This window comes from Emydura macquarii, unplaced genomic scaffold (assembly GCF_026122565.2).
Source record: "Emydura macquarii macquarii isolate MOO-44397 ecotype Brisbane River unplaced genomic scaffold, CSIRO-AGI_Emac_v2 contig_320, whole genome shotgun sequence".
NCBI classification, from domain to species: Eukaryota; Metazoa; Chordata; order Testudines; family Chelidae; genus Emydura; species Emydura macquarii.
This window is the reverse complement of record NW_027130457.1, coordinates 10,640,256-10,784,434: the sequence shown is the minus strand read 5'-3', so window position 1 is coordinate 10,784,434 and position 144,179 is coordinate 10,640,256. Positions and strand designations below refer to the sequence as shown.

Here is a 144,179-nt window from a genome sequence, read left to right as displayed (position 1 = left end):
GCCAAAGTACAGCCAGGAAGAACTGGATGATCACTCAAATAATGAAATGGTCTTCTCCTACCTTCAAGAAGTATATCAGGGATATAAGTGCAGCAGTACTGTATCAAAATAAACAAAAATGCCATATGAGGCAGCCCATTCACCAGCATTTGGAAATCCAGGGTAGTCTTCATGGCTAGGGTCTGACATGGCTACATCTGCCATCTCCACTCCAATACTTGGAAACCATTTCTTAATATCAGTCACAGCAGCCATGACCCAGGCTGGTCCTCAACTGGCAAATGGGGAGCAATGTGTCCGCGTATTGTCCCCAGACCCTTCCTGGATCCCATAAAACTAATCAGGTATGCTGCATATGGTGGCTTTACCAGCATCACAGCCCTATAACTTTCAGAGCAATTCCCACAGTCCCAAACATAATCCTAGCTGTAATATTAGAGTGGCATTTACGGCCACAGAGATGCACCGTTCCTGTATGCACATAGACCCTTTTGAAATTGAGAATTTGCATAATTTGATAACGTTTATTTCAGTCCATGTTGAGGCTATTTTGGTTCTAGAAAGGACTGTGTAAAGGGCATAAAAAGCACTTGTGAGTTTAGGAATTTTCTTCAATTTTTTTTTTTTAAAGCCAGTTAGCTGACGAACTTTGGTAAGGGCTCTGTGCTTGCTACTTGCAATAGAAAGGTTATGTTAATAATAGTGGTTTTCAAAAGAAAACAGCAAAGGCATACAGTGAATAATGTATCTGTTTTTTATCATATTTCCTTCCTTTCAAAGGTACTGTATTGCTCTGTGGTCAGTTCACTGTGTTACTCTGAATTCAAGACTAGATAGACCTTGAATGACAATATCAATGAAAATGTTAATGCTTTGGGAGCCCCTCTTCACTATACTCTGCAGAACTTTCAATTATAGCCTTGCCAAATAAGGCTCAGTTCCCAAAGGTACCAAGACTGTGACTCTCTCTAGATCTTGCTAGACATCTTCTCAACAGTAATGTATTGAACGAAGACAGGAAACAAGCGATTGCTGCTCTCAGTTTTTCATGTTTAAGCAGCTTTAATAGATAGTAGTATGTAATAGGACTCAGTAACTTCAGGCATGGCAGCCCTCTAAAATATTCCTCAGACATAGCCCCAAGCAGGCAGTAGCGGGTACTGCTCCCCAATCGGAGCTGGGCCTCAGGGAGGACCAGTGCAATCCTTTCTGCAGCTCCTGGGGAATGAAGCTGCTGTGTTGCCTCTTAAGAAGGTGCAGCAGGGAGCAGTCCCTAAATGCAGTTGTGGCTGACTCCTTCAGAAGATTCAAAAAGGGGAAAGGCTGCTTCTGTTCTCCCTCATTGCACACAGAATGGCCACAATCTGACCAGACACTTAGTGCAACACTAATTGCCATGGACCAAAATGCAGCTCCTAGAAAGCTAATGCCACATCATAAAAGCATCACAACTGCTGCTAATTAACATCCTCTCAGCAGAGCCTGGATGGGCCTGTCAAGCAATGTTTTCCTCTCTAGCGAGGCTTTTATAAGGTCACCCCTCACTGTGGTGTTTTATCGTGGTGACTGAACTACATTAGAACTGGTCTTTCCTGTTCAGAGTAGAGGGAGCTTGCATTAATGCCGTCTAAGCTACCTCAGCTCTATGGCTTGGCTTTCAGCCTGGCAGTCATGCACATTTCACTTCAAGTGCAGACTTCACTTCTAAAAGGGAAAGAGCAAAAAAAAAGACAGGATTTCATGTGAGCATAATGTAAAATTACATGAATTTCTTCCTACATGGTGTAAGACTGATGAACTAGTTTACAGCAGATTTTTGCTCACAAGAAGCATAGCGGGTTTAAGTATCAAAATACGGATTTGGTATCCCAAAAGCAATTAATACTGCAAAGTGAACATATGAATTTGCACTCAGACTTGTGGTAGAGATACAGCTGATGTACTTTTTCTCTCAGGGATTAATGTACAATATATTACAATTAGGGGCTGAAAATGAAGCTCATTTTCTAACCCTTTGTACTTTGCTATGCATGTATGTATAAGTATGTTGCATTTCAATTAAAAGAATTAAAATCTGCTAAAAGTCAAGAATGTACTTTTCAGAGAGATGCTGGGTTTTGCCTTTTGTTTCTAGATCACCAATTTGAATTTAAATCAGGTCAGTGGGAGTGAGTCGTAATTACCATTTGGCCTAAATAAAAGGCGTTAACCTGGATGGTCTCAATCCAGTTCCTAGTGGAAAAGTGTCCCAATGAGAAAAAAGTTCATTGTATTAGTCACTAATAGGCGCTTTTGCTGGCTCTCTCTTCGAAGAGGTGAGTGGTTGAATGGGCACTGAAAATTCACTCATGCCCAGAGATGGTCCTATTAAATCAGGGTTGAGGCAGATGGGCTGAGTCAGTTGGAAAATCGGCAATGTTGGCACCTTTGCTGCACATCATATGACTATTTTTTATTTTTATAAACTCCAAGTGGTTTCCACAAAACATCTGTCACCTCAGGCATACAGTGGTCAAGAATTAACGACCCCCACAAAGAGATGCCCTTAGTTTTCTTCTATCAACTGTACCTTGATCCTTGAGATTTCCAAATGGGTCTTTCAGTTATCCTCTAACTTAGTTGGATGAAAAGACAGAATTTAGGGCCTTGTCTACACTACAGTTTTGCCAACGCAAGTTACACCAGTGATCAAAAGGTACTATAATTATAATGCTTATCCATGTTCACACAACACTCCTTCTGTCGGCGGAGTGTGTCCACAGTGCTTTAGCATCGACAGTGAGAGCAGTACACTCTGGGTAGCTATCCCACTGTGCAACTCACCACCTTCTGCAGCTAGGAATTATGGGAAGGTGGAGTGGATCACAGTGCATCATGGGTGTGGGCTCAACATCCCATGATGCAGTTTTTTCCACCCCATCATTCCATAGGTTTCTGACTGCATTTCATGGTGTTTTTCAATGGCCCCTGTTTACTGTGTGCTGGCCATCTCTGATAGAAGAGATTTTTCAGCTGCTCCATTCTGTGTGAGGAATACAGCACTGAGAGCAATTGCCTTGCCACCAATAGCTGAAGCAGGGAAAACGATCAATATTAAGCAAGTTTAAATTGGTACAATTGGAGTGGCAACAATGAATCATAACGGTAAGGTGCGCATAAATGTATAACTGTTTATAGTTTTAATAATAGTTACGGAGATAGTTTTAAGTGGTTATGGCTAGGAGAAACAAGATAGCAGTCACAGGTAAACACAGCCAGAAAAACTAAAATGGTGGTTTTGGAGTAATTCAGCCAATAGTGAGCAAGCAGGCTGAGGTAAAATAAAGGTCACTCCAAAACCTGAAGGGAGGGGTCAGTCAGGCACAAGCGCAGGTCCTCAAACACGTCCAGCTTAATTGACAGATGAGTTTAGCAGCTGTGATTTGTCCATAAGAACAGACCAATCAGGGAAGGCTTAAAGTCGATTGGTAGATGGGTATGCTAATGACTAGGATTGAGAAAGCAACCAATCAGAATAGACCAAAATCTGTATATAAGGCAGAAAGCTGACAGACTTGAATCAGTATGAGTGGAAAGTACTGGTGAGAGGGCATGAATAAATGGTAACCAAAGAATCATTAAGAGCAGAAGAGAAGAGCAAAAAGAGCTGAAATCATGAAGAAGGAAGAAAGTGGAGCAGAAGGCCAGGGAAGCAGTGGCAACAGCAGTGACAGATTGGAAGGACCTATTGATGAGACAGAGAGAGAAGAAAGAGAGAAGAAAGACTATAAAAAAGTAAGCATGATGATTCTAATATAAGAAAATTATAACACATGAATGTGTATGTCTGGGTGTTTGAAGTTTGTATATTCTGTTAATGTATAAATCAAAACTTGCCTGCTGCCAGTATCCTACATGTGATTGATCACCACATGTAGAATATAACCACTTAAAGCTGTTATTCCTATTCTATTGTATTACACTATTGGTTACTTTAATGTGTGTATTTGTGCTGAGGTGGATTTGTGTTATATTGCATTACCTTAATATGTGATTTTTGGAATCTATTGTATTAAAGGTTGGTACATTTAAATAAAGAATATTTTGTTTTCAAAGATTACTGCCTGAATGTCAGTCCTTTGAGCGGAAGGCTGTATCCATGTCCTCCCAAGGGTTAACAGATTTAGTCTGTTCTGGGGAGTTTTCCAGAGGTCAGAGGGAAACCTCTGGTAAAACCCTGGCAATTTCTCTAGGGCAGACCACCTCTGGTTACCTACTGAAACCAGATAAATTGGCAATTAAGGTATTAATACAAATAAGTCATTGTGGGGTTTCTGAGCTCAGATGTCTGAAAGGATGGATCCTGCACTGCTCTTCAGTGTTGTGGTCACTGTTACGAACACATCATGGATGGTCATGCAGTATATCATGAGTTCCCAAGCTGAACAGGAACCAGAGGTGCCTGATCTGCTGTGTGCCCTGGAAGGAAACACCAGATTACTCTTGGCATTCACAGAGCAGTTGCGTACAGTGGACTGTCGCTTTTGGGCTCGGGAAACAAGCACTGAGTGGTGGGATCACATCGTTATGAGGATGTGAGATGATGAGCAGTGGCTGCAGAATATTCAGATGTGGAAAGCCACTTTCCTGGAACTCTGTGTGGAGCTCGCCCCTGTTCTGTGGCACAAGGACACCAGAATGAGAGCTGCCATGTTGGGGAAGAAGCATGCGGCAATAGCCACATGGAAGCTGGCAACTCCAGACTGCTACTCGTCAGTCGCAAATCAGTTTAGAGTCAGTAAGTCCACTGTTGGGGCTGTGTTAATGCCAGGACCATTAATCGCATTCTACTACAAAGGACTGTGACTCTTGGAAATGTGAGTGAAATACTGGATGGCTTTACAGCAATGGGATTCCCTAATTGCAGCGAGGTGGTAGATGGCCTGCATAGCTCGTCTTGCAAACGAGTATATCAATAGAAAGAGGTACTTTTCTATGGTATTGCAGGTGTTTATGGTCAGGGAAGGTGCAAGATGCACACATCTTCAGGAACGCGGGCCTATACAGAAAGCTGAAAGCAGGGACTTTCTTTCCAGACCAGAAGATTCCAATGGGGGATGTTGAAATGCCCATAGTGATCCTGGGAGACCCAGCACACCTCTTACTTCCATGGCTCATGAAGCCTTCTACAGGCAACCTGGACAGCAGCAAGGAGCGTTTCAAGAATAGGCTGAATAGGTGCTGAATGGCTATAGAATGTGCATTTGGCAGATTAAACGCTTGCTGGTGCTGTCTTTATGGCAGGTTGGACTGAAATAAGGAAACTATTCCACGGTCATAGCAGCCTGCTGTGTACTCCATAATATTTGTGAGGTTAAGGGTGAAAAGTTTCCCCTGGGTTGGCGCGAGAAGGCTGATCGCCTGCTGACTGATTTTGAGCAGCTAGACACCAGGGACACAATCAGGGGCTATTCGAATCAGGGAGGCCTTGAGGGACCATTTTGGCAATGAGGGCCAGTAATGTGTCTTTCTATAGACTTAGAGCACTGTGCCAGGCTTTGTTTACTTGACGCCTTGCATGAAAATTTTGATTATTCCCAACCATAATTTGTAGTCTGCAACTGATCCAATTGCCATTGTGTATTAATTTTAGCAGCAACTACTATGTGTAGGAGACAAATAAAGATTGTTCATCTTTCAGAGAGTATGTTTTTTATTAAATACCAATTAACAACACACACCAAACACTTGTTGGGCAGGGGGATAATAGTGAAGGGCAGTGTAGGCTCTCATAGCTGTATGTAAGACCAGCTATTATTTTGGAAGCTGTCCAAAGTAGGGGAGTGAATGGAGTAAAGAAATGGAGCAGGGGGGTGCAAGAAATGTTTGGGAGGCGTTTGAGGAGGGCATGACAAGCAGTTCTATATTGGCTGGGGGGAGGAGGAGGCGAGCATGCATGAATTCTGCCTGCAGCGTGATTAGGGACTTCAACATCTCCATTTGGTCTTCCATCACTTTTATCATCCACTCCTGGCCCATTAAAATTCACTCCTGGCTCTCCTTTCTGTCCTGCCTGTCTATTTTATAATTTTCATTTAAAGTCTCTTTCAATGTCCTGTAGTCTTGTTTTTTGGCCTCTGAGGCTTGGAGCATGCCCTCTCTCCAAACATGTCCTCCTTGCTCCTCCTTGGTCACTTCCTTATCTGGCAGAGACATGCTGCTGATGTGTAGGGGGTCCCCCTGAAGACCACAAGAAATAATAAACAGAAGCATGACTGTTACTGCACTCACAGCAGCAAATCATTATAACAAAAACCACTTCTTTTTAAATACGAATCAATTAATCACTGTCCCTTGGCAAGCACACAGCTCAGCGAACACCCTGCACATGGTGAGTTCAGCCTTGGGGGAAGGGCGCTCAAGATGGGGCAAAGGGTCTAGGTGGTTTTTTTAAAGGGATCACTGCAGGCAACTAGGGACAAAATTGTAAATTCTGCCACTATTTTCCATAGGCAGAAGTTATAGAAGCTAATATCTCACTCCTGAGGGTATGCAAGGGTGCATCACCTGCATGTGTGTGGCTTCAAACCAAGTCACTTTGCTGCTCATCTGTGTGCCGCTTTGGTTCTTGCACAAGTGATTGCCGATTGGCATGGGAAAGTTTCCTACAATGGGGGAAGGAACAAAGAAACTCTGTCAAGGAACCTTCAGCAAAGGACTGGCAAGTACCTCCAGGAACATTTCCTAGAGAGTTCTTTGGAGGATTCCTGTGAAATCTCGGTGTGCATTAACACACTGTTATGCCACATTGCTTAACTAAGAGGGGAATGTGAAGCACATGCCAAACACAGTTAGTCTTGTACATTTCTATCCCTTCATCCACTTCTAGCATATAACAAAGCAAAGGACAGTTTTACCTCACAATACTGAGCAACATCCACTCAAAGAGATCACTTACCAGAGCTCCCATCTCTTGCATCGTGTGTGCCAGAGACAGAGGGCTGAGACTGGGTCAAATCCTCTGGGGTCGAGATGAGGTACTGGCTCCCCATGGTACCAGATGACTATCACCTGTTCCATCTCATCCTCCAACTAGACCTCCTCATCCCGACTTTGTTCTCAGGGTTGAGTCCACTGTCTCCAGCCCTGCTGAAGTATCCCTGGGATTCTTGGTGGAGGAGGTGGAATCGCTACCAAGGCTGGCATCCAGCTCCTTATAGAAGGAGTCGGTCTTTAGCGCAGCACCAGAGCGATGGTTTGACTCCCTTGCCTTCTGGTAGGCCTGCCTCAGCTCCTTTATCTTCATATGGCACTGATGCATGTTCCATTCATAGCCCTTCTCCAACATGCCAGAAGAAATCTGACCATAGGTATTGAAGTTCCTATTGCTGAAGCAAAGCTGGGACTGCATAGCCTCTTCTTCCATATACTCAGCAGATCCAACAGCTCTGGTATGCTCCAAGTGGGAGAGTGTTTGCTGCATGGAACTGCCATGGTAAGCTGGGAAGATGCACTGTGAGCTCTACATGCCAAGCAAGCAGGAAATGGAATTTCAAAAATTCCTGGGCCTTTAAAGGGGGAGGGATGGATGGCTGTATATGTGGGTGCAGGACAGCGGAGTTCAAACTGCTGACTAGAGCAGTCAGGCTGGGCATTGTGGGACACCTCCTGGAGGCCATTTATGGTGACATAACCAAGCACAGTGTCTACATGGACACTTTGCCGCAAAGAGCTTTATGCCCCTTGTCAAGGTGGCTTTATTTTGTTGGCAAAGCAGGAGAGTTTTGTCAGTGGAAGGAGCATTGTAGTGTGCACACCTCCACTGTTTTGTCAATGAAAGCTGACTGTTGTCGACAAAACTCTGTAGTTGTCTCCTACTTTGGTCAGTATAATACAGGTGTTCACTGCAGTCACTGGAGTGGAATTACTCCCAATTGACACCAGCATGAGAGGAGAATGGGCCCATGATTAGCTACCTGATTTGTAATCACAGTTTTTAATGATTTGCCCCTGTAAAACTGCACTCCATTGGCATTTCAGCAGAAAGAGAGCTAAATTTTCAGTGTCTAATGATTAAGGGCTTCATTTTTTCTCGTGTTTCTTTACCCATTGTTTTTAATAATTCAGTTGATCCTCTTGGCAGCTTCCACTGGCAAGATTCCTGTGCTAGAAATTAAAGGTGACTCTGCCAAAGGGAACCACAAGGAAAGGAAGGCAACTGCCCAGAGTGAATCCTTCCTAGGGTGCAGGGAAGTTTATAATGCCCTATGCCAGTCTGGGCAACTTTGGTGCATTAGTTGAAGTTATGCACACTTCTGAACACGACTAACAACAAATTATGGACTTTTGTTTTCAGAGCCTTTCCATGCATCAATATATTAGCATCTTTGAAAAATCACTGAAAAGAGCCCCTTTCATCCTATCAAGTGGTCATTCACAGGGAAGTGTTGCTCCTGATGTGTGGATTTATTGCATCAGTGAGCAATAGGCAGACAAATACCTACAACAGAAAGAGAAATAGCTTTTCCAGGCATAACCAAAATGTTCTCCGCTGAGCTCTAAAATGAAGCCTGTGACAATTCTCATCTTGGATGCATTGTTGTGATCTGCAGAGACCATAAACACATACTGGAAGCTGTTCAGATAGCTAAGGAGCATTGCATGCTACAGTCTATATGGGGCGTAATGCAGTAGTCAGCTTCATTTCAATCAAATAAAGTTTGGCCTTTAGGATTCTGGAAAATTGTTGCTATAATCTGTGGATCAGTGCCCTGGGCTACGCATGCCCTTAAAAGCCCTGAAGTGCTAGTTCTGTCCCATGAAAGGAGTCCCACTCTGAAACACTTGGTAAAAGAAGATACCTTGCATAGAAAAGTGCTGACACTTGACATAGATGTGATAAAGTCTTTTGGATTTTTATATTTTAATAGGAAACTTCCAAGGGGCATGAGTGCAACTTTGAGTCAGTTCAATAGATGTGTTCACAGAAGATAATTCAGTGAAAAAACATTGGACCTACCAATATTTCTCACAAAATACAAGGCTTGCCTGATATAGTGGAGGCAGTATGTTACTCCACATAAAATCAATACTTGGGCTCCCTTTATAAAAGATATCATATTAAATATATTAAGGCAAATAAAAATATACTACTTGTTTTTAACAGAGAATAAATTTGCTCCTGCATTTGGATACTATCAAGAGAGTTTGACCTTAGACTGCTATTTCCATTGAGCTTTGTAAAAACAATTCATGCTATCCTGATCTTTGCATTAGTTTGTGTGTAAGCATTCCTTTCTACCTCTAGTTATATTTATACAGACATAGTCTTTTCTCCAGACTTAATTTGTGTCTGAAAAATGGAATTAAATAAAAATCAGTCGATTCATTCTTGTTTCTTTTGCTGTGGCTCTCCTAGGAGACAGGCCTGGAATAAGTGTTGCTGGTTTCACATCAAAATAGTTCATTTAAAATAATTTGCTTCACTGCCAAAAAGAGAATTTTAAGCATTATTCCTGACCCATTTAAGTGTTGACCTGGTGCTCAAAATTGATCAGAAAGGCACTTTTCTTAGATTTGAAGAATATTTTTTCAGATTTTTACCATTCTTTGATCCCTACTGAATCCTAGTGATTATATCTGTATGGCCTACATCTTAGCTATTATGATCAGATTCTCATACCTTTGCTCAACATGAATAGTACTTGATTCCACAAATGGTTCTATTAAAATCAATGAGATCTCTTGTGTGGTGAGGTGCTACTCAGTATGAGTAGAAGTATCAGAATCTGACCATTACGTTGTACCCTTTTTGAAAGAAAACATACACAGACTAGATGGTCAAACTAAGTCAAACATTGTTAGGTTTTTGCTTAGTTACTATGATATCATTTTTGAATTATGGATTCTAGGACCTTATGCAGGCAAATTTCCCATTGAAGTCGATGAGGAGTTTTTGCTTAAGAGGAAAAACTGTAGGATTTGGCCAAAAGATTCTGAAAATACATCTCCATAAAGTAGAAAAAAATCAAGAAAAATGATATATTCTAGCTGTCCAACAAAGCATTAAACATGAATAAGCTACTGAAAAAAAATGACTTTTCTTAAAGCACACTACTTCTCTTAAAAAAATAATAATCCCATATTTCTTTTCAGTTAAGATTAAATGCGTGGGCCTATTAACTGATATTGCTATTGAGTAGCTTGACAGTATTGCAGACACTTTTTAAAGTAAATTTTGCAATGAAATCTTTGAATTCCAATTGATTAAAAATATTTCAGCTGAATGAATGTTACTGGAAAGTATTCCTCAGAAAAAATAAAACAAAATGTTATCTAATCCTGCTCTAAGACAAGATGGCTTCTTACCTCATACTTCTCCAACTATTTGATAGGCAGGAATTTAAAAAAATAGACAGCAATCGTTATTCTGCCACTAAAATCATCTCCTTTAAAAAGAAAATTCCCAAACATTTGAAAGCTGAGCCCCCTTCAAGAAAATGAAACCGATATCAGGCTCCTGCACCATGTGCTGTTAAAGGCCTATGCATCTTAACATCTGCTGCACATATGCACTACTATTTATTTGATTCCACTCCCCATCTCTCCTTTTTGAGTGTAGATCTCCATAATGATACATTCTCTCCTTTCTTACAAGCCCTGATGAGTAATGAAAGAGTTAACAATGCAACATCTGAAATGAATGGGGGCAGATCACAATTTAGAGCTATTGATTCTGTCTTTCCTCAATCTACAGCAGATGTCTCTGCATCAGTTATGTTCAGGTCTCTGATTTTTTTTTCGCAACTATAACAGCTAGAGATGCACTTTTTAAAATAAAAAGCTGAGACTCTGGAAAACAATTGAGAGTTCTGTCTGTGCCCCCTCCCTCCCTTCTCTTCACATTTTGATTATCAGGACAGGCATTTTTCTGTAAAGGCTGAATTAATTAGCATGAGAATTGGGAAATGGAATCAGAAAAGAGAAGATAATGTTGATTTTTTAATTCTAGTTCTGTGTAGGTACACAGGAAATGAAGGCAGTGGAGAAGGTGAATAATGGGGAAAGAAAGAGAACAGTGAGTCATCACTGGAGTGCAGCAAAGCATTGAAGGCAATGCACTGAAGCACTGAAGACACACAGCGAGGCTGCTATCACTCTGCACATTTACACCTACAAGTCCTGAAGCAGGATATTCTTGATTCTCAGGATACATTATGTATTTTGAGGTAAATGTTAGTGTGGGTGGGCAGTCTCCCTCCTGGGCTTTCCATCATGTGGTTTCCCTGTGTGTTAGCCTCCAGAGCAAGGCTTTTGGGGTTGATCCAAAGCAATGAATGCTTTCCAGGCATAATTTATGTAGGACTAACTGCTCCTGAGTTTCAGTTGAAAGCCATAGCAAGGAAAGGTGTCTGACTCATTAGGGCAGGAGGAAGAAGTGACAGGAGTTGGGACATCCTCAATAGCCTAATAACAGAATCTTTAGTGAGAAAAAAGAAGAGTGGATTTTGAAAATTCTTCAGAATCTAAATCTGTAGTAGTCCAATTTTGTCCCATCTCTTCACTACCGGACACCACACACTTCCCTATGCTGCCTCCCCCTGCTCACATCTCTTCTTCCCAGCATCAGGAGATTTTTCTCCTTCCTGGCACAACAACCCCATATGTCCTCACTAGAGGCCTAGAAATAAATCAATTCCTAGATGACATGCATCTGAAAAATGCCCAATTTTCTGAAAATGCAAAGAATAGCAAAGCTTATTTTTATTGACTGAACAACTCAGTGTAACCTCTCTTTTGGCTACAGGTTTAGTATGATCTGAAAACCAGGTATGTCTGTTTTCTGCACTTGTCTCACTGTACCTGTTGGTGTTACAAAAAAACCCCATTTTTTAGTCATGGTTTTTTGTACACCCATGCAGAGTTTCTAGATTGCAAGATTAGTTGGCTTGCACTACACTTGTGAGCATTCAGATTTATTCCCTTCCTTAGAGGTTGTCATGTGAGTGTTAAAAAGTTCTAAGCTTCCTTGCAAAGCACCAAAATGAATTCAAAAAGAGAGGGTCTTTATTTAGCATCACCAAAGAACTACTCAAAGCCTTTGGAGGTTACAACTACACTGACTTGCTCAACACAGCATCCCACAGGAGCAAGGAAGTGCAGAAACAAGAACAAAAATACAATCTAACCAGCACCGAGAAAATGTTTTCCTGAGTAGATGAACTAACCTACTACTGCTACATGTTAAGTAGGCTAGGTCCCCCTCGGTTAGTATGTTTGTTAAACCGTACAAAATAAACTTATCTTATCCTTGCGTTGCATAGAAATAAATGGGTTCATACCTTGGCAGGAGGTTGCAACATCATAGCTGAGGCTAGAAAAAAAATCTTGGACTGGAAGATTTTACCAACCATTGAATGATTCTCATGAAAAGCTTCCTAACTGTAAGAACAGTAGAACAATGGAACAGACTGCCTAGGAAAGTCAGGGAAGCATCTTCATTGGAGGTTTTCAAAAGGAGGCTGGCTAGCCATCTGTCTTGGGGTATGTATACACTGCTGGCTCCTTGGGGATTGATCCTGGAAGTGCTCTCCAGTGGACACCATTAATCCACCTCACCAAAAGAAGTAAAGCTGCGTCAACCAGAGGGCATCTCCGGTTGAGGCAGTGTAGTGAAGATGCTGTGGTATGGCAATGTAAGTAAGTTGATGGGAGAGAAACCAGTGGCAGTGTAGATCAGGCCTTGGATGGTTTAGACACAACAAATCCTGCATCTTGGCAGGGGCTTAGACTAGATGACTCTTGTGGTCCCTTCTAAGACTATGATTCTATGACATTTTGCACAGGGACTTGTAAATGGCCTGATTTGGAATTTAAAATGACTAGTGCCTTTTATCCTGGAAGAAAGAAAAATCCAAACAAATATATCACTCAAGATGTTTGCCAACGTGGTACTGTTCCTGGTATATAGAAAGTTCTGTCTTACCAGTTTGTTATGCGTGGAAAGGGTTCCAAAATGGGAATAATCACTAAAGCAGTCTCCCTTTGTGGAACACTCACATTGTTATTTCAAGTGCAGCGAGTATGAGGGCTCTTATCCACCTTCCCTGTGGTCATGAAGAAGTGTGGTGGAGGTGTACCAGGTCCTTTGAGGCCCCCTACTGGAGGCCTCATGGTCTGACCATACCCCACCCCAGGAAAGGAGCAACAAAGGTACGTCCCCCACACTTGCTTAAAAAGGCTGCAGGGAAGCACCAATCAGAGCCCAGCAGGCTCAGATAAAAGAAGGGGCAGGACCTGAGCAGGTCAGTTGCTGGCTGGGAGCAGAAAGGAGAGCAAGGGTTGGAAAACTGTGGAAACTCTCCATGCAAAGACGATTGGGAGAGATCCTACTCAAGCAGGAATAGGCAGAGAGAATGCAAGGACTGTAACCATAAGGTAACAGGTGAAGGTGATGGGACTGAGTGGGAAGCAGCCCACGGAATGCAGCAGCAACTATGGGGAAGCAGTACGTGGTTGCTGTTCCCAGGGTCAGGCTGGGTCCCCCCCACTGGCCAATAAGGAAGTGGCTTAAGTCCTGAAAAGGGGATAAGAGCCTTCTTACTAAAAGCCCAAGAAAAGGGCTGGAATTTAAACAGGCCCAGAGATGGGGCTGAAGACCCTGGTGGGCCGAACATTTTGTTGAACTTTGTTACCCCTGAAGGGGTTCATCCATTTGTCTATTAATTGTGTGACTTAGGCGGATGGCTGAGTCACTGAAGACCTGCCCAGCAAGGGGGTGCCAGGAGAAAAAGAAGATTGCAGCACCACAGCTAGCTGACAGGAGGCACTAATGAGAGGTGAATGTATCCCATCTCAAGAAGTACACTGCCTTTTTTGCTGAGTAGAGTTAAGTTCACAAGCAGCATGATTTATGATGTCCTTTTCCATGCCTCCACGCTAACAGAAAATGACAGGGCTATCGCGGAGCCTACCTTGAGGAATCCCATGTGACCAACAAGCTCAGTAGCTACAAATTGTTCATGCGTGGGACACAGCTTTTCATTGTTCAGTCTGAGCCTGCCTCCATTCACAATGGGACAGGCTAAGCAGTCTGTTTGGCTGTGTATCCATCTGTTTAGTACAGAGGTGTACTTATCATCTCCTCCAGTTTTTCCATTTCACAGGACTTTAAAAAGTTTTTAGTGCATACACAGAACAGTTTTTCTCAGAACTGAAAAAGCAGAAAACACTCTTGAGGCTCTCTGTGAAAGCTTAAAGGTAGTTTTGGTGAAGGCACTGGGCACCATAGAATTGGCTCCTTTCAATGGGATTCAGATACACCCATAGACAGACAGATTGGTCTCCTGGTTAAAGCAATTGAATGCTGCCCTGGAGAACTGAATTCTATTCTACTTCTGAAACAAAGTTCCTATCGAAGATGGGCAAGTTACTTAAACCATACCTTTCAGGGATGGTCACTACTTGTGCATTCCTCACTTTTGGGTGCCCAGCTGTCTGATTTGCAGAAGTACTGGCCAGTCACAGCTGCAACTAAAGCCAATGGGAGCTGTGCTTGGAACATATTAAGTGCTATATAATGCTAAATATTTTAAACTCAGGTTCTAGGCATCTCAAATTGGGCACCCAAAGTTAGTGGCCACTTGACACTTCGTGCTGCATCTCCATTTGTAAAATGGGGTTAATATGCTTTTACTTAACAGGGTGATGTGAATATAAAATCATTAATGTTTGTAGAATTCAAATTCTATAGTGATGAGAACCACAGGAAAAAAAAACCAAGAGGAAATTAATGTGTGTCTTTGGAGGTGGGTTTGAATAATATGCAGTAAATAAAGCCTGGAGCCATGCATTGAACAATGAGGGGAAAAAACAAAATATTAAATAGCTGCTTATTAATTATTGTCCAGCCTGTACATTGAATGAAGCAGAGAGTACTGTGGGAAAACAGTCTGTGATCATGTAATTAAAGGCTGTATTATAGTGCACAAGAGGGCCGAATTAAGGTTACACAGGAAATTTAAAATCTGGCATTTCTTAATTCTTGAGTGTTTGATTTACATCGAATAAAAAATTCTTTTAACATAAATGTCAGATTAAAAAAAGACTTTATGGATATTTAATCATCCCAGGGCTCCTGATTCAGTTCATCCTAAATACAAAACGTATTTTCCAGGCTCTTCTACTGCTAACACTTTTTGCCATCTTGTAGCAACAAACAAACAATACCAAAGAACTCCTATCTATCAACTCTACACTAGACCAGCACAGTGGGTTCTAGAAGCCCAAAGCAAGGCAAAATTATGGTTGACGTGGAAACCGTTGCACAGATGGAAAGGCCCAAAACAAGGATCCCTTATAGAGAAGCTCTGAGTATGTTAACATATGTAAGGAAATTCATCCCATTCTTCGCACTAAGTAATAAGTGTGTGACATACAGGAGTGCTGGTCAGAGCCTGATTTTTTTTCCTGGCCCCAATCACTGAGGATGGTTCAGGGTTACAAAAGGTTATATCACTATCACTTGGTAGAAACAGTACGAGTTACTCCATGGGCTATTGTTGTATTCCCTTCAACATAACTCTCTGTTGGGATGGCAGGTTGCCCCCATCAAACACACATAGCATTTCCATTGAATAGGGACTCCAGGCCAGCCACAAACAGGAAGCAGCATGCTGAAGAGAAGAAACGTCCTAATCCACCTGAAGAATAGCAGCATAGTCCCTCTGCTGTCAGACATGTCCATAGGTCAGCATTGCGTGAGGGAGGGAGTACCCAGCCTGCCTTAAGACGGAAGCCCCCACCCCCAGCGGGCTCTAATTTGGGTATTCCCAGCCACCAATAACTGATGGGGATTAGTGTCAGATGGGAATGGTATCATAGAGCTGTCACTAAGGCCTGGGGAGGACAAATATCATGGCTTTTTAAATTGATTTTTTTTATCCTCATGGTGCCAGTTCTTTCCTTTCTTCTTATTTTATAGTCTTACTTTGCTAATGTGTATATTCTATACTTGCTTCCAATTGCTAGTAGAGAAAATCTCTATGTCAAATCTGAATTCTTCTAAGATAAATTTCACAGTTAAATTTCACAATTTCTCAGCTGGGCTGAAAAAGCCAAGCCCAGAGTGTAATTTACACCCCTAATCAAACCCAAACGCAAAACTGAGAAGAAAATGGTTCATGCGCTATTTGTAGCCAACACCATCTTCCAGGAGCCTGAATCCCAACAACTTCAGAAAGCAGAAATGTTTTGATAAGGTTGTACTCCTCCATCTGGGTTTGCAGTTTAAACTGAATGGGTCTTGGGCCCTAAGTCAGATAGATGCTTTTGTTATATATATTGATATATGCACCCTTAAATGCCTAAATAGGGGCATAGGAACTTAACTTGAGGCTCCTATTTTTGAAAAATTTAGACTGTATGATATTGACCATGATTTTTGTAAAGTAATTTAAACTATTAACATTGCTTTAGTTTAAAATTGCTGCACCCTACTAAAAACCCAGATTGCATACATCTAGATCAGATCTGCACTCCTATTCAGGGCAACCTGGCAGTCAGTGGAGTGATTGTTTTACAAAGTTGGGGGAGGGGGAAGGGGGGAGGAAATAGGTCCCCTTCCTCAAAGTACCCTAGTTCCTAATTCCATAAGAGTCCCAATAATCAGTTCCCTCCCACCCCATAACTCTCATAGACACCTGTTGTCCCAAGCCCATATTTTCCCCTCCTTGTGCCCCAAACATCCCACATTCTCCTCTTCTCCACTCTTCTCCTCATTACCCTCTATTCCCTCAAAGGCTACATTCTCCCTCCCTCTTTTTCCAAACAAATTTCCCCTCCTGCTTCCCAAATACTTCTTTCCCCACAAATCCCTCATTACCCTTTCTCTACCCACTGGCCTCATTTCCCCCTCGCTCTCCTTATATCTTCCTCTTCTCCACATTGCAATTGCCACACTGGATCAGACCCGAGGTCCATCTAATTTAGTATCCTGACTTTGACAAAGAAAGGTACAAGACTCCTGTGGTAAAATGAAGTGGCATAATTTACCTCCCACAATAGGTCTTGACCTGATCTCTAACAGTTAAAGATTGGCTTAAACCCTGAAGTTTAATATCCCTTCCAAAAAAATAAGTTATAATTCATTGTGATAACTCTGAATAGTCTTCATATCCATATAAATGTCCAATCCCTGTTAAATCCCTGACTTCAATGACTTCCCATGGCAATGAGTTCCGCAGCTTAATCACATTATGTGACTGTGAATGTCCTTTTATTGATTTTTGAATTTCTACCTTCTCATTTCATTTAATGTATCCTTATTCTTGTGTTCTGAGACTAGGAACTTCTGTTCTCCCTATTTCCCTCTTCTAAGACCATTCATTATTTTATTTACTTTTATCATGACCCTTCTTATTTGCCTCCTTTTCTAAGGCTGGGTCTAAACTAGAAAAGTTAGTGGTATAACTGTCAGTTAAGTGTGTGGTAGTGTGTTGTTCCCCCCTCCCCCCCCCCCCCAAAGAGAAGTATATCAGCATAAACCTTAGTGTGGATGCAGCTATACCAGTATAAAAACTTCTTATTCAGGGAGAAAAGCCTTATTGTCCTACTGACAGTAGACAGTGCGAACTCCTAACGTGTGAGTAGCAGTGACCACCACGTAGTACGAGCTCCTTCGTGTGGTGACTGCAAATACTGGCGCAGCTAAAATGCCCTGCCCATGGCAATTTTCCAAAACAAGGTACCTTTCTTTAATGGTGTGCACACCAGATTCACAAAAACCAAGATGTATGACAATATTCCCCCTTTTGCAATTCTCCACCAAAACGTTATGCTTATAAAATAAACAGCAGGATCTTATTTAGGGGGACAAGTCAGTACGACATGTTTATTGTGAATACGAAGATTTCAAAAAGCAATTGCCTACACTCTCTCTCTCTCTCACACACAAGGTTCTACAAAGATGAAGTATAGTTACCAGCCTCTGTTGCTCATGTTAGTCCACTGGCCAGGTGGCTAAGGCACGAGGGAGGGAGCAGGGGTCTGCCGGTGCACACCAATGCTCCTGGAGGATGATTGTAGAACCAAACCCAAAATCCTCATCTTTTCATCCCCTTTTATAGGGGTAAGCTCTTATGCCACACTATGGGTTCTGCTTCGTCATGCTGAACCTGCATCCTGGTGTGATTATCAATCACCATGTTTTGCAACCATGACCATTGTTGTTATTTATCACAGTTCATCCTGTTTTCGTCCTTCGAGGTGAACCCCAGGGTTATCAGGGTGGGCAGTCTTCGGTGGTGGTTTCAAAGAAAATTATCAATAGTTAGCAGATCTCTGTCACATAAGCCGGGAGGCCAGGTCAAAATGCAAAGCCTTAGAAAAACTGCTGTAGTGGTTTGTCACATACCAAAAGGGTAAGGGTATTCTAATGTTCCTAATAATAGAATTAATAGAACAGAATGGGCCTACACCAGTACAGCTTATTTCCCTTCTTGAACCAGAAAAAAAACTTTCTAATGTAGACAAGCCCCAAGATAAACAATCCCAAGCTTTTCCACCTCTGTTCATATGAGGTTTTTCCCAGGCCCATGATCATTCACATTGCCCTTCTCTGAATTCCCTCCTGTTCTGCAATACCCTTTTTCAGACAGGGTGACCGGTATTAGGCACACTATTCCAGGCTAAGCCACACCACTGATTTATATAAAGGCATTACAATATTTTCCTTATTATTCACCTTCCAGTTCCTTATGCATCCTAATATTCTGCTTGACTATAGTGTCACATAGAATAAAGGTCTTCAGTGAGCTGCCTCTAGTGATGCTGGGTGCCTTTCTTTAGTCAATATTCACCCCTCTTTTCTCCCACCATCAAACCACTCTCTCACTCAGGCCTCTCATTCTCTCCTCCTTTTCTCCCCCTTGCCCTAATTCTCTCCTCTCCCTCTCCGTTCTCTCCTCCTTCAGTCCTTGAAAGTCCCCAGTCATCCTTCCCCAATACTGCTGAAGTCTCCCTTCCCTGCCAGTATCCCCTTTCTATTTGCTGCTGCAGCTCACTCATCTTCACCCCTCTTCTCTCTGCCTCCACCAGCTCCCTCCCCTCTCCCTCCAGCTTCCATCTCCACTCTGCCTCTCCTTGAACCCCCTTCCTAAGTCTCTGGCTCCCCCTCGCCCAAGGTCTCCCTGTACTTTGTTACTACTTGCCAAGATCTTCCCTGTACAAGTGCCCAACATACACCAGCTCTCCCGTCCCAGATGCCACACCGGTCTTCAAAGTCTCTTTTCCAGTTCCCACCTCTCCAGTCGCCAAGTTTCCCCTGTACTTTCCCTCCACAGGTTCCCACCTCCAGCAGGTGCCCCCATATCTGCCCTTTTCACACCAGTATCTTCACATCCCCCCAGTCCTCTCCTCCCCAGCTTTCCCCTGTGCCCAAAGGCCCCCCTGCCCAGTACCTCCAAGGTCCCCCTGTACTGGTTTCTCCTGTCTCCAATGTCTTTCCTTGTCTTTTTCTCCCTCTTCTCTGCAACGTTTTCTCTCTCCAATGTCCTCCCCCCTTCCCTGCCTCCCCAAGGTGCCCCTCTGTCCCCGTCCACTCTCTCCAAGCTCCCTTGTTCCCCATCTCTGTCCTCTCCTACCTAACATCCCCCTGTATCCCTCTCCAAGCTGCCTCATGTACCTGGTCCCTCTGGGCCCTCACCTCAAGGTTCCTGTTATACCTGCCTCCAAAGAGGAGGAGACGAAAATGATGCTGCTGTGGAAGACTTTTCCCCTGCAGGCTCAGCTCTCTGCCAGCCCAGCCAGGCTGTAATCTGTCTCCCATTCTCAGGCCTTCTGTTCTCAGCCTGTGAGAGAGAGGGCCAGGTGTAACAGGAAGGGAGCTGCGATGCCAAGAAAGGAGTCCAAGCTGCAGCGTTCTGGCTGCCCAGCAGGGGACTGAGGGTCTGTCTTCACTGACGCTGGCAAATTCACCGCTGTCAGATTGATCTGTCCGGATTGATTGAGCGGTCAGTGAAGAACCGCTCAATCAATCTGGAAGTCGACGCATTAAAACCACCCTCTCAAGTCGCGTAGCACTGCGTTGACCAGAATGCATTTCCCGTTGGCGGAGCGCAGTGAAGACGCCATGTAGAAGAGAGTTATGAAGTCGATGGGAGTTATGCAAGCTACTATGCATAGCTTGCGTAACTCCTGTCGACAACTGCCGCTGAATTCCCAGGTAAGTTTAGACCTGGCCTGAGAGAACATGCTGGCAGGAGGCAATAGCTGATACTCATGCTAATTGGGCTCAGCACCTCAACAGCCGATAGGAAGCTGCAAGAGGAAAGTGGAGGAGAGATGGCTGAACTCACTGCTGAATACTGTAGCAGCCTGACTGTTTTGTACCCTGTTAGCCAATACATTTGTTAGATGGTGTAGAATACAACCCCCTTCTTCTGTGTACAATACATGAATATAGTATGATAACCAGCATGGGGGCAATTAGGGTAACTCTTTTGCTCACTTATGTCAAGATATATGTATCCCACAATACTTTGCAAGCTAAACGTAGCTTTTGGCATTAGCAAATATCCCACTTTTCAAAATGAAGATACATGACTGTTTTTGCCCTGGTACAAGCTTAGGAGGTGCCTTCATCCCTATTGGTACCTGGAATGTGGTAAACAGGAGAAGGAAAGGTAAAGAACAAGAGGTTAAGGAATTGGTACGAACTGGTTGGTTGGAACTTAGGTGACGTATAAAGTGCTCTTCCAATGCTTAAACAACCATGATGTAATGCGAGGTTGTTTTGGGGGGTGTATCTTTGAAGCACACCATGTAACAGGAATATGCTGTGAGCTAAGACTTGCTTCCAGAAAGGAGAGATATTGGCTCCCTTTTGTATTGTATTATCTTGTCTTTAGGTAATAAATTGGCTAAACTTGGTTACTTGGTCTCTGAAACATTTTTAATATCGAACTGCAAGTGTAGTTAATTAATTGGCTATGTGTTTTACTCAGTAACCCCCTGCCCCATCTTCGCTGCCTTCCCCTGGAGTGGTGGGGGAGATCTGGGTCTGTTTGGGAGTTGTGGGTCTGGGATGGAGTAATAGGGGCCGAGAATGGGTGAATAAGGAACTAGATGTTCGGATGAGGGTTGGGCAGATGGGAAGTCCTTAACACTGGGCTCTGATGGGAACCTGGGATTTTGGTTCAATTCCAACCACCAAGACATTGGTGCTTCCTCAGAGCTAATGCAGCAGTGAGTCCAACATCCCAGCCAAAGAAGGTCTTTGAGGCCTAAACCCAAGGAGATTGTTACTTCAGTGCTGGTGCTGTGGCTCCCCCAGGTTCCAGAACATTAGCACCAAGGGGAACCTCTAAAGCACAAAGGCTTCTGCATTTGGGTTCAGACCTTCCCCTCCCCCAGCTGCTGAAGGGTCAGGGTTTTAATCTCCACTCTGACATAGATTCTCATGACCTAGGGGAGTGCTCTGATCTCTGTGCCTCACTTCCCCATGTGAATTATAGCTCTTAATTTACCTGCCTCATAGATGTGGGGTTAGCATTATTTACTTAGTATTTGCACAGCACTTTGAAGATGTAAAGCAGCAGGCTTAAATATATCAATGTCACTCTGTTGGCAAGCACGTCTTTGGGGTTTTTTTATTGCTTTCATAGCTATCACAAGTACAGAGCCCTTCTTCTCTGGCTCCTCAGATGAATTACAGAACGACTTGCACAGGCCTGTTTTCTGTGATCAGTTTCTGAAAAATGTTGACCTATTCAGAGCACTGGACACTAATGTCCCACCAGCTTTTGTGAAGTTTATGTATCTGATCTTAGGATTTAAAAGGAAAGAGCTTGCGCTGTTTTCAGCAAGCCACTGTTGAAGCAAAAAACAGAAGGGCTAAAAAAAGTGGTGTTTGTTTTTAAATTCAGAATCGTATTCTACATAATGGTGCTAAAGTCTTCGCATTATCCTCAACTGGCAGTGGGAGTTAAGATTTCTTGTCTTTCCTTGCTGCTGCACTTGGCAGCTTGCCCAAACTGGAAATGCTGAGTTATTTAGAATTACACCTGCGGGGTGGTTGCTCCTTGTCAGTCAGTGCGGGAGGCCATGCCTCCATACTGCCACACCTGTGCAGGCAGACTCAAAGCAGGGAATTAGCACTCTCTGATGCCCAGGCACTCAGGTAGGGCCAGGCAACTAAGCAGTGTATGGCCCCGGACTCTTGGGCAGGGGGCTGAGCACCAAACACAGTCTAAGGGCCCAGGTAAAGGGCAGAGTGCCACACGGTCTAGGGTTCAGGTCTTCAATGGGGGGGTCCCTGAAGTTTGGGGGCAACAGTCTCCCAGGGTAAACTGCTAGCAGCAGCCACAGCAGCGTCTCGGTGTCCCTGGCGGCAGGCAGTTCTGGCAGCACCTTGGCTTCCCCAGGAGCAGGCAGCTCGGGTTCAAGCTCCAGCAGTGGGGGAGGGACATCCTTCTCCTCCAACAGCTTCTGCCCCAAATGAGGGCCTGCCCTTTATATTTCCCCTTCCTGCCCCGCCCCTCTGCATCCAGCGAGGTGGGCATGCATGGCCCGGCTGTGCCCACCAGGGGGCGGTGCAAGTGTTGCCCTATCCATCTGAAGGGGAGGCCATGTCCCCTTACTACACACCACTGGTGTTAACATGGCACAAATCAATGTGAGCCAGTTCAGGAATTGCCATTCTAGAAATACTATAAAGAAACAAGTTGGATCTGATTTTTCAAAAGCATATGCTCATTTAATTGTATTAGGAACTGATGTGCTTTATCATCATCCTGGCTTTTGTCCCAGGAAAGAGTATAGTGAAAGGTTTATGTTGCACAACTTCTGCAAGGCTGTCCACTGAAGGGATATCTACACTTCCTGATGAGTGATCATTTTGATCAATTTACTTTCTTTTTCAAATGTATTCCTATGTCTGAACTAAAACCCCACTAGTGACAAACTAGTCATAGAATTAAATTCATTCCGTGACTTTTTAGTGCCCTCCCCTCCCACCCACAGTGGGACTCATTTCACAAACTCTGATTTCATATGTTTGTTCATTATTTGAAAATATCCAATGAATGTTTTAAGTCAGCCTCTGGCTTGCTCAAATTGTGTTCCATGGTGTGTATTAATCATGTGATTTGTCATGGTAAGTTTTTCACAATCCCACATGACTGTGGCAGTGTAGGGATATGGTTCCAGCTCCACCTCCTTGCTTGGCTTATTTAAATAGCTCTGGCAAGGCTCCAGCTAGGGGTTTTAAATGGTCCTTCTTGAAAAGGATTTGGTCACACATCCTTGGGACATAGCAATTGCAGCACACTTGCACAGTCCTAGCCAAGAAAGGTGCAGTCACATCCCTTTCACAATTCTGTCTATAAGCACAAATTTTGGCTTTATCCAAACTTCATTTTGTCTCAGTCGTAAGCACAAAATTTTGCTCAAAGAACTATTCCTGGAAAGTAAATACAAGCAGGATGAGAATATAGTAAATCCAAATATACTTTCTAATTTACCAACATGTTCACAATTAAGTTTTGCCCTTGTTCACCAGCTATTGTGTACTGTCAGGTGACCAGAGGTTCAAAAATGCCTGGGAAAAGTCCAGGATTAGGTAAGGGACCTAAATTGCATGCCAAGGTGTGTCTGAATAAAGCTGTGTCTAAACAAGAAAGTTGTACATGTTTAATTAAAGGTGTGATTTAAAGAAAAAAAACAATTTAAACAGGTGCCAAAACCTATGTGAACACTTATTTTGGTTTAAACCGGGCTTATTTTGCTTTAGCTTATACATCAGCTAGGAATCAGTTTAAGGTAAACCAAAGTAAGTTACTCAAATAGAAGTTAGAGCTTCCACCCAAAGGTTTGCTTTGTTTTTTATTAAATCATTTTTAAAACGGAGCCTTCAAGACTCTAAATTTATTAAGCTCTTTAGTTCTATGGTCCCATTTTTCTGTATTATTTTCAGATGTCATTTTCCAACAGTATATTAATTTGTTTGGATTTTTATTGTAAGGCACATTATTTTCAATTCATCTACCAAGTCTGTCGCATGCTTTCGCTCTCTCTCTCTCTCACACCCACCTACATTCAAAGTCAGCTGGTACCTAATGGCCCAGTTCTGGCCACTTTACTCACCTTGAGTACTATTATACTCTGAGTATGCCTACCCAGTCTGCCCCTCACTGTCCTACCTTGGCACTGCTGAGGGCTCTAACGCCTTAAAAAAATCCGCTAGTATCATCTTACCATTTTGTATTAGCATTTGGGCTTTGGGAAGTTGAAATTTCTGCTTGCAATGATGAGTTAATTCAGAAAAACAGCAGCTATTCTCTTGAGACTGGTTTTTTCTGTCTAGTGAAGACAGTGCCATAATCTTTACTTCAGGGCTGTCTTTTGAAGATCATAGCCCCCGCTCAGGAACAAAGTGAGGCTGACAACAGTATTGTCAGAGGCAGCTGATGAAATATTAATCCATGCTTTGTGACATCCAGGCTGGATTATAGTAATTCCCTCTTCGCAGGTCTCTCGCAGGCCTCTCTCTTTACAAAATGCAGAGTGTACAGAATTCAGCTGGCAGGATTTTAACATGTATTCTAGACAATCAGCAAGCTTCCCAGGCACTAAGCTAGCAGCCTAGTCAGAAAACTCTTTATATACATGTGCCCTTTTTTGTTGTCACATGCAATATATGGCCATAACGATAGTAGCAATTTTTAGCAGCTAAAGTATCTTAATTGATGATGCCTCATACTGCCCTACCCTGCAAAGGAAACAAAGAATACATCCCCTTCCTGTGATAAGCTATTCCTAGCCCTAAACAGAGGAACACTGGGCACCTATTCCCTACTCCTGTGCACCACCTTGTCTCCCAAAACCACCTCCTCCGATAGTATTACCGAACCCTGATATCTCCTCATATGGAGGATGCCCATTGAAGTCAGTGGACATCTTTCCATTCATTTCAATGAGCTTTAGATTCAGTTCAAAGACATTCAAACATTTTTTGTAACATTTTGACCTTATGCTTTGGATTATGTGGTGAGGAGCATAGGGTTTGGGGCTCCTTGAGGGGACATCTACCCTGCACACTTCTAGGTCTAAAACAAGGGTTCTCAAACTGGGGGTCGCAAACTTATTGGGGGGTTGCAAGCTGTCAGCCATGCACAGGGTTAACAGCCTGAGCCCTTCAGAGCTGCATGGCCAGAGAGCAGTGGCTACTGGCTGGGTGCCCAGATCTGAAGGCAGCGCCATCCCCAGCAGCAGTGCAGAAGTAAGGGTGGCATGGTTTGGGGGAGTTCACACTTTTTTTTTGGGGGGGGGTATTAATAGCCTCAAATATTTTCAAAGGGGGGGTCTAAGAGATGTTGGAGCAGGGGATCCCAGCTGGACTTCTCTACCCCTCCAAGATGCTGCTCCTGTCAACTTGACTCACTGGAAATTTTCTTTCCCCAAGCCTGCATGGTTAAAGGGAGTGGTGGGGCCACAGGGGTCCTGGTATCCTTGTACCCCACTTTCCCCACCGGAATAGAATGGGATAGTAGTACCATACAACATAGATTTGCTAACTTAAGGCTTAACTGACGTTCGTCAAGTGCATTGAGATCAACGTATTAATTATCATTTAGGGCTACAAATTTGTAATTGAGGAATCCTTCAGCAAAGTTAACCTAGTTGTAAATGTATTCAATTTCTATGAATTCACTGCATTTTCCACAAGGCACATAACCCGTGACAGACTCCCCATATATGGAAGAGGGCTAACATTATTCATTTACCCAGGTAATAAATAAACAGCTAGCACAGGCTGTTTGCGCTCTGCCCATAGTAAAGGACAGTGCATGCACCCTGCTCCTCGCAGACATAATACCTCAGAGCTCAAGCGTTGTGATTCTGGGCAGCTCTCCTATACTTCATGGCTGCATAAAAGACAGTAACTGTCTGCCTCAGTTTCCCCCTCTACAAAATCTTTTCTTATCTCAAAGAGGTATTACAAAGATTAGTGAAGATCTGTAAAAACTTTGGCGAAGAAAACTGCTTATTAATGACCATTACTTCCTTTGAAGATGGTTGTAATAACATTCTGTAGCGCCTGGACTAGTTTGATTGCTTATAGTCCAAGTTGTGAGATGAAACACAGAAGTCTTTAAATCAGCATTTATTATTTTGCATAACGTGCACCAAAGACCTCTGCATAAATACAGGGCTAAAAACATTGTAATTCTAGGTTTCATATAACAACTGGTACCTTCCTGAGAAGTTAAAATTATGGAAGATTCTATTATGCTTCTTAAGAGACTGGATGAATAATCTTGGCGAGTGAAGTCCTGAAGACAGAATGGCAAATAAGTAACTGGTGGGGGTAGAATGGGGTGGGGTGGGGGACGAGAATGAAGGAAAGAAGATGGCAGCCACCAATAGGAGCAAGGAGATCGGGCCAAACAGGCAGGATTCTACCTTAATGATTTCCCAGCAGAGTTTTTTATAAACCATGTTAATATATGGTCATAAACTATGCATCTTCTTACAGAATTAAGAAGTCCAAAATATCTTCTGTGGATCTAGTCCAAAATATCTTCTGTGGCTGTTGGCTCATGAAAGAACAGTAATACTCTGCTCTCTATTTTCTCCTCTCACACCTCCAAATTACCACTTTAGTCACCATTCCTCCTCCCATCCTACGTCTTCAGGGGAGAGAGAGTCCCTCATAGCAGTGCTAGTCAGGCTCTTAGATAACAGGGTTATGGTGCACTGAGTATGCAGTGACCCATGTCTTAAAACAAGCACATCCTACATTGCTTCTCAGTTAGGCACGATTTATTTAAGAGGCTACGCACCAGCCACAGGCATTGCCCTGGCTCTCAGTTCCTTTTGGTTTGGTAATGGTTACTGGGTGCGTAACCATGGCAGATGATTTGTGGTGGCAGCTTGAAAACCTTGTAAGAAGAATTGGGACTCCCTAGGGTGCATGGGCCAGGCTAGAGCAGCAACCTGTAACCAAGGCCCCACGAACACCATCACAAACTGACTCTAAACTCTCCAGTGACAACCTTGAATTCTGGGGCACTCAGGTGGAAATACTGCAGCAGTTTCACGTCAGTATATTTTAAATTGAGCTTTGTATTGTATTAAATATGAAAAGAAATGATACAATCAGCACAGTAGCCCCAGGTTATTTTAATATGAACTTTAATTTGCTTTACATTCTCCCCACAGATTCTATTTTCATGGTGCTGCGGCTTGTCATCTTAGGTTTCAAAGTCAACCGCCCACTACACTGTAGGCAGCAGTACCCATCTTTCAGAAATGATATGAGTCTGCTGTCTGCAGACTGATAGATCAATGTATTGCTTACACTCTTTTCAAGATAATCTCCACAGCTTCTTTTTGTTAGCTGAGATTCTGTAGCACAATTTTGCAGCAAAAGGTGAATTTTGCAGCTAAATCCATAGCCATGGAATGCTGGATGCTGCCTGTAACTTTTCTAGGATTTCTAAAAAGAGCCGTGTATTTGTGTTTAAATTAATTGTACTTGTCTTTGCCATGTCAAAATACTTATTGGATTAGATACTGAGATTCTGTTAGGACATACACTTTGTAAAAGCTTTTCACTGTCTGATGAATTGATGAATCTGTCTGTACAATCTGGCTCTGCAAGAGATTATGAATTTACTGTATGCAGGTTTACCAAACTACAAACTCCATTTTGAAGGTGCAGCCTTTTGCCTTCTCTATTGTCTGTTTGCCTCCATGCTGAGCTAAAATTAGTCAGGGACCAGGACTCCATTGTGCTAGGCACTGTACAAAAACAAAAGAAAAAGACTGTTCCTGCCCCAAGGGGCTTAAAATCTAAGTATGACGCAAGAGAGAACAGATGGATGCAAACAGGGGCATACATGGAAACAATATGACAACACTGGTCAGTATGACAGGCAGTGATTTTTGGCACACTAGCAGCCTAATCACGGTCCAGTTTTATGTATGCATTAAAGCAGAGATTTGAGGAAGAAAAATAACTTCTTGGGGGAGGTGGTAAATTACTTGCAAAGGACTGTGTCAGAATTTTTTTATTCCATGAACCTCAGCTCTTTAAAACAGTTAGCCACAGGATATGGATTTTCAATGCAGTAGAGAATGTTATATTGAGAATAATGTCTTTTAAAAAGCAGTTGAATATTATCTCTGTGCAAAGCAGATGTAACCCACGTGCGTAGTAGGGAAATATCTCTTTGGTGGGGGACTAGGTAGGAGTGAGTTGTGTCTGGGTCATTGTTGTTAGGCAAATTTGGCACTCCACATCCAGAAGTTTTTGGATTTAGGTGTTGTAGCTTTGGGTATGCTCCAATAGGTTTGCTGTTGCTGGGGTCAGACTCACGAGGGCAAGCAGACAGGGGGCAGATGCTTTACAAAAGGCCAAGTGCTCTGTGACTTGGGAGAAGCTGAGCCCCTGGAGCAAAAATCAGAGCTGCCTTCCCTAACTCTGAAGCATTTTGCAGCAGAGCTTTTAAAAAAATCTATATACTTAACTGGTTGGTTAATCAGTTAAGCTGCTGACTGGCTAATAATGATTTCAGCAGAGGAAAAGGAGGAGTCTGCTTGGATTCCAGATGAAGATTCCTACAAGCAAGTGGAGGAAAGATGTTGCTTTTGAGTTTTGACTCTGCAGACTATAGACTTAGTGATCACAAACTCTAACTGAGACGCAGGTGAACTCAGCCTAAGATTTGGGAACTCTGTATTTCTTCTCATAGTGTTTCTCTGGGGACTGACCTCTTGGGATTTGTTTTCTTTATTTATGTAAAACTGTGAAGATAATGCACGTGAATCATAATATATCCAGGTTATGATGCAAAGAAACATAATAAATATTTTTTATTATAAAATTTATCCAGTTGATACGTCATTAAGTTCATTCCTTTTTGGTCTTTTTGGGACTTGCATGTGGGGAGGTTGACTCTCTGCAATCCTTGCTGAAAAAAGAATCCTGAATTCTCGGTCTCCTGCTGCTTTTCCATGGGAGCTGGGGGTTTTTTTTTTTTAGGCACTGGATAAAGCAAAGAAATGAACTCTAACAACCATAGGTTATACAGACACTGTGCCAAGTGCTTTGCAATCTTTTTAGTAACAGGAACAGCAGCAGATAAACTTAGACTACTTTTAGTAACAATTGCAGGACAGTAACAGTGTCATTACTTCTGCAAATGAATGCAGGATTGATAGAACTAGTTCAAAATGTGTGTGCTCATGGTGGAAATGTTCTAGCTGATGAATACTATATATGCTTTTTTTATTAAGATGTGCAAAATCAGAGCATTTTCTCCCAGTTAGAAGAATTTCTTATGATTGTTAATGAATCCTCAGTCATTTAGTGTGTGTATGCAAGCCTATATCCACTTCATAGCAGACCTCTTCTGCTTTCCAACCAACCAGCTTACACAATAGCATTTGGTAGATCTTTACAATAAAAAGTAAAAACAAGCTAGGTAGTTACTGCCACCATTTTATTCTTTTAAGTCCCCAGTCTAGCCAGGAGAGGTTGAGCCCCACTGAATTCCAGCTCCCTTCCCTTCCAATCAGTGGAGCCTGGCAGGTGCAGGAGTCTGCCTGAACATCCCACCTTGTAGGATTAGGGCCAAAGTGTATATGTTTTCCAGGGCTCAAGGTCATGATCCCTCTTATAATACCAACCAGCAGGACTCTAAGGCAGTCAAGTTTGACTCTATTTCTTCCTGTCCCAGTTTGTTCTTTGTTACTACATGTACAGAAATTAACGTGAGAGATGTGGAATAAACCAATATACTGATGTAGAAGAACAAAACTGAATTTAGTTGGAAACAAGAAATAACTGAGAAACAACGTCAGTACATACAGGATTAGCACACTAAAATGATATTGAATTGTAAAGGAGACCGGCCCCTGTAAAATAGGTTTCTCTGATCCCCAGTTGCTATCTTGAAAAATGGAGATGCTACCCACTCATCTCAAAGTGCAGAATAATTGAGCCTTCCAGACCTGATGCATTGTTGACCTGCTGCCTGAGTATCATTTACACCAGACCAAGGTATCAAATCAGAATAGCAGCATTTCTGATGGAGCACTGTAATATTACTAGAGATTAGCACTGTAATAGTAGCACTTTTAGATGCAGTTCAGGATCTGGCTCTTAATTCTTCTGTTTTAGCATTTTTCAATTTGTTATTTTACAGTTGCCATGCATGTAGGTTTCTGGAGATTATCACTTTAACTCAGGTAACAGATCCAATTATAGGCCTCCAACATGTGACCAAAGTCTGCAATGACCTTTATATCCATGAGGAGTGCCGTTGAATTCAACAGGACTCCATGCACGTGCAGACTCTCTTTGTGGAAGCTACAACTACAGTAGAGATGCTGTAAAATATCCTTGCACTAAAAGATTTGCAGGCTGATGTCTGGCAGGGAATCCAGGAAGAATCTACTTAAGTTCTATTGATTGTGTCCTGCACAAGAAGGTTGCTATAATGTTTTTGCACTTTGTCACCTGCCTCCACTGGATAAAATCACACCCATATAAAAATAATCAAAATCGGTGATTCATACTACATACAACACCCAGAAAAAATATATACGAATACATTAAAGTCTATTACAGTAAATATTTAAACTCAGGAGAGAGGATTATTATAAATTGCCAGATCATGCTCCATATTTCCCATCAATATTTAATTTAGAAACGATCGACTAGTGGCGAACCAGCAATTAACATGTGAAATAGAGCCCTTCTGCTATAAAGTATAGGTTGCCAGTGTATATATGCTAAAAGCTGCTTGGCACAGCAAAAGAGTAGGCTGTGTGTTTAACAAATGTCCTCATAATGAGCTCAATTGAAAAGCTTATTTAAGGTTTCTGCATTCATTCCAGACCCCTCCAGCTGTCCCATTTGTCACATCAGCAGTGGGCTAATGTTTATCCTGTTCTGGTTGATAAATCAGATTATACGGGAAAAATTCTCACTTGTGCTATTTGTTACAATTTTTCAGGAGAGTAGGAATGAAGCATAGAATCAGGTTTCAATTAAACTATTTTTTAAAATAAGCAGCTCAGATTTAAATATTAAACACTGAAAAACTACAGTGTAAAGGACATTAAAGATGTTCATTCAGTAAATGTATTCTCTGAAGTCTGATCCCACATTGCTCCATGTCCATGAGATGAATAAAATATCAGATTAGAAAACTGACTATTCTTTTTCCCAGTAGGTGGATGGATTAGAATGTCAAATGTAATCTTCGGGCTCAGTTTTAGTTGAACTATATCAGGATTCCACTGCCTATAAAAATAATGTCCAGTTCTGCCTGTTGTAGCACTCACAACCAACTTGTTTTCCTGGGCTGGGCCCTGTAGATAACCAGAAGATTGTTAAAATGTAAGTGCAAATTTAAAGCCTTTTACATAAACATTTCTCCCCTCTCCCTGCCCCCAAAGGAGATTCACAGTCATGCACGCTTACACATCATTGAATTATGCATTCAGAGCTCAAATGCTGCAGGCTGCTGCTGAATGCCCACAACTCCCAGTCGAGCCAATTGGACTTTAGGGCTCTGGAAAGCCATAAAGATGCTCAATATCCTACAGGACCATAGCTATCCATTTTGTCTGCAATATAATTTTCTAACAAGAATCACTTTTACCAAGCACCAAGTTCAGCTGGTGCAGACAGATTCACTTACTTTTAAAATTCTTTTTAAATTAAAACCGGCCTAAGCTACGCAGTTACATTTTAGGCTCTGATTCCATCTCACTGCAGAGATGAATAAATACTTTGTATAGAAATGGGCTGATTGTGCTCCTGCAACGCATTCCAGGAGCATGTCACCCGTGCTACTGGCCACTGCCTCCATGGGCCTCCCAGAGGGCAGAGTTCCAAAGCCCCCAACTCCCTCTCAGGCCTCTGATACCCCAGCACCAGCCAGAAGAGGCAGAAGCAGTGGAGCACAATCATAGATGACTAGGGCCCACTCCCATTCCCTTCCTTTCCTTCCACTAGCTCTAGGGCAGTCACACCCCATCAACCACCAAATCCAGAGGCTTTCTGGGGAAGGAGCACTTTCACAGGCCTCCAACTCCCCTCGAACCCTTGGGATGTCTTCTGCATTCTACTCAGTTCAGCACCAAGATGTCCTCCAGCACTAACTTGCTTTCCATGGCTCGCCTGCTTTGTGTCAGCAATGGAAATAGGCAAGGGTTAAACTAGCGTGTGTGTGTGTGTGTGTGTGTGTGTTAAGATTTTTTTTTATTTTGGACATGGTGCTATATGTACAAACACAGACATCCAACATTTTCTATACTATGTCTGTACGGAGCAAGTCCCTCTAAGCTTACATTAATTCTCGCCATCTTGAAAATTGCTAAAACTAGTTTGAGTAATTTTCTGCTGTGCACTCCTACATCTGTATAAAATACCTAACAGATAATGCAAAGGTTCTCTATATACACTATTTATTCCATTGACAACCAGCAAGAGGAGCTCAGAACTATGTAACTATCCATGGTGCTAGTTTGATGCATTAGGTTTGATGATCAGTATAAGAAGTAATATCAATGGAAGCATGCATTGTCATTTCCTATTGTTAGACACAATCAATTCCAAAGCCAGTACCCACATACCACCAAATAATTGAGGAAGATGTATTGGTGCAGGACAGTGCCAATTGTTGACTGGACCATTACTGATATGTTAATATTTTAAGGCCTGATCCTGCAAACATGCATGCAAGTATTATTGGTATTAACCATGTTTTACAGTAGTTCGTAAAGACAAATGAAGAATGGGAACCCATTGTGCTAAGCACTGTATAAAAAGAGGAGTAGACAGTCCTTGCCCCAAAATGGAAGTCAATTTACTCAGGTAAATAATGCCATTGGTTTTACTAGAACCACAATGTAAATAATTACAAGACTGTGTCCTTAGAGAAGAGGATTATGTTGTGTGTTTCAGCCAGCATAAACACAAGTATGTTTTTAAAAATGCTGAATATGCAATTTCTAATTTGAGAGGACGCTCTAGCCTTAAGGCAAGTACAGTTCACAAGTCTCTTAAGGCTGAAGGTAGTACGGTGAAGACAGCTGACAAGAAAATCCCTGCACAATTTTTATTATTAAATGTGAACATTTTCCCAGAAGTCCAAGAAATTCACTTCAAATTTTATTTCATGTACAAAAGGATCGCACAGCCAGACTATAATTTTTGTTGGTCTGCAGATGACATACATAAATGCAATCAGGGACTCTGCACAGGGGGGATAAATCTTACTCATAATGAACTGAATTATTCCACTTAGAAAATAGTACCATTTTTATTTCAGTTTACAATAATCAGCCACTGATAGAAGAATTATGCCTTTATTTAGCATGTGCATAAATGGTTTAAAATAGTATTTTTAAAGCTTTCCTCTCACTACTTTTTCATGCTATTTGATTTTAACTCTAAGTGCACTACCAAAGCCCTGAGCAGCCCAGATCTCGCAAGGGTTTGCCATGTAAGTGATTTCAATGTTGGTCCAAGTAGCCATGTTCCTTGAAGTTGTTAAAAGTTCTATAATCCTGCAGGTTACTAAAGCCTGTAATGTATTTATATTCCTTTAAAAATTCAAGTACACTTTAAAAAAATGTAGGCTAAATTTTCTTCTTAAATTTTCATGAGTATATAAAGATTAGATGTGGGAGATAATTGATAGGGCTAGTGATTTTGTGATAGTGATTTGAACTGTGAAATCATAAAAAGATTTATACATGTGGCCAGACCTAAGCTTGACTAATCAGATTACTTTACTTAAAATGGTGTCTCTTATCTGTATCATTATTATACTCTACTTGCCTATGGTAAAAAGACCAGAAAAAACAGACACGGTATATAATAGACCATGCATGATAATGTTATACACACTCTCAGTTATAGATAGCCCATATTTTAGAACAATAACCATATACCATATTTAACTTTAAACTGATTTACCCTCCAGTTTATTTTGGGCCCAATTCTGTGAGGTGCTGAGTTACCTCACCACTCTCTGTGGGAAGTACAGGAGCTCACTTCTTCACAGCACTGGATTGCTTGCACCTCACTGATTTACTACACACTATTATGCCTTATTGCTCACTTTATTTAGAAAGGCTTCACAGGGCCCTGAAGCCCCACAAATAAGCACCATGAGACCACAGGTGGATTGAGGGATGACATTGCAAAGAACAGTCTTCCCCCTATTTTGACATCTTCTTCCCATCTAAAGTGATAGGACTCCAAATGTGCAAAGTCTACATGAAAGAGCACCAGTGACGTGATGCAAGTGGAACACGGCATTGTGAAGGTTCAAGTAGATTTTTTTTCTCCCCCATTTGACCATGGTTTCTAGTCATTTCATCTCCGCTATGCCTAAAGTCAAAGGAGAGAACCTAAAGCATAAAATCTTTAGTGACATTCTTTCTTATATTCTAGATTACAAATGTAATGCAGACTGCAATGGTTCTATAAAAATCAGACTGCCACATATTACAAACCCCCCAAACAAATACAAAATATGTCCTCCCCACATCCAATAAACCAAACACAAAATCTTATATGGTCCCCAATAGGTTTAACATTAAAGTTACCTCTACTATTGTGTATGGCAATCCCGTATCTAAATCCATTCATCAAATTTATTTATTTATATTCAAGTTTGGTCTTGGCAATAACAGATTCATTATGTCATTAAGCAAAACTGAACTGGATACACCGAGTAATGCTCTTGATCAGCAAATGCAAAGCATCACGTTTTCTATCTGCTGTAACAAAACCTAATGAGGTCTCCATTTTTATTAAACCATGGAGAATTAAGGCAAAAGCAACATGTATCATTTATAAAAGCCAGTTTTATTGATTTGGTAGCTTGAATCCTAAAAACTCTAATCTCTTCTTTCTACAATGTATTCACTGATGCAGTTTGGCTGGCTTTTTGAGAGGGCTCACTTGCGAGGCTGGTGGATGTGCTGATTGACATGTTGTGGGTGAGGAAGCTTTTCCACAGAGGGATGAGGTTTTTGGTGAGCCACCTGAGCTGCAGCTGGAGGGAAGTCTTTATCACCCTGTTAAAGAACACACCAGTAAAAATACAAACTTTTAAAAAAGACACATGCCAGTTCAAACTGATGTATATTTTTAAAGCATAAATAGCAGATGAAAAACAACATTGTGGGTCCCTCTAATTCCTTTCTTCCTTTGCAGACACACTTCATGCATTCCAGCTTGACATTTTTAATGGACTTTGTCAACTTAAAAAAAAAAATCACGCTTCAGTCTGAAAATGTTCACCTACTATTGTTCCAAGTAGCACCTAAAATGACTGTACCTTAGAGACTGGAGAAAGAATATTTTTCTTTATTTTTCTGCTTGCTTGATTTCTGCATGTGCCAGTGCTTTATGTTAAGTCAATTTCAATGATTCTTTATGGTCAGTTTCTCCGTTTGTGTGGATTTTCACACAGCAGCAAGGGGGGAAGGAGGAATTTTAAAAATACCAGAAGGTAGTTTGTTAAACCACACAAACAGAATTCCTCAAAGGGAGCTGCATACCTAAATTACTATTAACCCAAGGTATAAACCTGCCTTAGATTTCAAGTTTTAAATGTCCCTTTAAAACAAAACATTGGCCCCACCTGTGCCATCATCACCTAACACCGACTCTGAAAAACCAAGCCACTTGCAATAGTATGTAATTGCTGTACAGTCTGCAAGGAATCAGGCAGCTAATTATTTCTGTTTGTGAAGTCATCCCTGTTAACGCATCAAAAAGCAATTCAGGGCAATCATTAGCATCCAAAGAGGCTGGGACTAGAGAGGGAGCATCACTATGCCCATATCTACAAGCTGGGGAAGAAGATTCTAATTTTCTTATGTTTAGCCCAGAAACACTCTAACTTCTGATAACTGGTAGATTAACAATGTTGTACAAAGTGTCTTTCTACAAAGAAAAATCTTATGTCTGCTTCACTTCCCTTGCATTTCACGCTAATGTCCCCTCTATATCTTGTCAAGTTCTTCTTTGCTCTTTCAGTGTTCATTTCATTAGAGACACAAGGTGGGAGAGGTAATATTTTTAATGAACTAACTTCTGTTGGTGAAAGACACGAACTTTTGAGCTAGACAGAGCTTCTCTTCAGGTCTGGAAAAGTACTCAGTGTCACAACTAAATACGAGGTGAAACAGATTGTTTAACTTACGTCGTTAGCACATTTTAAGAAGAGCTCTATGTGGCTCAAAAGCTTGTTTTTCACCAACAGAATCTGGTCCAATAAAAGATATTACCTCACCTGTCTCGTCTATTCTAAGAGACCATTCAAGGTGTAGTGGCTCATTACCAGCTCTCCAGTCAGAGGACAAAGAAATGCAGAGTTAGTGGATTCCGTATGGTTATAATAAGCCATGAATCCAGTGTCTGTTAGTCAGACCATGATATTTAGTATCTATCAAAGTTATGAATTTGTCTTCTGAAAGTGTTATGCAGTTCCCTTAAGAAAAAGAGGTCAGATATAAAGTGATCATTTTGTGAAAGTGTTTGCCCAAGAGTGATATGGTGTTTTTGTCTTTTAACCTTTTTCTGAGTGACTTCCTTTGAGAGCATAGTAATAATCTGGTTTCACCCACATTAATGGTTGTTTGGGTATTTAGTGCACTGGATGAGGTACACCACAAGGTATGATAGGCATATGTAGAACACATAGATCTTGAAAGGTGCATTGTGGGATGTACTGACCATAGTAGCAGTGGAAATAGATATGTAGGTTTTGCATCTGTTGATCTGACAAAGTCTGGTGCTGCTTTGAGTTGCTGGGTCCTGGTCTGTGGGGAGCTTAGTTCTGATAATGAATATGGTGAGGTTGTTTGAAGGCCAGCAGAGAGGGTTCAGGAAAGATTTCTTTCAGGATGTGGTCCCCATTGAGTATGGGTTGTAACTGTTTAATGATACTCTTTACAGATTACAGTGTGGGGTGGTAGATGACAACCATAGGTGTGCAGTGATAGGGTTTGTCTTCCTGTACTGAAGCAGATCCTCTCAGGGGATTTGGATGGCCTGTTTCATGATGCAATCTACTTCTCTGGTGGGGTGTCCTTGTTCAAAGGCAATTTTAAATATGTTAAGCTGTGTATCTTGGACCTTCTCCTCAGAGCATATTTTGTGGTATCTGAGGGCCTGGCGGCAGATAACATTTCTTGGTGTGTCTGGGGTGGTTATTGAATCCATGAAAATAAGTGTGGTGATCCGTAGGTTTCTTATAAATAGTTGTCTGTAGGATTCTTTCTCTTTCTCACTCTTTCTCAGGGTGGCCCATAAAGAGTTGGCATATTGGGGAGCCATAAGAGTACCCATGGCCATTTCCATAGCTTGGACAACGTGTGTGTTAATTGTAAAATTGTTATGAGTGAGGATGAAATGGATGAGTTTGACAATGTGTTTTGGGTGGATATCGGAGTGTTGTCCCTTGTCTTGTAGATATTCAAGGCAGGCAGTGACGCCATCATCATGTTGGATGTTGGTGTATAGGGAGGAGACATTCATAATGGCAAAGATGGTGTTCTGAGAGAGGTTGTTGCAGAGTTTGTGGAGGAAGTCAGTTGTGTCTTAGAGGAAGCTGGCCCTTTGTGTGGTGAATGGTTTGAGGGTGGTTTCTATGAGGCCTGATATTCCTTCAATAAGAGTGCCTCGGCCAGATATGATGGGTCTGCCAGGGTTCCCTTGTTTGTGTATCTTGGGAAGCATGCAGAAGACCCTGGGGGCAGCTCGTAGGGGATGGGGTTGTAGAGTTTTTCTTGGAATTGTTTGGGGAAGGATGACATCCTTAAATTCCTGGGTGAATTGCGGTGTGGGGTCTTCTTTGAGTTCTTTATAGTAGGTCGCATCAGAGAGTTGTCGGTTGGCCTCACTGATGTAGTCTTTGCAGCTGAGAACTAGGATGGTGCACCTTTAGTCTGCTGGTTTGATCACTATCTAGTGGCTGGATTTCAGGGACAGCATTGCTGTCCTCTCAAGAGTGTAGAGACTGTGGTGTATGTGATGTCTGTTAAGGATTTCTCAGTGAATTTTTTACTTAAAGCTATCGATGTAATGATCAAGTGTGTTTTTTGTCTTCTGTGGGGTGTCCGGTCAGATCATTCTATGTGGGTGAAACCCAACAATCACTGTGCTCTCAAATGAACACACAGAAAAATGACAAAAGACAAAAACACCGTATTCGCCCATGGGCCAACACTTTTCACAAAACAATCACTCCATATCTGACCTGTCAGTTCTCATCCTCAAAGGAAATCTGCACGATGCCTTCAAAAGATGAGCCTGGGAGCTTAAATTCGTAACTTTGCTGGAAACTAAAAATCATGGTCTTAATAAAGACACTGGATTTATGGTTTATGACAATAATCTCTAACCCACTAACCCCCCTTTTTTGGCCTATGACTGGGGAGGTGACATCAGGATGCTTCACTTAGAATGGTCTCTTAGAATATGTGTTAACTACTTATGCTAAACAATTTGTTGCAACTTGTATTTAGTTGTGACACTCTGAGTACCTTTCCCAGACCTGAAGAGCTCTATGTAGTTTGAAACCTCGTCTCCTTCACCAACAGACATTGGTCCAATAAAAGATATTATCTCACCCACCTCGTCTCTCTGATATCCTGGTACCAACACAACTACAATTACACTGCAAACATATTGTTCATTAGGTTAATTTATCGGTAATTTTCACCACTAAATTGCTTCATTTAATCCCTCACTGTACTAAATCTTTCTCTCTCTCTGAAGATATTTTCTCTCTGCAGTCATTCCTTTTCATTTCCTACATCCTCTTCCTCTTCCCTCTCTCATACACTTGAGAAGACAGCCTGAATGCAGGTCTTGTTAACACGCTAAATGTGATTGGTGAATGTTTCAGAAAGCAAGCCATTGTCAGAGTGGGTCTGCTACTGTTACCCAGAAACGTTTCTCTACCATGAAGAGAACCACTCAGCATCCGGCTGAAGGGTGCAGTTGCCATAGTGGCTCTGAGTTCAAACACTGGGGGGTTTTTTGGTGGTAGAGAATTAACAATGTTTGACGATAAAGGCAGCCACAGTAGATCATGGAGGTGCAGTTCCACTGACAATGAACTATGGAGTGCAGACCACTGGCTGCAAGCACACTGCAGATCACCACAGGAATCTACCAAGGAGTCAAGTGTTTTCTAAGAGCAAAATACAAGCGAGGAAGGAAAAGTCACAAGGTAACTAAGGAAAGGGCTTCCCTTCTATTTTCTCTAGGCTTGGACCTTGAAGACTTACAAAATTCAGGTCTATTGTTTTTACGCTCAGCAATGTGAAAGGTGTTTGTATGTCACTGAGGCAAAATGTCACCATTTTACAGATGACAAAGTGGGATCAAAGGTTCTAAATTGTAATGCAAATGTCTTTGGCTGTAAAAAAACTCAGGATGAAATTTATTTGCCCCTCAAAGGCACAGTCATGCTGAATTTTATGCAGGTGAAGGCCAGCACAACTATACTGGTGAAATAAATACCAGTCTCATTCTGAGCCCAGCACTTCTCTGCTACTAACGGGCTTGAGCACATGACAGCAGCCATTTGGTACTTTAGATCTTGTGGGTATACCCACTTCCCCAATATGGGTCTATGGCCTATCCCAATTACCACCTTCTGACTGGGTTGGCATGGGAACCTTTCACAGCGCCCATTGTGTGTGTATGCATGCCCTCTCCACTGGCACCCACTGCAGTTCCAATGCAGGACTAAATCTTGCGGAGGACATTGTGGTAGTTATGTGCACACCAGGGTGCAAATGCTTCCCAAGTCATTCTGAAGAGACTATTTACAGCAGCTTGATCATTGATTAAATGCTCCTCTGTACTCTGGCTCCAGCCCCACAAAATACATGAAACTTACCAACTGAGCACTGCAGTCTAGTAAGGGGTCTGGGCCAAACAAAACATGACTGTAACAGCTTAAATGAGAAACCAAGTGTTTAATCCATACTTAGCTTAGTTTCACCACACCAGTTGGCAGTAACATGGTTGGTAGGAGCTTGGGTAATTCATTTTGAATACAAAGGAAGGCTGTTACATTTCATACTGTGAAAATTATAGTGAGCTTGGGCATGAATTCTTATTAAATTCATGGCAAGTTAATGTTAATCACCTAATGTTGATATTCATGCCTTATTTCTATTATAATTATAGGAAATAATTTAAAAAGAAGTTACTCACCTTGTGCAATAACGATGGTTCTTTGAAATGTGTGTTCCTATGGGTGCTCCACTGTAGGTGTGTCTATGTCCCTGTGCTGTTGAGCGGAGTACTTTGGTAGCAGTCAGTAGGTAGGCAGTGTGTGTGGGCAACCCACCTCAGTTTCTTCTCTACCGCAGAGTCAATGACAAGAACTCGGAAGTAGAGGGGAGGAGCATGGGTCGTGGCGCACCCATCAGGACACACATCTCAAAGAACCTTCATTACTGCGCAACATGAGTAACAACTTCTTCTTCGAGTTGTGTCTCTATGGGTGCCCCACTGTAGGTGACTCCTGAGTAGTGCCCACCACTCGAGGCTGGGACTTTGGAGTCAAGTTTGATATGGATGATTGCACTGTGGCACCGAATCTGGCATCTGCAGCCAAATCCCGAGGATGGCACAGTGTTCTGCAAAGGTGTGTCTGGATGTCAGAGAGCTGCTCTGCGGATTTCTGATATAGGGATACCCTCGGAGAAGGCTACGGACAAGGAGACTGACCTCGCAGAATGTGCGTGTATTCAAGATGGGGGTGTTACGTTGCGCAATTGGTAACAGAATTTAATACAGCCTGAAACCCACAGAGAGTCTCTGAGCTCAAATCCCTGTACCTTTTGATCTATCCACAATGGAAAGGAAGCGTCTCAGAGATTTTCTGAAGGCACTTGTCCTGTCCAAACAGAAGGCCAAGGTTCTCCTCACATCAAATGTATGGAGGATGGCTGCCCTATTATCCTGATGAAGTTTGGGATAAAAAGCAAGAAATTGATAAGCTGATTTATGTGGAATGTAGAAATCATCCTGTTAGTGAACTTTGGGTGTGGTCTAAGCGTGACCTTATCAGAGATGAACGCTGTGAAAGGGGGATGCACCATCAGAGCTGCTATTTCCCCTAGCCTTTTTGCAGAGGTGATGGCCATGAGGAATGCCATTTTCATGGAAAGGGGAGTTAATAAGCAAGTGGCCACAGGCTCAAATAGCTGTCTAGCTCTAGGATTAGATCCCATTGAGGAATGGGAAGTCTAGGTTGTGGGAAGAGCTTCGTTATGCTTTTGAAAAGCATCTTTGTAGCGGGATACGAGAAGACTGAGTAATCTTTTACCTGCTGATGGAAGGTTGCAATTGCTGCTAAATGAACCTTTAGTGAACTAATAGAGCAGTGGTTCTTAACCTTTCCAAACTACTGTACCCCTGAAGCCTGAGTCCCACCCCCACGGGGCTGAGGCATGTAACTTAGTTTCATGGCGCTCCCTGTGGCTCCAGGCAATTGCCTTTCTTGCCACCCCCAATACCAGCTCTGCACTTGCGACCCCTCTAAAACCCCAGGTTGAGAAACACTGTAATAGAGAGTCCCGATTTCTTGCCAACAAGTAGTCCAAAACTACTGGTAGGGTGCCAGTATTAGGGGTGACACCTTTAGGTTGGCACCATATCTGGAATCTCTTCCATTTTTGTAGATAGGTAAGAAGAGTAGTTCCTTTCCTCCAATGTAACAGCACTTCCTATACTTCATCAGAGCAAGATGTCTCTGGATGCTGGAACCATGAAGGAGCTGAGCTTTGAGTCCAGGATCCGTGGGTTGGGATGAAGTGCGCATCTCTCATTCTGCAATAGGAGGTGAGTAGTGATCGGAAGAGTCATCGGTGGACATAATGCCAGCTGTGACATGTAAGGGTACCACCTCTGTCTGGGCCATGTGGGAGCAATCAGTATGATGTCTGCTTTTTCCCTTTTTACTTTCAACAGGACTTTCAGTAATAGAGGGAATGGGGGAAAGGTATAATCCATGGAAGGAGGAGAGCATCTCCCATGGAGTGTCATCCGATCCCTGCTCTGGAGCAATACTATGGACTTTTCTTGCTCTGGTAAGTAGCAAACAAGTCTATTATTAGTGTCCTTCATTGTTGGAATATGTCGTGGAGTACCACCAACTCTATCTCCCGTTTGTGATCATGTGGGAATTTGTGGCTGAGACTGTCTGCCTTCGTGTTGTGTATTCCCAGTAAGTAGGCTGCTGATGTTAGGATGTTGTGGGAGATGCACCAGTTCCGTAGTTTTAGTGCCTCTACACTCAGAGAATGAGACCTGGCACCTCCCTGTTGGTTTATGTAATACATGCAGGCCATGTTGTCCATTATGACCCTTGTGTAGGTAGGAAGTGAGTGCACGCATTTCTGACTGCTCTGAGTTTGAATAGGTTGATGTGGAGGTATGTGTCTGCTGCAGACCTGCCCATTTCCCCATTTGCATAGTGCGACCATTGAGATGCGTATCACATTCTATGAAGGATGCATCAGTGGTCAGGCATAGAGATAGGAGAAGACTGAACAAACAGGATTCTTGTACAGATGTTTATTGGGTACTTCCATCAATCCAAGGATTGCTTGCTCCTGGTGGGCATTGATAGAAGATTGCTTATACTGTCTCTGTAAACCGAACGGAACTATGCTTGTAGGCATCTTGTGTAGTCTGACATGAGCAATAACCGATGGGTCTGCAGACATATGCCCCAGAAGCTGGAGGCAATGTCTTGCCAAAATTTGGAGGCTGGATTGTATGGTCTCTATCAATGAGGAGAGACTGAGGAATCTGTGATGTGGGAGAAACACCTTCGCCTGAATGGAATCGAGGTCAGCTCCTATGAATTCTAACCTCTGTACTGGTGTTACAGTTGACTTTTGTTTGTTGATCTGCAGGCCCAGATTCAGAAACTGGTCCAGTGTGGTCTGAGTGACTCACTGGCCTCTTGAAGGACCATGTCCTGAGAAGACAATCATCCAGGTAAGGGTAAATCATGATGCCTTGAGAGCGAAAGTGGGCCGCCATTGCCAAGAGGATCTTGGAGAATACCCTGGGGACTAATGAAAGGCTGAAAGGAAGTACTCTGTATTGGTAGTAGTTCTGGCCCAGAGTGAATCTGATGTAAGGTCTGTTACTTGGTATGATGGAAATGCGGAAGTATTCATCTTGAAGGTTGAGGGCCAAGAAACAGTCTCCTTTCTCTAATGCTGAAATGATCATTGATAGGGTGACCATCTTGAATTTCTGCGCTTTGACATATGTTGAGTGCTCTGAGATCCAATATGGGTCTCCAACCTTCCTTTGTCTTTGGTATCAGGAAGTAGCAAGAGTAAAAGCCTTTGCCTCTGAGATGTATGGGTACAGGCTCTATGGCTCCTATGCAGAGGAGATGGTCTACCTCTTGGCATAGTAGCCTCTCATGAGAAGGGTCCCTGAAGAGGAATGGGAAGAGTATTTGAGAGGGGGAAGGGAGGAAAAATGGATGGCATATCCATTCTGGATGATCTCCAGCACTCACCTGTCAGCAGTTATCCACTCTCAGGTGCTGCAGAAGGGGGTAAGGTGGTCTCTGAAGGGATGGGTGAGGTTTTCCAATGTGAGATGGTGAGGACAGTGTTCTACAGGCGCCTGAGCCAACCCATCAAAACTGCCACTTTGAGGTGGAGGGCTGAGATGAAGTCAGTTGGGATCCCGAGTGCTTGCGCATGGGGAACCCCTATTTCTTCCTCTGTGGCTCGTAAGATCTTTGTGATGAGTACTGAGACGTGTATTGTGATGATCGGGGCTTGAACGGTGGCTGAGGACTATATTTTCTTTTATAGGCTGGAGTATAGATCGCCAGGGATTGAAGAGTTGCCTGAGAATCCTTCAATGTGTGAAGAGATGCTTCCAATTATGAAATTGGGAGGAGGGTGAGAAAAGAGAAATTCCTTGTCCTTTGCTGACACGTAATGCTTTTGTCCACCCACCTGAACATTGGCAGGACAGATGCTGGGATCTACCATATGACTCTGGCAGGTCTAGTATAACCTCATTAATCAGGAGGGCCACTCTGGAGGAGGTGGTAGAATGTAAAATGTCCATCAGCCTTTGGTGGGACTCTGCCACTTCTTGTAATGGTATTTGCAGGGCTTCTGCCACCCTCTGTGCTAGGTCCTGGAATAGCTTGTAGTCATCCACCACGGATTGCAGAGGGGGCATCACCATCTTTTCTGGTGATGACGATGAGAGATGGGCTTGGGGAGTGCCTTATTCCTCCACCCCTGCCTCAATTTCCTCCCCTTGTGCAGGGAGTTTAGAAGCCCCTGAAGCTGCAGTTGAAGGAGGGCGTCTCCTTACTTGTTGGTATGCCATGCTGGAGGCATGGAAGTCTTGCGGTCTCTGAGCCTGCCAAAGGTCCCAAAACAGCCATTATGGGAAGGGGCCTGACAGTTGGTACCAAGGTTGGCCAAACCAGGGAGGCCCCATATGGCAGGGGAGAAGAGCAACAGGAACCCACATCCTCCTGTTCACTTTCCAACTCTGATGATGAGAACAGCGATGCGCGGCAAGGGGATGGCAGTGAACCCGGGGCTCTGGGGGAGCTTAGTACTGGGGCTCCAGTACTAAGGAAAGGAGAATCTGGAGCATCAGACACCAAAAGAACCATCGTGCACCAGAAATCCAGCGGTGTGGATGTTGTTGGTGCCGAGTGGCTTGCACTGATGGAGTTGGAGATGTGGACCTGGCCAGAATGTCCACCAGTGCCATGTGCACCCAAGTCGGTGCCGGTGTCTGTACTGACAGATCCTTCCCCGGAGCGGATCTTCTATATTTGTCATGCCCCCACAGCACCAGTGCTTCTTTGCCCATGCCCATTGGGTCTTTGGGCAGTCTGACTCGTTCTGCAGGCTCAATACCATGTGTGCTCTGGGTACCAGTTTTAGGCAGCTTCGGTGCCATCAGTATCAATTATACTGATGGAGCGGGGATCGTTTTTGGCTCAATCAGGGCTTGTTACAGGGACTCACAGACCTTCTCTTAGTTGTCTTGTGTAAGTGGCTTGTCTCTCTGGGCTCATCTCCCTTCGACACAGAAGATCGCAGTGAGAGTTTGTGGGTTGAAAGGCCAATTTGATGAGCAGGAGTTCGAGCCTTAACTCTGTCTTTCCTGGACCTGGGCTTCAGTTGTTGGTACAAGTGACACTTTTGTGGAATGTATGCTTTTCCCCCAGGCAGCAAACACACTGTGTGTGTCTGTCTGTTATTGGGATAGATTCCCAGCAACTGAGGCACTTTTTGAAGCCCGGGGAGCTGGGCATACCTTTGTCAAGGGGGGTCCCCCCTCGCCACAGTTAGTGGGAGGCAAACCCCAGCGAATGGACAGCTTTAGCTCCATCTCTAGCCAGCGGCAGATGAGAAGAAACTGAGGAGGGTCACCTGCACATGCTGGTTAGCCTTGTAGCAGGCAAGGAGCAGTGCATGTGTGGGCGGGACGGACTGCTACCAAAGTTCTCCGATCAGCAGCGCAAGGATGCAGACACACCTACAGTGGAGCACCCACAGGGACACTATCTGAAGAAGAATATATATTTATAATTTTTGAGCATTGACAGTCATTACCCCCAAGGAGCTTAGTCTAGTACAAAACAGGAAAAAAGTTCATCCACAAGAAACTAGACTGTGAAACCCTGACATCAGTATGCACACAAGTAATCCCATTGACTTTAATGGACTATTTAAATGAACAGGTACTCACATTTGTGAGTAAGGGTAGCACAATATAGGCCTGTGTATGTGCATAGTGATGGAGCTAATAATGCTAATGTAGGCAATTGCATTGTTAAGTTCAGTTTTTCAGGTTTCTCATTGCTTGATTACATCTATGCATCTCCACACAACGTAATTTTAATTAGAAACTTATGTCTGAGATGCAATAAGGATACAAGTGCTTCTATCACATCACACACCCGGGGTCAGATCTTGCAGCTGGAATCGTGTGGATGGACTCTTATGTTTCTATGGTGCCCATTTGACTTCAGCAGGGATCTAACCACCTCAATCAAGCTACAGAAGATGATCCACATGTAACAAGTTTTGAAAAAAGTGGATGCACGAACATCAAGGATATAGGAAAAAGTCCAATAGTTTCACATTTTTAAACTCACAAACTAAAACAGTAGAAATAATATCAATATCATCCAAAATGTAATAAAATAAAAAATACTCAAGGAGGCTTAAATAAAACATAAATATAAAACCCATTCAACTCAAATACAAGAGGGAAGGAAAAAGATGATCAAAATTAAGAATCTTTCTCTAATCAGTGATGTACTGGAAAGGCCACTTAATCAAATGACTGAAAAGAAATTAACACGTAAACTTACTCTTGCAATGACACCGGAGATGAACACCGTTGGTTTAGGTGGGCTGGAAAATAAGAAAGATTATTGTTATTTAATTGACTTGTTCAACTTTACTTATCCTGAGGGGGGAAAAAACACAGGTACAGTAGAAATAAGACTTTGTCAACCTAATGTAAGAAGACCCTGGGTATTCTTGGCAACTAAGGGATGCTTGAAATAGACAAGACAAATTGTCCCTTCAACCTTGTTTTACTACACTAATTAGCCCATTAGAGCCAAGAACACTGCATCTTCAAGTTAACTGATGGACAGTAGAACACTAGTCCAACAATACTGTGTTGCTTATGTAAAGTTAGGGGTTTTTTGTTTGTAGTGGTTTCCAAATCCTCAAATTACACATAAAAGCTGCCGGCAGCATTTTTAGGCTTCATATATTTGTGCTGCAAAAGATGAAACTAGTAGTTAGACTAAACTTGCCGCTGTGATGCAGAGTAGAAACAGGTTTCAAGTTTATGCTTGTTAGTCAAGAGGAATAAGCTTTCTGAGCTTCAGAAAAAGCTTTTATCAGAAACTTTTATAGTATTTAGAGTGCATGCATGGAAATAGAAGCATGTCTGTTATAAACAAAATCCTACATTCCAAGAAGAAAATTCGGCTCTTGCTTTTTCACATGAAAACTCTCATTCACTTTTTAACAAAAGTTGGACCAAAGCAGAGTTGGACTTCAAATGCTTGTCTACATGACAGAACTGCATAAAATGCACTCCGACAGGTAGCTACCATGGGTTCAACTAAACTGGTACCACATGTGGGAGTCATACATTTACTCTTCCACCTGCACTGTGCCCTACTGATTTCTGTGGAGTTCTGGGCAAATGCAGCAGTACGCTTGTGTGAAATTCTTTGCAGGATGGGGCTTAATTTCAGTCCCACATCAGCAGCAAAAAATCTCTGCAATACACATAACTCTATACAAGAAAAAAATATCTGAACTAAGCCATTAGCTAGATGATTCATCCTAAAATCATTATGCAGTACTTTACAACCTCACAATTCTTTGCAAACATTAATGAATCCCATAGTTAAAAAAAAACAAAAACCCAAAACTTTCTTTTATTAGATGTTCAGAGGACATACATAGCCAGCAAACGGAATAACCTTTTAACCAAAAATAGTCATTTTAACCATCAATTAAAATAGTATTATATCATTATATTATCTGAAGACCCTGCTCTTCTTTTTATAACAGCACAAATAATCCCTTCTAGAAAACTAAAAATAGCAAGGAAGAAAGGAAAATAATAATTTGGGGGGGAAAAAATAGGGAGAGGTCAGCTAGTATGACAAATCTATTCAAAAGCACTAGTAATACCCTCTTTAATGGCAGAAGAATATTCTAAGTAATTCTCTTTCAATACTGTTCAATAGGGAAGTATCTGTAACCAAATGTCTTAATTTCATACTAGCTATGCTGGTGGATGGAGGTTACACATAACACAGATACACTGGATTTCAAGACAGTAGTCAAAGATTCCATTTACAAACTTTATGGATAAATTCTGATTAAACACAAAGACACATTAAAAGAAATGAACAGTAAACAAAGAGAATGGCAAATGATCCTTTAATATATGAAAACCTAGTTTTAAATCACATTTGCCAGAAACACTGAGTTATTTGTCTGCCATGACATTTTTAAAGAGGCTACATAATGGCAAATCTGAATCTGATGGATTTTTTCTTATATTCTCACCATGCCCTTTCAATATTCACTGTGCTCTGATGATGCATGAAATTCAAATACAAGCCTGCATTTCCTGGAAAAAGCTTGTGTGTACTGGACCTGCTATGCTTTGTCAACCTGCCACCATACACCATTATGTGCATCATCCTTCCTGCATTAAAAATATATGTTTTTTTGGCTAGAGGCAATACTACAGTTTAAATAAAGGGAATTTTAAGTATCACAAGTATTCTAAAATCCCTCTTCCAAGTGCAAGCTCTAGAATGCCTTTTGGGAACTCTGGTCTTCTGTGTCATAATACCATGCTATTAATTTTCAAAGAACTTGTTCCTGCATGGTGCTCAGCCTCTTGAACTCCCAATGCAGGTAACAAACTGAGAGCTCATGCTAGGTTTGAGCTCTTATTTTTTATTTGGTTGTATTCTGTCTTGTTTTTGCCAAAGAAATTACACTGAAGATTCTGTAAGATTTAAAATCACCTTCCTAATCAATTAAGTTCAAGAGCAGCTTGAGGTTTGCATTTCAGTAGGTACAGAAGAACTAACTAATGAGACAGCTAAGACAAAAATTAGGAACACTCGTTTCCTGATATTCATCAGATTCAATTCACCCTTCTTCAATTCCGGCACTGGCTTCTACCATTAGCTCTGTACATATACCCTGGAGCGGTTTCTGGTCATAGTTGCACTGCCCAGTATTATGGCATAATTGCCTGCCATACACTTCAGCTAACTCACAGAAATCCTTAATGCTAACTTTAGTCTAGACAGCTGCATTAACAAATCCTGAAGAACTACTGCAGAAAAAGAAACAAAATCCAAATGGTAAAATGCAATTGCTTCCCCACCCACAGTAAAGATCCATATTGAACTGATTTTAACTTAGATACCAGAGCCAGCTGTCCTCTGACAGCAGCCACTTGACTTCTCTCTTCTTGTCTAGAGTAAGTGGCCCAAACGCTCTAGTCTAGTCCACCCATGCAGTGCTTGATGCAGAACTAGAAGGAGAAGTCAAAGGTTGCTTGATGCTATCTTGTTTCCCTGAGTGTGGGGCCAACTTGATGCCACTCCAAACCCCAGAGAAAGGGACAGTAGCCTGTCAATAAGTGCACTATCATGCCCTATTGCTTCTTTAGAGGAAAAAAGGAAACCTAGCCATAGATCCAAACTACTGGGTTCTAGTATCTGTTTATATGCTACATTAAGTCCACTTGTCCCTTTCTGCTAGACTACTCTGTCCCCCAAAGATCTTTGAAAATCAAGATCCTCAGCTCTTGTCTTTGAAGATCTGAATAACTATGACATGTGCCAACATAGATTTCAAAGCATAAGAAAAGAACATGGTACACTTGAATCAGTATTCCCACACCAATTCACAAGGATCTCTTTATGAGATCTTCTTACAGATGCACCTCCCATACTGACCCCCTACTGCTTAGTTCTCAGCATGTTTGTTTAATTCTGTGAATCACTAGACGAGCTCAAAAGACTAGTTTTAGAACCACTGCATTGAGCCACTTACTGTGTTTGCAGTAGCCCAACATACACTACTGTCTCTCAGAAACACCTGCTAAAAATAGGGGTTGGGGGATGTGAGCAGTCAGCAGATCCCAAGGAAGGAGCAGGCTACCATCGCTACATTTGTAACATACTTTCAAATGCTTTAAATTCTATTGGTATTTTATGCTAAGTACAACCTACATTTCTAGTGTTTTATAACCTGTGATGGTTGCTTTGAGGATATATTTAATCTGATGAAAATTGGTTTGACAGATGTTGTTTTGAAGACGCAACATTACTTTCTCTAGGCTTTAGTAAACAAAAAAGTGGAAAACAAAACTATTACTGTTACTAAAATAGAATTCTTATACATGCTTTTACAATTTTATACTTAATGGACACATTTATTTATGGTTACAAAAAACATAAAGTAGGTCTTCTTTAAGGAATACAAGGCTAAATTTGCCAGGACTGTCTAAAGTTCATGGAAATACTTTCATAAGGAATTCTAGTTTAATAACATGGAGGAAAAAGCCCACATTTGTTAAGATTTGAATGTTCAAAGCACTTATTCCAATTTAATAGGTGCAATACTGTTAAAAACTGCACCTTCTAAACATCACAAATTTTACTGGGTTCATTTGCACTGAAAGTATACAAGTAAGATATAGAGTTATATTATTTCATAATACTGAAGCTTAACCAAGGTGTTTATTGACAATGCAAGAAAATCATAGAAAAGACAGACTACTTGAAAAGACCACTAAAGAAGATGAAAGGAGGTATTATGAATACTGAAAGCTTATCTCTTCATCCTGCAGGGCTTTTAAATCTGTGAGCTCAAGTCTCACAGATATACTGTAAAGAAAGACCACATGCTGGAGTTAAAAATTAATACTATGAAAAGTCCCCAGAGAGCGCATAATATTACATAGGCTAAGAGATTTGCCTTCTATGTTATTTTTAAGGGCGAGACTGCATAATGTGCACACTGATGATAGTGATTGTCTTTATAGAGTTAAATAGTTGGGAGATAGGAGCATGAAGAAAAAGTGCAGGAAACAGAAAACAAAAGAATAAATTGTTAACTTCCAACATAGCAGAACTTCAACTTTCCATACTAAAACCAGTGTCGTTTTGTATCTTTATCAGTGTTGTAGAAATGGGAATAAACAGTGAGATGGTAAAATTCTGCAGATAACACAATTACTTTGGGAAGTCAAGATTAGAAAAAAATTGTGAACAATTCTCCACTGACCTCACAGAGCTCGATGATGGAGAAGCACAATGACAGATGAAATTCAGTACAGACAAATGCAAAGCCCTGCACACCAGAAGGAATAATTTGAGCTACTCATATATTGCGCAGTGGTAGTCAGAAAGCCAAACAAAAATGTTAGGATGAATAAAGAAGGGAATAGAAACGGTACTGAAAATGTTAACTGTAACACTTGTTTAGAATACTGTATTCAATCCTGGCCACTCCGTATCAAGAGAGACACAGATGAAATAGAAGGGGCACGGAGGTGGACAAGAAAAATTATCAGAAGCATGGTGGGCTTTCCATATTGGAGAGTGAGGCAGCACATTTAAAACTGATAAAAGGAAATACTTTTTAAATAGCGCATAGTTAATCTACAGAACTCAAAGCAACAAGGTACTATTGAGGCAAAGAGTTTAATAGGATTCAAAAACAGGATGAGACATTTATATGACTGAAATGCATCCACAATCACATCAGTTAGGATAAAAAACATAAAAGTCTATAAACCCTCATGCTCTAGGGCATAAGCTAACCTCTTTGTGATGCAGGCTAGGAAGAAACTTCCTCTATGGTCAGGTTACACTTTCACATATCATTATCCTTCCTGGGTTCAACTGAAACACCACAGGAGGCTATTTTTCATTATACCTGAACCATCTAATACCATGCAGTACATATGTGTCTGAGTAGACGCAGAGTTCTCAAAAGATTTCCAGTCTGGCAACACTTAATCAAGTTGTCAAACCTCAAGGAGAACATTTGGAGAGCAATATAGGCGCACACCCTCTTTATTGGGCTAGGAGAGTTTGAGACAAACGGGGAAATGATAAGTATTTTACAAAACAAGAGGGTACTCTCTCCTAAGCAGGGATGACTGGCACACAGGTGTCCTCCCATACCAGAAGGGAGGTAGGGCCAAATCTACAAAGGGACTTACTTAAGTAGCTAAAGCCCAGTTTTAGGTGTTGAAGTCCAATTTCTAGGCAACATTGTGATGTATAGAACCTCTGCTCAGCAGCCGCCTAACCCTGTAGGTGCCTAAACTCAGTTTGGTACCTAAGTTTCTGCTGCGAATGTTCCCTAGACACCTAAGTTTCTGATTCTGGACATGCACACTGCTGCCTCCCTCTACACGTCCTAATGCCTAAGCCCCAGCGCAATCCAGAACTGGGGGAATATAGGCAGAGGAATACCTATGTCGCCGGCAAGGCTGTGAGCATGCATAACTCCACACAAAACAGGAGGAGACAGATGATCTCCCTCATAACCTTTAGTCCAATGGTTAGGGTGCTTGGCTGGGATATGGGAGAGCTAAGTTCAGGTCCCCCTGATGAGCTGGGACTTAAGAAATGTGGCAGATCCCTGTTTAGGTGAATGCCCTAACACTGAGATATTCTGAATTTGGGTCTCTCTTAAACTCTCCTGTTGAAGCTGGTCCACTTTAAATAATTGTATAATTAAATATTAATTGGACCAGAGAGCACAAGACTTGCTCTATAACCTCCAGTCCAGTGGTTTGCATGGTCAGAGCACATACCTGAGACACAGCAGATTCCCTGTTCAAATCCCTTCTCCTCATCCGGGGAGAGGGGGAGATGGACTAGAACAGGGCTCTCCCCCACATCTCAGGTGAGTATCCTAACCACTGGGTTACAGTTTATGAGGGAGGGCCTTAGGCCACCTTGTGTGGAGTTAGGCACCTGCATAACTCATTCCTGCAAGAAACAACTTAGGCACCTAAGTCACCTGATGCCAGGACAGGGGTTCCTGGCTTGGATCACTAGCAGAGCTAGGCACCCTCCCTGCATCCCAGACTTAAGGGCTGAACTATCTGAGTGGGACAGAGCATCTCCCATGGGTTAGCTCCTGCTTAGCATGCTGGATTTTGCGGAGCCCATTCTCAGGCAACTTTCTCCCCATGCATTGTACAGGGAACCTAGGCACCATCTGAGGCTTTGTGGACGCCAGTGTCGTTCCTGTGATTTTTCTATGTGCCTAAGTCCCTTTGTGGATCTGGACCATAGTTCTTAGCTTGCCTTGACCCTGGTAACCACCATGCACATTAACATGCAGCAGGGCTGTTAAAGGAGCCAGTTATATCCTAATATAAATAAGAGAAAAATGTTTAATAGTTGCAGAAGCTGCTAAGGGGTCAGGACCCACAGAAATACATAAGAGCCTGCTTTTTAGTTCAAAAAACGATACAGGTATTTGGAGTTGTCTATCTCTACTTGAATCTCCCAGCACTAAGTCTTGTGACTCTTAATTGGGCTCTCCAATTATAGACTCAGAAGGACAAATACTAGCCCCAGTTAAAGGCTAGATTCTGTCTTGGGCCGTGTGGCTGCAGAGAGCCATCAGAGGCAATAAGGACTCAATTTATATCTCTGTGAGGGTACCTGGATCCTGGGCCTGGAGACACAGCAGTAGATAGGCATTGTTCACCTGTTGCAACCCTCCCCAGAGCAGGTGGGTGAGGAGTTGCCGGATAATGGACAGGGCTTTTTATGATGTGACTTCAATTTTCATGCTTGATTTCCAATTAGAGATCATTCACTTTCTGCTGGACAACGTGCAGCGACAAGCAAATTGGAAAGGATCCATTGTGTCGTGATTGCTAATTACGCAATGAACTCCAACTGCCCATCTGCAAGCATGTACTAAAGTTCCTATTTAATGGCTATTCTATGTGTGTGTTATAGAGTTAGTATGTAACTGAGCTCACACCTCTCAAAGTCAGCCCAACAACAAGGTTCATGATCTAGAAGAGAAGGTTCTCCAAACCTTCCAACCAGGAGTTCACCTATGCTCACTGATGTCAGTGGGCAAAACTGCAGCCCTCAATCGTGCCCCTAATCTTCTGGAATTAAAAAACCCCCAAAAATCTAGTGAGACAGTCAAGCCATCCAGTTTAACCTTTAAAGTTATTTGGGAATTTGTATGTCATTGTTATAATATAAGAGTTAACTCTTTCTAATTTTAGTTTAGCCACTTTGAAGGTCTCCTATATACAACTTCACAAAGGTGTTTGCTTGTAACTGGTTGCCTTTGATTTTGACATTGTCTGCGAAAATAAATTGAGATGATTAAACACACACTGAGATGATTAAAAACACATTTCCCAGCAAACAAAGTAAGAACAACAACAAGCACACTGCTCATCAGTTGGCCTGAAATACTTTTTCATTTGCTTATAATATATTTGGGTTATTAATTTTCAGAACACAAAAGTAATAATTAGCCTGGCTGGCTACCAGAGGGAAATATTCTGCTTGATTGCACACCGACATTCCATATCCGAGATTCTACAACGTGCGATGCTGTGGAGATTGTGTGTCTGCCAACCAAAGCCACATTTTTAAACCTGCAAGATGATCCACAAGATGGCACTGTTGAACCTGCTAGTGCTGTGTACTCTGGTGTAAAAAGACAACCTCAGAAACTTTGGCAAATGTTAACAAAAAGTAAAAAAAGTTGCAGATAATGCTTCCTCTAACACAAAACAGGCAACATAGCGTACATTTGTATGCACGTTCACACATACACACATTATACTACACTTGGAAAAAAATTTCATTGTTCCATGTAGTGGTTTGAATTTGAATTAATCCCATGTGAAAGCTCCCACACTTCGAAATTGTCTCTCTTTGCTGTACAGCAAATGAATGCAGTTTCACAAGTCTTAAGAAGTACTCAACACCTCATTTATATATTTTAATGATAACTAGTTTTGTTATTCATATACAAGTAAATGGGATGTTCTAATCTAATCAATTATAAATCAGTGGCCATTAAATTTAATAGCAATTGACTGACATTCACCTTGCTGGTATTCAGTATCAGTCTATTATAGTGCATAGCTTGAATACATTTTTTTTTTAAAAGACATTCTCTCACCAGCCTCTCTTTCACCTACCTTTCTTGATGCTTTTATCCATACGAGAAAAACTTTTTAAGGAAAATACCCCCACCATCTTACCTCACATTGTTCAGTACGCACTAACATTAAAGTATATGAAACTGTAAACAGAGTACATTTCTCTTCCATGCTAAGCCTTCGTTTTGTGAACAGAAGGAATTAAGTATTTCACCTTTTCTATAGATCCATAATAACTGTATAGTCCAGCTGCTGACTTGTTAATTAGGGCTCAGCCTGGTCATTCTAACACACCAGTGACTCCCAGGGAATTCAGTGATGAACTTTGCACAAGCAACAGCTGCAATATGAGACTCATTTAATGTCTGTGACCATTTATGTAGAAAAAGTGGCAAACATTTTAAACACGCTAAAAGCAAATTGTATTTAAATGGTGATAATAGTCAGAGGAAAATTTAATTTATGGAAGTAAAATGCTTATCAGCCTAAGAACTAATTCTGCTAGCCAGAGACATTAAAACAGATAGGGTAGCTGGGTAACAGCAAAATACTGGGTCATTACCAACTGTGTCACTGCGTACTGGGATTCTTATCTGAACCCTGCCCTCTGGCTAGTAGGCCTTTGATAAGTTTGCATGTTACACCCTCTTCCTAGTCCTCTGAACAATGGAATGCAAAGTTCTTTCTTTTTACTCTATACCCTTGCCCCAGACAAGGGAAATTTCTGATTGCTATGAAGAGAAGTCTCCGCTAGTCTACCTTTCTAACACCCTCCATGTTTTGTATAGTTGCTTTTCTGTCCATAGCTCCAATGCCTACCTCTGCTGTTGCTCAAAACTTTCTATAGCAACTGTGGAGTGAAACCAGCACGATTGTTACTTTCATTGCTGCTAACTAGGTCCCACATAGCTAAATGTAAAATGATTAGTCTTGTAAATTCCACTGTGCTGCTGTTAGCTCTAAGCAGTAAAGGCATTGGCGCTGTCTACAGACTCAGGAAGACAGACTCACATCAGTTCACTTTCAGAAGGTGTCTCTGAAACCAATGCAGGCCTAGAACTTAATTTTTATGGCGTATATTGCCCCCTACTACCCAGAGAAAGTTTCCAAATTTCCAGTAGACTTTCAGGAGGGGTAAAGATTTGATGACTTTTTCTTCCTTTCTTCTTTAATATATTGAATACTGTCTTACAGTTTTTCCCTACTTACAGCATTAGTGTTCATGCTTGTTTTCCCACATATGAAACATCAGGTCCTGGCTTCCCTCTCTTTCCTCAATGTCTTTAGCAAGATCTTTTCAGGATCCACATAGTGCACCCAGCTGCATTCTGAGCTGCAATGCCTGGTTTCATTAACAGAGGCATCAGGGACTGATAAGCCTTAGTACCTGCCATTTCTGGTACGTCAAATGCAGAAAACACACAGAACATGTAAGTCTGTATTTATAGACCATTAAGGAACCAGAAAGCGAACTTAAAAAATATTATTTTACTTTATAGTTCACCTTTAACAGAGTTGTTCAGCCAAAAATATTTTACTGTAACAATGAACATGGCACAGAGTACTGTAAAAAGAGATTTTGTTTAAATGACTGTTTCGCAACACAGGCCAGATTTCAATTTCTGCTTGGAGAAGAGGCGCTCAGGTCAATGACAGAAAGCAGAAACCTTCCACTTTCCTTCCATCATCCCTAAGGCTAGCCGCTGGGCTGCAGTGGCAAGTGGTAGAATCTTCATTCCTTTCCCAACCAGAAATATCTAATATTCCTAACAGCATCACTCTGGGTCACTTTTCTCTTTTCTACTTCTCCCCTGTGTTTAATATATAGAGCCAAAATTTGATCACATTAAAATCAACTGCAAAACATCCACTGATTTCAATGAGACCAAGACTTGGCATTTAGAAAGTATGACATAAAAACAGAAGACTAGAAATCTGCAGCAGTGGGATTTAAAACATGAACATTCAGAGAATTTTAACAGAAATTTTCAGAGTGAGTATACGCTTTCATCGGGAGTGAAAAAAGTTTCCAGCCCCTTAAATGTTTATGAAAGTTGTGCCAATGGATAAGGTATAGCTCTCCTGTCGAGTCTGAGGATAGTGAGGCAACACCACTCATTAAAATCAAAGCCAATTATGATCATTTAATGTCATAAGAACGGCCATACTGGGTCAGACCAATGGTCCATCTACCCAGTATCCTGTCTTCCGACAGTGGCCAGTGCCAGGTGCTTCAGAGGGAATGAATAGAACAGGTAATTATCAAGTGATCCTGGTCAATGTCAATAATGTTAGTCATTTTACTGCTAATTGCTGCAATGTGCTAAATGTTCTAGTTAAGCTTAGCTGCATTATATCTGTCATATTCCGGCATTGTTTATTTGGATGGATGTTGCTTGCTCCAGAATCTGCTAAGGCAGTTAGTTCACTTTAATATGTATAATGGAACCTTGGAACCTCAGCGCATGTGGCCTTCTTGTGCTCACCCTATCAGGCCCCTCAGTAACACTGCTGGAAGATGAGTTTCCTCCAAGTTATGAACCCATTTACATGTTCACTCTTCTCTGCCCACTTAGAGCAAACAGATCAGTTTCTTTCAAGAGTGCAAGTCAGTAATGTTTCCCAGTCCAAGTAGTCAAAACCTAATTCAATCTCAGTTAAACACAGGCATATTTATTAGTAGTTTACAGAAGGGAGAGAACAGAATTAAGAGGATCATGTATATTAAATGCCAGAAAGGGAGAAGTAATGGAACATTCTTCAAAGGATACTTATATTTAGATTCCAGATAAATTATAGTATGATTTTAGCCCTTACCCCACATAGAATCATAGAAAATTAGGGTTGGAAGAGATCTCAGGAGGTCATCCAGTCCAACCCCCTGCTCAAAGCAGGACCCACCGTGACTAAATCACATGGTAAAATGATCTTGACTACAGAGCAATCTGAAATGGTGTTTCTGAGGTTTCAACTGTGATGTGTCCCCAGCAAGAATATATAGTCTGCCTCAACACTGGACTAGTTCTAGTATATCTAACCTTTGATGGCAAACTACAACAAATACATAGTAGCATTTGATATAAGATATCCTTCACACACTAACCTGTGAAATCAGGGACAATCTACAAAAATGTAATGTTCTCCTTTTCTTGTTTGCAAACATTTACTGATCTTAGATTAGCAATAATTCCTTTAAGAAGCTATCCTGGTTTCCTTGTTTAGCTCAAAAGGACTCCTCTTTAAACTCTGTTCCATACATTTGAATAGTTCTTCTATTTGCTAATGGTCTAAGCCATCACTTTTATAGAATGTCATTAATATGCAAATGCAGAGATCCCTCCTGGTACAGTAGATCATTTGTACTCAGCACAGTTCATCTGTGTAATGGAGTCCCAGTACATCAAAGAGTAATTGAGCTATAGAACATTAAGAATCACAAATATAGATATTAAAGCGATTAAGAGATGGAAATACTACGTGTCGCAATAAGTCAATATACAGCAATAAGGCACTCCAGGGTGTGTGCATTCATAAAGGTGCAGGAGTATGGCTCCAATCATCTGTGCACGAATGTCTACCCACACTCTGGCATTATTTATTGATGGCAGAATATGGCTTACTAATTTTAAATTTCACTTTCTGAAAAAACGTTTATAAGCATAATGGATCCTTTCACTATGATAATTCTTGAAATATTAAATACACTTTCCCTATTTTTAATATGTTTGGTTAATCTGTTTGTCTTCCCCTCTGTACGGGTATTAAGAACTATCAGGAACCCCTAGCTCAGTGGTTCCCAAACTGTGGGGCATGCCCCACAGGGGGAATGGAGAAACATTTGGGGAGTGCGCAGTGGTGTCCAGGCCCACTGCGATGAGAAGTGGGGAGGAAGTGCCACACTTCCAGCCCCGCTCCACCCCCAGACCAGATCTGCCCCCAGTCTTGCACGTCCCCCAACCCCATTCATCCCCAGTCCTGCTTTGCCTCTAGGCTCGGGCCAGTCCCCCTGGGGGGGCGAAGAAGGAGTGCCATGCTTCCAGCCCCGCTCCACTCCTGACTCCATTCAGCCCCCATTCCTGCTTTGCCTCCAAGCCAGATCCGCCCCCAGACCCACCTCCATCCCCAGCTCTGCTTTCAGCCCAAGCTCTGCTTTCAGCCCAAGCTCTGCTGCTGAGGATGCGCTGGCTGTGCAGTAATGGAAGGGTGTGCAGACAGATTCCGTTGAGGAGGGGGGACCACGACTGGAAAAGTTTGTGCACCACTACCCACAGCCTCTTTGGAGTTTCTTTATATTGTAAGAACTCACTGCTAAACTGTTCCAGTTTAGTTTTAGTTTTTACAAATGCAAGTAGCTGGAAGTCCCATACTGCTTCTGAAAGGGGAGCGCAACAATTTGAGGGGGGTGAGAGAAGAAACTGAAAAAATACAGTTTTAAAAACAGATCCTCCTCTTTCCCCACCCTTGTTTCCCAATAGCTGCTTCTAATATCTTTCTCCTTTAACTGCTCCCCATCACATACTCTCCGACCTATCCCACTTAACATGATAGGCACAAAGTGTTTTGTTCTTTCTGTGATACTAGCCTCGCCATGCCCCACTTGGTGCAATCAAAGGGTCCAATGGGAATGTGGCTTTAGACAACTGGTATCCCCAGCCAGACTAATAAGCATTCCTGAATAACCACCCTTGTGATTTACAGTATCATCTGGTATTAAAATTCCAGATCATGACTTTGGGACCAGGAGCAGCCTAAGTTTCACTGCAGGCTAGAAAATGCACAACTGAATGTGAAATGGTAGGCACTTGCTGGTATAGCTGAGGTTTTTGCCTAGTGAACTCATACGGTCTTAGAAAAAGCAACAGTGAAACAACCAAAATCCTTTGCAGAAATCCTGTCTATGTGGGATCATGCCTTTTTTCCTCCATCCTAATGGTGTGGGTTTATTTTTTTTTATTTATTTATTTTTTTTGGAGGAGGAGCAAAATCTGAGTCAGGAGACTGGACAAATCTGTATGGACACTGCCAATATTCCCTGCACATGTGTATTGCAGGGATAAAAGCAATCCCAATATTACAGGATACTGAGAGAAGAGGCAAATGGATGAGGAAAATGTGAAAAATGTTAAAAATTCTAGGGTCACAGCTGAGAGAAATTGAAACAGTGAAAGAAAAGGAAACCATCATATCTGAGAAAAGGCTTGTGCCTCCAAATTACAACATATAAATCCTAAAAAGGAAAGGATGAAATTAAATTACTTGTTCATTTAACCAAATCAGACATTACTACATGGATTTATTATTAAGATGAAACAAAATTTACAACACTAGCAAAGCTCAACATAAAGCAACCATAACATTTGCATAGTGGTGGGAACCTAAGAAAATCTAGCTCCTTTTTAAGACTGAGCAAATCGTATGTTAGGATACTACAGGCATACAAGACAAAACAAAAACGATACACACAAGAGCTTTTATATTTTTTCCACTTGGATTCACCAGTAATTATAATCTTTCCATAGTCTTTTTTGAGATTGCATTTTATAATATGATATTTAGGAATCATTCTACCTGCAGGCAAGTTGGCATATCCTCCCCACATCAAATACACAGATAATGAATGGGTAGAAAAGCTATCTTCACCAGTAAAGGGAAAAAAAGACCAGGTGTAAAGAGGACATTCCTAATTTAATAAAAGACAAACCATTTTCTGATTTTCACCCTCTATTTTCACGGCACAATTTTATATTAACCAATATGGCACTCCTATTATTCACAGTACATTCAAAGGAGAAGGCAGACCTCTAGTGTATACTTGCTCTGAATACTCGCTGTTATGACATTAGAATTGACAGAAGTGTATTGGATTCCTGTCATATTTATTTATAATCTTTATAGAAAAGGAGCCCATGGAGATGTACTCTAGGCACCTAGATGACAGCAACACTATCGCTGCAACATAACAGCCATCTGTACACTACGGTTTAATTTCACTTTTGTTTATCAGGGGGCTCGCCTCAAACCACACTCAAATGCAGGAAATGAATGGAATTCACACAAATTTTACAGGTAAATATTTAGTTCTGTGTTTCATTCGACTACTATGACATTTCCAGTATACATGGCATTTTTAGAATGATCTGCCATTACCTGGAAAAAGTAAACATTCATATTGTAAACTATAAGTCCTCAGGGATGAAAACTTTTTCTAAAGCACAACTGGAAAGTGCAAGGGGCATTAGTGACACAACTGTACAAAAAGGAAAACTAATAGTTTAGAAAATCCAGAGGGCAAACTATAGTTTAATGGCTAGTTCAGTCTTGAAGCTATCTCCTTGAATGGAAATGGGAAGAGTTAGCTCTTTCTCCTGTACCATCATTCCTCTTTTCCCAGAGCCACAACGGGCTCTGTGTGGGCTCAGCCTCCTGCGGTGACTGGGCAGGAAGTAGGCAGCCGTACATTGGGTGAGGCAAGTTGAGGGAAGAAAGGCACTCAGTTTCTTTACAGTTTTCCTGGTAAAGGTAATAGAGACCCAGGTTGTCTTGCTTTGTGTAGCTCTGCCTCCGCAGTGGAATGCACGCCTTTAAAGGAGACCCTAGTAGCACAGCTGCAATGGAGTAATGCAGATAGGGAGTGGGAGTTGGGGGAAGGTTGAGAGACCCAGAGCTGGCAGAGAAATCCTGGCCTCCAACAGATTTCCCTATGATCTGTGTGGTCTTTGAGAGTTTGTTGCCCTGTGAAATGTGCTTCTTTTCCCCCATCCCCAACAAAACAATGTGAGAAATTCCATGATGGACTTTCCATGGAGTTGTCTTCCCCTTTAAACCTTTCCCACTAGTTTTACTGGAGAAGGGGGCAAAGAGACCCCAAATTACATATTATAGCTATTCAGGGTGCGGGCCAACGGCTTAATTATTGATTTCTTAATTCACCTGACCATAATACAACCTATAGAAGTTGAAACTATGTAGAGCATCACAGGCATTAGTTCCTACAAGCAACATTCAATTTCTGCCCAGTCAAAGACCAGTGTGTTTGCAAAGCACTTGTGCGGCAAGCATTTGAGGTGGCTAGTTACCCACAATGAATGGACTTAGGATGGCTAAACTAGTTATAGATAACACCATTCAAATAGCCACTATAAAAGTTATGTTAACCATTGGTGTGTGGGTGGCTGGGTGTCTTTCTCTAGGATTTTTCTTTTTCTGGCACTCACCATTATTTTTGCACTTGCCCATCTATTTCTATGCATTTCCTTCTCCATCATTTTTGTTTCAGAATCCTATCAGGGACCTATGAGTTTCCATCTCCACCACTCTCAACGGCCTCATAGGTCAGTGACAAGCAAGTTCCCGAGTCCATCGACACACACTTTCCCTAGGCCCAAAAAGTGGGAGAAAACTGCTAGGGAACAATGCAAGCGCTTCCTTCCCCTTGGGTTGAGTGTGGTTTTATACCAGGTTATCAACTTTCTGTCTGTGTGTGTGTGTGTGTAATGCTAACATCATTTCACTCTGCTGCTGGCACCACTGGGGACATACTACGTGCAGATGTACCGTTCAGAACTTCTGCTATGAGATTCTCCCATATGGCTTCATTTGAAAATGTGAGATGGCACTGGAAGACAGAGGATTCCTCTGATCCCAAGCCAGACTTAACTCTTTGGCAGATACCAAGTGTGCCTACATCAGCTATATAGCACACATTAAATATCCAACAACATAAGCATATATGCCTACAGCCCAAACAACAGCAATACATATCCAAAGTTAGTTTTCCCACAAACTTGCAAATGGGGATTTCAGTGTGCCTTTGACTTCTAGAGGGTTGTCTAGCCAAATCATAAAGATATGCGAAGAAACGTTCACTTACTTTATTTAAAGCTTTGAGACACTAAACATGTTGGCTCTTCATTTGCATTCATAATACACTGGGCTCTAAGAGTGTGTCTGAACCTGTAGAGGAATCGTCTGCCAGGGCTCAGATTACATTAAGATTGCTGTGTCAAAAATGTGTAGCTTCAGCTCCTGCAGAGTCCACTATCAACATTTTTCATGGCTTCAGATAATGACTGACAAGAGCAATAAACTGCAGAGAATTGCATGATGAGCTGAATGACACCTTGATCCTGCTGCTAAAATGTTATGTTATGGAATTCATTCACTGTTTCACCTACAAATCCTGTGTAAACAAAGTAAATTTTGAGTATTACTTAACCCCATCTGTACTTTGTGCCGAAGACATCACAAAGCATGAAAATGGTTCAAACATATTGCATGGTGGTTAGGAACAGGTCCCGCCCGGGTTTTACTCACAGCTGTGCCACTGACGCACTGTGAGATCCAGGATAAGACATTTAATGTGTCCCTTTACCCATCGTAAAATGGGTGAGCTAGTACTTTACATCTTACAATAGCCCCATAAGGTACGAAATAATGTTTGTAAAGAGCTTTGGGTTCCACAAATGGAAAGATGTGCAGTCTTGTTTACTAATAGTGCAATCTTGAGGTTCTTGCTCAGTTTGCTCTCACTCCTTAGAGGAGTTTGCCTGATCAAATAAACGAGTAAGATCAAGGGTCCAATCATGACCTTGAAATCTGTGCAAAGGGAGAACCCTCCACACAAGTATCTCATCCCTCCCACCCAGAAAGAGAGGTCAGCTATATCCCCAGCGGCGTTTACCTCCTTCCTTCAACCCTATGACGAGTTTTGAGATCTGTGCAAGGGGAGGGGCAAAGAGTGAGCAGGCAAGGTGGGATGCACCCTCCCTCCATGTTAGGGAATTCCCCTTTAAGGACAGTGCTGCTGAGGAAGTCTTGACAATGCAGCTCCATTAGGAACCAGCAAACAGAGGGATTCCACAGAAATGCAAGAGCCACACAGGTTGCTAGCGATCTACAATGTGTATGGGCCAGACTCTCACTTTCTTCTGAAAGGGGTTGAAAGTGGAATACTCATCTCTCACAACAGAAGAATATACTTCAAGTGGAAACTCTGCAAGTGGAACCTCATGGAGCTTCCTGCCCCCTACATAGTATTATCACATAGGGGCACAATGTAGCCCTGAGGAAAGGCCTCAGGACTTGACATTATGTGATTGTGCAGATGTCCAACTGAACTGTACAGCAGTTACCAACTAAGTTAGCTTCTGTGACTCTATGGAGAGTTCAGGGATTGGCAGGAAGTTTATTCTTCCCTTCTCACGAGCCAATCAAGGCCCAGAATTTCCCACTTTGATTTCGCTGAATGTCATCTCACTGCAATTCTCAGCACAGGAGGCTACTTCAGTGGCAGGTATTCCCTATATTAGGTCTGAGACCCTTATCTTCAGGATGGAGTGATCTGAATAACTCGATTAAAAATATATATTTAACTTAAAACAAGATAAGAATTAGTAAAACTGATTTTTAAATTTATTCTACTGCAACATTAGTTTTAAATTTATTATGAAGAAAATTACAAATACTGTTTTTAAATGACACTACTGGTAAGTACATTAATTGACAATTTTACAAAACTGGTATTGGCAAAAAAAATATTGAAAATGAAAGGCCCTGATCTTGCAACTACTTAAACAGGAATACAACTTTACTTACATAAGCAATCCTATTGATTTTAACAACATTCTTCATGTGCTTAAAGTTAAGCATGTGCATAAATGCCTGCAGCATCAGGGCCTAAAATTGTATGGTTTATTAAAAATAATCTAGGATAAAAACTGTTACTTCAAAAACAGTGCTTCAGAGTTAAAAAGTTATTTAAGACTTTCTATACATTAATAAAGTTATTGTGAAACTTTTTTATTCACAGGCCAACATTTTCTATTGTTTGCACAGTCTGGAGGTTAATGAGAAACTGGGCTTGTCTTTTTCAGCATATCTGAAAATTTTAAGTGTGGAACTTGTTAGTAGAAAAAACCACTATGTAAACACCTGGAATTCTACAAACAATTAGGAAACTAAAAAGAAATGTACAGAACATTCACTTTAGCAAGAACACCATAAAATGGAGAAAAAGAGTATTAGCAACATGTAAATAAAAACTCCAATTTAGATTTTAAAAAATGACAATTAATTTTAAGGTTTTTTAAATCATGATGTTTAACCACTCTCCTTATATTAAAACATCTAAGAAGTTTATTTTAAGAATAGCAAAACTGCTATCTTGAATGAATTAAAAATGCTATCAAAATTAACACACTGAAACAGACATTAAAAAAAAAAACACCACACACATACACAGAAAGGAATTGCAATGCCAGATCAGACTCATGGTTCATCTAGTTTAGCATCCTGTCTTTGAGCCTGATCTTGTAAGATGCTGAGTGAGTGCCCTGGCTCTAATCCACATAGGTGCTTAACTTTAAACCAGTGAGTAGTGAAATCTATGATTACTTGTGCTGAAAGTTAATCATGTGCTTAATTGTTTTGCTGGATCAAGGCCAAAGTGCTCACCCCTTTTCAGGACTGAACCCTATGAAAGTAGTCAGTCCCACATGCCTCAGAGAAAGATGCAAGAAACCCCTGTAGTGGGAAATTATGAAATAGCCAACCCACAGAAAAAGTTTCTTCCAAATCATGTCAGATAGTGATTAGCTTATGCCACCAAGCATGAGGATTTGTACTTGTTCTCATAAAATATCCTATCTAACGTAACTGCATTTTCTCATATAGATGTGTAATCCTCTTATGAGCTAGGGAGTTATGTTCCTCTCCTCAACAGTACCTTGTGGCAGGGACTTCCACAAGCTAATTGTGTGCAAGACATTACACCCTTTTATCAGTATCAAGTCTGTTGCCTTACAGTTTCATTAACTATCCTCTTGTTCTTGTATTATGAGGAAAGATGAATAACAGTATTCAATCTATTTTCTCTGCACCATTATTGTTTAGTATAGCTTAATTATGACCCACTTATTTATCTTCTCTCTAACCTGTTAGACTGAAAAGACTGGGACTCTCATTTCAAACAACTCTCCAGGCCTCTATTCATTCTGCTTGTACATCTCTGAGCCACTTCTAGCTGTTTTTTACTACCGTTTGACACCTCTAACACATTTTCATTGATGGTATAGATGCTCAGCTTCCCTTTGTGTTTCTCCACCAACATAGCCTATGAGCAGTGAAAGGATTCTTCTGTCCCCCAGAAGTACTCTTGACTGTATTTATTCATTTCTATAATAAACACTTGAGGGTGAATGAATCAAGTGTGAATGGGAGGGCATTTGTGTATAAACTGGCTATTTTTGACAAGATTTGTGTGCATACTCCCCACATTTACTCCTCACTGACTGTCGAGCAAAGAAAAAATATCTTTGAAAATTGTAGAAATGTTGCTTAATAAAAATGAACAGGGCAAGCTGGACCCAAAATAGCACCTCAATCTTAAAAGGGAAGAGCAAATAATGGTCCAAACTGCTGCAGCAGAATATTTTGATGTTTCGGAAGCAGAAATTCTTAGATATAAGGGAATCAAGTTTTACAACGAGTTCTGGGATATAACTCCAATGATTAAGTCAAATGACTGACTTCTGTCAGTGGATATGATAGGGTGAGATGAGGAGGGGGTAATAGGAATGACTGAATAGGTTTTATAATGTTCACTGAAGCATCTGTGTGTGTTCACGGGGGGAGGGGGGGGCAGGAGGGGGAAATGTACGTGGACAGGAATGATTTGAGGGTTGGGGCAGAATTAATTGCTAAGCAGGGAGAGATGTAGGGGTGATGACAGCCCTCACGTCAAGCACTGGCACTAGCTGCTGCAATGCCTTCAAGGGGAAAGTGGAGCTTAGAGGAAAGGAAAAACTAGCTCTAGGAGGCAAATTAGACAAATTACTGAACAAAATAGTTAGTCTGAAATTGGAAATAAAAAGTTGACATTTCCCTCAGAAAAGGATTGCAGCACAGAGGTCTGCTGAGCCACAGACAGATGTGGAGGCAGACTGAACTGGAGGAAAATTCAGGAGGCAGGGCATTCCCCTGCTGCCACTGAATGATAGGTCTAGTTCCTCCACAAGCTCCAAGCAGGCTGAAGTACCCATTGTAATGGATCTGGGGACCTTTACCATGAGGAAGAAATACTTCTTTATACAAGTTTTGTAATATAACAAAAGCTAAGAAAATGCTTAAATGAAGATATTTTGTTTAAACACATTTAAATTCAAGACATTTAAAAAACAAAGTGAAAGTTTTGTTTCACTTTTTAAAAACATATGAAGTTATACTTCTGGTATCTTTGAAACTTTTTTGGCCATAGCACAAGCCAGAGCACAGAAAAGAAACCATGGTGGTTTGTGATCATATGTTCATTTCTTCAGAAAAGGCAGAACAAAATACAAAGATAACACACATGTTGGAGACAGCATTAAGACACTTGTCTACACAGCCAGCACTTAATCCAGGATGACGTCTGAGATCTTAAACTTCATTAGAAACGTTGACATTCAAAGCCCACATCACTCTTCATTTTATCCTGGACAGAACACAGAGCATTCTGCAACTGCTGAAGAAGGAATGTCTAAGTACACTAGTTTGAAGTGATATCAATAAAATTTAGATAATTCACAGAAGTAGTCATTATCTGTGTCAGCTTCCAATCAGTTCCCTTCAGCTTTTGCTTTGATCAAAAGAAGTGACCCTGCTGTCCTTTTAATACTTACTGCAAAATAAGATTGCAATTAGTACTTTAAAGTTCAAATGATTCTGCTGAAATCTCTTATGACCAACATGTAAATTAATACTTCAGTTCTAAATCTTGATCAGTTTAGGGAGTTATTACTGTTCTACCTTTCAAATACACCACAGAAGCTAGAGTATTTACCAAGGATGGAAGAATATATAAGCATGAATGGAATTTTAGAGGTAAGCATGCTATCACATCAGCATAAGTAACAACATTTGTATATTTGTAGAATTAACCAACGTTATATATATATATATATGTAGAGAGAATGAAAAAGTAGGCACTTGCCTTCAGCCCTTTTTAAAAAATGCATTCAACAAAAAAAGCAAAAAAACCGTTATCATTTCCACTTAAAAATAATGCAGAGATGGTGGTTCTAAAATAAAAAAACCCCCAAAAATCAAAAAAATCCAGATCAATAGCATGCACATCTTAGCACCCGTCCCCCATCAAGTCAAACAGTAAGATATTTAAAGCAAGAATAACTTCTGCACCAATGTATTTATCAGTTTCCCAGCACATCAGCATGTCAGATATAACAATCAGTTTGATGATTTCAAATTAGACCTGACAGGCAGTCCCTTGATAAAACAACATGTACTGATTTTATAGACTCCTTTTCCTTCAAAACACCTATCTCACCAAATGCACACGTTTCTAGCCTTATACCCCTGACAGCTGTTCATCTCTCTTCCTGTCTGCAGAAGAGTCTTTAATATGAACACAGCCAATCTGGATGATGATGAGCCATACATGCAAAGAAATGAAAGATCATTTCCTCCAGCCTAAAAAAACCTAGTTAATCCTGTACTGCAAAAAACTCAGTCATTCACTTTGCTTGCAGCAGCTAACATTTTACAGTATCTAAAAACAGAATGGAAGAAAAGAAGGAATTGACAGTTGCCCTCATGAAGATTGTTAGATGAGCATGACAGTGTCCTTTAAGGACCACCTGGCATCTAACAAACGTGATATTCACTACCTCCACCACCATCCTCAGACACCGATTCCACACCTGCTCCATGCCAAGTTATCATCATTATCTGCAACCCCTTTAGGGTCTGCAGTTTGTAGAGTGCCCGTAGTTCCAAATATCAATCACGGAGCTACACAGCTAGGGCAGCCAATGTTCAATGTACCAAAAAATTCTCTTACATGTCTTCATGCTTCTAACCATTGCTGCAGGAATTTCTTGCCAAGGGAAGGATAGCTGTCTTTCAGCAACTCGAGTCTTTAAATGAAATGTCATTGCCAAAGAAATGCAGACAGATATGGCTTGCACATCTAACTTCTCACTTTCAAAGGCATTGCCATACTACATGAGACCAGTGGTCCATCTTGTCCACTGTCTCTCATAGTGGCCAGTAACAGATGCCTCAGAAAAAGGTTCAGGAAGCTCAGTAGTAAACAATTGTGGAATAATCTGGCAACAAGAAAAATTCTTCCTGATCTGGTAGTTGATGATTGGCTTATACCCTGAAAGAGGGAGGGGGGGGGGGAGTGAAGTTACAGATATTATAATCTTTTAATCTTTCTAAGATCTTGGCTCAATAATATCACACTACAATTAGTTCTCAGGTAACATATGCGTTTAAGTATTTTGTTTTTCTTTGATTTGTTGATAAGTTAAAAATCATAATATAAACAAAGGGCTGCTCAGAAACTCTCTCTCTTCAGCTGCTTTAGAGCAGAGAGGGAAGTGATGGGCCTTGCTGCACATTTCACAGGTTAACAAAACTGGGCTCTGCTGACCACGGGACAGGGAGCAAGATCCAAAACCAATGACTGCTGGCAGAGCGCCCTCCTGGCAGCTCCCTCATTTGTACTCAGAGATCTCCTGCTCAAATGCCTCTGCTGCTCTCAAGTGTGGAGTATGTCAGAATCAAAATGTTCAAACCAGCTAGCTTTACAGGCCATAAACAAAACATGGAATTCCACATCGAAGCTTATTAGAAGCTAGTGCAGATCACAGAGCACTGCTGTAATTGGGCTTCCAACAAGGAACTCCAGTTAGTAAGAGCTGCAGCATCCTATGCTAGCTTTGGCCTCCAAACAGTCCCAATGTGTAGCCCTATGTGGACCACATTACAGCAATCTAATCCTGAGGTGACAAAGGCATGGATATTTGTAGCAATATCCCTTCATTGGAGAGAAAAGGTCACACTTGTCTTGCCAGGTGCAGATGGAATAAAGCGCTCCTTCTCGCCACCGTCAGGACCATGTCTTCTTTCAGACTCGGCCCTCCAGCCAAGCCACAACCCATGTACCTCCCCTTCCGGGGGATTCGACAGTCCCGGCTCTGCCACTTACTTCAGTGGCCATCATAGTCCACCACCTCTCCCCGGTGATCTGGGGAGGGAGGGACCCAGGCCCGCCCACTTCTCTGGGCCTTGGCCCAGGGACCCTGTGTGCAGCGACCTTGCACCGCCTCTTCCCCCAACTCCTTAACAGACTTCCCTGGGCCCCAGTACCTCTTCTGCCCTCGTATCAGGGCCTCTGGCTCAGACAGAGCCACAGCAGTCAGCCATTGCTCTGTCCGTGCAACTCCCTTTTATATCGGGCTTCTAGGCCCTGACTGGTTACCCCACAGCTCCTTCCCACTGACTGCTTCTCCAAGGGCCCTCTTAACCCCTTTCTGGCCAGTGAGGGGAAGACGCCCCGACACAGGTTGTTAAAAAAATCTAGGAGAGAGAAAACAATGACACAGATAAGACAACCTCTCAGCAATCTGATTTGGTATGAGACTGCTGCCACCAATGCTGTAGGCATCTTTGCTCCCTTCATTGGTCATGGGTCACAGTGTCAATCTTTCAAATTCATTGACTGTCTCATTCCTGTATTCCGAGAAAGAATAAATAGGACCACACACTTAGTCTGTATACTTCCATATTATCTCCTCTTATTCACCTTGCACTCAATGTCTAAATTTCTTTAATAGCGTCTTCTGAGAAACAGTTTCAAAGCCATTTGAAAAGTACAAACAAAAGAGAGGAATAGGAAACTGTTGGCATCTTTTGCTGATAAATTCAAAGAATTCTAAGAGATTAGAAAGGCATGATTTTCATTTACAGAAACTGTGCTTTGTCCTTATTCATTTAGGTGGTTTTGTAACTGTTATCATCACTTCAGTTTCTGTGGTATAGAAGTAAGGCTTATTGGTCTAATTTCTAGTCTGAGAGATTACCTCAACCACTTAAAAAAGAAAAGATAGGTAACATTTGCTACCTTCCAAAACATTTGTTGATTTTAATGAGAGGCTGCACATTTTTCATAGCTGCTCAGCCATTTTTAACTCAAGTTCTTTCAGAACTCTTGAATAAATATCATCTGGTCTTTACTTCTCAATTTATTATTTTTCTCCAACCCCTACTCCTGAAACCTCAATCACTGATAAAGACTTCTTTGTCACTTGAAAAGAGTAAGGCTGGGATAGCGACCTGCCCAATGTCTTCTGATGCAAAGAAATCATTTGGTCTTCCTGCAGTGCTTTTATCATCCTTATTGCTCCCTGTAGTCCAACGACCCACTGATTCTCTTGCAGACTTCCTGTTTCTGATAATATTTTGGCTCCTCAAAAAACTAAGATTTCTGTTTAGGAGACTAAAGTGTGTAACTTTTTTCAAACCCATTATTTGATATTTTGGAAACCAAGAAATTCCATAGGAAAATAGAAATAAAAATAGTAATATAAGTAGTATTTATATTATATTCCTATTTTAATAGGTTTACTTTGGTAACAAAAAGAGAATTAAACCTAAAGAGATGGAGGGAGTAAATATTTCTTTAGAAGAAATGCAACGAAAATTCAAACCGAGCATTTTTACAATAGATCAAGACACCATCCAAAATGCTGTCTGAACTGCAATAATGTTCTGTTTAAAACTCCCAAGAGATGATCTCTGGGCAAGCTTTAAGATACTGAAGCATAAAAATGAACAAGGCTATAACAGTACTTAAAATGTAGTTCCTTACATTCCACTCTTTTTTTTTTTTTTTTTTTTTTTTTTAAATAAAAAAGCTCAGAAATGGGGGAATCTAGATGTGACAGGACCTTGAACTGGACAGAGACTATCTCGTAGGGATGTACAATATTAAATGGTTAGCCAATAAGTATTAGTTTCATTGTTAATATATTGCAATTAAATGTATAAAACAGATGAGGGGGAGGAAGCAACCCGGGCGCCACAGGCTCTTGAGGCCGCTGACCCACACCTGTACCCCGGGAAGCGGGAAGGGAGGAGGGGGGGGGGGGGGTGCGGCAACGTGAGCTCTTGGTCTCTATCAGGCCATAGCAGAGGTGGCTGAGCTGCTGCTGCTGCTAATCTCTAAGGAGGCCGAGGCCCTGCTGCAGAACACCGGGCACCACAGGTCTGAGACGGGGGATCCCCAGCAGAACCAGGCTGGCGGGTTGTGGTGGAGAGAGAAGAGATTCCCGGAAGAGAAGTAAAGGGGAGGTGGGTTGAATGTTTTTGTTGTTAGTAAAGACACTTATATACATGGGGTATATGAACTTGTTAATGACTGAACTGTTAACAGATGTAATTTTAATAGTTTAAACAGCTACTCTTTTAAAACAACATTTACATCCCTAATCTCTAGGTCACCAATTCAAATCATGCCCGAGTCAGGTTACTGTAGGACGGCTGTTTGGTGTGCTTTGTGAACTTGGTGGTCTGAGGCCTGTTCCCACATTTCAGACACAACCACCATCACTTTCATTATTTATCACCCTTGCCGATACTCTCAGCAAAAACCAATGGCTGAATGGGCATGGAGAATTAGCTATCTTACCACTACAGCTGAGCTCTCTAGGTCACCACCGAGGCACGCAGAGGGAGTGCCAAAGCAAATATCTTCACCATCCTGTGCATAACGAGTGGGCTTCAATTTCCAGATATGTGGCTCTGGCACCTTTCATAATTACAAAACCCAGACAAAATCCAAACACAAATTCATTTTAAAAAATCTCATATATATCGATTGCCATGAATATGATATAGCATTAAATTCATCTTAATGTTTAATGTCCTGTTTTAGATCACCATCGATAAGAGACTTTGACATAACATATCTGTGATGACAAATACATATTATTCAGGGTCTTAAGTAAGTGCAACAATATTTAATAGCCATTTAAGCAGAAAATACTAAAAATGAGTATCTGTTTTGCACAATACAAAATAAACTGTTCTCAGCATATACTAATTTGGGCAAAAATATGATAAAAAAACTTTTCTTTTTTTTTTTTAAATGTGATGTGCTGACCATATTAAGCAAATCAAATGGATGACTTAATGTTAATTTACATTTATAAACTGGCTTTCATTCAGAAGAAATGCTATTTGACTGTGGCATTTTGCCAGTCACTGAAATGCACCTACCCTGTCTCAAAGCTTAAATGTAAATTTTTAAACAGTGCACAGTACACAAAGGCATAGGACCAGACACGACTACCTTAATACAACTGAAACTATCGTGAAAATTTTAGACAGGTACAACGTGCCAGACTGTGTATGCTTTTAACCATATTAGTGAGCTTTTAACTTACATGACTAGCCCCCTGGAAGTCAATTCCAAAGTTACTAAAGTGAACTTGTTCAGGATGCCATTTCTACGTGACCTAACCATGAGTAGAATTCAGATTTATATCCCACTGGAAAGACATTACCTCCTGCAGTACAGTGCCTCCTGTCATCTGAGAAATGGAATGTGTGATCCATTTGACTTCCTGATGCCCACTGGCAAAGGACACAAGGTGCCTAAGGGTTACAGGGTCTTGCATTTACATTCTAGTTCATCATAAAGTACTGAAATGTGGACAGCTGTGTGCACACCGGTCATCACAATCATCGCAGGACGTATGTATGGGTAATATGTAAGAAGACAAGTGTGAGAGTCAACAGCATGCCCTTATTGCCAAGAAGGCTAATGGCATATTGGGCTGCCTTAGTAGCAGCCTTGCCAGGAGATCGAGGAAAGTGACTATTTCCCTCTATTCGCCACTGGTGAGGCCTCATTTGGAGTACTGTGTCCAGTTTTGGGCCTCTCACTACAAGAAGGATGTGGATAAATTGGAAAGAGTCCAACGGAGGGCAACAAAAATTAGGGGGCTGGAGCACACGACTTATGAGGAGAGGCTGAAGGAACTAGGCTTGTTTAGTCTGCAGAAAAATGAGGGGAGATTTGATAGCGGCCTTCAAGTACTGGAAAGGGGGTTCCAGGGAGGATGGAGCTAGAGGTGTTCTCAGTGGTGGCAGATGACAGAACTAGGACCAATGGTCTCAAGTTGCAGTCGGGGAAGTCTAGGTTGGATATTAGGAAAAGCTTTTTCACTAGGAAGGTGGTGAAGTGCTGGAATGGGTTACCTAGGGAGGTGGTGGAATCTCCATCCTAATAGGTCTTTAAGGCCCAGCTTGATAAAGCTCTGCTGCGATGATTTAGTTAGGGTTGGTCCTGCTTTGAGCAGGGGGTTGGACTAGATGACCTCCTGAGGTCCCTTCCAACCCTAATCTTATATATATATATATATATATATATATATATATATATATATATATATATATATATAAGTAAATAAAATACACACACAATGGAAATTATGTTCTTAAAATCTTGAAGATAAAGGCTGCCTTAAGACAAGTTCCACTGTACAAGAGGTATGAGACACTTATCTCCCTGGTTGACCATTGTGTGTCTTACAATGGAAATCTATTTGTACAGAGAGTCAAATCCTGATTAAGAAATTACAGGGACTTCAGGAGAAGAAATTAACAGAAAGAGGTGAATAGCACGGGAGGGAATTCTGATAACAGGGGAAGAACAAAGGCCTAATCTAATATAGCTAGGTCTGTAGAGATGCCCTGCTATCCTTCAGCTGAGGAGACAAGTTGCCAGCAGGCTTGACCTTGTGAAAGGAGTGTCTTAGCCATCCTGGTTGAAAATGCTGAGAAGGACTTTGGGTAAGCTGTATTTTATTAGACAAGCGGGCATCTTAGAGACACAAGGCACGTGAGGTAATATCTTTCATTGGACAAACTTCTGTTGATGAGAGACCTTTCAAGCTACATAGAGGTCTTCTTCAGGTCTTGGAAAGAAGAGCTGGTCATCACAAAATGTGTGTACAGATATGTATGTAAGACGACAGATAGAAGAGCTTCGTGTAGCTTGAAAGCTTGTCTCTCTCACCAACAGAAGTTGGTCCAATAAAAGATATTACCTCCCCCACCTTGTCTCTCAAACATCCTGGGCATGACAATGCTATAACCACACCGCATACAAGAGGGCATCTTGTTAGTTAAGTTTAGGCTTTAGAATGTGTGTCGGAGTTTTTATATATAACCTCTTTTTCCATTAATACTATTTGCTTCTTCTCGGATATCTATTCTTCATTAGAAAAATGTATTCTTTTTCCTCCCCCCCCCCCCCACTATAAAGGTAGCTAAGTGCTTTGTGTTAAGCGGAGCAGTGGAACTGATAAGCTGGTCTGTACTATTCTTTTTGGGAGTCGCGGATCTGAATTCTGTGAGTGTCCAATGGATCAGGGACTGAGTACTATATCAAGACGCTCAGAGGACTTTGGGGTTGGAACGTGCCTATCACTAACCTAAATGAAGGACAGCAGAGCCTGCATACGCTGAGAGGGGGATACTTGTGCTGCTTGTAGCTGGGCGTGTCAGGGATCTGACCCCTTGCAGCCACAAACAAGGCTACCTCATGCTAAGGGCAAGTGGTAGTGAGGTGACTCCCAGTCCTGGGTACCCCCATCAGTGTCACACAATGGCTCATTAGTGAGCGTGGAATGCCAAATATTGAATTACCAAAACCGCATCCTGCTTTGGGTTTTCTCTGGCTGGCTCCCATCCATTGAAACTTCTCATCTTCCTTTGAGTTATGTGGACCTAAACAAACTCAAAGAATAATTTCAGGATATAAAGAACCAAGATTAAACTTTTAAAATCAGTAACAAACATTTGCTTCTTGTCCTGTATCCAAATATTGACTAGCTTCAGAGTAGAAATAAAGGCTATGCTAATAAGTCCAACATGTGGTATTTCAATTTTTCATCAATAGTTTCTGAATCCTGACAAAGAAAAAGGTGTGTGCATAATACACAAAATCCTTCTTTCACATACTTCAACTGTAGCAAAATCTGTATTTTAGTACATGCTGCATTTCCTTCCTTTTCTGCATTTGAAAAGTTACAACGTATTTTTTCCTCTCGGATACACATTGAATTTGGCAGGTGCTGAATCATCAATTAACAGTGCAACTCCCATTTCCTTTTATCTTAACTTTCTCGGTTTGATTTCCTTTTCTTCAAACGGTCTTTAGAGAATTTATTAATCTGGGCCACTCAGATCAAATTCATTCTCTTCTCCTTGCTTTAGACACAGTTTTCATTCTTTTCCTTCATACACTTTGCTCAATCTAAATATGTGCTCGTGCCCCAAATATATAAAAGCCATGAAAGATTTAATCATATCCAATTTATGCTATAGGTTAAAGATAACAGACAAAATTTAATCGTGTGCCAATAGTTAAGATGCTAACACATGTATTGCTGTTAGTACCACAATTAGATTCTAGGAATGATTTCTTAAGCACTCACACTTTACAAAATATCCGGATTAAGTGGAACTTTACAGTTTCAATTCCTGTTGACTGTCATTTTAAAGTGCATGTGGTATGATTTTTCTCCAACTCTAAAGTAGTATTAAACCTGTAGAAACATAACATCTTAGGACTGGGTTTGTTTCCTATGACAGATGTTGGTGGGCAATTTTCTAAATCAAGAGTGTATCTTAAATTTCTTTTTAGGTCTACCTTTCAGAAATCAAGCCTGAAGAGAGCCTCCTTCAGAAAACTGTAAACAGTGTGTCAGGGTCATGTCAGAGTGATTAGATTTATCCTTTTGTTCATGGAACCCTGGGAGATTAAAGCTATTAATAACATGTACAGTAGTTTGTGAATCAAGGGAATAGAAAACACTAACATCTAAAACTTCTGATTTTTTCCTTCAATTTGTTGCAGAACCTCCCAATGTGCCAGGTAGGTTGAACAGGCCTAACAACAGAGGGACAGATCTTCATTTAGTAGACAACTGGTACCAGCAGAACTGTGTTCCTTACTTCAGCTAAGGATTTGGCCTGGAAACCCCACTTACAGTAGATCCAGAAGAAAAATGGATTTAGTGATCCAATTCAAGATAAATTGTTTAGTGTCCCATTAGCCGGCTCTTATATATGTGTCCAGTTCTATAAACCCTTTTAAATGACTAGAGATGTTTTTCTGACCATCTTAAAATCATCTGAAACTTCTGCAGCAGAAGTTCACTGAAGGCTCATTCTGGCTCATTTCCACAACCAACTGAAATGTCAGTCAGAACAAGAACTTCTGAAGAGCATCTCCTGTTCATCACCCACATCTATAGAATCTTCTATGGGATCTCCATTTCCTCTGAAAAGACACAAGAGTCTCAATCATGTAGGCTGGCATATGAGTTTAAGATAAATCAAAGTCTGCTGAAGGCTTTCCTTTTTACTACATTTGACTTTGAGTCCCAGTGGGGAGATTTTCAGTATTCTGATCACAAAGGTAAAATTTTGACTTCCAGATAATGATTGTGCTGAGACAACATGCACAAAAAAGCCAACTGTGTACCACAGGGAAGATAAAGGAAGAAGCTTGAAACAAGAGGTCATGAGATTGAGCAGTTAAAGGATTTGTCTTGCTAAAGGTTATTTCATATGTTGCATACTTCTGCATAAATCTTTTATATGGTGTTTGTGCATTCTTGAGACTGGAGAAAAGTCTCACTGGATATAAACTCTGCTCCCGGGTGGTAGTGTGAAATGATTACAAAGGGGTTATGAATTCTAAATGGGTATTATTAAAAAGTACTTTCTGAACTGCTATCTGAACTTGAGCATACAAAGTCTGCGGTAACCAAACAAATAGATCAGGGTGTTGTCCCTAACCCATCTCCCACCCACACACAAAAACTTGTAAAAAATGGTTACTACCTTTCATAACTATTGTTCTTCGAGAAGCATCTCTCATGTCCATTCCCCGTGAGATGTGTGTGTGCTGCATGCACCATTGATGTAGATTTTTCCCTCAGTGGTATCCATCGGGCCAGCTCTAGCACCCTCTGTAGCCGCGTGCTTACGTGCTAGTACAAGGAACACCACCAGCACCACACCCTCTCAGTTTCTTCTTGCCAGTTAACTAGAAAGGTAGAAGTGTGGGTCATAGAATGGACCTGAGCAACACATCTCGAAGAACGGTTATGAAAAGTTAATGACCGTTTTTTCTTTGAGTGCTTGCTGATGTCCATTCATGGACATGCCGACTGTAACACTGCTCTTCCAAAACTGGAGTCATCCCGGGGCTGTTGGGTGGAGTAGTAGTGAGATGCACCTACAACCAAGTGGTGGCTTTACTGATATCCTGGATTCGGACCTGCGCAAGGAATGCTGCTGACAATGTCTGAGCTCTTGTGGAGTGAACGGTTCAAATGGCTGGAGGCAGAACATTAACCTGCTTGTAGCAAGTCCGGATACAGGCAGTTATTCAAAATGAGATCCTCTGAGCTGACCCAGGTAACTCTCTCATCCTTTCCGCTACTGCTACAAAGAGTTGCGTGGATTTGCAGAAGGGTTTAGTCCTCTCACTATAAAAAGCGAGGGCATGCCTAACACCCAACGAGTGAAGCAGTTGTTTCTCAGAGTTAAGGTTTCGGGTAGAAGACAGGTAGGAAAATCATAGAATCAGAGGATTAGGGTTGAAAGGGACCTCAGCAGGCCATCTAGTCCAACCGCCTGCTCAAAGCAGGACCAATCCCAACTAAATCATCCCAGCAGAACTTTATCAAGCCGGGCCTTAAAGACCTCTTAGGATGGAGATTCTGCCACCTCCCTAGGTAACCTATTTCAGTGCTTCACCACCCTCCTGTTGAAAAAGTTTTTCCTAATATCTAACTTAGACCTCCCCGAATGCAATCTGAGACCATTGCTTCTTGTTCTGTCATCTGCTATCACTGAGAACAGCCCTACCTCCATCCTCCCTGGAACCCCCTTTCAGGTAGTTAACGACTGCTATCAAATCCCCCCCCCCTCATTCTTCTCTTCTGCAGATTGAACAAGCCTAGTTCCCACAGCCTCTCCTCATAAGTCATGTGCTCCAGACCCCTAATCATTTTTGTTGACCTCCACTGGACTCTTTCCAATTTGTCCACATCCTTTCTGTAGTGGGGAGCCCAAAACTGGACACAGTACTCCAAATGAGGCCTCACCAGTGCTGAATACAGGGGAATAATCACTTCATTCAATCTGCTGGCAATGCTCCTACTAAGGCAGCCCAATATGCTGTTAGCCTTCTTGGCAAAATGACCTGATTGTTATGGAACTATGACACGACTTTTGGCAAGAAGGCCAGATGCAGGTGCAGTTGAACCTTGTCCTTGAAGAATACCAGGTAGGTGGGGGTTCTGACATAAGGGCCTTGATCTCAGAGACCCTTCTGGCCAAGGTGATAACCACCAAGAAGGCGACTTTCCCAGAGAGAAATAGCAGGGAGCACAATGCTAACAGTTCAAAGGGGGGACCCATGAGCTTCGACAGAGCCACATTTAGGTTCCATGCAGGGGTGGAGGGGGCAGGTCACGGACTGGATGATAAAGCCTTTCCATGCCCTTAAGAAACCAAACCATCATCTCATGGGCGAACACTGACCTGCTGTCAGTAGCTGGTCTGTCCACGAGAGCAGAAAGGCATCAGAGACGGAGCCCGGGTTGTGTCCGTGCATTGAGAAAAACTGATGGCATTACCTGTTCTGCCTAGTAGCGAACAGGTCCACCAGGGGAGGCTCCCACCTTTGGGAGATGAATCTGGGAACCTCCAGGTGAAGGGACCACTTATGGTGACAGGAGAAGTATCTGCAGAGGTGATCTGGAAGTACGTTCCGGGTTCCCGGGAGATGTGATGTCTCAAGATGAAGAGAGTACTTCGCACAGAATTCCCACAGACAGATAACCTCCTGACAAGGCTGAAAATCGATCCGCTCCCTGCTTGACGTAAAACATGGCCACAGTGCTGTCTGTGAGGACTTGCACCGCCTTGTCTGAGATCTGGGAAATGAACAATTGGCATGCTAAGCGTATTGAGCTCCCTGACGTTTATGTGCAGGCAGAGTTCTTCTTGGGACCAGAGGCCCCGAGTCCTGAGATTGTTGAAGTGGGCTCCCCACCTACGTCTGACGTGTCAGATTAAGGCTACCGATGGTTGAGGGATAACAAAAGGCACCACCATAGTTACTAATATCTCAGGTCTTTCCACTAGTCCAAGGAAGCGAGGACGAAGGAACAGGCTGTGAGCATTGAGTCCAGGTGTCCGCTTGAGGAGTACACTGATGCTAGACACATCTGGATGGGCCTGAGGTGCAGCCTTGCATGCTGAACTACACAAGTACATGCCACCATGTGCCCCAGTAGCTTGAGGCAAACCCAAGCTGTTGTGACCTTGTTGTGACCAAGCTGTTGTGACCTTGGATATCGGTTCTCACATGGCCTGGAATCAGGCTTCTAGCAGAAGGGCCCTGGGGCTTTGGTCGAGCACTGCCCCAATAAATTCAGTTCTCTGGATCGGGACAAGAGTTGACTTCTGCTCGCTTACCAGTGAGCCCAGCACTCTGAAGGTGGCTCAGATTGTGCAGATGCTATTCTGTACTTGAGCTTGCAACTGACCTTTGATCAGCCAGTCATCAAAATATGGGTAGATTTGTGTGCCTCGTTGTCTGAGGAAGGTTGCTATGACCACTATACACTTCGTAAAAACCCGGGAGGCTGCCAATAGGTGAAAGGAAGGGAGATGAATTGGTAGTGGTGTTGACCCACTATAAACCTGAGGAATCTTCTTTAGCACAGAAGACAGAAATATGAAATAAGCATCCTCTAAGTTGAGGGCAGCGTACCAGTCTCCTGCACCAAGGAAGGGAGGAAGGATGGAGAGGCCAGGGAAAGCATGCGGAACCTCAGTTTCTTAAGATGTCTGTTAAGGTGACAGAGGTCCAAGACAGGCCGGAGACCCCTTTGGGATTAGAAAATACCAGCAGTAAAAGCCCTTCTTTCTCAAGGTGTTGAGGAACTTCCTCCACAGCCCCCATATCTAGGAGGGATTGCACCTCCTGGAGGAGTAGTTGCTTGTGAGAAGGATTCCTGAAGAGGGATGCGGGTGGGAGGGAGGGGTGGATAAAAATTGAAGCATATATCCGACTGTCACTGTACTTACGACCCAACGGTCTGATGCTACGAATGACCATGACAGGCTGAAGAGTGGGAGTGGAAGAATGGCCCAGCACAGATCTCACTGCATTGCCTTCTCCATACTTGTATCTCTTCAGCACCAGGGAGCACACTCTGTCGGTGCGCTGCTTCATGTACTTCTTCCTTGGCACCAGGGATGGTGAACGGTGCTGGGAAGAACTCTGTGCCAGGGGAGTGCTTTGCACCGATGCTGAAGTACACAGTGCTGAACCGGAGCTGCTCGGCTCAGAGTTTGGTCTCAGGCAGCTTCCATGAGCATAGGTTTTAGCCTCATATCTGTCCTTTTTAGTGAGGGGCCTGAATTTCTGACAGATCTGGCACTTGTCCCTCACGTGAGTTTTCTCCTAAGCATTTCAAGCAGCTGGACTGCAGGTCACTCATGGGTATAGGTTTGCCACAGAAGGAACAAAGCTTGAAGGCCGGGGATAAGGGCATGCCTGGCCCCTGGAGCGAAGAAGTCCCTCGATGATAGGAACTAACTATATACATTAATGCTACTTGCAAAAACTATATAGACACTAAACCATGAAAATTATGAACAAAAAAAAAAAAAAAAGAGTCCAAAAATGAATGGGAAGACGACTTACTGGAGCAAGAAGGGTCATTACAGCAAGGCAATAAGAATGAACTGAGAGGGTGTGGGGCTGGTGGCCCCCTTTATACCAGCGCATAAGTATGTGGCTCCAGAGGGCACTAGGGGTTGCCCAATGGATACCACTGAGGGAAAAATATCCAGCAATGGTGCATGTGGTGTGCACACACCTAACATGGAATGGACATGAGCAAGCACATGAAGAATCTGAGTTAAATGGTGCTTTCAACTTAGGCTAGCTGGCATGGATGAGGGTATGGGCTAGAGCCTGGGTTTCACTTTCACACCGGCTACCCACTTATCAGTGAAGAGATAACCTACATCACTTGAGCGCTGATTGTCCTTCTGGGCATATAGAGGGAATAGTGACAAGGCACTGGAGGAGTGACAAGTTCTCCCACACGAGGAAACACCAAGTACCATGGGTTATGCCTCCAGAACTCGAGACACACAGAGAGAAGTGCAGCACCAATGAGGACATAGTATCTCATGTGTGGCTTTGCAGTACGGATGATCAGGGCTGGGCTAACCCCAGTGCCAATCATCCATGCTGATGCTGCACTGAAGACATATCAGAGCCTCTCAGAAGCCATACTCCCCAAAAGATACTGTTAATCACTGATCTCAAAGAATTCCATTTTGTACTTCCAGTGCCCCAAAACCATTTGAGACCTAGGTACTAAACACAGTTCAGCAGATACAAGAAAAAGCTGCCATTATTGCCTGGATTTTCAACAAATAGCATTAACACTGTGGGTTTTACTGGATGTGAGAGAAAAGTAGAGGCTTCTACCCACTCAGCAGGAAAAATAAGGAAAATGTGACAAAGAATCCTTTGAACCTGCAACCATCCAATCCTCTGAACCCGCAACCTGTGTTGTGGTCCCACCAACTCTTCAGTTAATAAGAGTGGGCTAGTCACTAGTTGGATACGAGACAGAACACCAAAAGTTGCATAAAGTGGTGCAGATGACCTAGCAGGTGGCATTTCCCTCCCCCCCGTCACCCCCCCGATCAATACATTTTGGCTCAGCCTCAGCTCAGAGAGGTATGGTGCCTTTGGATGAGATGTGAAACTAAGGGTGTGTCTACACTGCCGGCTCCTTGGGGATTGATGCAATGGAATTAATTGAGCGGGCCGTAGAGACCCACGTAATCGATCCTGGAAGTGCTCCTCAGTAGACGCCATTAATCCACCTCCCTGAAAGGAGTAAGGCTGCATCGACTGGAGGGCGTCTCCTGTCAACTCGGCACAGCAAAGACTACGTAGTACAGCAACATAAGTAAGTCAACGGGAGTCTCTCTCATCGACGGCAGCGTAGACCAGGCCAAAAGTTCTGACTATCGGCCAGATCCTGACCCCATCTCCTGTGGGACACACTGGCAGCACAATGGGTCGGAGACCTGTCTCAACAGCTCAGCTGTGAATTGACCTGATGGAGAGATCTGGCGCTTTATGTGGTTATTAAAGATATGGCACTTTTGAAAAGGAGTGAAGTATTTACTCTGGTATCCTGGTCAAATTCTAATTTTGATTACTACACTCTGATACATCAATTCTCCTTGTAGCTTCAGCTGCATTCATGATATTCCTTGCCTGCTGTCCTTACTATTATGTAGTGAGGATGCCTACTCTAACTGCCATTTTCCACCACAGAGATAGCGGAATTTCAGTGGTGAACAAAATGACACAAATTCAGAACAAGAAACCCCGCTGTAAGGGGGAAAATGCTTTTAAAATCTTGTTACAAGTATATTAAAATTATACATTTACTTTTTATTCTTTATGCTGTTTTGCTCTTCACATTTCACTCAGTTTGAATGAATGTTTAATCAATTTCACTGTTTGCACACACAAAACGAGGGAGCTAGCTGCCTACCCCATTCACATACATACACCACTGGCATACACAGAAAAATAAAACTGCGTGTGCAATTTTAGAAGCTGTTATTGGAAAATATGAATGACCGTCTTTTCTTGTAGAAAGATAGTTTCTATAGCACATCCTCTCAAACTGAAAACACTTTCACTGAAAACTTAACAGGCCAGAAATGAAACCGTCAAGTTCCTTCCAGTAACAACAATGCTACTCCACATTTTACAAAAAAGTTATGGAAATCTGAAACAGCCTTTGACAGAAATTCTTCTGCTTGGGATCAATCATCTGTACAATATGTTCTAAACTTAGGAATCCTTTCAAACTTCTTCCCTTTTGGCATCTCTTCCAGCCACATAAGTCACTTTTTTTTAAAATTACCAAACCTATCACAGCCTTCCCACAGAAAAAAACCTCAAATTCTTTATAGAACAATATCGTCCTTATTCAGTGTGCATGAAGAAAAATTAACTTATAAACACACGTTAGAATAGCAAGGAGCTACAGACAAGTTTATTTCAGCGACAGGACATGAATGCTTTTTTCATACGTTGGAATGATTACCTAACATAGGCAGGGTTTCATGCCTACTGTTTCATTGCTCTATATACCCTTCACTCCAGCTTTGCTAAAACAGGAATAGAATAGGATTTTTAAATTTAAAATTACTGTAGAAAGTGTCTGTCAACAGAACTGGACTATATAGATTGATAAATATCCCTTCCAAACAAACTAGATTAAAGATTTGATATGTTTGGAATTAAAATTTGAGAGAATGGTTAAATGAAGAGCTACATTCATTTTTTCCATACTCAAAAGATAGGAGAAGTAGACAGAGGCTGTGGTGTGGTTTTGCCCTCCCTGACAATCTTGCTTGAAGATTTAGAACTTTCTGTCACTCTGGTTTCACTTCAGGAGGAGTGTCACTTGGAATATTTAGGTAGGCAAAGTGCTTGCCTGGCATTTCAGCCTGAAGACAGAAAAAGACCATCATAGCCAAAGCTGGCTGGCTAATTTCCTTTTTTTCCATTGGTGAAGTACATAACCAGCCACCAAGATGACACACAAGAGAATCAGGCATCTGCATCACCTTTCATCCTTTACTTCCATTCTGATTATTCATGTATATGGCTTCAAAATACATTGTACTTTTACAGCTGCAAAATGAGATACAATAAAACAGTCCCTGATAGTCTTACAGTCTAACTAAGCCATGAACAGATACAATACAGAAAACAGACAAGTGGCGGCAGAAGGCTGTCAGAACTGGAATTCTTTTCAGTCCATGAATTTTGGGTAAAATGTGACAAACAGATGAAACTTGGAACTTCCTCTCGATCAATGATTGCCAACGGTAAAGGGCAGCATTAAAGAAGAGCACAAAGATAGGAAAATAAGGTGACAAAGGAGCAGAAGGGAGAGGCTAGGATGGGTCTTAAAAGGGGGTAAGGAGCATGGGATAAATCAGTCAGAATTGTAAACCAGTAGAGTTTCAGTGAACTTTGAAAGTCTCTCACTTGCAGGAAAAAAGTATATAAATAATCTTACAACCATTTAGCGGTCCTCCTGAACAGCACCAATACCTAAAAGCAACTAGAACATCTAGTTCTAGCAGCTAATGAAGCTATGGCTACACCAGAGAGTTTACAGAGGCAGCTGTACGGATGAAGCTGTGCCACTGTAAGCTATTTAGTGTAGCCACTTCTAAGCCAATGGGAGAGAGCTCTCCCATCAGCTTAATTAATCCTCCCCCAAATAAGCAGTAGTTGCTAGGTCAGTGGGAGAAGCTCTGTCCACACTAGTGGTTAGGTCGGTGTAACTTATGTCAATCAGGGACGTGGCTTATTCAAACCCCTGAGCAACATAAGTGGTACTGTAAGCATAGCCTTAGATAACCCTGTAGGTTTAAGAGCATTTAGATCAAGTTGACCAGTGTCACTGTCTCTCTGTATACCCACGATGATAAAAAAAAAATCTTGATTCTGTGCTGGAAATATAACTAACATTAACTGAAGACAAATGTTATAAAAGCTTTCAAATTTAAGGATATTTGTTTCAATTCCCTGTGATTTCATTCCTCATTATAGAAACAATATAGCAATAAGTCAAGCTAGGATGTGTTTTAATTGGTTAAGCAACTCCTATTTCAGGTGCATAATGATGCATCAGTCAAGAGGCCTTGCTATAGATATTTTTAAGCTCCTCTGAGGACCAAAAAGAAAAACAGAAACATTTAATCCTCCTCCCACTAAGAGACAATGGGAGAAAGATACAATTTTGTTCTCTGTAGCAGTAGGAATTAACCCATAGTTTATAAACTTCTTGAATCAAGAGCTGTATGTCCATCTTACTGATGAGCACATTGCAATTGTCAGCGGTTAATAAATAGATAATACAAAATCTTTGGATATTCGTAAGGCTCATAGAAAGATGTCACAGTAGTAAAACTGTCAGTCTATTTTGTACAGCATCAAGGACATTAGCAGCACTTAAAAGTTTGTCAGGACGCACAAGCACTCAGCAATAGGTTTCTTTAAAGTATTTGAAATGAAGCATAAAAACTACTCCAGGAAACCTTAGCTCTTGAGATGTATGTCATGAATCTGAGTTCTGCAGTCAAATAGTAAGCCCTCTCCAGTGTAAAATCTGGAACGTTTTATTTCTATTCAGAAAGAAAGCCTTAGTTTAGGGTTGGGAGGGAATGACGAAAATTCAAAATTATACAATGTAGGAAAAACACTTTGGTCTAAGTATAGTTGTGTGTATTTTTACCATTCCTGTGAGAGTTGCATTTAAAATTTGAGGCCCATGCCTTCATAAACATCCTCAAAGATGTATGGTTTCAGGCCTAATCCTACACTCCTCACCCAGACACAACTCCCATTGAAGATAACAGAAATTTTGCCTGAGTGAGGAGTGTAGGATTAGGCCTGATGTATGGAATGCTCCTCTCAGCCCTTTCCCCATATAACAAAAAAGAAACTGAAGGAATCACTGTATATGGTAATGCTTACATTCGAAGTACACTGGAGAACAGCACACAGAGAGCCTGATTCTGATCTCACATTAGTTATACACACCACCACCACCACACCACCGACTTTAATGGAGTTAATCCTTATCTATACCACTGTAAATGTAATAACATTCAGGCCCATAGTGCTTAAAACTTATATAATAACCTACTGAAGATGACAATCATTACTGAAAATACTTGTTTGAAAAAAAATGAAAAACTGGTTGAGTATTGTCTCCAAAATACTAATTTTTTTCAAACCCTTAAGTAACACTGATATTGTTCTTGTACCTCTGGCTTACGAGCAGCCAGAGAGAGCTCTCCCCTCTCTGGTCAGCAAACAGCCAATACATAAGCAAACAAGGTTTTTATCTGCATTCTCACTCAGCTACCTTCTACTCCAAAGCCCATATTCAGTGTTTATGAATCAGGGCTTGTCTATACTTAAAGTGCTGCAGCAGTGCAGCTACACCAATGCATCTGTACCCCAGTTGTGCTTCAGTGAAGATGCTACCTACGGCAATGGGAGGGCTTCTTCTGTCAGCGTAGGTAATCCACACTCCACCCATCCCCCAAGAGATGATGAGAGAAGCCCTTCAGACTACATAGCGCTGTCTACACAGAGAGTCGGGTCAGTCTAAATGCGTTACTTAGGAGCATGGATTTTCCACACCCCTGCGCGACAGTTATACTGACACATTGCTAGTATAGCTCAAGCCTCAATCAAATTAGGACAGATTATCTCTAAGAAGAAGGAAGCAAAAAGAGCTACATGAATTAACAGATACCTTTAGACGCCCAAAGTGTCAGTTGCAAATCCCTCTTAGGTCATGGCAATGTGATTTCTGCTGCTTTTTTTAAAAAATAAAAATAAAATAAAATAAAATAGCATCTGGTTCCTTGGGATCCACTCCAAGTACATATTCATACACATAGCTTTGGAAGAGCCTCCAGAGTTGCAGAACGTTTAGGTAATAAAGATGATTTTGGCTTGGTTTATTCATTTGGATGTCATTTTATTATACTTTTGGATCTGGAGAATTTTGTGCATTATAAAAAATCTCAGAGAAGCATTTGTTTATGGCATTTTCTTCTGTCCCTAAACTGGCACAAAGTCCCTTATCACATGTACTCTAACATGGAGTAGTAGTAAACAAATACATTGCAAAGGGTCTGGGTGTAAAGCCATAAAACCGGGTGTGATGCTAGGCCCAAAAAAGCCAAGTAACTTTGCAGGTTGCATGGCCCAACTCTGACCTTTCAAGATGTATTATAGGAAACGTGATGGTAGTGAGGGTCATTCCTTATAAGTAGTCTACAGCGTTGATATGCAAGTGTATTTTTGGTAGTTATTTGAAGTTATTTACATATCTCTTGTCAGAGGTTAGCAATGTAGATAAACTGCTTTCCTGTCTATCACTGTTCTATTGATTAAGAGTTCAAAAGGAACATATGAATATTTAGATAGAACTTTGAACGTAACAAAACTATTGTTTGTATTTCTCATTGAAGTTTAAGTAGTAAATACCCATAAATGGCCAATTACCTTGTGCTCATGTAACTAGTTACTGGTGTGCTCAGGACATAGGAGATGGTACTTCAGAGACTCAAGTAATCATCTCTTTATTGTTCAAGGAGATACCTGCTGTCAAGAAAATAATCGGTCAGCCTGCATGGATCTATAAAAGACTCTAGTGGACTGATCCTTTTTATCTCAAATCTGTCCAAGCTTGTGAGGGAAAGTTTGGATCTCAACATTGAGTTCCCTGCACCAGCCTGGAATCACCCTGTTAATTCTCATGGGAGAATTTGAACAAACTTTGCACACATGGACTATTTAGTCTTCATTTCTCTGGACTGGATTTCTAACAAAGCAGCTCTAAACAAGGACTGATGACCTCCAAGCTGTTTCAGAGACTTTGCAACTTAAGAAATTCTGTATTTAAGTCAATATTTCAGTCTCTACTTTCCTCTTTTATGGTTCGATCCAGAGCCACGTTAGCATTTGTTATGGCTGAACTGTAAGTCATAGTAACGACTTAAGGTTACTCTCCATGTAGAGCTATACTTGATGGGAGAGTCAGGGTATTATCCTGATAAGATTGCACTCTTACCATTCCTATTACATTTTTTCTGATCAGTGGGATAAAAATAATTTGCAGAATAAAAGATAATTTGCTCAGTGTGAAGTTGTGGTAAAAACAACGTAAGACATTTGGCTGTATTAAGAATGTAAACTAACATGAGGCAGAATCCTGCAGTCCTTAGGCTAGCAGAACTGTCTTTGAAATCAATGGGAATTTTGCCTAAGTAAGAAGTGCATGCTTTGGTGTAGGAGAAATACTATGCCATTACAGACTTTCACAATCCCAATTATTCAAAGGTCTCAGAGAATTCCCAAAATTTGGGAGTAACTGGAGGACGCAGCCCAATAATCTTTAAAGTCTGCAATCCAACCCAGGAAATCCAAGCAAGGACTTCAAAGTCCCAGTTAAAAAGAATTCCATCTTCCCCAAGGCCAGTTTTCCTAAGGACTTTGGGCTCTGCAGGACCAGAGAGCTGGAGTCAACCCTCAGGGGACATATTCATCATACTCACTCCGTTAACAGTTTCAGTTTTTCGCCTTCCTCTGAAGCATGGGTCACTTGCTGGTGGATTCTCTGTACCCTGAAATCTTTAAATCATTATCTGAGGACTTCAATAACTCAGTCTTAGCTTAGGTGTCTATTACAGGAGTGGGTGGGTGAAGTTCTGTGGCCTGCATTGTGCAGAAGGTCAGACTAGATGATCATAATGATCCCTTCTGACCTTATAGTCTATGAGTCTATATAAAGCCAAATATAAAATGGCAATCTGCCTCCCCCCGTGAATTCCGCATTCACTTTGCGTCAACTCAGCTCAAAAGAGAGCAGAAACTGAAACGGTCCCAAGAAAATGAACAAAAGTGATGCGAAACAGTGGGTGAACTGTGGCTTCTACAGGAGGAAGTATTTACGTGCTTAGTATTTACATACCAGTTTATACTTTCAAATCACTATGCAAATATGAATATGATCAAAGGCAATTTTGTTTTAGAAAAGAAGTTATATGAGAAAGATAGTAAATACAAAGAATGCTAAATAAGGTTCTCCTACTTAATCTATTCATTTTAGCCTTACACCATGGGTAGTCTATTTTTTTGTCAAGGTCCACATTTCTTGGTCAAGGTATAGTTAAGGTCCAGACTCCAGAGAAACATTTTTCACACCGCAACAACAATAATGAAAATACGTATATAAAAAGATCTTGCAGTCTGTTCAGAAGCATCTGGCAGTCCAGCTTTGGCCCACGGTCTGCCTAGTGACTACTCCGCCTTAGGCCCATCTATTTGGGGTCAGCTCTTTGTGTCTCTCTCTTCTATTCCACTCTATCTTAAAGAAGTTCCTGGTAAACTCTGCAGCCACTGAAATCCTTTTGTATAACATCTATCCATCTAGTTTTGAGTCTTCTAACCCTTCTCTTACCATCCACTTCTGGGTGTTTAAACTTATTTATATAGTCTCATCGAGTAACCGTTTATGGTGCTTTATATGAATAAATCAAGACATGGTCCTTGCTCAAAAAAACAATTATGTAAAAAAAAAATGTTGGAAACAAGACATTTGACTTGATAAACAACAGACCTATGGTCCTAGTATGGCAATTGTTATGTTCTTGATTAGCAATCCTTTTCTAAAGGAAATAAGATTGATCAAAAACATTCCAAGTGTAAAATAAACCTAGGGAGAAAGCAAAGCGCAGCTATACAAAGATAAATCTAACACATGATTAAATGACCATTTTGCAAGTTAAACTAGACAATTACAGCTAACTACTATTCAGAATCATAAATCCACAAATGGGATCTCTGAACTCCGAATTGGGGGAGATGGGAGCCCAGTTAGCTCTAGCCGTGTTTTATTTAACTTGAACCTTTAAGAGTCTGATCCAAAACCCAATGACTAACTTTTCCAAGTAAGTTAGTTTTATACTGCTCTTTTTATAATTATATCTATACAGCTGAAAAGCTATTTTTCCAACTAGTTTTTCATATTTAGTTCATCTGAAAAACATTATAATGTGCTTACTCGTACTGTGTACATAAAAAAAATATAGTGCTACAACCTCATACATTATTATCACTAGTCTTGTGAGATCTGGATTTGTTTACTAGCTTAAAAAGTCTCACATGATTTCACATTCCTGGCTTCAAAACTCTAAAATTTCCCTTATTCAGAATGTCTGCCATGTTCACTTACTTTCAGTATGACTGATGCCAAGCCATCTTCAGCCAAAATGGCAGCTATTCCCTACAAGCTTTTCATGCGGAAGTCCTAGCACAGATGACTGCTACTTCTTCCTGTGTTCAATGGGACTGAAGCCAAGAAGCCCTCTAGGATGCCCACTTCTTGGCCACTCTGGTCAGTGAGCTGGATAGAAACTATGCTTAGAGGAATGTGAGAAGCAGGAGACAGCCTGAGGGGCATGCATGGAAATCTGGGATTTGGGAGAGGAAAGAAGAGACTGAGCAGGATTGAGGCTGAGGCTTCTCTCTAAAGGAAAACACACAAAAAAAACCCACAAAAAAATCCCCAAACAAAACAGAACACGAAATGAAACAAAACCTTAACCTTAGATGTATATATATACACCCCCAATCTGATTTGTATTCCTTACGTCTGACGAAGTGGGTTACAGCCCACGAAAGCTTATGCCTGCAGAAATTAAATTTGTTAGTCTTTAAAGTGCTACAGAACTCTTGTTGTTTTTGCTGTATACAGACTAACATGGCTACACCCCTCTGGAACTTAACTTCTGAATGAGTGTAAATAATGGCAGTCTGCACTTGGAAGGAAAATTACACCTGCTTTCCACACTGCTTCTGAACTGAGACAGATGTATTATAATTACAGTATTGAGATTTAGCAAGTTATGTTGACAGACAACTGACGGATGCCAGGGTGCCTTAAGCAATTCCTCTCACTTCAGAATTGAACAAGCAAAGAGCCAAGCACTTTTGACATATGGGCATCCATATGCTTCATCACTGTATATCTATGCTTTTAATTCACTACCTGACAGATTTTAAATCACCCTTTGGAGTAGTTTAATTTTACAAAATCAATAGAATCATGGCCAATTCCCAGTTCTTAAACTGAATTAAAATCAATGCTGCATAATTCATACTTTCCGGTGCACAAGGAGAAATCAGAGATGACACTAGATTCACAATTCCCAGGCAGGTTTGCTCTTCAATCAATAGAGATTGTGTATCCTCAAAAAACATTCTTATGACAATATGGACTGATCTGACATACTACTGGGGGGAAACTTTTCCCACCAAATTTGTTTGTCTACACACATCTAAAAACTACCCATATTGATGCTGGGTAATTAAATCACTGCAATAGTCCCTCTCCTACTGCAGCTATAACCAAGGAGAAAAACAAATTAGAGTATTTAGTCATAGAAGTCTTCACTGTTTTCTCTGTTTGGTTCAAGGACAAAGTACAGCAGTTACTGCTAAGAACTCAGAGTACTAAAATCTCATGGTCACTTCCACTTATTGGAGTCCTACACTAGTAGCTAATGAAACTCTTATGCAAAACTGAACAAGCTGCTATCATTTCAAATTGTATGCCCTTCAAAAGTATTTACTGCAATGAAATTCAAGATATTGGCAGATGAGTTAACGTGAAACCCCACGTCTCAGTCAAGCGTACACTTTTATGAGGTCCAGTGCTATGGTTATAAACGTTTTAATCTAAATAGTTTTTGTGACAAAATTATTTTTTTTGCAAAACAATGACTTAGACTCTCTGGAGTTCCTAATCCAAGTTATAATTAAAGTTCTTTGTCTTCATAAATTTCCCACCCAAAAAAAAAAAAAAAAAAAAAGGCAGCAGCAACGGATACGATTGCAAATCAAAAGCTCAACCATACATACATAAAGATGAAACAAACCTAAACTCCATGGAATTATAGAAAGCATTGTTTATCAGAACATTATTGCAATTATTTTTATGCACCAACTTAAACACAATAACACAGGATCAGAATAATTAGAGATGGAAAACACGAATTCGGTAGAATCCAAATCCCGACGACTCCAAGTTATAGTCGCAGACTATAGGATGTAGCAGCTATGACAATAATATGTTACACTTGATATTAGATATACTACATCTTGTGTGTGAAATAAGTGTTGGTACTGCAGATCTGATTAAGTAAAATAGCATAACTATTAAGGGTTAAAACTATTTTCATTGATTTGAGCCTTACTAGAAACCTCTGTACAGAGAGGTTATTGAGGTTCTGGTTTTGCATGCCATACATACGCCTTTGTGCGTTCAAATGAACTAAACCACACAATTCTCCCCTTCCTCATCCATTGATCCCATTCCCCTCAATAACCCATTCCAACCACTCACTTCTAAGTCTTATTGTCTAAAAGTTTATGCCCCTACCATTCCTAGAACCAGGACTGAGTGGTTTGGAGGAAAATACAGGAATTCTAAACTGAATAGAAATTAATTTATTGCACATCAGTCAAAGGGATGTGAGCCACTGTTATGATTACAAACACTATCATTTCACATTTTGTAATATAGCAGCAATGCTGCACAATGAACTTTCCAGAGAAAACCAGGAAGATTGGATCACAAGTTACTGAACAATAATCTTGAGGGCAAGGGAAAGAAATATCAGGGAAGAACCACCCAGTGAACATTGCCCTCCAGTACTAGATAAAGTTGGCTACTCCAGAGGTCTCTACCTACAGCAGCACTGTTGTGATAACTCTGAACTCCTGGATTGGTGCCTGGCCCTCCACAAGTGCTGCTGGAACAACCCCCACTGCCTCGCTGCAGCTGCTTCAAATGCCTCAAGAACTCTGGAAGATCTCTAGCAGAAAGCTTTTTTGATGAGCAAGAAGAACTGGCCATTCACCTTGTCTTACTGCCATTTTGAGGAGAGGTCTAAGAAATGGAATATGTTCTGTAATTTCTAATGGAATTGTGGGAGTTTGATCACTTCTGCTACAAACCTCCTGGGTTCTGAGCACCCTTTTGAAATCTCCCAAAAATCATTGCTTCAAAGACCTGTGCCAGGAACTGTGGAGTAAGTATCTAAAGGGCAGTGCAACTGTAATGGTATAGTACAGTTCAGGTGGTGTAGACAAAGGTTAAAACTAAACCTGAAATATCATATGGACACATTGCACACTTACTGCTTTCAGTGGTTCAGTCGTACCAACTCAACTACCACCAGCCTAGGAGAGTTCTAAAAACAGAAAGGAAATACACACTTCATGTGGGTTTATTCTGTGTCCATCACCAGCTCCAGCATTATCCCTCACTATTATTGTGAGGACCTGGACCTATAATGAAATGACAAACTCACCAGCACCCCAGATCTTTCAGGCCTCACTTTTAAATGCGCAGAAATTAACCTTTAATTATAATTTTCCCCTTACTTTGTTATCAGCTGCCATTGTCACCTGACAAAGTTCCCTGAAATGTTTGTTTAATTTTGAATGCAATAAAAGTAGAGGTCATAACATATAAAGAATGTTATGGTGGCAGTGTGGCCAAGTCAAGAAACGTAAGAGGGAAACGTTTAACAAAGTCCATTCCCTGCTTTGAAAAAAACCTAGAAGTTATTTTAAAAAATGCTTAATAGCTCTTATTCTGTTCATGACCAGCTGCAGCTATTCAAACCTATTTTGAAATGCAAACCTTTGATTATAAAATTAAAAACGTCACTGTAGAAATAATTCATGTGTTGGCACAAAACACACTAGTTTTTCCATATTTTTCCTCATACATTTTATCTGCTCATCTGTGCCTACCTGATTCTAGTGCTCATACAAACATTATTAATTTCAGCATCATTAATAACATGGTTCTAGGACAGCGAAACATGAATAAAAGTAAATCAATTCATTCATCTAATGACTGAAGAATAACTTAAGTTGAATGGAAGAAAAATGATGGGACTTATTGAGGGCAAAAACACCCACTTCAGTTTCTAGATAGAGAGTGAAAATGGCAGCCAGCACATTGTGCCAGTAAAGCACATTGATGACTGGGGAAGACAGAAGGTGGGCTTGAATCGCATCATCTCCCATGTGATTGGGGGAATAGAAGTCCCTCTGCACAGACACCAGAAGTCCACAAGTTTTATTGAGAGAGCAAGGATTGGCTAGAATGGAAAGCAGAGTCACTCTCAGGAGCAGCATCCTCTAGCAAATAAGCTGATATACAGCAAACAGGTCATTTAATTCTGACTGAGGCAGCAATAATTTTACATACAGTGCCCTATCTGTCTTTGTTACCCAGCTGCAACTAAATGACCTGCTGCTTGAGTCCATGTGCCCTGCGCCGCTAAGGGCTACATAAGTACTTCAGTACTGCCCTATGATAGGAGGGATGGGAGAGAAGGGGGTCAGTGCACCTTTTTCTTGCAGATGCACAGGTTTCCCTCACGTGTCTATGGCCACAGCACTGTCCTCTCCAGACAAGCCAACCAGCAACAGCACCCAGCCCCTCAGGTTAACACCATGCAACTGCAGCTAGTACCCAACATTGCTTCCTGTTTAGACTCAATCCGATTAAAAGGAAACTTAAATGGATATTTATTTAATTTCAAAAAAAATCCTGAAACTAACAACCTCAAAAACATGAGATGAGTCATCAACATAGTTGATAGAAAGACAAGAGTGAACGATCTGCATCAAGTGTGTACTTCCATAGTTAAAGTGGTCAGAGAGCTGAGACAATTGATCTAACAAGACATAGGTGATATTCGTCCCCCCTACTTAAGATGGAAGCTCTACAGTTGTTACACTTTGTTCTCTGGTAAGTACAAAACATTCTTCTTCGGCCTAAAATGTTAAGATGACTAGTTATATTTATAGCTTTTCTCAGTATTATTTTACTATGAGAAGAAACAAAGGAGGCAAGCCTGTTTCAAGGAATCACCCAGACAGCTATATCACACAGAAGCTCAGAGATCAACATCATCAAAACGGCACAGCAAAACTTTCCATTTGGATCTAGAACGGACAGGACCATCCTGGAATGGTTTCAGTGTGACAAAAATTCCATCTACACAAACTCTGCTCCAACTTGCTTTTCTCCAGACAGAGTTTAGAGATGATTAATCTGGTAGAAGAGAAGAGGTGGGCTGTTCAATTTGTCCAACCTTTCATCCAGACAGACTAATTAAAACTCTTTCTCCACACATAAATACTTTATTTCAAGTCACAGTATTCAGTGGAAAGAAAACAAACCAGTTCATCGCTCGAAGACAATGCATCTCATTCTTAGCACTGTTTCACGGTAGAAAATAAGTATCTTTAAGGCAGGCTGCTTACAACAGCACAGAAAAAAGTAGTTCACCATCCTCTTTTTTTTTTTTGGTCGTTAGTAAATACTGTGAGCAAAGCAGTGTGGTCAATCAGCATAAAAAAGGATTTGGGTAAAATTGGGTTTAGTTATTATAAAGGAGAAACAGCTGGCACTATACATGTTTATTTTACATATTCCAAACATAAGAAGCAACTACAGTTTTCAAACTTGAAGGCCAAATAAAATAAATCAACCTTTAATACTTCTGTTTGTGTGTTAAAGTTACAAATATTATTTTTGATATACAATAATGAAAAAATGTTTTACTGACTTAAGTAGAATTAGGCAACGAGTCCAGTAAATATGGGAAAATACACTTATTTTGCACATTCTCCCAACTACTATGAACTGTCTTACAGCAGGTGAGTCTAGCTCCAAAATAATAAGTAATTCAGAAACTCTCAGTCCTCAAACATTTACTATCTTCCTACAGTCCCAAGACAGTAATAAAAAGCTGGTAATGTCAGCCACATCATCCTCAGAAGGATGAAAAACACAAAATCAGTGGGCTTAGTGTAAACTAAAATTATAAGGCAGGGAATTTGAACCATTATAGCATCACTCACTTCACAAAAGCCCATGGGTTTGATTTTCTCACATTTGGGGCTCTGTGGTTTTGGCAACTGGGTGGGTGGCGAAAGAAACCGAAGGCGGCTACACTGTATGGCAAAATCTGTGCTGTTTCCCCACATTAAAATAACCAGACAAACATTGTCTGCATTATTTTAATTGACAATTGCTCCCCATTCTCAAATGCCTGCAAGGGAATGGGATGGGCCAGACATGGGTGGAAATCAGCAAGAGCATAGCTTGGAACTCTGTGGGGCAGTGGATATGTCTACAGTGCAGTTAGGCCCGGTGGCTGGCCCATGCCTGCTGACTGTGGTTAAAGGACTCAGACTAAGGGGCTGTTTAGCTGCGATGTAGACGTTCGAGATCAGGCTGGAACTCAGGCTCTAGGACCCTGCAAAGTGGGATGGTCCCAGAGCTCAGCCCAAAACCAAACTTCTACACTACAGTTAAACGGTCCTTTTAACCTAAGCCCCATGAACCACAGTCAGCTGGTAAGGGCCAGCTGCGGGTGTCTAACTGCAGTGTAGACATACCCTTAGGAGCCTAGGAAACAATTCAGAAACAGTGGGCCTGTGTCCAGACTTCCCTGGCCTCTACAAATACCTCACAGTTGGCAGGATTTTCCAGCAGATTTTGGGAAAGCTGTAGATTAGAAGGGCTTTGTCTCAGGTTTACTTGGAAGGGGGGAGAGGAACCAGAGTAGAAAGAGGCCACATTCACCTGGCAGGATGATTTACAGGCAGCTCAGTAAGGTGTATGTTGCTGAGTTTTCCAACCCTCTTACAAGGACATTAATTTGATCTTGCATTTCTGTTTTGAATTGGAATACAAGACAAAGGCAGTTTACAAGCAACTGTAGACAGCATAAAGGCCCCACCCAATTAAACATGTTTTACCCAAACTATTATCACCAAGGTAAGCAAATTCATGCTTATGTTCAAAGTGATAGAAATTAGCTGTACAATATGCATAAAAATCATGTAGAGACCTTCAGACTGCTCACCTGCTGCTTTCCCACTCTTGGTCATCCTTATCTTTCTCCTCTTTGGCATCTGAAGTGTGCGGATGTTTCTGTACAATCCTCATCCCGCCAGCTTTCACTGAAATGAAAATAAGAAAAACCACGTCAAAATCAATATAACTGAATTAGGGAGAACAAGTAAAAATAAGGATCCATTTCCAAAAAAGGAATTTAAGAATCATGGTTGTACAACTCAGTAAGTGGGCCTGAGAATATCTGCAGCTGGAGAATACAAGCAATAGCTGGTTACTTCTCACTGCCAGATGTTATATTTCCTTATATCGCCGTCAGAGTTGGCCACTCGTACCTCTCATTATTTCCATACCTCCTTCATATGTTTAGCTCTTATTTCAACACATCTCCCTTAACTTGTGGCAACAAGAGGAAGATATGGAAGTCTGGGATTATCCAACTGAGTAACATAAGAGCAGTGTCTTTTGCAAAACACCACACATGAAAATTTTATTTCTGTTTAATAGTACTGCTCCAGACTACATCAGTAGTGCTGGAAAGCTGCACTTTTGCAATTCCAAACTGCATGTATGTATAAAACAATGTTTTTTGTAAGAAAAAAAGGTTGTTTTTAATAACATTACCAAAAAAATTAAGGACAGTCAATTCACCCGAGGAGCACACTTTTGATTTTGTAAAATACAAGTATTATCCAGACATACTAACTCTCGCAAATTTATCACGATTTCGAAGTAAAATTAAGTCTCAAATAATCTCATGATTGACATTTGAGAATTCTATCATGAGATCATGAATAAGGCTTAATTTTACTTAGAAATCGCTGTCAGCCTTGGGCAGCTGGGACTCTCCTGACAGCCTGGGAAGTTGGAGAGGGGGACCCCATGGCAGCCCCCCAGAGCTGGGGAGGGTGAAAAACCCCAAGAGGAGTAGTGGTGAGGCTGGGAACTATGGCCTGGGAACTGTAAGGGGGCTGAAGTGAGGAGAGGGGCTGAATTGATGGTGGGTTCTCAGCAGATGGGGTGAGTGCTGGGAGGGTAAACTGAAGGTGGTAGGGGTCAATGGGGTAGAGGGCTGAACTGATGAGGTGGTGACCATGGGGACTGAGGGGGGCTGGTGGGGACACAACTAATTGGGGACTGGAAGACAGGATTAATTGTTGGGTTGACGAGGAGCAGATGTGAAGGTGAGAACTCCTGCAGCAGGGGCCAAAATCACCTCACCCAGTACATGTGGGAGTGGGCAACACGAATTGTCACATGCACAATTCCTGGAGATGGACATGGGGAATTCAAAAATCAAGAGACTGACCTAAGGAACACAGTATCATCTTTTTTTTTTTTTTTTTAAATCTCATTTTTGGAGGTCCAACTCATGATCTGATCTCTTGACATTGGCAATATGGATTACCAAATCTCATACCCAACAGAAGTCTTCTCATGATTTACTTTTAGTCCCAACACAATCAATCAAGCTCTTTGAAAGTAAAACTCAGTTCTTGTTCATCCGAGAGATACACAACACAGAAACTAGGCTCTTGTTCTGTAATCAGGACAATTCAAGTGGTCCCATGATTTGGGACCTAAAAGAACAAAGAAGCAAACTGATTTTTTTTTTTTTTAAATTTTTTTTAAGTTTTCAGTTTTAACATTCTGTGGAGATATTAGTAACTGGTAACAATCTACTGGGTGCAATAAGGTAAAGAATTTTAAGGTGACCGTGTCCCTTAAGAAAACAGGTTCCAATTATGTTGCAATCAACAGATCCATTAGAAAGCTACTGGATGAATAGGGATGCAAAACTCTTTGCAAGCACAAAGAGTCACACCAAACATTTTGGTTTCTGTTTCAAGTTGGTATCGCTGCTATAAAGGAACTTGTTGGAAGTTTCAGAGATGCCACAATCTGAATAAACATAAAGACTGAACAACCACATCACCCTGAGAGTTTGCCAACATTATGAAGAAAAGCTTGCACTGCCAAAATCTATGTTGCATTTATTCTGGGGACATAAAGAGGTGAAAGAGAAATTCATACCACAGCAAGTAATGCTGATCTCGGAATTCTGGAAATAAACCAAAAGCCTTGGAGATGCATAGAGCTTCCAACAAGTTAGAATTGTGAAAAAAATATATATATATTCCCATGTTGTCCCTGCAGAAGCATGTCAAGGAGGGCAATGCAAAAAAAATTTAGTTTTTAAAAATTTGTCCTGACACAAGGCAACAGCAATTTGATTACAGGATTTGTTTGATTGATTTTTTCTTTTTTTAAGTTTCTTAAAAATATTAAAACAATCAAAGCCTTTAAAATATACCCCCATTTAACAACGAAGAACAATTTAAGAGACAGTTACCAGACAAAACTAAAGCAAACATGCTTAGCAACATATTTGTAAATCAAGCCATTTACAGATTCTCAAAATTTGGAACAAAATATTACAAATTCTTCAATAATTTTTAAAGCATAAAATGTATAAAAACCTAAGGTAGCGAACAGTTTAATATATCAGATGTAAGTCTGGTTTACACTAGAGAGTTTGTCGACAAAGTCAGCTTTTGTCAACAAAACAGTGGAGGTGTACACATTCAAATGCTTCTCCCACCGGTGTACCTCCCTTGATATGATGACATCATAAAACCACCTCAACAAGAGGTGTAGGGCTTATGTTGGCATAGACAGAGCGATGGAGTGTCAATGTAGATACTGCTTTCCCTTATATCAGCAGTTATCTGTCATTCTTGTCAATTCCAGGGCTCTATTGGCAAGAAAACCAGATGGGAGGAGAGAAGCCGTGAGGGGTAATTATTGCCATGGCTGTAAGTTGGCCTATGTTAGGTCGACTTACAGCCATGGCAGTAACTATGTTAGGTCAACTTATGTTAGGTCGACTTATATTTTCGAGTGTAGACAAGGCCATAAAGAGGATTTTACTAGCGAATACAAAAATGCAATTCTCAAGATGACGAACTGCTAATCTTTCACGATGCAACTATTAACAATTCTGTTTGCTTGCATTAACAAACAATATCAGGGCCTACAAAACATCATCCAGCATTATAAGATAAGTTAAATGGAGATGTTAAAGACAATTAGCACCATTAATACCTCCCACAATGGGCTTGGAGGTAGGAATTAATAAATATAAAAAAATAGCAATAAAAAGAAAAACAAGGCTATGGTAGATAAGTTGTTTGGGGAACCACAGAACAGGAAGCATGACAGCGTATTTTTTATTTGAGATTAAACAAAAGTTATGAGCTTATTGCTTTGTATGTTATTTCTTGCCTATAACAACAGTGTTGTAAAAGTAAACATAAAAAGTAAAAGTAAACATGCACAAAAGTAAACATATCAACTAGCAAGAACAACTGCGACAAACTAAGATTTTTTTTTTAATCCCCACCTAAAAGAAAACAAATAGCACCAAAAATATAAAGTCAGTCCTGCAATTCTTACTCACATTGGTAGTCTTTACTCAGATGAATAGATCTCCTGGGCTTAAAAATATTTTTTATTTACTTTAATTCATAAGTAAAAAGAAGTTGCAGTGGGATCATTTTCAAGTTACTTTTAGAGAAGGCTCGCTTTCCCACTTGTCAGGTTACACAGCATTCATTATGCTGTCTATTTCCACCACACCAGCGGTTCTCAACCTTTTTTTCCCCCGAGTACCACTCGGGTCAGGTATGGTCAAGTCGAGTACCGCTTCGCCTCACTGTACCTGGCCGGAGTGGGACTCGGTGAATAGGTCGAGTTCCATGGAGAGATCAATGCTCTCCGCCAAAGCCTTGCCGCCGTTTGACAATTTTCGGCGGCAGGGTGTTTGGGGCTTTTCGGCGGCATTGGTCTTTTTCGTCGGCGGTAAGGGGAGATTCAGCAGCGGCGACCTTTTCCGGCGGCGGCAGGAGGGGGGATTCGGCAGCGGCAACCTTTTCCGGCGGCGGCAGGAGGGGGGGATTCGGCAGCGGAATCGGCGGCGAGGTTTTGCTTCGCGTACCACCGAGCCGTGTTCTGCGTACCACCGGTTGAGAACCCCTGCACTACACCATTGTTTGCCACCAAATAGGAAACAAAAGATCAAGTTAGCCCTTTAGGACTAAATTTGGCTGGGTCAAATTCTTTCTCCACTTTTATTAAACAGTCAAGCTACTGGCCACTGTTCTCTGGTGATTTATTACCGGGAATATTCACATATTTAAAAAAGCCATTTTAATTTCAGTGTTCTCTCTAGTGAAGAGAGTTTTCCTTGTCAATGTGGAAGAAAAAGAACCAAGTGTCAGAGAAGTCTATGTACTTCCAAGATTTAATTTTAATACAGTACATTTCTGTTGCCCCAAAATCTTACATAACTTTCTGACCCAATCTCTAAATTCAGTTTTCTTGTGTTTCCACTTTTTTGTAATCTACCTCAAGCTGCAAAGAGAGGATCATCAATGGAGGCCACCTAATAGTTCTAGGGGTGATATAAGTAGGGAAATTCAATGTGTCCCTTATGAAAACCTTGGAAGAAAAAAAGCGGGGTTCCGTTTGTTCAACTTCTGGAGCAAGAGCCAGATTTGATTTTAACTGCTATGCTCTGTGTTCTACCTGAGAGGCAGGAGGGATCATGTTTTTTATATGCAGCAAGACTGTTCCATGTTCCCTGACAAGACAGACTGCTCCAGATATACTGTTGGATTGTTTAGGCAATGCTTGTTGGAGATCTGGAACCAGTACAGATTCTAGTTTTGTTCACCCTTACTAAATGAGGGACTTGTTTTGCACTTGTGGGCAGTTTGCTGATGTCTGAGACATATCAAGCTAAGATATTTGATTCTTCTTGATATCTACCAGAAGCTCCCCATTCATCTCAACTCAATTACTATTAACACCTTAATACATTTAGATTGTTGACATGCAAAGCCCAGGCCTGATCCTGTATTCACTGGGCACACAAAATTCACTGGGTGCCCAAGGAACTCTAATATAGCCCCTATTGCTTGCGGCTGGCCCAAAGTCTTGGCATTTGACAGCCTTCCTTACAAGTAAGCATAAATATTTAAGCTATGTATTTAAAATTAATTTCACATGAACAACATGGTAATGATTCCAGCCCAAGATTAAATTATACTGACATGAGGAAAAGAAATATACCTAGTAAAGGTTCATTAAATATACCGTTACTTTATGTGTTTTTGGGTTAACATTTACATTTAATATTAAAGAGAGAAAAATGAAAGGTTTGGAAACTTACTCAAATGTTACTAAATATACCTTTATTGTTTCATGTCCGTATTCTAGCAGGCGGTCGGATTAAAAAACAATGCTGAAGAATAAAAACATGGCCATTTTCATTTTTCTAATGCAGAACTTGAAAAATACACTATTCACACCGCCACAACTCTTCACTCCCTCTGTTGATGTTTGGGGAAATGAGTAACTATGACATCATAATTACACTCTTTACAGTGACTGTTAAATGTACCATAAATAGAGCTTCAAAAATAATATAGCTATGCTAATCATACCGACAACTGGCTATATAGAGAGACCCGAACTTGAAATCTAAGTTTTTCATTTAAAAAATAAATGAATGAAAATAAAAGCGTTCAGAGTAATGTCAGATACTAAACTGTCCCCAGACCCAATTCATGGTTTTACCATTTCATTAACCCTCTCTTCAAATGCTTCTTTTGCCCCAGTTGCTGTGTGAAAGGCCCATAATCAGGGGAAACTGAGCAACTACATACAGTTGGTGAGGCCAGGTCCAACAGTGATACACGTGAATATGCTGAACTTGTGAAGCCTCTCCTAGTATTATTTTCCAAGGTCCAAATCCTGCCTTTGTTATGAGCACCCAACTCCTAATTAATGGATGGGTATAACTATGGACAGAATCTGGCTCACAGTCAAGTCTTAATTATTTTTACTTTACATGTTTTTCCTGAACTATTAGAGTGACCCCTAGTAGGCCCCTTTGCATCAACAGTTGTGCTAGTAACTAGCCTTGTAATTTAAAAATACTATGCCATTTATTTATATAATCTTTGTCAGGAATTGAGGCCTGCTGCAGAGCCATTTCCTGGACAAATCTAATCAGCACAGCTGGCCTGTAGTAGGCTGCCTGATTGTCTACACAAGGGGTTCTCCTCCTTTCTCTGCCCCACCACCCTCCAACATGCTACAAGAACTCCATAGCCCACCTGTGCCACAACAAGTGATTTTTCTGCATGTAACAGCTACATGCAGCATTAGGGGATGGCAAGCAGGGCAACTGACCCGGGTCCCATGCCACACGGAGCCCTGAAGAAATAAGCTGCTCAGGCTTTGGCTTCAGCCCCAGGTGATAGTCACTAGGGCCTAAGGCAGAAAGCTGAAGCCCTGAGCCCCAAGACCTATCACCGGCCTTGCTTGGCAGACCCCCTGAAACCTGCTTGCGGCCCCCTCGGACTTCTGGTTGAGAACCACTGGGCTACACCACCTGATTGGTGGGAAGAGTCAGCAGACTGGCTTTTACACAGAGCCACAGCAGTTCAGTGGTTGTTCAAAGATTGAAACATGGCCATCCTCGGTCAGAAGAGACTCAGTCTATTTATTAGCAGACAATTGTTCAGGGATTTAGACAGAATGAAGCAGTGGTCTGATTCCAAAGCCTACTAGACAGAGGTCCACATAGCAATCCCCCTTGTTGCCAGTCTCAACGGAGATGCCAAAATCTGAATAGGCACAATGATTAAACAAACTCATCACCTCTAGGGTGGGAACCACCAAAAAAAAAAAAAATTAAAGCACTGTCAGTGAGATCAGGGGAAGCCTACACTCCCAATCTCTGTGTTGTAGCTATCTTATGAACATAGAGAGGTTAAAGACAAATGTAGTCTCTGTGCTGTCACTCTCACCTTCCATAGGTATTATAGTAAAAACATTTAATGCCAGCCAACAAGTTGAAAAATGTATTGTACTCAATTTGTCATTGTATCATGTGTTCTTGTTTCCAAAGGGACCCACTGGGTGCTCAATCAACACTTCTGAAAAACAGGTCCCTTATTTACATACCTAAATACAGATTTTGAAAACTAATTTTGGAAAATTCCATCCCGCACCCAATTGTTTTTGGTTTTTTTTTTTTAAATACCTCATCCCCAAGAGTTAGCAAAACTAAAATTTTAAAAACAGTGTGACTGAAAATTTCCTCCATTGTTCACTTTTTTACTCTCTTGGCTCCTTGATGTTTTCATTTGACTAATTCTTCAGTCAGAATCTTCTACACAACGCATGATTTGAATTTCTGATGGATTTTTTTTGTAAAATGCAAACAAAAAACCACACACGTTCACTTTTCAGGCTCTCTGTATACATCATAAAGCAGCAATACAGGACAAACCCAAATTTGCTTACATTCTTTGCAATTTACTTTTGAGACATAGCGTTGTCTTTGTACAACAGTGGTATTGTAAGATTCTAAAATTATGATTGTATTCCTACTGGCTAGGAGAGAGAATCATTAAACCAACCCAGTGAATGAAAGGTTGCCAGTATTGATTCTAAAGTTTTGGTTGAAACATCTTAAAAAAAACCCAAACAAACAAAAAAACCCACCACCCCTTCTGAAAAAACAGAGGAAGGACACATTTTAAAGATTGTTCGTCTGGGACCCAAAGCACCCCTTTGGGAGATAGCTGGGTGAGGAGAGCAGTAAGAATTCCTTATTGTGAGTGATAAAAGCCCACAGCGCAGAATGGGGCTCTGCAGCAGATGTGATGATGCTCAGATGTGACCACACCGCATGACTGTGTAGGAACTCCACAGATATAGGTGTAGAGTTTAATGCTTCTCTTAAAAGAATTAACTCCCGCTCCCTTGTTTACTCTCAAGCAGGCAGTGTTGTGCAGACACTGCTGGAAGTCTGGTGGCCTGGCAATGAGGCAGCCTTTTTAGTAGTAGTATTTATTATTAGTATTATTATAACCTTTTTCCCGCTCCCCAGTCTCCACAATTTGTTAGAACTAGAAACACTAGATCAGATTCTCTGCTACCTTACAACCCATGTAGTCATGTATACCTGCTAAAAAGTATGTAAAAGCACTATCAAGGCAGAATACGATAGTGTTTTACACCCAATTTTCACAGATGCAAATGGCAATACTGTACAAGGTAGTGAAGAACTAGGCCCTGTGTTTCCAGTGTCTCTTTTTGCCCCTTCGCCATGAAGGGAACACTATAAGGCTGTTTCTTGGGCCCTCCTCCAACCCCTTTCCATGGGTTTTACCACATAAGGATGAACTATGTCCCTCAAAAGGAAATACCAGAGATAAAGCTCATTCAAACTCAGCAACTAACCTGGAAAGCCAAAACAACATGCATGAACTCAGGAGTTACTTGCCAATACAAAGCTTCTCTGGGAAAACGAAAAAGTGAGCCAGTGGGACTCAGCAATACAATTCTTGTTTCTAGCACAGACTGTTCTGGGCAACAACAACAGCAAAAAGTGTAATAAGAGCACAAGACCTGAAGATTTGCATGGAGGACCACGTCTCCTCAGTAATGGCGTTGGGCTAGAGGAGTCGATTGGGACTTTGTTTTGAACAGCAAGTGTTTAAGTCTGATAAGAATACAATAAAAGAAAATCCACAGGTGGCCATACATCCAGGAGGAATATGGGCAGCCAGCCAGCCAGCCCTGCTGCCCAGCACGTGCGCCATGCTCTGCCTTTTGCAATCACTGAGCAAAGAGTGACCCACCAGGCTGACACGTTTGCACGGCTGTTGCACGGCTGACACGTTTGCATGGCTGTTGCCACAGAAAGGCCAAAAAAAGCCTCCACGGTGCCAGGCGCTGGAAGGAGTAACGGCGGCGTTAGGTTTGCTCGGCGCTGCAGCAGCGGGGCCCGCCTACGTGGCCACTCGCTCGCTCGCTCCCTGCCCTCCCGAGTGCCACCGCAGCAACAACCAGGCAGCAGCCCGCCACGGGCAGACGCTGGCTCTGGCCGCAAGGCAGCGCAACCAGCCGCTCGTTACAACGCCTCTCGGGGGGGGAAATAACCCCGCAGGGGAGCTGCGCCCTCCCAGCGAGCGGCGCTGGGCTGGGGGCTGCACGCCCCAAGGGGGCGCCGGGCTGCCGGCGGTGCCCTGCCAAGCTACCGAAGTGCGCGGGGGGGTGGGGGCCGGGGAAGGACTTGGCCTGGGCGAGGGGCCGCGGGAGCTTGGCCCCGCAGCCGGCATGTGCCTGCGACCCAGCCTGGCGAGGCCGCCGTGGCTCCCCGCGCCCCGGGGGTGCAGTGGGTGGGTGGCGGCAGTACCAGCAGGCGGGTGTCCGGCCCGGGTCTCTTTCTCCTTGGGAGGCGAAGACATGGTGCTCGGCGCCCCGCGTCCGGATCCACAAGGCCGGGGAGCTGCCGCGCGGGCCCCGCCGCCGCCACCACCACCAGGCTCCTCCGCTCCGCTCCGCCCGGCGCCGCTCGCTTCTCTCCGCTCCGCGCTGCCAACGTGGCCGGCCGCCCCGCACGCCGTGGGCCGGGCGCTGATGTCAGGACGCCCGGCGGCGGCGAAGGGCGGGACCCGCTGCGGTACGCCCCAGTGGCCGGGGCCCTCCAGGTGCAGCGGGAGCTTAGCGCCGGGGCCGGCCCGGAGCAGCGCGGGGCGGTCTGACAGTGTCACGTGCCGGGCTCAGGCGCCGGGCCTGGGTTTGGTGCGCGGGAAGAAGCCGGAGAAATCTGAACTCCACCTAATACAGCCCCGCACGGGCCTGAACTGCTGCCCCTGGCGCGGTGAGGTGCGATTCAGTGGTGGCAGGGTGCTTTCCCGCTGAAGGTTATGTAAAAGGAGGTATGGTTTGGCTCCAAGGATGTTGTCCCCTTCCTCTGCAGCATGGGGCACGGGTCACTTGCTAGTGGAGTCTCTGTACCTTGAAGTCTTTAAACCATGATGATTTGAGGGCTTCAATAACTCAGTCCTAGCTTAGGGGTCTGTCACAGGAGTGAGTGGGTGGGTGGAGTGCTGTGGCCTGGGTTGTGCAGGAGGTCAGAGGAGGTGATGGTCCCTTCAGCCCTTAGAGTCTGTGTTGTCTACACTGTATAGAGGGATCAATTCAGAGCTGCATTTATGTAATTGGATGGCCCCATGAGCATAATGCCTGAGCACCTCACAGGCTGTAATGTGATTAATTTGAAAGGTCCCTAAGGTACATTAGACAAAGGCCAGGTCAATAGTAGACCTTAAGTTGATCTAGCTGCATCACTCAGGTGTGAAGTAATGTAGTTAGCTTTCGGTGTAGACAGTACTAGGATCATCAAAAGAATTTTTCTGCTGCTTTTCAGGGAGATGGATTAATTGCAGAGATGGGAGAACTGCTCCTGCAGCTGTAGTTAACAGCTACTTTTAACCACTACAGCTGCAGCAGCATGCCAGTGTAGTACTTTGGGTGTAGACATACCATTAAACTATGTCTATCTACACTGCAAGAACTAATGCATCACTCCAGCTGTGCTGCTGTAGCATAGACAGTACAGTGATGGAAGTGGATTTTTTATCACTGTAGTACATCCATCCCCTTTGAGAGGCATTAACGAAGTCAACAGACGAAGTCTTCCATTGACCTAGCTGCAACTACAGTGGGGGTTAGATTGACCTAACTATATTTCACAAGGTGTGACATTTTTCACAGCTCTCAACAATGTAGCTAGATCAGCCTAGCTTGGACCTGGGCAAATTGATTTGTCCCCATGACACAGGAGGCCTGTAGCAGAACAGGGATTTAACTCAGGTGACTTGAGTAGTGGGATAATGTCCTGATTCAGGTTTAGTTCCTTTCTGTGCCATAGACTTCCTTCCTAAGACAGAAGGCAAATGCCTTTTGCTCTGAAGCCCTCCCCTGGTTGATTCAAAGGCCATGAAGCTGCCAAGGTCTGTGACTTTCAGATTAGATTGATTGGAATTTCTTTCACAGTTTTGAATTCCCCCCCTCCCCAGTGATCTTTTTGCCAGTGTCAAATGTTAGCCATATCATCTATGCTAATTGCTTTGCTAAACAAGTATCCTGGCCACTCCTTTTTTTAATTCTGGCAACATATAATAGCAGTAAACATCAATTTCACTGTACACACACCAACCAACAAAATATATTTCCATTAATAATAGAAATTTGCCGATGGGCAAAGTAAGAAATCTGCGTGAGAACATGGAGTTTGATTTAAGGATATTTACTTCGTGTATTTTGACATGTGATGTTGACCATTTGTGTTTTAACAGTTATAAAACTTTAACTAATTGAATCTCAGTACCTAAGGTCATTAAATAATTAGTGTTTCCCCTGCATAATTTCCCACAATTGCGGACATTTAAAATCAATAGAAAAAATGCTTAAAAATAAATATCTCAGATTCTAAGGCCAGAAGGGATCATCATGATAATTTAGTCTGACCCCCCGCCTCCTGTAACAGGCCCATAACCCCTGGGTAAGTTATCAAATCTTGATTTCAAGACTTAAAGTTACAGAGAATCCACCATTTGCTCTAAATTTCAAGCCAGCAAGTGACCCATGCCCACACTGCAGAGAAAGGCCAAAAACCCCAGGGTTTTCTTGTCAATCTCACCTGGTGGACATATTCCTTCCCAACCCCAAATATGGTGATCATTTAGACCTTGAGCATGTGGGCAAGATCAGGCCAATCAGATACCTGTGAAAGAATTATTTTATAGTAACTCTAGTGTCCCATCTCCAGCTGTTGCAGATAATTGCTACTAGCAGTTGTGGATGGGCCATATACCAGCGTAGGCCATCTCATCAGACCATCACCACCATGAACTTGTCAAGCTCAGTCTTAAAACAAGTTAGTTTTTTTGAACACTCTACTCCCCCTGGAATGCTATTCCAAACTTCCCTCCTCTAGTGGTTAGAAACATTTGTCTAATTTCAAGCCGAAGTTTTTTGATGGCCAGTTTATATCCATTTGTTCTTGTGCCAACATTAAATAAGTTAAATAACTCTTCTCCCTCCCTGGTGTTTATCCCTTTGTTGTATTTAGAGAATAATCATATCTCCCTTCATCCTTCATTTTGTTAGCTTGGGCAAACTAAGCTCCTTAAGTCTCCTTTTGGAAGGTAGTTTCTCCATTCTTCTTATCATCCTAATAGCCCTTCTCTGCACCTGTTCCTGTCTGAATTAATCTTCCTTAAACATGGGAAACCAGAATTGCACGCAGTATTCCAGATGAGGTCTCACCAGTGCCTTGTATAATGGAAATAACACTTTGTTATCTGTACTTGAAATACTTCCCCCTAATGCACCCTTGGATTGTATTAGCCTTTTTTATAGCTACATTTTGACACAGGGAAAGGCTAGCACATGACCAAAAGGTAAATGTACACTAGTTACAAATGTAATTAAAAAATACATATATCATTAATGTTATGTCACGTGAATCCATGTGATATCACATTTCGAAGAACAATTTTCTACCAATATTTATTAAAAACATGGCAATAAGCATTGTCCCAATTTGTGAAAGATGAAAAAGTTAATATAATTATACTAAGTGGTCTATAACATTTTATTTGGGAAAGACAAATTATAAATGTACTCTTAATAGAGTTTTTAGGTTTTGGTCACTGTGCAGATCCAAATTCATACATAGAGGGGTCTTTTTGGTTTTGATTTTAAAGAAGAGGTGACATGATTTAACAAGCTAGGCTACTGGACTGGAGTTCAGGAGACGTGTGGTTCTTTTCCCATCTCTACCACTTATCTTGTGTGTGACCTTGGGCAACTGTCACTTCATCTCTCTGGGCCTCCACTTCCCTCCCACCCTTTGTCATTTAGGTTATAAATTCTAAAAGGCTCTTAGTATAGGCAGAGCTGATAGTGCTGCCTATTAAGATTGCCTGACAGTTCAGATGGTAAGAACCTCTTTTCAGTCACTTATAACTTAAACAAATTAACTGTTTGGTTGAAATTTTCCATTCTGGGTTTCTTCCTCAGGCTGAACTTTTTTAAAAGTTTCAGATAAAACCTTTCAGCTATTTCCAAGAATGGCTTAACAGTTTACCATATTAAAAAGATGGTGAACTTTTCTTTGAGGAGCTGTTGTACTCTCTCACCCCACCCCTAATCCCCACGGCCCACTGGGGACATCAGTTGGCAGCTCCTTCATGGAGCCGTGAGCACAGGCGTGTCCTTGGCATGGTTCACCCCTTGTCCCGTCACCTGCCCCTTTTGTGGCACGAGGGAGACCCTGGCACACATTTATCTGGAGTGTGCCAGGCTGCAGCCCCTGTTCTGGCTCCTCCAGAACCTCCTGCTGAGGTTCTGGCTGCACTTTTCCCCACACTTGTTTTTATATGCACGCGCCATCCATGGCCCCACAAAGTCACAGGACCTCCTCATCAACCTCCTGCTAGCCCTGGCTGAAGTGGCCATCTATAACACCAGGGAGAGGAGGTTGGCTGTGTGTATGTGTGTGTGGGGGGGCACACCGCAACTCTGGGGCCTATTTCCGTTCCTCCGTCCACTCATGCATCCAGGCAGAGTTCCTCTGGGTAGCATCCGCTGGCTCCCTAGACACCTTTCGGGAGCAGTGAGTGCTGTCCGGGGTTCTCTGCTCGGTGTCCCCTTCCCATTCCCTCTGTTTGACCCTCTGACCCTCAAACCCTTTCCCGTTTTTTCATGAGTTGTCCCCCGAACTCAGTTGTGCCCTGGGCTCAGTGACTCCTCCCCTTAGGCTGGGGAAGGGGCCTTTAGCAGTGGGCAGGCTGGTGCCCACTCCCGCCCACTCCCCCAGATTACAAATAGACCACACCCCTAATACCTTGGTGCAAATACTTAAAATTTGGCATGGATGGCATTTGTGTCAGAAATATATCTTTTGCCATCCACATGAGGAACTGCCCAAATTTGGCCAATTTAACTCCATGGACAAACAAAATTAATACATGCTGTGAAGAGACTTGTTGGAGCCTCACGACTTAAGCTGGGTGAATTTTTTTCAGCAAATGGTTTATTTCACAAAAAAGCAGTATCAGTCAACCCAAAACTGTTCGTGGAATGTGTGTCAAATTTGCCAAATAGCTTTATCAATCAATCAAACCAATTAGGCAAACTCAGAAGAAAAGTTTTGTTTTAACCTGGCTCAAACTATATTTTTTCAATTTTGGGCATTTTGACAAAAGCAAGTGAGGACTAGATTCATAAAACGCTGTAAGGGCTGGGGGAAGAAGAACCTCTTAGCAGGTTTAGCTCAATGGTTTGGCTATGATTCATTTTGTTTCAAACCAACTTGAAATTAATATTTGGTTTGACCCCAAACTAACCTATTTTTTAGAACTGTCACTGAATCAAAAATAAAATAAAAATCCATTATTCACCCAGCTGTATTAATGACTAAACTCTCTGAAGATATATCTGCAATGAGCATGCTACAACCCAGGAACACAGGTGCCAAAGAGGACTTTCACTGCAATTGCTACTCCTATCTGCTGCTGGTCAAGGTGACACTGGGCACAAGAGCCAAAAGCAGGGAAACTGTCTCCCCCCCGTGTGCTCAGTGTTCCCACTGCTGGTCCAAGGCAGCATGAAGTAGGAAACCTACTGAATCTAATGTGGAAGGGACAAGAGCTGGACCTGGGGAGGGCAGGGGAAGAAGAGTGGGGATGTGTGGTGAACAAGACTGAGATCAGATGAGAAGCTGCAGGGAGGGGAGAAAGATCTTATGAGGAGCCAAGAAGACAATTAGGACTTCTGGGCAAAAACTGGGACAAGGAGCAGAGGTGTAAGGAGACCAATGGGAAGAGGAGCCAGTGGAGAGTGACTGACTAGGAGCCAGCACGGGAGGATGGAGCGAAAGATCAGAGGAGGAGCTTGGAGGAGGACAGGGACTGTGATGAGAAGCCCAAGGGCAGAGATTAGGACCAAATTATGACTAGGGCTATGGCTACACTGACGGCGGCAAAGTCGCCGCCGTCGGATCAATTTCTCTGGATCAACTGAGCGGAGTCGATCCAGAAATCGACGTACTAAGACCACCTTCACAAGTGGCGTAGCGCTGCGTCGACAGGAACGCGGTTCCCGTCGGCGCAGTGCAGTGAAGACGGCGCACAGAAGAGAAGCAGAGAAGTCGACGGGAGTTACGCAAGTTTTTTGTGTAGCTTCCGTAACTCCTGTCGACTGCTGCCGAATCTCGGAGGTAAGTGTAGACAGGGTCTAGGAGCCCAGAGGTGAGGAACAGACAGGACTGTAATAAGGACAGGTTGGAGAGGAGGGGGCAGAAGGGTCTATGATACTCCCCTCCAGAGCTTGGAATATCTGTGAAACTCACTAGCAAAGTGTTTCATCTTGCTCTAGTGCTGATCCACAGAGGATAACAATCTCTACTACTGCCATCAGTTTGTCCATTACCTCAACTATTAAAGATCTGTGCAGCGGACCCTGCTAATTACCATGTGGGTGTCAAGATGATGCTACATAATGGGATTTCTGAGAGTTGTTTGTTTTTTTAATAACCTAGGAATTTACACACAACACCTCATTAAAAGAACATTAAGGTTGCAAAGTTGAGTACTCAATAATTAGAAAGTGGCAGAATTAAAGTTGCAAGTGCAACCTTAATTTGCCCCCCTTGTGTATATGCATTATGATACAGGCTTTAATTACATGATCACATACTGTTCTTTCCACAGGACCCCTGCTATATTCAGTGCACAGGATGGATTGTGTTACACTTAGAAAAGAAAAGACTAGCAGCATCTTATTCAGGGGGACAAGGCAATACGCCACATTTATTGTAAATGTAAGAATATCAAAAAGCAATCACATTCACACACACATTCATACCCAAGAAGTTCTGCAAGCTGATGTCAGATGATTACCAGTCCTTTTATGCGTTGCTCGAGCCAGCCTAGCAGCCAACTAAGCGGGGCACGAGGAGGGAGCTAGGCCTCTGTCGGTCGGAAATCTGATGCTCCAAGATGACGATTGCAGAACAAAACCCAAATGTTCCATGTTTTTATCCCATCTTTTATACTTGTTAGCTCTCATGTAAACCTATGGGCCTTGCTGTGTCATTCTGTCTCCAGGTTCAGTATGGTTGTTAATCACCAGCTAATTGCAAGCATGACTATTCTCTTATTTCGTACTTTGTCCAGTTCCCAGGGTGGATTCTTCTGTGCTATAGGGTTGTTTATCTGCACTTTAGGTTCATTGATACGCATTCCTTGGCCTTCAGGGTTAGGATGTCAGTTGGTGTCTTCACTCCCCTTTCTGTTGTTAGAGCAGTTTAGGTCGGCGTCTTTTTATGCCCTGCATACCCATTCCTTACTCACACACACAAAGAGAATTTATCAAGATATTTTTAGGTTCAATGGTACAAGTTTCAGGAAAGAGTTTACTTCAAGAAACTAACAAGATGGAGTTCATTTATGCCACAGTAAACAGTACTATACCATTATCATAACAGTAAAGAAAAAATTTATATCTACCTCTATCTCACTTATACAATAAAAGAAGGCGTCTACATCTGATTCATTTGCATAGCTCCTGGGGATGGCTCACAATCATGCTCACTGAATGAGCAGCTATTCAATAATATTTTGTTTTATCCTTGTAATGGGGTCTGCTACTCACCACTCGGCAGCACCTTCTTATGGCTCATCTGGAAACTAGCTCGCTACTGTCCGCACCCTGACTTGCAGTTGCTCTGCCTGTTACCTCAGTCACCCGCTCTGAAGTTACTCTTTTGCTTATCTGAAGCTACAGTACCTCACCTTTGTGGCTTAGCCCTCTGATCTAGTCACAAACGTCCTTCCCTTCCAAGGTCCCATCAGATTCTTTCTTCACAAAATCTCAGGCAGTTTCCATATCGACTGCACTGACTGCCCTACTCCCCTAGTGGTGGGTAGTGGAACCCGAGCCCACCCTCTACTCTGGGTTCCAGTCCAGGGACGCTCAAAACCAGCTATTCAGGTCTATATGCTCTTGGACTTTTACTGCTCCTTCTCTGGACTACTTCCTATACTCCTGTTACAGGTTCCTACTCTTCCCCTTCTCTCCTTGTATTGGAGTGTGACTGCAGGCTTCCTCACAGCAGCCCTCTTCCTATTCTTAACTCCTAGGCTTTATAGAAGCCCCATCTGTTTCTCCCCTGTAGTATCATTGACCCTTTGCTCCCCAGCAGGTGCAGCCTATGGCTAATTGGCCTCTCTTGCCACCTTAATCCCTTCAGTAAGGGTGTGGGATGAACATCCCATCGCAATTCTCATAGTTCAGTGCCTGCTCCCTGCACTTTTTACTGCACATTATTCAAAGACTGCTCTGAAGACAGACTTATTCATTTCCTCACTGACTTTTCCACTGAGGTCATCACTATAATGTCTGAGTGATTCACAAATAATTTTTTTCACAATACTCCTGTGAAATACCTTATTATTCCCATTTTATAGATGGGGAACTGAGGCAAAGAGAGATTAAGGTCAAAGTTATCCACTAATTTTGGGTTCCCAGTTTGAGATGCTTAGGACCTGATTTCTCAGAATACTGTAATACCTCACTGAAATCAAAGGATTTATTGGGACACTGAAGTAACAACTCCAGCACAAAGAGCCAGGACTAATAACTTCCTCCAACCCTCCCATTTTTTCCCCAGCAGATACAACAACATAATATAAAAAGAAAAGAACAATTTAGTACTCAAATTAAGATGCAGCACCACATATTGGTGGAAGTGCTGTCTACACTGATCATTACAGTCCTTCACATTATATAGTACTGTAAATGTTCATATCACAGTTCTCATTATCAACATTTTGCAGTGGAGAGTGGTCAGCATTTCTGCAAATTAAATAAATCCCAAGGTCTGAAGTCAGCCACCCAAAAAGTTAACACAATTAATGACCATCTGTGAAAAGTTTGATTTAAGTGATTTGTCTGATATCACATAGGAACTCTTGGGTAGAGAAAGGGATTTATTCAAGTTCAAGGCAGCATTCAATTGCCTTAACTATGAGACTGTCCTTTCTCTGCCTGCAGTCCTTTGTCTCATTGACTACACACCTTCTAACTTCTGCAGCAAATAGAGGCTTTCTCTGCAGGACCCCTGTCTCATCACTACTCAACCCTGATTCATTCTCAGAGCAGGTCCATCCTGAATGAGGCAGGATTCCTGTGGAAAAAACTATGTGATCATGTGATTATAGACTGAACACATATGCACAAAGAGGCCAAATTCAAGTTGCATAGGCAAAGCATGAGGATATAGAGCTTCTCAAAGAAACTTCAGAATTCTTTTTATCATGGCAAAACAATGTTTTTTCCTAGTATCATTTCAGAAAAGGCTGTAACTTTCAAAAAATCACAGGCTGAAGCAGACACCCAGTATGGAAAAGTTCTGCCAAACTTTAACTCCTTTTGGTATGTTATAAGCAACTGAAAATTAAAAAAAACAATGGGAAGTGTTGGGCAACCTTAATAGGCAGCACTTTCAGCTCCATGTATAATAACAGCATGCTGCAGTCCTGCCAAACTGGAGAGATCAAAAATCATGAGTCAAACCTCCCCTAAAGTCATGAGATTTAAAAAACAGCCAAAAACACACTTTTTTAAAAGACTATCTTGACTTTTTAACTCCCCTCACTCCTCTGCTAATAATTTCAGATTGAAGAGTCAAACTTTAATGCACACGAAAATGCATGCCTCTCCCTGGCTGCTCAGATGGAGATTCCACTTACACCCTCCTCACTTCTAAGTGGAGAACTGCCATTCATTTCCTACACTGCCATCTTGACTCTCTCCCCTCCTCCTTCATTTCCATTGATATAAGAAGGGCTGGATGGGAAGTAGTTTGAGAACCACTGACCTAATTAATGCATCATGGTTCACACTTGCACATAGAATTTACTTTACTTTTTAGGGTAGATGCAGCTATTATACATAAAGAACTTTCAACTTCTATCAATCATTCGTATAAACAATGTCACAGTAATAACAATATGGGATTGGTTTTTAGCCTTTTGAAAGAACCCACATTTCCATACTCCTCCCTGCCCAAAATTTCTCTGCCCCTGGCTGGGCAGCATTCCCCCCACCACAATTCCTTTCCTGTTCCCATCCACTCTCCTCCTTGCCCTGCTCTAGACCTCCCTTTCCAACATCACCCAAGTCTCCTCCGGCTTTTTAACTGAGGTGGATCTTCTGTTGTCATTAATCAGTTCAGGCATATATCCCTGGAGTGCTGGTATTGCTTCAAATTACATCTTGAAGAATTTGGTAGAACCAGCCAAATCCATGATCAAGAAAACGGGGTATCAAGACTACACCTCCCATCAACTCACCCAAGAATCTACCTCAAGCCATTAAATGGTGCTCTCTGTTGAGCTCTGTTAAAAAGTCCAAATAAAGACATTTTGAGCCTTTTTGTGTCTCATTTCTCCCAGTTTCCTAGCCACATTCATTATTAGGAGTTGATGTTTGACTTGCAGCAGTTTAAATATCACAGCCGTGGACTTAACATTTTCCCTCCTTTTTTCATCGGCATCTGTCAAGTGTAGAGAGTTGTGGGTCTAACCTTAGACAGTTAGGAAGCATTTTCAGAAGAACAGTGATGGTATTTTTACCCTCTATGCCTTCTGTAATGCTCGGAGAAAAGATTTTTTCTTTTTTTTTTTTTTACCTGTTTTCCAGCTGTAGTTTCTTCTCATGCCTGATAATTCTCAGGTTGAGAAAAAATTCTCTCTTCATCTCCTTCATTTCAATAGTTTCTGTCGTTAGCTCATTTTTTAAGATTGATGTTTGGGATGACAACTGAAATATCATTGGCAAGAACAAATGTCTTCAAACGATGTCCACTTTTGCTGGCAGGAAGCCCCTATGTCAGGGTTACTACTGTGCTGCCCTGTCACACAGAGGTCTGTCTGGGCGAGTTAGCCTTCCACCTTTCATTTCCTTTTTGTTTGTCATTAGAATCCATCCTTGACACTCCAAAAAATGTGTATTTTATATACATATATAATTACTGTTTGTGTATTTGCATGTAATGTTTAGCACTTCTCTGGGTTTCTCCTTACCCCTTGTCCTCTACACCCCACTGCACAGGGGAGCTGCAGTGGATAGAGTTCTGCACAGTGCAGGTTGGGTGTCCTGCCTTGCACAGACCCCTCAGATCCTGCCTCCCTGGGGTGCAGGGGAACTACATCATTTGTATTCCCATAGAACCTGCTGTGGATGCACAAGGGTGGCTAAAATGTGGATTGTATTTTTTTTAAAAAAGGTTCTGTGTGGACAACTGAAGTGTGCTACAATCCGAACAGAGGGGAGTGTCACAGTGGTTACAAAAGTCGTACTTACACTTGTCATACAGGCATGTCCATGACATCAGCAACTGCCTCCTGCCAGTATCCTGCAGAGCACAAGAAATGTGGGTTAGTTGACAGTGATTAAATTGCCAGCAGCTCCCAAGCACTTTGTCAATTCTAATGTTCTCTTTATTAGTACCACTAGAGGAACCGCACAAGCTGTAGCCACAGTGGGAAGTTCTAGGGAGAAATGGCAACTAGTGTAAGACTCAGGCTTGCAGCTAAATTATTTTCAGTGCCAGTTCACCAGCACCTGTTGCTGATACCCATTTCTCAGGTAAATTTTCTAGCATAGACAAGACTTTGATGACTGGGGAACTTGCAAAATGACACCGTCACAAACCAAGAAAGTGAAATGCAGAGCAACTGAGAAAGGAAGACATTTTTAATGTCTGTTTAAAATTCTTCACATTTATTTATTTTTAAACTCATTTTGGTGATTGGAGAGCATTTTAGAACATGAACATCTTGGTTAAAGTTTCCACTAGACACACCCATTCAGTTAAGATGGGAAAACTCACAATACATATCTCAGATATTTAGGAGATCCTCCAGCAAAACCAGGAGAGATCAGACTCAACATTACTGATATTTCTAAAGTTTTAAAAAAAGGGAAGGCAGAAAGAAACAACTCCTTTTTGGGGTAAAAAGAAAACAAACAAACAACCCAGCTTTCCTTTAAGCATCATGAAGAAACAAAAAAGAGCAAACACCTAATTTACATAAAAGCTTTTGTAGACGATCTAAGGGCTGAATTTTTAAATAGTGCATGTTAAGAGGAAACTTGGAATTGTGGTGTGCAAAACTGCATGGATGAAAACATTTATTTTCAGTTGCAATTGGCCCTTCACTCACAACACCACTTCAGAAAATAATCCTATTTTTGTTTTTGCCTGTTTAAGTTCTTAAGTATGTGCTTTTCAGCCTAGAATGTATTCAGTAAAGTGATCATTTTTTAAATATGCAAGTCTGTTGACTATGATTAGGAGTACAATTTCTGTCCCATTTTGAAAATACAAGTGTACTTAAACAGATGGCTCTGATCCCAGATCAGTCTATTTATTTTGGTGCTCTCATCTGGGTATGCAGTAGCTTTGTTGCACCTACTGAATATGTATTGACATGTAATTCTTCACTTGATGTGTACAACTGCCCATTTTTGTATGCAAGTCAGGAGCATATTTTAAGAACGTAGTCTGAGTACAAACCGTCCCCTCATCCCTCCCACACCCTTACATAATTGGAGGTAAATTCTGTCAGGCATGATACACCCAGCCCTCAGTGCCCACCCACCTATTTTTATCCTTAGTACATAAGTGATTTGCATCATTATGACATAGCACTGCAGATACTGATGGGGTATCAGAGACCCCTAATCTGATCCTTCACGGTCTGCTTTTTCTGGTTTTGCAGGCAGTTTTTGGAATGAAAATAATTATTTTATTAGTTATAAACTAGCTAAGGCTGAGTCCTAGGAAGTGTGAACTTCACCATTCAACATCAGTGGCATCTGTGTTTTTATCGCCACAGTCAGCATCTCACTTACTTTTTCATAGACATGGACTAGTTGTGTGAGTAATGGCTCACTAGTTGGAGTAAGGGACTCTCAGTTTGAGACACTCAGATACTATGGAGATGTTCATCACAGAAAACCTAGAAACAAAAGCTGTTTACAATTTTTTTAAAATCAGCATTCTCCAGCTGCTAATCCGCTAAAAACGTGGTCCTGCCTCTGAGGCCGTGAAGACCTAAAAACCTTTGGAAACTGAGGGCCAGCAGCCACAAAGGCTGTTTTTATGCTGGATGTAGATCTAGGGAAACAATTTATGACAATAACAATAATACCAAGGAAACTGACAACGAAGAGTGAAACAGCCTGTACTCTCCCAGCTCCATTTTCAAGCAGCTACAGCGCAATACATTCTCAGCTCTTCCCTTGCTGACCTTTGTTGTGCTAAGGTAATGATTAGAAGATGTAATGTGGGTCACTGCTGTTTGTTCATTTCTAGGGGCTGTGATGACGTGATTGATTAAGTGATTGCTGAGATGTTTCTAGGGTCAAGAACATAATTTCGTTAGATTGCTGGATTTGCTAGAGGTGGCCACAGTTAGTCCTAATTCAACTCTACAGGAAACCCGGATATGTTTGATTTCTTCTTCAGAGTTAGAATGAGACCCCATTGAGGCACAGCATATAAAACTGGATGTGTTAGCAGCTATTAGATTGACTCATAACTTAATTATAGGAGCAGGTTAGCTTTTACCTTACTGTTATTTTAGTTTTCCTTTGAGTTTTTCGCTGAAAGTCAAAAAACAATAGACCTATGACACTACATCAGAACAGCACGAGAATTTCTTGATGGAGAAACACTATGGCCTTATATTATCATTGTTATATCTTCACAATGGTTAAAATGGCTGGACTTTTATCAAAGGTAAGAGCAGCACAAGAAGCAATTTCTCAGTAATGGATCACCTCTAAGTAGTGAATCAATTTCACTAGAAGGCGTGCAAGTGAACAGACCATTCTATATAGCGGTTTTTGCACTATGAAAAAGTGAAATATAAGAACACTAAAATTATAATGATGATATAATTATTACTATTTTAATTCTCTACCCACTGATTGTTATACAATATCTTACTTCAGATAGGACACATGCCATGCATTATACATAGCTTTACTCCAAATGAATCTGGTGCAAAATTATGGGCTGTAGCTCTACAGGTTCTAGTAGAGTTTCCCATCAACTGCAGTGGGGTGCTCTGCTTGAAAATCAGTGCCATGTTCTAGCCTCATATTAGGCCTAAATACAGTGGTCACCATTAAAGTCTTTACAAATGCCTCGGCCACCACTCTATGTGAGGAAGAAATATTTTATTTTATTTAGATAAGAAGCGAACAACAACAGGCTAGGTTTCCAGAGGGTAGTTGCTAAAAAGTGTAACTATGCATGACATAATCTGCCTCCAATTCAATGCACAAGCTGAAACCTTCAATTTGTTTGTTGCTGACCTAGCTTACAATGCAAAAATACTCTCACATGAAAGAACAATATATAGGAAAAGGAGGTGCCTCTCCTTATGAAGAAGTGGGGGCTCAACAACCACTTCAGCACGCTTCCCTTTTCTCCTGGATCGCATGGAGGCATCATTGCTGGTACAGGGTTCCGCAGGAATGGGGATTGATAGGCAGCATAGCCTAGTGGTGGGGTACTAGACTAGGACTCAGGAGACCCAAGTTCTCTTTCCAGTTTAATCACTGACCTGCTATGTGACCGTGGGTTATCTCACCTCTCTGTAGCTTCTGTTTTCCCTCTTATTCTGAATCTAACTAGACAAGAAAGTTCTCCAGGGCAGGGACTGTCTGAAATGGTGCCTCACACACTGAGGCTTTGATTTTGATTGGTGACTCTAGGCTGTACTGTAACAACTAAAAAATAGGACTGGATGGTCAGGAATGGAACCATGGGGATGCACATCATATATTGCCCCAAGCTCGCCTACCCAGTGGAGCTAATTAAGGGAAGATAACTGTCTAGGACTGGATTGCATTTTCTCTGGATCCCTCCTCTAGGATAGGGGATTCCCCTTTAAGCACAGTGCTGCAGCAGAGTCATAGGAACTCTACACTGATGTTCTTGGCCTCCCTGGATTCCACACAGGTCATGCGGCTTGAGTTGGGTTCTGCAGCCCATTCCACCGAGGGGCAAGCCCACTCCACCCAATGGAATGATGGGATGGAATCTTCATGAGGAGCTCACGAAGACTTCCTGCTCTTAAGTCCCCTTCCGCAGGTTTTTCCCATGATGGGGAGCAGTCTGGCCTACAAATACTAACTTGGCATCACAGCCTGTCATGCAGAACTGTGCATAATCCTATGGTCTAAGCACACAGGAACATCTGCAAATGGTGGAGTGAGTTTCAGATCAGACTGCAAGAGGCTTAGAAAAGTTTTCTGCACACTTTAAGATGCATTGGTCCATCACTACAGATTCTGTAATGTATAGTATTGCAATGCTTTTCATCTTCCCCAGCAAAGTATCTACTCTTTAGTGGGTGCTTTCAGTCAAATTTATTGCCTGTTCAAGTGAAAACAATGCCAAGACATTAATCTCACAGTATCTTGAGACTTGCCATCATCTAACAAGCCAGAGGTGCTGAGCTGGTGACCTCAAAGATTTGTACCTTGACAGAAAACTAGATGTGGTGAGTCAGTAATTTTGACATCAGCCCAAAAATCTATAGTTGCTGAGCCATAACTCTCAGAGGCCTGTGCCTTCCCATCAGCCCGGCCTGCTGGAGTCTCAGTGAGTGACTTGATATTGTCCCAGCAAACCCGACATGCTGAGACAGTGATATCACTGTGGCCTGTGCCTTGACATCAGACCTGCAAGCTGGAGGTTTGTGGTTGTGATGGAGTTGAGATGACTCTGCACCTTACAGGTACAAATCATGAGTTAAGATCTGTATTAATTTAGATGGAATAAATGGACTAAAGGTGTTAACATAACCTAGTCACTGTCCAACATTAAACACTGTTAAACAAGGTCTTGGGTTTGATATACAGAGACCTCAACCTGCTTAGTACTTTGGCAAACAGATCGTTAAAAATCCATTTAACCTTTTATTAAAGATATAGAAAAGATGGAAAAACAGTTAAAGGTTTTGAAATACAAAGTATTAAATAAGCTTTTTTTAAAAAAAAAAAAAATCAACATCCTTTCTCCCCTTTCACTTTTAGCTGGAGAGAGTTTTAGAAGGAAATACCCCTTGTTTGACAGTTTCTTAGATAGTATTAAAGATGGTAATAACTGTCCTTTTGGGGCCGGGGGGGGGGGGGGGAAGTAAGCTGAGATGAGGTGGAGCTATTGTTAAAATCAGTTTTAGAAGAAAAAGTCCCCTTATGTGACCTGTCATCCCAGCTGGCCTTTGGGATTTAGCTAGAGTCAATAGAGGTGGTGATGTCATCTGGGCCCCTTGCTCTGGCCCAGTCTGGTGGACAAAATAATGAGGGGATGAATTCTCAGAATCTCTGAATGAGGATGGATGTCTGGGGTTCCAGGAGATGGCGGGGCTGACAGACAGGAGTGTGAAGCTCCTCCAATAGCTTCCATCTGATCTTTTGTATTTTCCCCACTGATTCTTTTTCTTTAAGGACCCACAAAGGCAGTGATGGGTGGAGTTGTCCATCCCTCATTATTTTGTCCACCAGTTCCACATCTTCAGTTTTTGCCAAGCATGATTTCAGCATAGTCCTTGAGTTATATCAACATGGCCTTTATTTGTTTGGACTATCTTACTCTTTGGTTCTCTTGCATCTGTTTATAACATTGATTATTGAAACCAACTTGACCTATTCTCCAGCAACATTTGTTGTTATAGGTTATTGTATCAGCTTATAAACTCTTACATACTTTTTACAATTGAGCTCATAATTAGAGTAAATGTAGAGGCCCAATTCTCACAACAGATCTCCCAATACAAATTTGGGAAGCCCAAAGTTCACACTCCTTATGCAGGATCTGGTCCCACTCTCATTGAAGTCAACAGCAGCCCCGTCAACGTCAATAGGCTTAGGGGCCTTCTGCTCTTTCACAGTGAGAACTCTTCTTTGCTTCAAAGGGAGTTTTGCCTGTTTAAAAAAAAGGTGTGTGGACTTTTGGTGTAGTTCATTGGAAATATCTGTTTAAAACCAATGGGCATGACTTTCAGAAACGCTAAGTGTTGGAGGCCCAGTGCAATTTTAGTTGCTTGATCACTGTTTTGGAGCCTAGCATAGCTTAAGTTGCTTGCTTGACATTTGTGGTCTCAGCAGCCTGACATCTTCCAGTTGGCAAAAACAAATAGGACTACTGAATAACCTTCCAGATGTCTCAATTTCTGCATACCATGGCACATAAGACAAAATACATAACGTATGCTTGCAGCTGCACATAGATAACGGTGATGGGAATAACAAGTTATTCTTAAATGTCTGGGGGGAACATTTTTTTCATTGCCATATTTTGTTTACTGCCCCTCTTATTACAGATGTTGTTTTGATAACCCCAATTATTATGGTGAGAATGGAATGAAAACCTGATGTAGGTAATAGAATATGTAATAATTAATAGGGAGGTAATTAGGTGAAAGCTGTGTATAGAAAGGTGTAAAAAGTCACCACTCAAACAAAGGGGCGCGCTCCATCAATGCCTGATTCCATGGAATGTGCTGCCGATCGGAGCAGAGGATCCATTGACTCCCTGGCGGGACCCCTGAAGAAAGCCTATCCTTTCTGAGCGACTGCTTAGCTCTCTAGGCTTATATACTGATCAATAGGCTGATATATTGTAGTTAATTTTAGGCTTTGTATTTAACTAGTATATTTATAGAAAACCTTGACATTAATCCTTATTGATCTGCAAATCAGGCATACCATGTCTCACTGGTATCCACACTGATTACTAAGCGTGCAGTATCAACACTAAGCACCTGCAGATGCCACTGATTTTAACTGATGTTGGGGGTCATGTACCATCTGATTTAGTGCAGTAATTTGTCTAAAAAAATACGTACAGGTAGTCTTTCCTGAAAATGTGTCGATGGAGCTGGTGTTCAACTTTTCACAGTTGCAATACCTGTCCTTGCTTTATCCACCTTAGGTGTAGTCCATAGTGTACTAAAACGTACTTTCTGCTGGGTAAGCCTTAATACTTCAGGACTTTGGTAGATGATTTGAGATGTCTGTTAGCTTTATTCCATACTTTATCAATCATAATGTTCAGATCTTTGCTCTCTGCGTTATTTATTTATTTATTTGTCCAAAGAACATGAGATAGTAGACAGCAATAAATTATATATTGTGGAAGCCTTACATTTAGTCTCAACAGAAGGTTTGTCTAGCATAACTTCATATTTTTTTAAAGTTCAGAACTTGTTTCAGCATAGAGCTGAGCGGTAAACATTGCCAGTATTTTTCCTCCTTTTTTACAGTGCTGCTTTATTTTAGAAAGAGAAATTACTGGCATACAGAGAGAATTCCTTTTAATCCAATTCTGAATGGCAGATTTCCTAGTATAATTGTTTTTTCTATTAATAAGTGGTGAAGTCTAGTTTCTTCTAGTGTTATCCTTGTTTTTCCTATTGCTTTTTTAGGAACTGAAGATACTTAGAGGATAGTGGATTGAGGAGCTGGGATACATTTTTCAAATTGTTTTTTTTTACCAAAAAAATCAGTTTTGGTCAACCTGAAACTATTCATGAATTTGACATGAATATGCCAAAAAAAAATTTCTTGGTCAAAACTAAAGGTGTGCCATTCATAAAAGGCAGAGGTGGAGACAACCCCTGTCTCATAACTTGCAGCCCAGGTATCTCACATCACCTGGGATGTTGGTGAGCTAGGTTCAATTCCCCCCCTGCTGATATGGAGCAGAGGTTGAACTTGGGTTTCCTATTAGGCAGGAGAATACTCTCACTGGTGGATGATGGGATATTTTGGTGTGAGTTCTCCATCTCTCCTGTTGAAGCTGTTCCACTGTGTCTAAATAATTAAATATTCATGGGATCAGGGATATGAACTTGAGTCTCCCATGTGAGTGCCCTAACCTCCCGGCTGTAGACACATTCTTATTCTTTCCCTTGGACCCAATGACTATTCAAATATTTTATAAACAGTGTAACTCTTTCAAGAGGAAAAATTGAGAGAACCTTGCCACACACTAACCTACAGAGCAGTGGTTAGGGCATGATCCTGCAACATGAGATACCCAAGTGCAAATTCTTGCTCCACATCAATCAGAATAGTAAATTGAACTACTCTCCCCCACCTGCAGGGGAGTGCCCTAACCACTGGCCTAAAGGTTGTGAGGGAGTATCACCCCCACCTCTTTCCTCTCTCCCCCACCCCATTTTGTAAATCTAGCCCTTCATTTCCTTTGCTTCATTTTAAAAAGTGCCCCGAAACAAAATTGCACATTCCATTTGACCCAAAACAAAGGTTTTGGTGACTTTTTTTGATTTGCCTAAACTTTTTGGAAGTTTCAGTTTGGGTCAAATCCTTTTATTAATTATTATTATTATTATTTGGAACTACCAGCAAAACAAAACCAGTTTTTCATCCACCTCCAGGGGACTGGTATTTCATCAAAGCTGAACAGAATAGGGCTAATACCCTGGGCTATGGATTCACCCCTCTTCCTATTCATATTTCTTCTCTAATGATGGTTGTAACAGAAAGGAATCTTGATCCTTTTTAATGTCTGGAAATATATAACTTCTCTGTAGGGAAATGCAGCTTCCTTAAAGAGGCGGTAGAGTTTGTTCTATTTACAGTTATTCAGTTGCTTTCCAGTATCATATCTGTTTTGAAAGTATATTTTCCAAATACATATTGGGAAGGAGCTAAAAAAAAGAGTGTTTGCCTTTATTATATTTATTTTCCCCTACAGAAAGATTGGATTCTGTTCTTGTCCACCAAAGTCCAGTTTATTTATTTTGACTGAACCAGGTTCATCTGAACTACATCTTTTAGATTAATTTTTATTTTAATTCCCAGTAATGCATTTCTTATGTCCTCTTCACTGAAGCTTGTTTGTATAATCCTGATCAAGTTTTCTATCCTTTAACATTCACCACAATATACTGAGGGTTCTTCTCGTTACCTCTAGCTTTTTTACTTGCTAATTTTTTTTCCAAATAATTCTTTTTATTCTTATCCTCTTATTTTAGTATCCTGTAATGGCGCTTCTAATCAGTCTGTCCTCTGTACATTGTTTGACTTAATTTCCTTAATATCTCTTCAACTACCCAGTCTAAGGGTATGTCTACACTGCAAAGTGAAGTTGACTTACTTAAAGTCGTCTTTCACCCGCCGATTTTTAGAAGTTGCTGGATCGTGTCCATACCACGCTCCTTGCGCCAAGCTCGTGCATCCATACTCACCACAATTGTATCGGCAGTCAAAGCAGTGCACTCTGGGTTGCTATCCCACAGTGCAACTAGCTGTGGTGGCTGTCGGAATGGGTTTCATTGTCCCATGATGCAATGCTCCTTCCCCCTCCCTTCTTCCCCCAAACAAACAGGAAACCGATTTTTGCACCGTATGCCGTGCACTCGCCATTGCTGCAGAGACATGGAGCCAGCTCAACTCTGCACTATTATTGTGACTGTCACAAATACATCTCAGCTTATCATTGAGTATTTTCAAGGTAGAGAAAGAACCCGAAACACAGGCGACTGTGATGCCACCGAGGCTGCCCTGCTATAAGCCATCGAGCGGAACAATTCCCGATTGCTGCAGGCCATAACGCATCATCTGCAGTCTGTGGAGCGCTGGTTCTGGTCCCAGGAAACAAGCACAAACTGGTGGGACCGCATCGTTATGCAGCTGTGGGATGATGTCCAGTATGCAAAAGGCCACTTTCCTTGAACTTTGCTCGGAGCTGGCCTGAAATGCGTGAATACTCGCTTGAGACAAGCTCTGATGGTGGAGAAGAGTGTGGCCATCGCTCTGTGGAAGCTGGCAACCCCAACTCTGTCCTGCTGCCAGTCCTCCTGAAGCTCCACAAGCTGCCGGAGCATGTCTTCCTGGTCACGCATGTTTCGCAGCATCTCCTGCATGGTACTGCGATCATGCTCCTGCATTGCTCTTCAACTTCCCATGTCTCTGCGGACGCAGAGGTGTTCATGAGCTCGCCAAACATGTCGTCTCTTGATTTTTTTTTCCCTCTTTCTAATCTGCGATAGTCTTTCCGCAGCATTTCAAGAGGGGGGTGCCAAGGCTGAGGTGTCTACAGAACGAAAAGAAATGCACAACGTTGCCATTGTTAGCAGACCCAGGAAAATGAAACAACTGCAACAATGTATAAAATACTCCCCTTACTGTGCACAAGGCTAAGCCAGACCCGCATTCCATTTTGAACATCTCAGAAGGGTCACCTCCCTGTGCCATTACAGAAATGGTAAGCCAGGGGCACTTTACTCTGCTATAGAGAGGATTAATGATCTCTAAACGTTAATTTTAAATACCCTGTATGAGAGGGGTGCCCGGGCACCATGATATTATTAAGGTGACCGTTTTGTCCCGAGGTGGCCACAGGGGATCTGAGGACAGTGCAGGGGGTTAATAGTCTTGTCAGAAACCAAAGCAAAATAATTAAAGTAATTCTGTAGGACAACACAATGGGGAATAGAGAGTTACAGGGTGTCGGATGTATAGCTCGGGTATTTTAAACATGCGCTGTCTTCCATAGGTGACCATGAGCGATATCAGTCTCCTGAGGGTAACGCACAAGGAAAGGGAAGATTTGCTGCATGCAGCAGGGTACTGGCCTGGCCCTTATGCCGCTATGCTGTGTTCCGCCATGATTCCAGCTCACTTGATTGCAGAGTGGTGTGGCAAAGTATCCTACCGGGGATGAAGGAACAAGGCTGTCCTGCCCCGAAACCTTGTGCAAAGGATAACAGATTACCTACATGAAAGTTTCATTGAGATATCTAGGGATGATTTTTGGAGCATACCGCTGCACATAAGTAATCTGCTCCGGGACTAACCCCCCAGGTGAAGTCCGCTAAGGTCCTGAAATCACCTTCCCCCCCCTTTTAAAAGGACATAAGTGCTAAGAAGAAAAATAAAACTCACCAAATGTGCCTTTCCCGGGATCATTACTGCTTTCCTGTGTACTGCTGGACTACTCTGGGGTCAGGAATAGGTCCTGACTGTCTGGGAGAAGGGACACCCCGCTCTCCTGCACCCTGCTCTCCTCAGCCTTCTCCTCGTCCATGGAGTCCTCATCATTATCCCTGAACTGGGATGCAGCAGAGGTATTGATGCTGTGTGGTGGCACCATGGTGGGGTCCCTGCCAAGAATTGCACGCAGCTCCTCGTAGAAGCAGCATGTTTTGGGTGAGGAGCTAGAACGGCTGTTAGCTTCCCTGGCCTTTTGATATGCCTGCCACAGCTCCTTGATCTTCACGCGGCACTGCTGCATGTCCCTATTGTGCCCCTTCTTCAACATGCCCTGCGAAATCTTCCCATAAATGTCCAAATTTCTTTTGCTGGCTCTGAGCTGAGCCATAATGGACTTCTCGCCCCAAAGACCGATGAGATCTAAGACCTCTGGTCAACTTCATGCTGGAGCACATTTGGGCCTTGCAGTAGCCATGACAAGTTCAGCTACAAGCTCCCTCAGTGCTGGCTGCACAGGAAAAGAAAATTCAAATTTTCCTGGGGCATGAGAGGAGGGGCCATTTCCGGTTGGCATGACCATGTAACAGCAGAGTGCGAATGTCCAGAGCGATCACAACAGGGCATTGTGGGATACCTCCCAGAGGCCATGAATGTTGAATTACGTTACGCTCTGTCTACACTGACACAAAATCGAACCAATAAAATTGAATTAGGCGCTACGCCACTTGCGGAGGTGGTTGTATTACATGGACTTTTGCCACGCTTTAAGTTGACGGAACTGCCATGCCAGTGTAGACGCAGGCTTTCGGAGATACGTCGACCTCCATTGCCAATGCAGACCAGGTCTTACTGATTTTCTTCCATCTGTCTACGTTCAGAATATTTTAATACTGTGAGACTGAGGAGATGTATTAACAATCAACTATTTTTAAAAATAGGGTGTCTTTTGTGGAAGAAGGACATCCTGAGCCAAATAAGGCAACATTTTGCTTTTAATTAAACCTGAATAACTCTTTTAGAGTGGGGTTACATGGTTGCTTTTGGCCCATTTGCCAAGGTACCTCAAAGAGATGATAATTAGAGACAGAAGTTAAATTAGGCCTCTGTTCACACTATTCCTTTGGTACAAGAAGCGGCAATGACAAAAGTTTTATGGATATTTGATCTTATGCTAAAAAAAAAAATTCAATAGTTCTATTTAACTCAATTTTAAAACTGATGTAAATTTCTATGTAGCACCAGCACAGTGAATGTAGCTTGAAATCTGTCTAAATTTCTTTCAAATTATCTAGAAAAGCTATATACATATTTGTAGAATTCATAACGGGCAAAAATGTCCAAAATTTTCATTTCATACCTGGAACCACACACCTTCTTGCATTACTCAGTTTCTTTTTTTCATCCAGAATCCTCTGTAATGTGGATCATTGTCAATGAATAGTGGGGAACACCATGTAATTTACATTGGTTCTTCATTTAACTTGTAAAATACAAGGAAAATTTATTTTATGTATATGGCTGCAACTGTGTATTCCATAATATATTCTGATTACAGTGGACCAGATTCTGCCAACAGGGTTATTTGTGTACTAATAATAATAATTCCTAGCTTTCATATAGCTATTTTAATCCATTGATCTTAAAACACTTTGCATTATTCTCATTTTACAGGTGGAAAATTGCTGTTTGTACATGTTCAAATAGGCTTGTTAGAATTCAGTAGGAAACTTCTCTGAAGATTCCATCTTTACTGAGCTTGTTCCAGCCTAGGGTATAGCAGCTGAGCAGGACTTTCTGTGCAATTGCTCCTTTGACCTGCTGGGGGCTGCCTGTGGTGTTGGGCACAAGAACGGAAAGCAGGGTGATTCTCCTCTGCAATTAGTGCTTTGCTTTCTGATACCCAGGCAGCATGGAGAAGGAGGAGGAAACAGCTAGACTAAGGCAGAGGGATTAGAAGCAGAAAGAAGACGGGCACAAGGAGTGACAACTGGAGCAATAAGAGCACAAGTGCATCTCTCATGCCTCTCTTGTGGCTGGCCTACAGAGGATAACAGCTTACTACTATTGCTACCACTTATATCCAACACTTCAGCTAATGGCGTAAGTGCATGTATTTAAAAGTTACAACCCTGCCAGTGACTCAGAGATATGATTCCACATGATGGAATTTACTTATTCAGTGTGCTTTAAAAACAAACAGTTCATTGTAATGTTAAAAAAATTAAGGTTGCAAAGTCAAGCACTCAGAAGTGTAATCTCCTGTCTCATGATGCAAGAGCTGAAAGATATATAGTGAATGAGGCAGGAGGATGCAGGAACAGAAATGACAGTCTCATGGTTAAGGCAGTTAAGTGGTGCCCAGAAAAATGTCTGCCAAAGCGTTCCTATATGACCAGGCAAGTCAATTAAGCCAAACTTTTTACAGATGGTCATTAATTGTGTTTTCCTTATTTTCTTTGTGCTTGATCTGAGCCCTTGGGTTTGATTTGCAGAGGTGCTGAACTCTCACAGCTGCATCTGAAGTCAGTGTGAGCTGTGCTTGGACCATATTAAGCACTATATAATGCTAAAGTATTCTGAAAATCATCTGAGTACCCAAAATTAGTATATACTGTGCCTCAGTTGCCCATATGTAAAATAGAGATAATATTCCACCCATCTTACAGGAGTTTTATGAAAATAAATTATATTTGTGAATCAAACACTCTAGTGATGAATACAACAGAAGAGAACATAAGGAAATTAATAATTTGGTATTCAGAGCAGGATTTGAATGGAGTGCTTGAACTTGGTTCTTAATGAGGTTTCTTATATATAGTCATCTGTAGGGTTCCATTGTTTAAGCTAGTCATGGTGTCCAGGAAGTTGATGCTGGTGGGGGGGGGTGTTCTAGAGGTCCTTGGTGATCTCCTGCCACCCCACATTGGAACTCTCACAGGTTCATAAAACAATTACAACCCACGTTTGATGGGGACCACATCCTGAAATAAATCTTTCCTGAATCCCCTCTTCTGGCCTTCAAACAACCTTCAACCTTGCTAAGCTCATTATCAGAAGCAAGCTGTCCACTGATCAGGAGCCATCAACTCAAAGCGGCACCAGACTCTGCCAGAACAATAGATGCAAACCTGCAAACATATCTCCACTGCTACAATGATCAGTAGCCCACACAACACTCCTTTCAAGATCCATGAGTCCTACACATGCCTATCACAACATGTGGTGTACCTCATCCAATGCACTAAATGCCCCTACAACTATGTGGCTGAAACCAGACAGTCACTCCTTTCTCAAATTAACTCTCACAAACCAAAGACAAAAGAAAAAAACACCCTGTCAACCATGGGTGAACACTTTTCACAAAGCAATCACTCCATATCTGATCTTTCAATACCTGTCAAGGGAAACCTGCACAACACCTTCAAAAGTTGAGCCTGGGAACTTAAATTCATAACTTTGCTAGATACCAAAAGCCGTGGACTTAACAGGAACACTGGTTTTATGGTTCATTACAATAATTTATAACACACCACACTACCTGTTACCCTTTATTGCTCATTTCAAACCCTTTATGTATAACAATCTAACCCCCAGTTGCTCACTTCATTTCAAGTCACTGTCTCCAAGATGTGTTACTCTTTCTGCTAAAAGATCTGTCCCAATTTGTTTGAAGTTCAGACACTCTGCTTCCTTCCCCAGACCTGAAGAAGGCCTCTGGGTAGCTTAAAAGCTTGTACCTTCCACCATCAAAAGGTGTGATAAAACACTGACTTTATCTCACTCATATCATAATATCATGCCATAATATACACACTCAGGTGGGCAGAATTAAGGTTGCACAGGCAACCTTAATTTTGGCATTTCCTAATTTTTGAGTGCTTGACTTTGCCACCTTAATGTTCTTTTGACATTTTTGTGTGTGTTTTATATATAAACATAAACATAGCATGTTGTGTTGAGATCCTGGTGCTAAATTGCATTTATCTGAATCATACAGCCCTTTGCCCACTACCTCAACAGCCCTTTGCCCACTAACTCATGTTGCTATGTCCACTTCTGACACTCTAAACTCTGAAGCAGTTTGAAGTAGTTGCCATATTTTTTCAAAGAAAACCTGGCAGAAAAATGTTTCCTTTCCCTCTATATATGGAGTTTACCTCACAGAGGTACACAAATCAGAGGCCTTGACCAGGAAATACAGTCTTGGACCAGTGATAGATTAAAGATATATATAGGTCTAGAAATAGGAATATTACACCATTAGGAGGCTAGGAAACTTCTTTTCTTATTGGCTGAGATTTTCCAGCCCTGGTATATAAGGTATCAGACCTTTAAAATTATTATGAGTCATTTTTTACTGGCCCTTGCCTCTGTCATGTATCAATTGTTTAGATTGTTTGTTCTCTTATTAGGACTTTATTTCTTTGATTCTCCTACGCTTAATGATGTGATCATGTGTTTCAAAGGGAATTTAACTGTTTATTACTATTTAGTCCTATCAAAATTGAAGTAATTAGTGTGTCCTAATTCACACTGATTTTCTTCTTATTAAATGCAGAGTAACTTCACTAAAGTGATTTAAATTACACCAGTATAAAATTAGTGGGCGAAAAAATCACGGCAAATGCAAATTGGGAGCTTTCTAAATATTATCAGTCTTTCTGACAGCAGTATAAAAGAACAAGTACTTCGGTGAACTAAATGTTTCTTGGAGAGCTTCTTAAAGCTAATAAGTTTGATGTTTGTAAAAAAAAATTTTTTTTTTCTTACTAAGCTACTAGGTCTGTTCTACATGAGAAAGTTGCACCAGTTTAACCAAAAGTGTAGTTTAAAATCAATTTACATAATACAGTAGGTAAACAGCTAAGCCTAACCATTGTGTGGACATTTATTTTGGCTTAAAATATATTTATTTCAGTTTAGTGCAAATCAATCAAGAACCTGTTTAAACTAAACCAAAATAGAATCATAAGACTGGAAGAAACCTCAAGAGGTCATCTAGTCCTGTCTCCTGCACTTATGCCAGGACTAAATATTATCTAGACCATCCCTCACAGGTGTTTTTTTAACCTGCTCTTAAAAATCTCCAGTGACAGAGATTCCATGACCTCCCTAATCAATTCAGTGTTTAAATACTCCGACAGTTAGGAAGTTTTTCCTAATGTCCAACCTAAACCACCCTTGCTGCAGTTTAAGCCGATTGCTTTTTGTTCTAGCCTCAGAGGGTAAAGAGAACAATTTTTCTCTCTCCTCCTTGTAACAACCTTTTATGTATTTGAAAACTGTTATGTCACCTCTCAGTCATCTCTTCTCCAGACTAAACAAAACCATTTTTTTCAATCTTCCCTCATAGGTCAGTTTTCTAGACCTTTAATAATTTTGTTGCTCTCCTCCGGACTTTCTCCAATATGTCCACATCTTTCCTGAAATGTGGCACCCAGAACTGGACACAATACTCCAGCTGAGGCCTAATCAGCATGGAGTAGAGCGGAAGAATAACTTCTCATGTCTTGCTTACAACATACCTGCTAATACATCCCAGAATGATGTCTGCTTTTTCTGCAGCAGTGTTACACTGTTGACTCATATTTAGCTTGTGATCCACTATGACCCCCAGATTCCCTTTGTGCAATACTCCTTCCTAGGCAGTCATTTCCCATTTTGTATGTGTGCAACTGGATGTTCCTTCCTAAGTGGACTACTTTGCTTTTGTCATTCTTGAATGTCATCCTATTTGCTTTAGAATATTTCTCTAGTTTGTCCAGATCATTTTGAATTTTAATCCTATCCTCCAAAGCACTTGCAGCCCCTCCCAGCCTGGTATTGTCTGCAAGCTTTATATGTATACTCTGTATGCCATTATCTAAATCATTGATGAAGATATTGACCAGATCTGGACCCAGAATTGATCTCTGCAGGACTCCACTTAATAAGCCCTTCCAGCTTGACTGTGAACCACTGATAACTACTCTCTGGGAATGTTTTTTGAACCAGTTAAGCACCCACCTTATAGTAGCTCCAACTAGGTTGTATTTCCCCAGTTTGTTTATGAAAAGGTCATGCAAGACAACATCAAAGCCTTACTAAAGTAAAGATATAGCACATGTAATGCTTCCCCCCATCCCAAATCTTGTTACCATGTCAACGAAAACCACCAAGTTGGTTTTTGACATGATTTGTTCTTGAGAAATCCATGCTTACTGTTACTTATCACCTTATTATCTTCTAGTCTTGTTTAGTTTGCAAAAGAGAAGAATGAGGGGGGATTTGATAGCAGCCTTTAACTACCTGAAAGGGGTTTCCAGGGAGGATGGAGCTAGGCTGTTCTCCATGGTAGTAGATGACAGAACAAGGAGCAATGGTCTCAAGTTGCAGTGGGGGAGGTCTAGGTTAGATATTAGGAAAAACTTTTTCACTAAGGGGGTGGTGAAGCACTGGAATGGGTTTCCTAGGGAGGTGGTGGAATCTCCATCTTTAGAGGTTTTTAAGCTGCGGCTTGACAAAGCCCTGGCTGGGATGATTTAGCTGAGGTTAGTCCTGCTTTGAGCAGAGGGTTGGACTAGATGACCTCCTGAGGTCTCTTCCAACTCTAATCTTCTATGATTCTAGGTGTTTTGCAAATTGATTGCTTAATTGTTTGCTCCATTATCTTTCCAGGTAATTAAGTTAAGGTGACTGGTCTATGATTCCCTGGGTTTTCCTTATTCCCCTTTTTATAGATTGGCATTATATTTACCTTTTCAAATCCCCTGGAATCTGGAATAAGCCACTCAAACTAAGAGAGTGTTCACAGATGGTTTACACCAGTGTAAGTAAATTAGTTTAAAAATAAGGTGCTACTTAAGTTGTGATATTGCAGAAATTTCAGATTCGGTAATATTAGGTTTCCACTGCAGTTTTGAGAGCGGGATCCCCACCATGAGGGGGGCTGACAGTGGGAGTCCTGGCCACCCAGGGGCTGAGAGTGGAAGCCCCACAAATAATAAAGTCCATTGTTACTTTTCCACAATTTTCCATTGCTTGTCTGCAATTCAGCTGCAATTTTTTGACAGTCATCCCACAATTCAAGTAAGGCCTTATTTAAAGACTAAATTTAAGTTAAACCAGTGCAACTTTCTCATGTAAGCAAGACCTAAATCAGGCATACACTGTCCACTTGAGACAAATACACGATACACAGGCGATTCAGTCTCATGGTGATGAAATCTTCAAGGATTCATAATTTTAAAGGTATCTCAGAATTGTTTAAAGAAGCCATTTGAATGGAGAAGATGGTTACTTTATGAACAATATGAGAGAGGACATTCCACATGAAGGGGCAACATAAAGAGATAAGTGGGCATAAAGAGATAAGTGGGCATAAAGAGATAAGTCCTTCTTTCACTAAAGATAAGAAAGGAGGCTTGAGATGTGCATATCCAGCAGGTAAGAGCACTGATGTAGGCAGTGGCATAATGGCTTAGGACTCTGAAGCTGTGTATGAAAAGCCTGAATTTTGTGAGGAAACCAGTAGAGCAATTCAGAGGTCATGGTTAGTGTATTGGAAGAGGAAGATAAAAATTGGCACCGACACTGAAATTAGTATTGCAAGTAAGAGGAATTGCAATGCTTGCAGGACACAGGCAGAGTGGAGCACCTATCACACGAATGATCATTCCCATTCCACTCAGCATCGATAAGGAGAACTGCCAGAACTTGAAGAAAAATAGTGGAGCTGCCTCTCAACCACAGTGTCAGGAAGGAGTGATGGAGGAAAAATACATTAGAAGAGTGAAAGACAATAAAATTTCTTTTATAACAAGGATGGAGCTTTCCCTTTCTCCAGCAGGCAAGTATCTTTGCAACCAGCACAAAAGATTCTGAGTTGTGGGTTGAGCTGGTAAAATAACTCAAACTTTTATTTTTTTATTTTTTTGAGGAAAAACAGGGACAATATTTTGAAAGAAAATTCCTGAAAAATGTCCCCGTTTTTCAACTAGCTCCAGTTATGGGGGCCCATGAGCAAAATTAAAAACAAAAAAAGTAAGGCATATAGCAGAGGTGCCCAAACGGGCCACATGCGGCCCACCGACACATTTTGACTAGTTTGCTCCCCACCCCCAGCCCCACTCCTTCCCTCCGCCTCTCTCCCAGGTGGAACCAAGCAGCGCCACACGGCAGCCACTCCCCCCTCCCAGCCCCATCGCTTCCTCTGCCCTCATCTACATGACGTGGGCTCAGCACCCTGGCCAGGAGCCGCTCCCGGCCCCAAGCAGCGCCACGAGGTGGCCACTTCCCTCTCCCAGCCCCGCCCCTTCTCCCACCCCATGATGTGGGCCCAACCGCTCCAGCCCACCATAAGAGCAAGACTGAGCATGTGGCCCTTGCAGCTGACAGTTTGGGGACCCCTGGCATACAGGATTCTTTTACCAACACATGCTGGAAGCGGGGAGGGAGAAGACAAATCTGCTAATAAACAGAAGTTAGGAAAAAGAAGAAGATATAACAGAGAAATAAGAGAATCCATGGTTTAAGATTACTTTAGTGGTAGCTGTAAGAGACCATTACTTGGCTGACTGCAGACTAATTGCATTTGTTCAGTCATTGTGAAAATGGATACAGATGGGATGCAAGAGTTCAGAAATATCCTGCTGTTAAAGAGTGAAATAAAGCAAATGCTGTGATACCCTATTACCTATGTTGAGGTTGTTGAAAAGACATCTGAGATCACATGCCCAAAATATTCTTTTCAGCTTAAGTACCTCTTCTAATTAGTTTTTACTGATGTTTTATTTTCTCATCAGAACAAAATGTGGAGTAGGTGAGAGTGAAGGAAGGAGGCCTCCAGCAGTCATATAGATTATTTGTTTTAGTTTCCACCTCTGGGATTTGGTTTAAGTGACTTAACACTTCCTCACCTGAAACAGAAATTAGTTTTGTGAATGTTTGTTACAGCTGGTCACAATATTTTAATTTCAGTGGTTTGGTAAATATTTAGTGTTTCATTTCTCTGCTCTAGTGTCAGAAGTTCTCACTGATGCCTTAGAATGCATCGCCCACATTTTACAGGATCGGTTAAAAGTGGAACCAGGGGAGAAAAAGTCCTGGGCTAGTTTCAAAGTCAGCAAATGTGAATGATCTGAATACATTCCCTGATAAAACGGAGGAAAAAGTCCAAAGTGACCTTTGGCTGTCCTAGTCTCATGATAACAGTATATCTGGTTGTTACAGAGGATACTGAGAATCAGAGCTTCTGAATTTTATTCTTGTCTCCCACAGTTCCATTATGTTGTTCTAGTTAAGTCACTTAGGGACCCAGTCCAGTCTTGTACTGAGCAGTGGGAGCAAATCTGATGAAGAAAGCCTCTTTCCACGCTGCACAAATGCAGTAGGATCTCTACCTAGTGTTCAGTTAGGACAAAATAACTCAAGTCTTCCAGAGGGAGAACCATTTGCATGCCAGCTGTTTCTTCATTCCCCTTCCATAAAGGGTTGTGGATTATCACTTAGAGGGTGTGGCCAGGTTTCCAACCAGTGTATATGTTGCTGATTGCAGTAGATGCAACTAAAGGGTGTTGCATGTTGCTCCTTTTCACAGTAAAATGCACCTGGCAGTGCATTCCTCCCAGCAGGATGGGTCATAATGCCTGAGGTGATCCTGTCAGAACATGATTTCAAATTTAATCTCTCTGTACCTCAGTTTAACTATATTTACCATGGGTGCATTCATATTCACCCACCTCTCAGGAATCTGGTGAGAGAATACGAGTTTATTAAATGCTTTGAGATCCTGGGATTAAAAAAAAAAGGATAAATGTTCTTAAGCTTTTATGTAACAGCTCCATGTAATTCTGAAGACTCAAGTTCTCTTGAATTGGGAGTTAAATTTAACAATATTGAGATATTTGGTATATTTCTTAAGGCTTGACTGGTTACTCTCAAAAAGATTCCCAGGAGCATATGAACTGAGGTCATTCAACCCATGTTTTCATTCCTTTTAACTTTTTTGTTCTAAACTACTGTAAACCACACTGATTGGATTAAGCTAGGGCAATACCCCTTATCAGAGAATGGAGAATCTTAAAAACGGTATTAGAGACCCTTGAAGAAATTTATTGACGAAAAGAATCCTGAGAAACATTGAAATGGGACAAGGCGATTTGGGTAATTGAAAGCTGTCAGAAACACATCTTGGAGCAGGACGGAAGGGAGGACAGAAATCAGCAATACTAGCATCACAACCATCTAAGAGAAAGAAAAGACAAGAGTTATGCCTGAAGTTTAAGAAATCAGAAAAAGAAGCTAACATACTGAAATGATAACAGCCCATATCTCTCTGATTTATAGAGACCAACACTTATCAAGAGGGGAGATTTTTGAAGTCTCTATACCTAGAAAAGGCTGGAAATCATAATTAGTTCTGTGAAAGACAGCTATTAAAAAACCTTACTTTTTAGAGCCTCTTTGACAATTTAATCCAAGTACTTGTAAAGATAAAGGAGGATTTTGCATACAGATGTCCTGGCATGGGGACCTAAGAAACAATTAATGATGTCACACCCAAGAGGATGGTCATCCACATTTATGAAGCAAATACTTGAGCAGATATGACAGACAAAACTGATGCTGTGATGACCTGACCACCAGCTGACAGAAAAAGACTACACCCTAAGTGGATTGTTACTGGAATATTTCTCTCTCCTGGCATCCTGAACACTAAGACCTATCAACCACCTTCCAGCTGAGCCTAAAGCAAACCAAGTATAGAAGCCTAACACCTTGAGTAGACTAAATAAAAATATATCCTGACAATCCTACTAAAAAAAATGTGTCAGATGAGGAGAATAAAAAATGAGGAAAATTCCAAACACTGTAGCTGAAACCTGATAATCCATTTATAGAGTGAAATGTAAGAGAGAAGTGTGTTATAGAATGTGAGACAGTGAATGCAGAATGTGAGACAGAGAGCTGTAACCTTATTACCTAGTAATTTCTCATTTATTTTAAAAAGATGTTTGCTGTCTTAATCTACATGTTGTACAATTTACATTTCACCATGTTAAATAGCCTATATTATTTTATTGTAACTTTGCTGCACTCACTGCAACAATATTCTGTTGCATTGATATGCAATGTGATCAATTTGTATGTTCTTAGTTAACTGTGCTTTTCAGTTTAGACACCCACCTTAGCCCCTACCTTCCACACAGAATAACAGGTCAGTGGCCAGCTGCTGTGGATTAGTGAAGGGTTTCCCTGAAGGAGTGCCAGGGGATCCTCACCTTTCATGACTTGACTTTGAGTCTGGCACTCCTATTGGTCACTTCTCTGGCTTTAAGGACTGTGACTGGCAGGAAGGAAGGAAACTGCCTCTCTATTTAAACTGACTTGGGAAAGGAGCAAATAGACAACCAGACTCTTCTCTTGCAACAGCTAGGTTTTCCTTCCCACGTCTTGGAGCTAGGGGTTAGGGCAACCACATGGTCATTTTCCTCACAATATGTTTAGGTTTAATTGCTGTTCCTGTGTTGTTGCTTTGACTAACCACTGTGTTTCCATTTGGGTTAAATCAGAATTGCATTCAGGTTTTCAATACATTTTAGGAAGTGAAAATTGCAATGTGGGGGACCAATGTAGTCTTTGCAGGAAGTTAAATTTATTTGGCTATTTGGGCTGGAGCAGAAGAGAGGAGCATATACTTCCCATTACTGTGGGATTCAATGTGTAACTGAGATAGAGAGGCTCCCTGACAGAGGCTACTTGCAAGCTTATTTGAATGGCAGCTCTGGCCCTCTTTTCAGCAGGTAGGGTGTGGGGTTTGTGGTACAAGACATGTTTCCCAACCTGCCTGGGCTTACAGTTTCAGGTTGGGTAGCCATTTTACCTTGGTGTCTGTTAATTAAGACAAAGGGTGGCTCCTGGCCAGGCTAAGCATCTACAGCCACCCTCTGCTGCCAAGATTACATTCATCCCCTACTTTTGTTTGATTGTATTTAATATAGTTGCAGCTGTTGTGCCATAAATTAGCCCTAGTTTATATGGTGTCTTTTTAGGGCATCCCCATGACAGTTGATTTAGAGGTTTTAATTATTATTAGATGTTTCATTTTCTTGTGTAGAGTCCACAATGGTTACACAGAATCATAACACTTCTGGGTTCTCAAAGAGCACAGGCCATTTGACTTTTTATACACAGTATAACAGTATTCTGATATTTAATTAAATCCCCATTTCACTTTTCTGTGAAAATTTAAATGGATCTTTTGCTTTTAATTGCTTTGCTAGGTAACAAACAAAAAATTGTATAGCACATTTGATTCCAGAAGATTCTAGACAGCGGTCACATCACCTGCTTAATAGATGCACTGAATATTCTGTCACTGAATATAAGGTGCCACAGGACACTCGTTGTTTTACTGAATATTCTGTCACTGTCTTTGCATTTCTCAAGATGTTTGATTTTCTTGCTTTTGTGATGTTTGCTGTCTTCTATCACAAAGCCTGTTTTGTTTTGTTTTCCAATAGTAGGAAAAAGGCAACAGCTAATGGGACCTGTCATAGTTCAGGGCAACTGCACTTGTATTTCACCTCAGTGGCCCAATAGGGGTACCCACTCTTAAACTTCCAGCTCCCTAGCTGTTGCTTCTCCTATGGGGACACATGTGTCCCTCTCCCTTCTGACTGGGGTATTTTGCAGGCTGCACAGTTCCCTGCCTTCACTGTGTTATTTCCAGCAGAGACAGACTGTCAGCAGAACCTGCTTGCTTTGTCTTTAGAGACAGACAGTTAACAGATGTAATTTTTACAGTTATATGATATCACAGAGCACTTCCTAAGCAAGCCTACTTTATTAAGGTAAAAAGCACTACAGAGAACATATTAAATATTACATTTAATATTTACATATTTACATTTATATTTACATTTAATATTACATATTAAAACAATAACAGAATCTACACACAGGCTAATAAGCTTAATAGAAGTAACCCCAACCCGAATATGCATTCCGGCAGGATCAATCCTTCAAAGCCCTACTCAAGGGTTATTCCTTGTGGTTTACAAGTTCATCACAGTTTCAGCTCAGAATGAGCACACAGTGAGTCTTATGAGGCCTCAGTAAGCCAAGTCCTTCCAGCTCTTCCCAAAGGTTTGGGGCCTTCTGAGGAGCAGGGATTTGCTGGATCAAGAAGAAGGCCATGAGTCAGTTTAAAACCAGGCTATTTATCCAAAAACACTTTCTTTGTCTGTTGGTCCCTGGAGAATCCAGTTTGACCTACTATATGCATAGCTGTTCAGGAGGGTGGCTTCAAAAAGCTGAAAAAGGTACATACAATGCTACAATAACACATATGCAGTTGCATATTTAATACAGTGAAGTTCATAAATGATCTGGAAAAAGGGGTAAACAGTGAGCTGGCAAAATTTGCAGATGATACAAAACTACTCAAGATAGTTACGTCCAAAGCTGATTGCAAAAAGTTACAAAGGAACTTCACAAAACTGGGTGACTGGACAACAAAATGGCACATGAAAGTCAATGTTGATAAATACAAAGTAATGCACCTTGGAAAACATAATCCCAACTATACATGTAAAATGATGCGTTCTAAATTAGCTGTTACCACTCAAGAAAGATCTTGGAGTCATTTTGGATAGTTCTCTGAAAACTTCCACTCAATGTGCAGCAACAGTCAAAATAGCTAACCCAATGTCAGGAACTATTAGGAAAGGGATAGATAATAAAACAGAACATATCAAAATGCCTCTATATAAATCCATGGTATGCCCTTTCCTTGAATATGTCATGCAGTTCTAGTTGCCCCATCTCCAAAAAGATATATTAGAATTGGAAAAGGTATAGAGAAGGGCAACAAAAATTCAGAACATGGAACAGCTTCCACATGAGGAGAGATTAAAGAGACTCGGATTAAAGAGGCTGTGGAAAAGAGACAATGAAGGAGGGGATACGATAATCTATGAAATGGTGACTGGTGTGGAGAATGTGAATAAGGGTGTTATTTACTCCTTCATATAACACGAGAACTAGAGGTCACCCAATGAAATTAATAGGCAGCAGGTTTAAAGCAAACAAAAAGAAGTATTTATTCACACAATGTATAGTCAATCTGTGGAGTTCTTGCCAGGAGATGTTGTGAAGGCCAAAACTGTAACAGGGTTCAAAAAAGAACTAGATAAATTCATGGAGGATAGGTCCATCAGTAGCTATTAGCTTAGATGTTCAGGGATGCAACCCCATGCTCTGGGAGTCCATAAACCTCCAGCTGTCAGAAGATGGGACTGGATGACAGGAGATGGATCACTTGGTAATTGCCCTGTTCTGTTTTTTCCCTCTGACGCATGTGGCACTGGCCACTGTCAGAAGACAGGATACAGGGCTAGATGGACCATTGGTCTGACCCCATATGGCCTTTCTTATGATTTCTTTGAAAGTTTGGTGCCATGGAAATCCAAACAAGTCCATCCTTCCCACAGCCCTTTCCCGCCACCTGTGACAGAGTGCTAGGAGCCTAGCGTTGACCCAGTAACCTGGTAACTATGGTGCTAGTTCTTCCTTCCCTCATCCCCCCTCCCATTGTGGGCTTACTTGGGAGATAGGTGCTTAATGGCTTAATTAGGCAGGAGGCTGACAAGCTAATGAGAGCAATCAACCCATCAGCTGGGACTAGCTGAAGAAGAGGAAGGAAGTGCAAGGAAGGAAGGGGCTGGTAGGGGGCCAAGGGATACAGGATGAGATATTTCCCTCTTTGTCCCTGAAGAGTGGGCTAAGGGGCAAGTTTATGTCCACTTGTATGTTGCTGCACGAGGCTGTACTGGTGGAGGGGACTTCAGAAACAGCACACTGGTGCTTATAAACCTGGAAAGCATCCAGTCCGTTTGCAGTGATCCGAAGGACAGAGAAGATAGTCCTGTTGCAGTGCTCCTCACGATGAATGTGCTAATTTTTTTTTTTAAAAGGAGGGGGCATTCTTGACAAGGAAGTAAGCAGTGAATAGCTGTTGTCCAAAGCACCACAGTGAAAACCAGAGAAGAATTTAACTGATCTGTCTTTATATCTTTGTTAATAATAAGGGACAATACGGACAAATAAAACAAAAGTAAAATAACATTAAAGGTATCTGACACTGAGCAGTGCTTTTATGGCCCTATCTCCTCCATCCCCATCCAACCGTTGCCACTGGCAACCCGAACACACATGCTGTGAGAATGATCGTGCAGAGCACCAGATAGTGCTGCGAGCGAGGCTGCCAGAAAACATGGTGAGGCAGGTGAATTCCCTCTCAAATTCCCTCTTACAGAACTTTTAGTTACTTTAACAATGCTTCAGTGCTCTCTGTAAACCAACGTGAAACAGTGCAGTTAACATAATAAGAACACTGCTAAATGATGGCATTACAGTGTGTTATCACACGCCTAAGCAGAAAGCCATGGCCAAAGGCATTAACATTGAGCACCCTCCCCCAGTTGTCTGCTTTCAGTTAGCACATTAACGTCAGCTGCTGGGGATCAGAACCCACCGATGTATCTCACAGCAGAACTGTGTGGCAATGCTCTATTGAGCTTTTCAAGCAGTCCCATAATATCACTTGGCCCAGTCCCATGTCACATTCTGGCTCCCCGCTATTCCACAACGCATGAGCACACAGCATCATGAATTTCCCTGGTCCTGGAGGAATCAGGATCAATTTGCACATAGGTTGGATTAGGCTGCCTCTAAGGCTTTGAAAAACAGGTCTGTCCTTTTGTCCTCACATACATTGTTCAAGTCACAGCACATGATGATAATCTGAACTGCACTGGCCACACTGACATCCAGATGTGTCGAGGGGCATTTTTCAAAGGGCTTTCAGATGCTCAAAGGCACACTCCACCACCATTCTGCAGCTATTCTGTCTAGCTGAATTCCCTTTTTCTGGGGTT

The 144,179-nt window shown here is 41.7% G+C and overlaps 1 protein-coding gene across 1 annotated transcript; it reads right to left on the bottom strand.

Moving 5' to 3' along the window:
* Positions 1–34,854: 34,854 nt before the first annotated feature.
* Positions 34,855–106,863, bottom strand: DAP (death associated protein). Its single transcript, XM_067570064.1, has 4 exons — positions 106,553–106,863; positions 97,286–97,382; positions 46,434–46,476; positions 34,855–35,085 (listed from the first exon to the last, which is right to left on the bottom strand). The coding sequence occupies exons 1-4, from the start codon at positions 106,602–106,604 to the stop codon at positions 34,966–34,968; spliced, it is 312 nt and encodes a 103-aa protein (XP_067426165.1). The 5' UTR covers positions 106,605–106,863; the 3' UTR covers positions 34,855–34,965.
* Positions 106,864–144,179: the final 37,316 nt, after the last annotated feature.

Bases quoted from the DNA above. Each gene is read 5' to 3' on its own strand.
- DAP (XM_067570064.1), bottom strand. From the start codon at position 106,604: ATGTCTTCGCCTCCCAAGGAGAAAGAGACCCGGGCCGGACACCCGCCT. The intron at 97,383-106,552 runs GTACTGCCGCCA...TTTTCATTTCAG, and splicing joins GGCCGGACACCCGCCTGCTG to TGAAAGCTGGCGGGATGAGG. The intron at 46,477-97,285 runs GTGAGCAGTCTG...CTTATTTTCCAG, and splicing joins CAAGAGTGGGAAAGCAGCAG to CCCACCTAAACCAACGGTGT.